General features: G+C 39.5%; 2 protein-coding genes and 1 non-coding gene across 10 annotated transcripts; 2 read left to right on the top strand and 1 right to left on the bottom strand.

Moving 5' to 3' along the window:
• The first annotated feature begins 7,885 nt into the window (after positions 1-7,885).
• Positions 7,886-64,717, top strand: MTRF1 (mitochondrial translation release factor 1). 8 transcript variants are annotated; one of them, XM_089899495.1, is made up of 13 exons: positions 7,888-12,976; positions 14,825-14,914; positions 15,149-15,223; positions 15,738-16,163; positions 19,530-19,577; positions 20,713-20,804; positions 22,587-22,668; positions 23,789-23,896; positions 33,349-33,521; positions 49,148-49,265; positions 54,634-54,770; positions 57,775-57,873; positions 62,372-64,717. In XM_089899495.1, the coding sequence occupies exons 4-13, from the start codon at positions 15,746-15,748 to the stop codon at positions 62,483-62,485; spliced, it is 1,389 nt and encodes a 462-aa protein (XP_089755621.1). In that variant the 5' UTR covers positions 7,888-12,976; positions 14,825-14,914; positions 15,149-15,223; positions 15,738-15,745; the 3' UTR covers positions 62,486-64,717. The 8 variants fall into 8 exon arrangements, with proteins under 8 accessions (XP_089755624.1, XP_089755621.1, XP_089755623.1 ...); XM_089899497.1 differs by lacking the exon at positions 14,825-14,914; XM_089899501.1 differs by lacking the exon at positions 7,888-12,976 and having other exon boundaries at positions 12,983-14,914; positions 62,338-62,473.
• Positions 27,060-27,166, bottom strand: LOC115803192 (U6 spliceosomal RNA). Its single transcript, XR_004023859.1, has one exon. It is a non-coding gene; the product is annotated as a U6 spliceosomal RNA (small nuclear RNA).
• Positions 64,718-69,811: 5,094 nt separating the features above from the next.
• On the top strand, positions 69,812-106,892 carry LOC111175365 (kelch repeat and BTB domain-containing protein 7). The gene has a single exon (XM_089899493.1). It carries the CDS (start codon positions 70,874-70,876, stop codon positions 72,917-72,919), a length of 2,046 nt encoding a protein of 681 aa, XP_089755619.1. The 5' UTR covers positions 69,812-70,873; the 3' UTR covers positions 72,920-106,892.
• Positions 106,893-120,326: the final 13,434 nt, after the last annotated feature.

Raw genomic sequence — 120,326 nt, 5'->3', positions numbered from 1 at the left:
TGTATGAACTTGGACTAAGTAACAACTTCTCTATTATTGTTAATGACACCACTCCTGTAGTTAAAATTTTCTGATCAGTTTTGACTCCCCTTTATTATCCTCCACATTCAAGTTGCCTAGTCCTTTAAATTCTGGGTCTGTCACATTTCTCCCTTTCCTCCTTGCCTTCCATTCCCACTCCAGCTTAACATTAAATATTGCAAAAACCTCATAATTGCAAAACCCAGTAACCTCATAACTCTACTTTCAGGCTCTCTCCTCTCCATTTCATTTTGCACATTGCTCTAGATTTGTCTTTTCTATCTAGACTCAGTGTATAAAAACTTTCAGTGACCACCCATTGTCTAGAACTCAATCTATTCTCAGATTTTTATTTCACTTTGCTCCCACAATTACCTTATATAGCAGTGGAACCAGTCGGTACATCAGGTCCAGTATTTTCTAAACTCCATACTTTCACTCAACCTGATAGTTTTATGAGATTGTTCTCCCAATACCCTAATCTTTATCTTCCTAAGTTCTTCGTCTCAAATGGCATGACTTTCATAAGATCTTCCCAAGTCTCCCCAGTAGATCTAACCTCTCTCTTCTCTGTATTTACGTAGCACTTTGTCCTTCTTTTATGCCTTTAGTCTTAGTGTGTTTTACGCTTTATAAATTGTAAATTGTTCGAAAACAGTGGTTCTCAACCTTGTCTGCACTTTTGTATCATCTAAGGAGCTTAAAAATCTACTGATGCCTGAGTCCTACCTCCATAAATTCTGATTCAATTGGGGTGGGGTGGAGATGGGGCATTTCAGATCTTCCTGGATGGCTGTAATGTGCAACCAGAGTTGAGAACCACTGTTTCAAGGCATTTCATCAAAATCCAGGCTTAAACATGCCACCATTCCTCTTAGGTTGAATTTAGATAAGGCACATAAACAAAAAAACCCTCACCACCAAGATTCAACTTGGAACCCTAGGCAAAAGCCGCAAATTGCAGATAGGACCACAGATAGTGAAAGTGACCTAGAATTAGCACCATTCAAAGACTCTGGATCAGCGCAGAAACAGCTTTACCCAAGAGTTCCCTCAAAACTATCAACAGATTCACGCCCTCCAGTCCTCTCACTTCTGTTATATTCTTGTTTGTCTGTCTCTCTGCTTTCTCTCCAAACTCATCCTGCTACTGCTCCTTTCTATGCCACACCTTTGCTGTTCGGCTTTATCCTCAACCCTTTCACTGAGCATTCTCTTCCTCCCTACCTTCATTGATAATACTTCACCTTCATTTAAGGACAGGATACTTGAGTCTATACTCACCAGCTTTGTTGTTCTCTTCTTCTTTTCCTCTTGGTCACTATCCTTCATTTGTTCATTTGCCAAGTGACAATAGTTGTCATTTCAACTTCACTCCTAGCGTCCATCTACTATGATTCCAGTAACTATATGTATGGTTTAAAACCCTAGCTTGGATAAATAAACTGTGGTACATTTAGACAGTGGAATATTATTTAGTACTAAAAAGAAATGAGCTATCAAGCCATGAAAGGACATCAAAGAATCTTAAATGTATATTACTAAGTGAAAGAAGCCAATCTGAAAAGGCTGCATACTGTATGATTCCAACTATATGACTTTCTAGGAAAGACAAAACTATGGAGACAGTAAAAAGATCAGTGATTGCCAAGGGTTAGGGGGAGGAAGGGATGACTAGGTGAAGCACAGAGGGTTTTTAGGGCAGTGAAAGTATTCTGTATGATACTATAGTGGTGGCTACACATCATTATACACTTGTCAAAACCTATAGGGTATACAGCACCAAGAGTGAACCCTAATGTAAACTATGGACTGTGGGTGATAATGAGGTGTCAATGTAGGTTCATCAGTTGTAGCAAATATATTGCTCTGGTGGGAGATATTGACAATGGAAGAGGCTATGCATATGTGGGGACAGGGGGTTTCCATAGGGGAAATCTCTGTACCTTCAGCTTAATTTTTCTGTGAACCTAAAACTGCTCTAAAAAATACAATCCATTTTTTAAAACATCCCTAGTCTTACAGTTCCTTGGTTTCATCTACAAAGACCTTCACCTTCTACACTATTTTAGCTACCCACTCCCATGGCCAAATTTAGAATCAGCAAGACCTGCCCCTCCTCTTAAATCATAAATTCTAGCAATCTACTACCTTATATTTTATTTTATTTTATTTTATTTTATTTCATTTCATTTCATTTTACCACGCCGCACAGCATGTGGCATCTCAGTTCCCTGACCAGGGATCGAACCTGTGCCCCCTGCAGTGGAAGTGCAGAGTCTTAAGCACTGGACCATTTAATTTAATTTAATTTAAGGGAAGTCCCTTAAATTATTGTTAAATGAGAAGAGATTTGCCAATATCCTTTTAACTCCAAGGAAACTTGTTTCAACAGGCATAACTCCTTGTTATTGAAGATGAGATGCCAGCTTCTGGGATTAGTAGCCTGGCAGGGTGACACTGAGAGAAGCCTTTTTGCCATTGCACTGAGGTTCCAGCATCCTGCCTCCAGCATGAGCCCAAGGGCTGTTGCTCTCATAGGGTTGTTCTGTGTACATCTATCATTTCTAATGCTAGTGACTTCAATCAGATTCTTTGAGGGACAATTCATGTTCTAATGACAATCTCCTATCTTTTCTTCCACAAACATTTGCTGATTCCTTAATAAGAGGCTTTCACTCTTAAAAGATGCAGGGGATCACACTATTTTCTCCTTATCTGTTCACTCATTCAACCCCCATTTGTGGAATGCCCTTCGGCACCCATCACTTTTCTTCTTTCTTCCCCTCTCAGCAAAAACAGTGCCTTCTGGACTTCCCTGGTGGTCCAGTGGTTAAGAATCCACCTTCCAGTGCAGGGGACACAGGTTCAATCCCTGGTCTGGGAACTAAGATCCCACAGGCAGTGGGGCAAGTAAGCCCGCGGGCTGCAACTACTGAGCCCACGCACCACAACTGCAGAGACTGCACACTGCAACTACTGAGGCTGTGTGCTCTGGAGCCTGCACGCCACAACTAGAGAGAAGCCCGTGTGCCACAACTAGAGAGAAGCCCGCTCACCGCAGCGAAAGATCCCGCGTACTGCAACTAAGACCCAATGCAGCCAAAAATAAATAAATAAATATTAAAACAAAAAACAAAAAAAACAGTGCCTTCTGGCCTTTGCAGAATTAATTCCTCCAACAGTGCTTAGGAGGGAATACATTTCTACCTTCTTTGGAGACTTTACTTCTCTCCTTATTCTCCCTTCTCTTCTCAATTACAGTAATCATTTAATAATAACTGTTACTGGGGGGCTTCCCTGGTGGCGCGGTGGTTGAGGGTCTGCCTGCCGATGCAGGGGACACGGGTTCGTGCCCCAGTCCAGGAAGATCCCACGTGCCGCGGAGCGGCTGGGCCCATGAGCCATGGCCGCTGAGCCTGCGCGTCCGGAGCCTGTGCTCTGCAACGGGAGAGGCCACAACAGTGAGAGGCCCGCGTACTGCAAAAATATATATATATAATAATAATAATAACTGTTATTGAGCACATACCCTGTACCAGACACTATGTATAATTTGCTATTTCTTATTTAATCCTCATGAAAACACCATGAGAAAAATACTGTTATCCCCCTTTTACAAATGAGAACTGAAGCTTAAAAAAAGTAAATTTATACCCAATTACGAAACTAAGTAAGGGCCATCTCACCAAAGTTCATGCCTGTAGCTACTACGCTAAACTGCTTTTCATAGCATACTAATGAGTTTCCATAGATCCTTAGCCAGCCTCATTCAGTTTATTTTTTGCATTAATTTCCAAGGGAAAAATCTGTATTAATGGGAATCTGCATTAATTTTCTATCACTGATGTAACAAATTGCCACAAATTATGTCTTAAAGCAATACAAATTTATTATCTCACAGTTTTGGACGTCAGAAGTCAGAAATGTGTCTGTAGGACCATGTTCCTTTTGGAGGCTCTAGGAGAGAATTTATTTCCTTGCTTTTACCAGCTTCTCCAGGCCACCTGCATTTCTGGGCTCATGGCCCTTTCTTCCATCTTCAAAGCCAACAGCAAAGCATCTCCTCTACTCTCTGACCTCTGCTTCCTCTTCACATCTTCTCTCTGACTCTAACTCTACTGCTTCTCTCTTTTAAGGACCCTTGTGATCACACTGGGCCCAGGAAGATAATGCAGGATCATCTCCCCATCTTAATATATTTAATCGCATCTGCAAAATCTCTTTTTGCCATATAAGGTAACATAGTCACAGATCCTGGTGATTAGAGTGTTACACACATTCAGCCTACTACATGATCTTTGTAAAATACAAATCTAATGATGCTTTTTTCAAAGTATTAATTTATTTATTTTGGCTGCTCCGGGTCTTAGTTGCGGCACTTGGGGTCTTTGTTGTGGCCTGTTTAGTTGCAGCATGCTGACTTCTTATTTGTGGCAAGTACAATCTTAGTTGTGGCATGCACGTGGGAGCTAGTTCTCAGACCAGGGATAGAACCCAGGCCCCCTGCATTGGGAGCTCAGAGTCTTACCCACTGGCCCACCAGGGAAGTCCCTAATGATGCTTATTGCTTAAATTTCTTCCATGGCTTCCAGGAGAAAGCTGAGCCTCTTTACCTGAGAATGTGAAGCCCTTTATGATTTAGTTCCTGCCTATCTCTTGAAATTTCCCAGATTCTCAGTGTGTATCTGCGATGCCCTTCCTATCTGTGCCTAGCTCACTTCTACTTGTCCTTCGGAATTCAGATTAAGGGTCAGCTTCTCCCAGAAGCCGTCACTGTCCCTGACCCTGATATGGCTGCCTCTCCTCTACACTCTCGAAACAGTCACTACTCACCTCTAATATAGTGCTCATCGCGCCGTGTTGAAGTCACTAACTTACTCGTCTATTTCCTCCATTAGACTGAAGTGTCTCGGGATCAGACACCATGTCTTATTTAACTGTGCATTCCCTGTGCTTTACAGTTGTTGCTCAAAAATATCTTTGCTGAATTAATCATCTTCCTGTAGCACATAGCATAGTATCTTATGTATAGTACGGAGTCAAAAACATATTTGCTAAATTGAGCTATAGTTGTTTTCACCTCCTCAGGAATAGGAAAGTAATATATCATCTTCTGCCAAAAAGATTCACAATGGGGGACTTGTATCTTGCTCCCCAGAACTGTAAAATGAAGTGTGAATAATAAATTGCTAAGTATAATACAAGGAAAGATTCAGCAATATTACAAGAATTGTAATTGAGATTATATGAGAGCTTAAATGAAGGACTATGATAGGTGGATGAGCTGATCTATCAAAGACACTGACAGCTGGAATGGAGTCTGTTTTCCTCACCATTGAACCCCTAGCACTTAGCAGAGTGCTTGGCACATGGTAGATATTCAGTAAATACTGGTTTGATGAAGATAATTTCAATGAATTGCACTCCAGGCAGAGGAATTAGTATTGTTAAGAAAAATTGGGAGACGCTGAAATAGGCAAAGAGATTATAAGACCTGTTGAATTGTGTTTTTTCATTGTCTTTGAGCTATTTTACAACTCTTTTATGTTGTAGAAAACTGCTAACAATGCACATGATTCTTTTACTGAGATTGCCCTTTTAAAAAAAATTACTTAATTTATTTATTTTTGGCTGCGTTGAGTCTTCATGGCTGCGGGGCAGGCTTTCTTTAGTTGCGGCGAGCGGGGGCTACTCTTGGTTGCAGTGCGCGGACTTCTCATTGCAGTGGCTTCTCTTGTTGCCTAGCACAGGCTATAGGCGCGTGGGCTTTAGTAGATGTGGCTCGCAGGCTTTAGAGCGCAGGCTAAGTAGTTGTGGCACTGCGGTTTAGTTGCTCCTCGGCATGTGGGATCTTCCCGGAACAGGGCTCAAACCTTTGTCCCCTGGATTGGCAGGCGGATTCTTAACCACTGCGCCACCAGAGAAGCCCTGCACATGATTCTTTTCCCTAGAAATGCAAATTTGTATAACTGAGATGCAAGTGGTTATGTCTTGCGTGTACTGACCAGTTTTTCATCTTTTAAACAAATTCATTTCAGCATTCCTTATGGTGTATTTATGTTTTCTCTTTAGATTTTGTTTAACAAATTATAACATCCCTCATTAATTAATAATTAATAATTTTTAAAAAATTGACAGTTGTACAATTCATATTTATACAAAAGTCATAATCTTACCTTTAAAAATATCTTTTAGGGCTTCCCTGGTGGCGCAGTGGTTGAGAGTCCACCTGTTGATGCAGGGGACACTGGTTCGTGCCCCGGCCCGGGAAGATCCCACATGCCGCGGAGCAGCTGGGCCCGTGAGCCATGGCCGCTGAGCCTGTGCGTCCGGAGCCTGTGCTCCGCAGCGGGAGAGGCCACAACAGTGAGAGGCCCGCGTACCGCAAAAAAAAAAAAAAATATATATATATATATATATATTTATATATATCTTTTAGCAATATGAACAAAAAAGCCAAGTTTGAAGATGTGTTTTGGAAGAAATAAGGAGTTATCTGGTTGAGCTGAAACATGAGGACATGAGGTTCTTGGAGGATATCATGAGAGATGAAAAGAGGCTAGCTAGATTGGAGTCAGATCTTGGAGAGCTGGGAGAACGATGTGCAAGTTAATGAGAGAGTACGGGCAGCAGAATCAAGGTCACAGTGCAGCCCAGCCTTTTTGGTTCAAATCCCTTTGGCCACTCTTCATCTGTCTGTTGGGTACAATCTTGAGCAAGTCACCTAGCCATGCTGTGCCTCAGCAATTCGTAGGGTTGTTGGGAAGACTGAGTGAATTAGTTAAATGTTAAAAATTTAGAGCACTACCTGGTAAAGAATAAGTACTCAGTGAATGTTAACTACTATATTATTGTTACAGTTCACAGTTCTTTACCTGAAATACTTGGACCAGATGTTTTCAAACTTCAGGATGCTTTGGATTTAGAAAGGAAATGCGTATACCGTACATTGTAACACTTTCAGCGGGATCTGGAGCAGCAGCCTGTAATCTAACAAACAAATATTTCTTTTTTTAATTAAATCAAATTAAATTTTATTTTTTATTGAAGTATAGTTGATTTACAATGTTGTGTTAGTTTCAGGTGTACAGCAAAGTGATTCAGACATATATATTCTTTTCCAGATTCTTTTCCCTTGTAGGTTATTAGAAAATATTGAATATAGTTTCCTGTGCTATACAATAGGTCCTTGTTGGTTATCTATTTTATATACAGTAGTGTGTACATGTTAATCCTAAATTCCTAGTTTATCCCTCCCCTCCATGAGTAAATATTTCTTCGGTAAAAAATACGAATATTTATTCCAAGTGGGATAAATACAGATATAAATCGCCTCACTTCAGTCTCAGTTGGTATGCCTGCCAAACTGGGTTTGGGTTAGGGCAGATTTGGCCATCAAATAAGTTACCAAAAACCCTTCAGTTTTCAGAGATTTTTTTGATATTTGCATTGAAAACAAGGTTTTTCAGAGCTTTGGGGATATGAGAATTGCAGAGAATTGCCGTACTACTAAAGTAAAAAAAAAAGATAAGATTGAAATAGAATTTGGAAATCCTGGATATTGTTCAGAAAGCAAAATTTTGAATTTGATCACCTCTCCACTTTGGCAAAGTTTTAATTTTTTCTTTTAAAAATTTCAAAGCAAGGGCAACAAATAGTTGATGAGGAAAAGTTTCTCTTTATAGAGATTCCAAATAATAAATGAAGTCAGAGGACTTCCCTCGTGGCGCAGTGGTTGACTCCATGCTCCCAGTGCAGGGAGCCCAGGTTTGATCCTTGGTCAGGGAACCAGATCCCACATGCATGCCACAACTAAGAGTTCACATGCCGCAACTAAGGAGCCTGCGAGCCGCGACTAAGTCCCGGCACAACCAAATAAATAAATAAATAAATGAAGTCAGAATGATAAAATATCACCATTTTGCAATTTCTAATGGAATAATGGATCTAGGCAATCAAGAGCTTCTAGTATTTTAAAAAGACACAACTAAATATTTTGCATCTTCCTTTGTAAGTATCTAACCCGCCTATGAATTAGTTTTGAAAAAAAAAAAAGTAAATATGACTCTGTTCAAGCTTCCAGACAAGTTTATAGGAAACACAGGAAACAAAGGAACATGATAAACACCACAACACAAGTCTAGAAAAATCTAGACTGTGTGAAACTTCTCAAGGCAAAGGATCTGGTCTCTTCAACAAATACATTGCAAATAAAAATAATTAAAAAGAGGGGGGAACCTGTAGATTAAGACAAACCAAGTATTATATATAGAAACAAATTGCAATGTATGGACCTTATTTGAATCTTGATGTGAACAAGCAAACTGCCTCCCCCCGCCAAAAAAGAAAAAGACAAAAAATCTGGCACAATCAGGGAAATTTAAATACTGACTAGATATTTGATAATATTAAGCTATTTTTAATTTTTAGGGGTGATCATATATTATAAAAGTCTTTATCTTCTGGAGATGTATACAAAAATATTTACAGACGAAGAGTTACAATGTCTTGTATTTGCTTCAAATTAATCCACTGAGGATGAGAAGAGAGAGGGAGGTGGGAGGGTGAACACTAAGTTGATAATGTTGAGAATTCATGATGAGTGAACAGGGGTCATTTTACTGTTCTAATTTTGAACATGTTTGAAATTTTTCATAATAAAAATGGAAAAAATTAAAAGATATATATCTACACACACAGAGAGTATAGATTACATTGTATTCCTCAAGGGAAGATTTGTATCTAAGTTGGAAAGTGCTTTAATGCTTATAAAGGGTATTTGAAGACTACTGTTAGTAGAAAAAGATGGGAAAACTAAACTCATTGAAATGAAAATTTGAAAATGTATAATTCAAAACTGAAGGAAATAATTTAAGAAAAATATTTAGCCTGAAATTTAGGATGAAAAATGGAAGAGGTGAAATTACCAAGAAGTTGTGGGAGACAACACTAAATGAGCTTGTTAACAAAGCTGACCTCAGCCTAGGCTAATACCAGTTTATGGGGTAAAAGATGAGTTTCCAGGATCTACCCTTTTATTATTATTATTAGAGTAAAAGAAATACATCGTAAGTTGACATTTCAAGACTCCTTGAACACCTCTTGACTCTGAAAATAACTTGCGATCTAGTTTCAATAATGCCAGCAGGTGGCGTGTTTGTTAGCTTTATTTTTTTCAAGCTCCGAAAAATTTGAGAAGCAGTATGAACATGTGAAAATAAGAAATGCTCTTTTTTCATTCTTTATATTTCGCTTCTCTCGGGGAAAATAATTTATAAGGATACAAATAAAATAAACTTTGTTTTTCTACTTTTCCACCATATTGAGAGCTTGAATTTTGTATTAAATTGCTACCTGCTTTCACTTTTTCTATAGTAAAATATATCTGATTCAAATCCCAAGCCATTGCCAGTCTCAAGATGGCATTGGTCAAGAGCTAAACTACCGGGAATCAGAAAGCCAGGTGTATCTTCACAGTGTGCTAAAAAACAATGTGTTATGGCTTGTGTGCTGAGATTTTATGTTGCTTTCAGTGCCACTGAAAATTTCCCAGATAGGACCAAAGTTTCAACTTAGCCTGGAACAATCTCTACACTCACCCTTGTCTAGCTCCCCAAAGAATGTCCAGGGCTGAGGAAAGTCTGGTGCTCTGCTTCTCTCTGGGTAAGCCCTAAGCAGACAGTTTACTGATGTGAAATCTCTGCTGAAGGACACAAATCAACCTCTTGTTAGTACTCTAGACGCGAGTGTCCTCAGAATCTTTAAAAGAATCCGGAGGTCTCTGAGAGGAAGTTAAGTGAAAATCCCCATTCCCTACCCCTTTGGGTTTGGGACTGATTTGCTCTAAATGGAGATGAAAAATGACCCCACGTATTTTGTTGTGTTAGCATGCTCCAAGTTGGAGGAGGGGGACACAGGTCATTTAGTTTCTGACAAAGAGATACCAAATCGTCAGTGTCCATTACAAATTCATTCAACAAAGAAAGTATTCATAGTTGACTTTATCGTGAGAAATATTTCAGACATGGTAGTGCTTGTTTCTAATTTAATCAAAATGCTAATTCTTTTTCCCCCACTGAATCAACCTCTTTTATTACTATTTCTGGAAACTTTTATTCTGTAATATATCAGACTTCTTGCAAATAGAAGTTGTTTAACTTCATAGAACAATTTGAGAATAATAACTTCCATAAGGCTTTTCAATCAAACATGAAAGAATGTCTTTTTTCTTTTATAGCTTTCTTGTTTACAATACCCATCACAAAATTTCAAGAAATTCATAGTACTATGAAAAGGAAAATAGAGATTACCTATAATTCCACCAGATTTTTCTTTTTTTTTGGCTGCACTGCACGGCTTGTAGGATCTTAGTTCCCCAACCAGGGATTGAACCCAGGCCACAGCAGTGAAAGCACCAAGTCCTAACCACTGGACCACCAGGGAATTCCCTCTTCCAGACTTTTAAATATGCATCATATACTTTTTTAAAAAATCAATTAATTATTTATTTTTGGCTGCACTGGGTCTTCGTCGTTGCACGCGGGCTTTCTCTAGTTGTAGTGTGCAGGGGCTACTCTTCCTTGCTGTGCGTGGGCTTCTCATTGCAGTGGCTTCTCTTGTTGCGGAGCACGGGCTCTAGGCACGCGGGCTTCAGTAGTTGTGGCTCGAGGGCTCAGTAGATGTGGCTTGTGAGCTTAGCTGCTCTGTGCAGTCTTCCCGGACCAGGGCTCTGACCCGTGTCCGCTGCATTGGCAGGTGGATTCTTAACCACTGCACCACCAGGGAAGTCCCACATACGTTTTTTAAGTGAAATAGTTTGATGAATTTTTTAAACATTCTCTTTCACTTAATAATATATTGTGGACATCTTTGCATATTAATAAATATAATTATAACCACATTACTTTCTTTAAAAACACATGGAGGAGGAAGCAATATTTATAGTCTTTAGGGATTTTCTTTAAATTTAGAAATAACATTCATAAAGTGTATAACGTTTCATGTATATCTCAATAAATGTTTACATATGTAAATGTCTTTGCTCGGGCTGCCATAACAAAGTACCATACTGAGTGGCTTAAACAACAGAAATTTATTTCTCACAGTTTTGGAGGTTGGAAAGATCAAGGTGCTGGCAAGGTAGGTTTCATTCTGAGGCCTCTTCTCTTGGCTTGTAGGTGGCTGCTATCTTGCTGTGTGCTCACCCCCTGACCTCTTTTCGCTTGTTGAGGGAAAGAGGGGGGCAGAAAGAGACTACACAAGCTCTCTGGTCTCTTCCTGTAAGGGCACTAGTCCTATCAGATTAGGGTTCCCTCTATATGACCTTATTTAACCTTAATCACCTTAAAGGCCCTATTTCCAGTGGGGTCATACTGGGGGTTAACTTCAACATACTGAATTTGGGAGGGATTAGTCCATGGCACTAAAGCTTATTTTTTAAGAAGGAAGTTTTATATATACATCAAAATAAAGAATTAAAAGATTTTGTTGGATAATTTAGGAGAATGATTTATGTGGGTACTTTGGTATTCGTGAGAGCAAAGATTTTTGTCTTTTCTGTTCATTGCTGAAGTCTCATGTCTAGAATAGTGATTAACACATAACTGGTGCTCAGTGTTTACTGCATGAAAGACTGAATGTTTTCTTTTCTTTTTTCTGGAGGAGGGAGGCAGTATCAGAGCTTAGGAGCCATAGATCATTAAGACAGATTGTCTTCATTGAATCTCAGCTCTATCACTTACTAGTTCTTTTACCTTGGACAAGTTACTTAAACTCTCTGTGCCTTAGTTTTCTCTTCTGCAAAATGGGTATTTTAGGGTTGTTGTAAAGATTAAATTAATTAATAAATAGGCTTAAGCCATTTAGAGTAGTATCTAATATGTAGTTGGTAGAAGTAGATACCTTGAAATAGGCAATACATGTTAGATATTTATATTTATGCCTAATTCTCCTTTTTATATATGTGGTCATAAACTAAGAAAATGTCTTGTGAAGTTGGTAATGTGGAATTCTTGTTGCCTCTGCTTTTCAGGAAGAAATACTAGGGCACAGAGGTCAAATGACTTGTAAATGTGATCACCAATGTAAATGTGTATCCTACTTGGATATTCAAAGTAAGGCAATATATTTGCATTTTCCTGGAATTGTTTATTATTTAGGATTTTTAATGCTTTACTTAATTGATGGTTTACAAGCTACAAACTTAAATTGAGCCCCCAAATTGTGTTTATGTATACAACAGCTATAAATTCACTAAGTTGTGGCTATATATAGTCTCTCATATTTTGGATCCTCCTTATGATTTAAAAAAATACAACTTTATAGTCTCAATTAGTCATTAGGTATCTTCTCAGGCAATGGAAGCTGAAAGTACAAGTATTAAAATGCAGAATCCTGCAAATTTTTGAATGATGAAAAGGGATCCTCATTTAAAAAAATCAGGAATCTCTGCTCTAGTGGCTCTATATACAAGAAAATTCTTGTATATCTTGATCTCTTAATCAGAACTGTAGGGAATCTCCCTTTTGGGCTTGCCTGAAACTGTGAAAACCAAAGCTCCACCTTTGGCCTAGGGGGTTGGAGGCTGGGCGTTCGTCCGAGATAAACTACAACTCCCAAGATTCCCGGGTGGGGAGCTGTGGTTCACTGCGGCACCAATGCCCCTGCACCTCCCCTCCCCCTTCCATCGCAACCTACACCCTGGGCTCAGAATCCGGATGAGTAAGTCGCCTGGTCATCTCTCTCGTGGAAATTTTTCTCGCTTTTCCATTTTTCTCTTTTGTTTCCTCTGTTAGCTTATTGTTAGGCACACGCAAGGACTACTCTTCTGGAGAAGAGTCGAGACGGAAGAGGCGGGATCAAGCTCTAAGCCGGAAGGGGTGAACCCGGCAGTGAAAGTGATCCGGTGCCTGTCGGGCTGAAACGTAGTGGACCACAGAAGGTTCAGACCTCCGTAAGGAAACCTAACGTCCTTTCTGTCTGTCTTTTTTTTTTTTTTTTTTTTTTTTACGTGCTCACAGTTCACTTCTCTTTTTAGGTCTTAAAAGTCTATTTTCCTTCTCCAGCTTTTTTTTTTTTTTTCCCATGGTGTCTCCCTGTGGGATCACTCCGTATACCGAGTTAGTGTGGCTTACACGTGATCCTCTCGTGCCGGCTTAGTGTCACTTCTGACTTGCCAAGGCTGAGAGTTGTCCCTAGAGTATCATTTTATTTTTAATTTTCATTTATTTTATTTATTTATTTTTGTCTGCGTTGGGTCTTCGTTGCTTCGCGCGGGCTTTCTCTAGTTGCAGCGAGCGGGGGCTACTCTTCGTTGCGGTGCGCGGGCTTCTCATTGCGGTGGCTTCTCTCGTTGCCGATCACGGGCTCCAGGCGCGCAGGCTTCAGTAGTTGTGGCATGAGGGCTCAGTAGTTGTGGCTCACGGGCCCTAGAGCGCAGGCTCAGCAGTTGTGGCGCACGGGCTTAGTTGCTCCGCGGCATGTGGGATCTTCCCGGACCAGGGCTTGAACCCATGTTCCCTGCCTTGGCAGGCAGACTCTTAAACGACTGGAAAAGAGTCACCAGGAAAGCCCCTAGAGTATCATTTTAATCCTGTTACTGTCAGGGAGTGATGGAGAAGGCTTGCTATTCTCAGGTATAGATTAACCTAGAAGGTAAACGTCTTGGGATTTACTTAACATTGAGGTTCATGACCTTGAGAGTTGCTTTTTGTACTATTTCTAAAATGGAAATTTAGCTAGAGGTGTTTTAACAAAAATCTTTTTGCCATTTTTTTTGTTACGTCCTTTTTCAAATGGACACACTTTCTGTGACTAGATGTTGTTTTAGACCAGGGTTCCTGGCATCCTTAATCAATAGATATTGATCAGAGGCCAGACAAGAAATTCAGGCAAGGCTATATCGTGGCCCCTGCTGCAGCAGAGGGGAGTGAGCAGGTTCCTTACATGGGGTGAGGGTAGGGGTGTGTCCAGGGATCCAGCAGAGGGGTGGCTTAAGTGGTCTGCCCATCCCCTAGGCTACGTTGTGTGCAGGGGGCATGCGCAGTATCCTGCTTTTGCTCCCCACTCCCTGCTTTTGCTGCCAGCTCTTCAGAGGTGCCAGTTGGGCTTTTTGGTCTCCTTTTATCTAGTTGTCCAGAATTTGCCCCAACTGTGCATGCACACAGTTATTTTTAGCCCCTATTCGTTTCTTTGTATTTTGTTGCTTAAGGAAACATTTGTCCAGGTGCAAGCATTGCAGCACTGCAGCAAACGGTCCCAGGTCCCAGCTTGTCTCAATGTGAAGACAGGCAGAAACTCCTGCTGGAGGACTGTAACATTTGTGGCTACTGTGCCTTTGTGCATGCTTCCCGCAGTCCTTTTCTCAATGTGATTCAGTATGTTAAATTTCCTTAGTACAACCCTGCAAACTGTGAATATTTTAGAGACTATTCTGAATATTTTATTTCCTAGGAGATGACAATATCCAAGTTAGCAGACTTACAATGATCAAATGAGCTAATATATGAATACACCTAATGTAGTAGGAACACTGGAGGCAATAAAGGTTGATTCTGATCAATTTTGACCCTTATTTCAACTTTGAACCTCAGGATTTTAGGGGCAAAGTATTTTTCTTAGAACACTTTATCTTCTCTTTCTTACTCAGTAAAACCATTGTGTACATTTGTTAGCTCTTTTGATTATCTCTGTTAGAAGGAAGAACAGATAATTATTGTACATAACTAATTTCACCTAACATGGAATTTTTTAAAGTAATTTTTCTTCCTGATTGTAAAAGTAGCATGTGCTAAATGTATAGGAAACTTGGAAAACACGAAGAAGTAGAAAAAAAAAGGAAGCAAAAGGAATCCATAATCCCACAACTAGAGATCATCTTACTAACGTTTTGGTATGTTTTTAGTTTTCTTTTTTCAAAATAAAGCTCTTCCTCAACTTATGATGCAGTTATGTCCCCATAAACCCATGTATTCCATATACTGTAGACAAATTTGAAAACCTAATTGAGATTATATTGTTTTGATTCTGCTTTTTTCATTTAATATAATTATCATCATTGTCTTTTTTTTTTTATCAAACTTTCTACTTTCTTAGTCTGTTAATATATAAATTTTCCATCCTTTAGGATCTCAGCTAAAAGGGAAGCACCTTCGAAGAGTGATTGCATAGTTGGGAATGAAAAGCACTGAAGTCTGAACAGGCAAGCTGCATTCACCTCAGCTCTGCCTCTATCTGGCAGAATGAATAATCATGATTAAGTTACTTGACTTCCTTGGGCATCTGGATACCTAAGAATTAGACAAGGAAGTAGTGTTTCCTTAAAACTTTAAAAATCTATTAATATACGAACCACCTAAAGTTTGCATGATTATTTCATACTTGTCAAGAGCTTATTCACACACTCAATTTTAGATTCTGGGTACTTTCTAGAAAATAGCTGATTTAACCCATTCTATTGATATATTTATTAGTTACACTCCTACTCATTTGCCTTAGTTAATTATATATGTTGAATGGGTAGAAAACAGCACTACCTTCATTTATTTTGTTATATTCACAGATTTGAAGATTCGTTTTCTTTTTGTGTGTTATTGAATTTAGGGGCTGTGTTTGGAGCTGGCTGAGGCAGTGAACTGAGCAAGATTTCTTGAGGCTCCTTCAGCTTTTATATCTGTGGAGTTGATATTTCTCAGATTGTGTTTATTTTGTTTCAGATGCTGAAATGAATCGTCACCTGTTTGTTTGGCTTTTTAGACATCTGTGTCTTAATGGTCACCACCAGTGCCATGTCCATCTCCATTCTCATCAGCTTACACAGATACCTCTTGACACAAGGCTGTGGGTTTTTAGACAAAACAGGAATCACATTCTCCATTGTCTGTTAAGTGAGAATTGGTCCAGGAGATATTGTCATCAAGATACCAGGATGCTCTGGAAGCATAAAGGACTACAGAAATACATGGAGGACCTGAGTAAGGAGTACCAAACACTTGATCATTGTTTGCAGCATATCTCTGTGAGTGAAGGGGACCGGAGGTCCTTGAATCAACGGCATGCTGAGCTGGCTCCGCTTGCAGTCATTTACAAAGAAATTCAGGAGGCTGAACAAGCCATTGAAGAATTAGAATCAATGTGTAAAAGTAGGTAAAAGATATGTGTGTACAAGTACAGGACTGATTTTCTAAGTTAAAGGTATATTGAACACAGTCTTTTAAAAAGCCTGCACATAGTAAGCCCTGCACTTGGAAAGGACAGGACTCTGTACTCTGGGTGTTTGAAGTATTTCAGCTACTAAAGAGCAACTACTAAGAGACCGAGGTCCTTGTGGTACTTGCCAAGAAGCACTTAGGGTCTGGGAGACTAAATATTGACGTTTTCAGAAGGTTTAATTTATTAATAGATCTTTATTGGGCACTGTCCTATGTGCTACATACCAGGGACACAAAAATACAATTCCTACCCCGTCAGAGGGCTTATATGGTATGGGTATTATTTCATCACCCCAAAAAGAAACGCTGCACCCTTTAGCCATCTCATGCCAATCCCCCCCATCCCTGCCAGCCCTAGACAACCACTAATCTACTTTCTGTCTCTATACAGTTACTTATTTCAGGCATTTTATATAAATGGAATCATACAATATGTTACCCTATGTGACTGGCTTCTTTCACTTAGCATATGTTTAAGGTTCATTTATGTTGTAGCATGTTTCTGTACTTCATTTCTTTTTATTGCTGAATTATGTCCCATTGTATAGCTATACCACATTTTATTTATCTGTTCATCAGTTGTTGGTTATTGAGTTTTTCCACTTTTTTGGTTATTATGAACAATGCTGTTATGAACTTTTGTGTACAAGTTTTTGTGTAGACATATATTGCTAAGTTGTGTGGTAACTTCATGTTTAACCTTTTGAGGAACTGTCAGACTGGTTTTCCAAAGTGGCTGAACCATTTTACATTCCATCCTCAGTGTATGAGCGTTCTGGTGTTTCTACATCCTCTCCAACCCTTGTGATCCGCCCTTTTGATTCTAGCCTTCCTAGTGTGTGTGAAGTGGTATCTTACTGCGGTTTTGACTTGCATTTCCCTGATTAATGGTGTTGAGTGTCTTTTTATGTGCCTATTGGCTGTTGTATATCACCTTTGGTTAAATGACTGTTTAGATCCTTTGCCCATTTTTTAATGGAGTTGTCTTTTTATTATTGAGCTGTAAGAGTTCTTTATATTACAGATACAAGTTCCTTATCAGATATATTATTTGCAAAAATTTTCTCCCATTCTGTGGGTTGTCCCTTGAAGCACCACAGTTTTTAATTTTGATGATGTTCAGTTTATCTTTTTTTCTCTTGTTTGTGTTTTGGTGACATAGCTAAGAAATTATTGCATAATCCAAGGTCACAAAGGTTCACATCTGAGTTTTCTTCCAAGGATTTTATATTTTTAGTCCTTACATTTAGGTCATTGATCTATTTGAGTTAATTTTATATATAATGTGAGAGGTGTTAATTTTTAATTTTAGTATCTCTTAATATTTTATTGCCTTAACATTTTTTCTTTTATGAAAAATTTCCAAAATATACAGAAGTTGAGAGAAAAGTATAATGGACTAACTTGGGATTCAACATTTATCCAAATTTTTTTTTTTTTTTAAAGGACATGAGCCCTCATTTTTTTTTTAATATTTATTTATTTGGTTGCACTGGGTCTTAGTTGTAGCATGCAAACTCTTAGTTGCGGCATGCATGTGGGATCTAGTTCCCTGACCAGGGATCGAACCCGGGCCCCCTGCCTTGGGAGCATGGAGTCCTATCCACTGCGCTACCAGGGAAGTCCCGATCCAAATTTTGCTATTGGCTTTTATTGTATTTTATTTTTAATATTTATTTATTTGGCTGCACCGGGTCTTAGTTGCAGCACGCCGCATCTTCAGTTGCAGCATGCGGGATCTAGTTTCATGACCAGTGATGGAACCCAGGCCCCCTGCATTGGGAGCACAGAGTCTTAACCACTGGACCACCAGGAAAGTCCCTTGCTATTGGCTTTTAGTTTAATTTATAAACTTTCTTTTGTGCTCCATCCTGTTTCATTAAGCCTTAGAGATGTTAAGCAGCATCGAGGCCAGTCACAGCTATACCTGTAAAGTCCTGGATGTCCAAAGCCTTACCTTTTTCTGCCTCCTATTAGTGGTCTGCGAGTCTCTCACTTTTCTTTTGGCCATGAGGCATGCGGGATCTTAGTTCCCTGACCAGAGATTGAACATGTGCCCCCTGCAGTGGAAGTGCAGAGTCCTAACCACTGGACTGCCAGGGAATTCCCTCTCACCTCTTTTAATGAGGATTATTTTTTACTCTTTCGCATAATGCCACTCAAATTTGTAATTAATTAGTTTGGGAAAGTTGCTTGCACATAATAGGAGCTTACTAAATGCTTTCCAAATTAAATTGACATAACCTCTTTCAGCCACGTTTGTGTCATGTGTAATATTAGTAGATTGGATTAAAGTATTAGTAGTTTGCTTCTAAAGTTTCTTCTACAATTCTGCTATTTTATAATAATAGTGATAATAGCTACGTTTACTAAGTCTTAGTATGTGCCAGGCACTAAGGTAAGTATTTTGCAAATATCTCATTTGAAATGTTATAAGGTAGGAATTATTATTAATATTCTCACTTTATAGATGAAGAAACTGAGAGGTTAAAATGCCAAAGGTCACTTAGCCAGTCAGGAGAGGAGCAGGAATTTGAACCCAATCAAGGAGACTCCACAGCCTCTGCTCTTATCCACTGCACAATGATTCAAAGTCCAATAGGGTCTACCTCTGTAATGTATCTTGCATGAGTTCTCTTCTATTCTTTCCACTAGTTTATATTTTCATTATATCTCAGTCCTAGATGATTACAATAAATTCCTAACTTGTAGTCTCACCTCCAAGCTTTCCCAGCCTAAGTACAACCTTAATCATATTTCTCTCCTGCTCTGAATTTCCAGGAACTCCCATTGCCTATAAATATAGATTGCTTGGCTTGGCATTTAATAGTCTCTGCCGAGTGACCCCCACCTCTCTGTGTAGTATATTAATTCCCTTTGAGTATTCTCCCTTCCAACCAAAACAGACAATCTGCCATTCCCTGAATATACTCAGACCATCCCATGTCTATGTCTTTGCTCATGTTGTTAACCCACCAATTTCACCTTCTTAAAGTTCAGTCTGCTTACAAAGTATGGCTTGAATATCATCCTTTGGCTTCACTCCCCTCTGTAAAACAAGTATGATTGCCTTTCTCTGTTTTATAGTCTGATCCATTATGTAATTGTCTTAACTTCAGTCCCTTTCCCTGTTCCTCAAGTACAGGGCCTGTGTCTTATTCATCTTTATTTCCTGCAGCACCAAACATAAGGTATAATAGACTCTTGAATCTGTTGATACAGTGAAATTGAACTAGATTGGATCTTACAGTTCAGTAAATAATAAAAAGCCACAAAAATAATTTTATATGATTGCAGATCAGCAGGTTTTTCTGGTACCTCTGACCCGAGACTTATGTGCACAAGGTGAGGCCAGTAGCGATATTACAATTCTGCAACAGGTGATCCATAATTAGAATTGAGTTCAGATGGCACCTTATCTAGGAACCTTCCTTAAGGGTTGAAGTCTGGGTTAGACCACCCTTTAGGCCTCGATGGCGCTGCCCACACCACATATCGTAATCAAGTGAATGTGTCCACCTTTCCCACCAGACTGAGCCACTTTAGCCCTGAACCATGTTTTATTCATCCTTGTGTCCCCAGCAACTGGCAGAGTATTTAGCACAGAGTAAGTGTGAAATGTTGAAAGCAGGAATGAGGCATAGAATCCCACCAGACCCCCATGACTTCCAGGACTAGAAAAGAATTTTAAAGAGCCTTCTCTCCTTTATGTCTTCATTTCTATTTTCTTCTTTATTTTTAAGAATTAAAAATTTCTACCTCATCTAGCACACATCACCAGTGACAAATGGAATCTCTGGGCATCTAAAGCAATGGAGCCAAAGGTTATGGGATCCACCCTACTTGGCCACTATCTCATTGATAGCTTGTGTTATTAGAGCTCCATGATTTAACTTTCTGCTTTGAAATGATGTGAAAATGACCGTCCTTTCCATAAAGCAGAGGCTTGCAAGGATGTGTGGTTTTTTGACCCATGTGGTGTTTTTAAAAAATGTTTACTAAGTATGAACATTTCAAGAGGTTTCAGAATTTTAAAGAGGTCTTATTTCTGACTTCTCTTGAAAAAAAAAAAGGAGGTTCTAGCCATGCTACATTACTCACAGTGTGCTGGGTAACGGCTGCCAGCTTTAGACAAGAAATGGTCACCCCAGTTTACCCTGAGACTTAGCTTATTTGGGTTTACGTTTAATTAGCCAGTGCCTTTTTAAACCTGTTTGATTTATCACTGATTTCTATAATTACTTACAGACATTCAAATCACCAGCTCCTTGGGGCAAGATCGTACTTGTTTTCACACTGAGTTTTTTGGACATACTTAGCAAATACTTACTTTACATTCTCTAACTATTCTGTTCTTTTGTATAATCCCTTGCCTTCACTACTGAAATAAAACCTAGTAGGTAGAGATTAGATAGCTATTTAAGAATTTCTTTGTAAGTATTTAAACATTTTTACCATTATTTCTGTCGATGGTTTGTAGGTCTAAATAAACAAGATGAAAAGCAGTTACAAGAACTTGCTTTGGAAGAGAGGCAAACCATTCTTCAGAAAATCAACATGTTATACAGTGAGGTATGTTTTAAGAGGTAAACTAATCTCAGCAATGTTAATGTAAAGGAATACTATTCTTGCTAGACTACGTTTTGCTGCTCAAAGTATTTTCCAAACACCAGTTGATTAAGTCTTCTCTTATGATGATTGGTAATATTGGGTTTAGTGCTGTCATTTACTACAGAATGAGATTGAAGAGATTGTGTTGGCAAGGAACGAAACCACCGCCCCCCCGCCAGACAGAAGTATTCCAAAGCTGAATCTATTAAGTTACCAGACAAGGGAACACATGCTAGTGAAGAAATTTACTTCAACATGGAGTAGAGTCAGGGGGCTTTAAGTCTTAGAAAGAGGGAGTGGTACATGGTAACTGGGTTAATTAAGGATTGAAAATTTGCATTCAGGATAGAATGGAATGAATCCAAGGGCATAGAGACAGTGGGTTAATACAAGTCTTTAGTCCCTTCTAGCTCAATGGATGGTTTGTCTACAAGAAAATGAAAATACGGTGCTATGTACTATGTTCCCCTTTGTCATATTTGCCATCCTCCTACCTTCAGTCTTCCCTACCCTGGAAATCCAGTAGAGAGACGTTTTTTTCCTTGAAGTATAGTTGATTTACAATGCTATGTTAGTTTCAGGTGTACAGCACAGTGATTCAGATATACATATATCTTCTTTGTCAGATTCTTTTCCCTTATAGGTTGTTACAGAATATTCAGTATAATTCCCTGTGCTATACAGTAGGTCCTTGTTGGTTATATATTTTATATATGGTAGTGGATGTATGTTAATCCCAAACCCCTTTTCCCTTTGGTAACCATATGTTTGTTTTCTATGTCTGTGAGTCTATTTCTGTTTTGTAAATAAGTTCATTTGTATCTTTTTTTTTTAGATTTCACATACAAGCAGTATCATATGATATTTGTCTTTCTCTGTCTGGCTTGCTTCACTTAGTATGATAATCTCTAGAGGGACTTTTTGAGGATGAGGATGGAGGTATCAGTTATTGTTTTCACTGATTTAAACAGCTAGTCAAAAGCAGATGTAGGACGTCTGACTCTTAGTCTACTATTCTCTCCTGCAGGCTATATCATTTCTAGCAGAGATGGACTATTTCAAAAATTGTCAGTAGGGGGAATCATGACACATAGATACTTTCAGTTTGATTTGAAAGACCTTTTAGTAATAATAAAGTTGCTTCCCTTTTCTTCCTAAGAGGTAAGTTGGTTGCTTTCTTTATTAGAAAGCCCCTTTTTTTCTTGTCACACTGAGAAACTATTTGAGCCTTACCTTGGGAATCCTCAATCTACTCTTTAAACAGCAACTCTGCTGAGAAGACAGGGCACGGCCTGGTGTCCGTCCACTGTCATTTACTGTGGGAGAGAATATATAATCATACGTTAAAAGTCCTCATTTTCTCCAAATGAAGACTTTCAGAGCTTACTTCTTTCATTAGATGAAAGAAGCTACTGTTTAAGACTAATCAGAAGCAAAATTCGAAGAAAATTGAATGGAACACTGGACTTTGATCTAAACTTTTGCATTTTAGAAAATTAAGATAATTTGACAGCATTGTAGAAAATATGCCAACAAGTAACTTCATTGTTAACATGAATCATCGTTTATTTTAGGCCTAATTAGGTCTACTTATTAAAGCATTTTAGGACCAGACCTCTTTGAGATGCTCTATGATTTTGTTAATTACTGATTTTTTAGTGTTTGGGGATCTTTTCTCTAAATTCAAGGAATAGCAGTATACCATGGAAAATATACACACTAATACTGATTTTTTTTTTTCAGCTTCTCCAGAGTCTAGTGCCAAAGGAGAAATATGACAAAAATGATGTTATTTTAGAGGTGACATCTGGAAGAACTACTGGAGGTCAATAAAATAATTTTATCGTAAATGATCTTAAAAAATACTTAAATGTTACCTTGATATGACACACTGTAACTTTAAAAGTCTGTTAAATGTGTTTCACTTCGGAAGTAGTCATTTCTCAACTCCTAAGGGGTTTTTACTTAAGGAGGACTCTCTAAGAAATTTGTGCTGATTTTTGAAAAATTTTTTATTGAAGTATAGTTGATTTACAATGCTGTGTTAGTTTCTGGTGTACAGCAGAGTGATTCAGTTATAAATGAATATTTTTTTCATATTCTTTTTATTTTGGTTTATTACAGGATATTGAATATTTTCTATCCTACTGTGCTATACAGTAGGACCTTGTTGTTTGTCTATTTCATATGTAGTAGTTTGTATCTGCTAATCCCAAACTCCTAATTTATCCCTCCCCACCCCCTATTCCCTTTGGTAACCATAAGTTTGATTTCTATGTGTGTGAGTCTGTTTCTGTTTTGTAAATAAGTTCATTTGTGTCATATTTTAGATTCCACATGCAAGTGATATCATATGATGTTTGTCTTTCTCTGTCTGACTTACTTCACTTAGTATGATAATCTCTAGGTCCATCCATGTTGCTGCAAATGCCATTATTTCATTCTTTTTTATGACTGAGTGGTATTCCATTGTATATACGTACCACACCTTTATCCATTCCTCTGTTGATGGACATTTAGGTTGCTTCCATGTTTTGGCTATTGTAAATAGTGCTGCTATGAACATTGGGGTGCATGTATCTTTTCTTATTAGAGTTTGCTTCAGATATATGCCCAAGAATGGGATTGCTGGGTCATATGGCAACTCTATTTTTAGTTTTTGAAGGAACCTCCATACTGTTTTCCAGAGTGGCTGCACCAATTTACATTCCCACCAACAGTGCAGGAGGGTTCCCTTTTCTCCACACCCTCTCCAGCATTTATTGTTTGTAGACTTTTTGATGATGGCCATTCTGAGCAGTGTGAGGTGATACCTCATGGTAGTTTTGATTTGCATTTCTCTAATAATTAGCAATGTTGGGCATCTTTTCGTGTGCCTACTGGCCATCTATGTGTCTTCTTTGGAGAAATGTGTGCTGACTGAATATTTTTATATTTTCTCTTAGGTGATATCTGCCAACAATTTACCCGGGAAATATTTGATATGTATCAGAATTATTCAAGCTACAAACACTGGAAATTTGAACTTCTGAATTATACACCAGCTGATTATGGTAGGTGTGTTTGAGGATTTGTCCATAGATGATGCTGGAAGTTGTTTTTCTTCTGATATTGATTAGAACCATGTTGTCCCATTTTTTAAAACATTTGACCTATATCTACTAAATACTGTGACATGGGCTCATCAATCACAGTGGCTTACTATAGTAGAATTCTTACTATGGGAGAAGAGAGTGGGAGGGAAGGAAGTATCCTCCTAGGAAGGAATATCTGAATTAGAGAAACTTTCCCTGTGGAGGGTTGATATATGCCTTGCCTGAAAAATCATTGCTCTGTTGTTCAAAGCCAAGATGTATTAAGGTTTTTACTCTGAAGTACTAATGATGTGTTGGAGGTTTATGGGAATGCAGAAGAAGTTAGTCATTTGTCTTTATTTTCAAGAAGCTCCCACCCTAGTTGGGCTGATAAAAACTTAGACAACATAAACAATAAGAACCAATGTGAGTCTTTAAACTTTTAAATACTCAAGTATGTTAAATCAGAACATCTGATAGTAATTCTTTTTTGTTCAATTCTCTTAATCCACCTGGAAGTTTTTGTCTGCTTGGTTACACAAAGATACACTGTAGTAGACAGAGGGCCGATGAATAATAACCCACAAATTATCAAAGTGGGGAAAGATGATTCATGTAAGTTAAACAATCGAGGGAAATGAAAACAAGTATAGAGCATAAGTAAGGTTGTGCGTCATATGGATTTGAAATACAGCCAGTGGTTAGGAAAGATGAAACAGGAGGGAAGGGGGCAGGGCACAACCTTCGAAAGAATGACATAGCCCGAGGACATGACATAAACAGATGAGAACCAAATGGGTCCAAGATGGTGGACAAGTCAACTTCCACTAGACCTTGAGCCTCAGTATATGCTCATTGTAATACATCAGCAAGCTAAATGACACACTGACTGGCGCCATGACAGTGCCAAGGCCAACCATAAGGATGAAAAATTGGGCGGTGGCCCAATTCCCGGAAATCCCCACCCCCTTCCCAAAATAGCTGGAATACTCCTCCCACTCATTAGCCTATGAAGTTACCCACCCCTTAAAAACTGACAGCCCCATACCCTGGTGCTGCTCTCACCTCCTGAGATGGCCCACACTATATCTGTGGAGTGTGTATCTCTCTAAATAAATCTACTTCTTACTATCACTTTGCCTCTCACTGAATTCTTTCTGTGATGAGACATCAAGAACCTGAGCTTCATTAAGTCCTAAAACCAGGTGTGTGATCTCAGTTGGAAGACTGTGGGTTTTGGCCAGGTTTGAGTCCTAGCCATGTGGGTTCAAGTCCCAATCAGGGTTTAGGCTGGGTTCGAGTCCCAGCACATCTGAGGTGCATGGTTTCAAAGGGAAGACCAACGAGAGCAGATGGAAGGACCAATTTGAGCAACAGCATGGTGGTGGGAAAGATCTTGATGTGTGTGTAGAAGTGAGGAAGCCAATTAAACCAGAGGATATTTGTGATGAGACGTGAGAGGAAATAGGTTCAAAAGAGTAGACTTTGAGCAGACGTTAAAGCGGAACAGGCCTTGATTGTTAGGGAGCTGTTGAAGATTTTGCTAATAAGAATATGATTTGATCAATATATATTTTAAGAAGATTCTTTTTTTCTTTTTTTATTGAAGTATAGATGATTTACAATATGGTGTTAGTTTCAGGTGTACAGCACAGTGATTCAGTTATGTGTGTATATGTATATATATATATTCCTTTTCAGATTCTTTTCCCTTATAGGTTATTACAGAATATTGAGCATAGTTCCCTATGCTATACAGTAGGTCCTTATTGGTTATCTATTTTCTATATAGTAGTGTGTATATGTTAATCCCAACCTCCTAATTTATCCCTCCCCCCACTCTCCTTTCCCCTTTGGCAACCATAAGTTTGTTTTTAGAAAATTATTTTGACAGCAGTGTGAAAGATGGACTGAAGAGGCTAGATTTAACGCAGATGGCAGAGAGGTTATTAGAGTAATCCAGGTATGACTAAGAGTTAGAACTGGGAGTAGGGACACATATGAGAGAACTTCAGATGAAGAATGAGCAAAATTTGTAACTGACAAGAGGATCTATTGCTTGCCCACTATGTCCTGCGTGCAGTATGTGTCGTTTGATCTTCACAACCCTGGGTATTGTTAATCCCATTTTACAGATGAAGATCTAGGCTCAGAGAGTAAGTAACTAATCCAAGATCACACAATAAGTGATGGCAGTCCTGGGTTTAGATTTAAGTCTGTCTGATCCAGAACCACACTACATCCCATTAGTTTATTCTGATACAAAGGAGATGAGCCACAGGGATCTAATCTTTCTAGCTGGGAAGATTGTGATATTCATTCATGCCATTGAATGGAATAGAAATTGAAAGGCCGTCTCCATTTGGGCAGAACAGTGAAAGTTGTTTTTGAATTATTGTGTGTGTTGTTATAGTGAGCGTTCCTTTAGAAATATCCAGTAAATGCTGAAGTCGTGTAGCCAGAGCTTTGGTGAGAGAATAGAATTGAGGAGAGCGATTTGATAGCTGTTAGCACGGAGATAATGTCTGATACTGAGAGAGAATAAGTGAGGGAGAGTTTATAGAGAGGGAATATTCAGGGTACCAAACGTTGGAGAATGGCCATATTTAGAAAGATAAACTAGTTGGCAAAAGAAAAAGAGGGGTCAGAGAAGCAGGAAAAGGGATGAGAACAGTATAATATTTTGGAAGCAGGAGAGGAGAGAGTTTCAAGAATGTAATGAGAATGTAATGAGAAACACCAGCATATGAAAGAGAGAATGTAATCGCTGAGACGTATATTTTGAATTCAACTTTCAATAATGAAAGGGAGATGAACTTAATAACAGGAAGAGAGATTCCGTTTCAGGTGCCCAGAGCAGCCCAAACAATGGTTGGGAAATCTTTCTTTTAGATACATTAACTCAGTAGCAAAATAAAATAAAGACATTTTAGAAAGTAAAAGGACCTTTTATTTTATTTTATTTTATTTTTTTATTGGAGTATAGTGGATTTACAATGTTGTGTTAGTTTCAGGTGTACAGCAAAGTGAATCAGTTATACATACACATATATCCACTCCTTTTCATATTCTTTTCCCATATAGGCCATTACAGAATATTCAGTAGAGCCCCCTGTGCTATACAGTAGGTCCTTATTAGTTAAAAAATGTGGAATGCTTCGCAAATTTGTGGGTCATCCTTGCACAGGGGCCATGCTAATCTTCTCTGTAGCGTTCCAATTTTAGTATATGTGCTGCTGAAATGAGCACAAAAAAAGGTCTTTTATTAAAAAAGAAAAAATTTTCAGGAATTCCCTGGTGGTCCAGTGGTTAGGACTTGGTGCTTTCACTGCCAGAGCCTGGGTTTGATCCCTGGTCAGCGAAGTAAGATCCTGCATGCTGCATGGCGCAGCCAAAAAATAAATAAGATAGAGAAAGAGGAAAAGATACCTGCCCTATAAAGTATGTATATTACATTATATGTATGGGCTTCCCTGATGGCACAGTGGGTAAGAATCCGCCTGCCAATGCAGGGGACACGGGTTCAAGCCCTGGTCCGGGAAGATCCCACATGCCACGGAGCAACTAAGCCTGTGTGCCACAACTACTGAGCCTGCGCTCTAGAGCCCGCAAGCTACAACTACTGAGCCCGCGTGCCACAACTACTGAAGCCCACACGCCTAGAACCCATGTTCCACAACAAGAGAAGCCACCGCAATGAGAAGCCTGCACACTGAGAAGAGTAACCCTCACTTGCCACAACTAGAGAAAGCCTGCACGCAGCAACAAAGACCCAACGCAGCCAAAAATAAATTAAAAAATAAATTTATAAAAAATTATATGTATATATATTTAATGTTTAATTGAAGTAGAATCACAGAGATACAGCACTAACAGCTAACATTGGAAAAAAATACATTTTCATGCAAAAATTCATATATCAAATGACTTAAAGTCTTGTAGTTTTGTGACCTTGGGACAGATAGGGGAAATACTCAACCACTACATAAATAATCGAGACTAAATAATTACAAGATAGTCATTGTGGAAGCAATGGAGGGTGATGGCTCTTGATATGTAGTGTAGGTCTGACACTATTATTCTGTATTCCTGGTACCTAAGGAATTGAAATATTTTTCAAGTTAAAGGGAGTCTATGAAATATATTACATCATCTCTTCCAACAGATTAATGTTTATAAATCTGTTTTGTTATTCTGTGCTCAACCGTTGAATTCAGGGAAGGGTCACTTAAAGTAATGTGGTGGTTAATTTTGTGTGTACAGAAGACATACATTTCACCACAACTCTGAGAAATAAACTTGTGAAGGGAGCCCTGGCATCCTTGAAGAGCTCTGTGATTGCTTTTCTCTGTAGCCCAGACCTTACAGTGGGAACTCTCTTGTTGTCTGGCCAAGGACCTCAAGCTGATGATCCAGTTTCTGGATCCAGCTGCCCAATTGCAGCCAGTAAAGAGGGAAGAAAAACAGGTTGAATCACTCTAAGAGTATGCAGTCAGCAAAACCAGACCATGGGGGACTTCCCTGGTGGTTCAGTGGATAAGATTCCATGCTCCTAATGCAGGGGGCCTGGGTTCAATCCCTGGTCAGGGAACTAGATCCCACATGCATGCCACAGTGAAGATCCCACGTGCTGCAACTAAGACCCAGCACAGACAAAATAGGTAAATAATAAATAAATATATTTTTAAAAAAGAATTGTTTAAAAAAATTAAAACTCTCCAGAAAGTGGGCATAGAGGGAACCCACCTCAACATAATAAAGGCCATATACGACAAACCCACAGCAAACATCATTCTCAATGGTGAAAAACTGAAAGCATTTCCTCTAAGATCAGGAACGAGACAGGGATGTCCACTCTCACCACTATTATTCAACATAGTTTTGGAAGTCCTAGCCACGGCAATCAGAGAAGAAAAAGAAATAAAAGGAATACAAATTGGTAAAGAAGATGTAAAACTGTCACTGTTTGCAGATGACATGATACTATACATAGAGAATCCTAAAGATGCCACTAGAAAACTACTAGAGCTAATCAATGAATTTGGGAAAGTTGCAGGATACAAAATTAATGCACAGAAATCTCTTGCATTCCTGTACACTAATGATGAAAAATCTGAAAGAGAAATTATGGAAACACTCCCATTTACCATTGCAACAAAAAGAATAAAATACCTAGGAATAAACCTACCTAGGGAGCCAAAAGACCTGTATGCAGAAAACTATAAGACACCGATGAAAGAAATTAAAGATGATACCAACAGATGGAGAGATACACCATGTTCTTGGATTGGAAGAATCAATATTGTGAAAATGACTATACTACCCAAAGTAATCTACAGATTCAGTGCAATCCGTATCAAATTACCAATGGCATTTTTTTACGGAACTACAAAAAATCATCTTAAAATTCGTATGGAGACAAAAAAACCCCGAATAGCTGAAGCAGTCTTGAGGGAACAAAGCAGAGCTGGAGGAATCAGACTCCCTGACTTCAGACTATACTACAAAGCTACAGTAATCACGACAATATGGTACTGGCACAAAAACAGAAACATAGACCAATGGAACAGGATAGAAAGCCCAGAGATAAACCCACGCACCTATGGTCAACTAATCTATGACAAAGGAGGCAAGGATATACAATGGAGAAACGACAGTCCCTTCAATAAGTGGTGCTGGGAAAACTGGACACCTACATGTAAAAGAATGAAATTAGAACACTCCCTAACACCATACACAAAAATAAACTCAAAATGGATTCAAGACCTAAATGTAAGACCGGACACTATAAAACTCTTAGAGGAAAACATAGGAAGAACACTCTTTGACATAAATCACAGCAATATCTTTTTTGATCCACCTCCTAGAGTAATGGAAATAAAAACAAAAATAAACAAATGGGACCTAATGAAACTTCAAAGCTTTTGCACAGAAAAGGAAACCATAAACAAGACAAAAAGCCCTCAGAATGGGAGAAAATATTTGCAAACGAATCAATGGACAAAGGATTAATATCCAAAATATATAAACAGCTCATGCAACTCAATATTAAGGAAACAAACAACCCAATCCAAAAATGGGCAGAAGACCTAAATAGACATTTCTCCAAAGAAGACATACAGATGGCCAAGAAGCACATGAAAAGCTGCTCAACATCACTAAATATTAGAGAAATGCAAATCAAAACTACAGTGAGATATCACCTCACACCAGTTAGAATGGGCTTATCAGAAAATCTACAAACAACAAATGCTGGAGAGGGTGTGGAGAAAAGGGAACCCTCTTGCACTGTTGGTTGGAATGTAAATTGATACAGCCACTATGGAGAACAGTATGGAGGTTCCTTAAAAAAATAAAAATAGAATTACCATATGATCCAGCAATCCCACTACTGGGCATATACCCAGAGAAAACCATAATTCAAAAAGGCACATGGACCCCAGTGTTCATTGCTGCACTATTTACAATAGCCAGGTCATGGAAGCAACCTAAATGCCCATCGACAGATGAATGGATAAAGAAGATGTGGTACATACAATGGAATATTACTCAGCCATAAAAAGGAACGAAATTGAGTCATTTGTTGAGACGTGGATGGATCTCGAGACTCGTACAGAGTGAAGTAAGTCAGAAAGAGAAGAACAAATATCGTATATTAACGCATGTATGTGGAACCTAGAAAAATGGTACAGATGAACCGGTTTGCAGGGCAGAAGTTGAGACACAGATGTAGAGAACAAACATATGGACACCAAGGGGGGAAAACCACGGTGAGGTGGGGATGGTGGTGAGATGAACTGGGTGATTGGGATTGACATGTATACACTGATGTGTATAAAATTGATGACTAATAAGAACCTGCAGTATAAAAAAACAAAAAAACTAAAAAAAAAACTAATACTAAACTTTCTTTGGGTTATTTGTATGGAAATATGTTAACATAAATGTTTCAGACATTACATGAAATTTCTAAAAATCTTATACGTTCTGGTGTAATGTTATAAGTCATAATTCTAGTTATTACTTTAAAATGTATATCTCAGAAATAACTAAATTTCCTTGTCAACTGCATTATTAAGAACTTTCATCAAATCTTTAACCGTGGTCATTTTTAAGTCTTTCGTCATTTACAGACAGTCCTGGGTGTACTCTGATGCTTTTGCCAAAATGTTCCTATAAAAGGGTTTCATCTTCAAGGAATTCACGGAAAAGACTCTGACAAGTACAGGTTTCTGGTAACTGACTCTACTGCTGAACTGAATGAATAAGCGTTTTCAGAACTCTAATGGAAAACTGATGAATTCATAAAAGTGCTAACAAAAGATCAAGATGAAAAAAAAATTAATTACATGGGACTGAGTGAACTGATGAGGATCATTATAATTTTTGTGACTTTCTGTTTGAATAAAAAAAAATATCCCACAAGGACTCAGAGGCAAAAAGTATACAAATCAATTATCACTGCAAAGTAAAGGAGCTGTTACAGTGGAGGATTACTGGACTGAATGTCAATATTATGACATAGTGTGAGTGTGTTTGGTAATTGCAGTCATTGTTGATTTTGTTGTGGTCATCCATTTACAATGCTTGGTGTCAGTTTATCTCTTGTAAGAAGAAAATACAGTGTGTGTGTGTGAAAAAAAAAAAAAGGTAAGCACTTATTAAAAAAAAACACCACATAGTCACTTTGCTATTATCAGACCCCCCCCAAAAAAATTCCTTAGTATAATCAAATATCCAGTGAGTGTTCACATTTCCCTGCTCATAAATTTTTTTGTATAGTTTTTGTTCAAATTGAAACCTAAGTAACTTCCTTATGTTGCAGTTGGTTGATATGTCTCTTAAATCTCTTGTAATCCACAGCTACCTCCTCAATTTTAATATTTTTTCTTGCAATTCATTTGTTAAGGGAACTAGATTATTTGTCCTATAGATCATCTGGATTTTTTTTTTTTTTTTTGCGGTACACGGGCCTCTTACTGTTGTGGCCTCTCCCGTTGCGGAGCACAGGCTCTGGATGCGCAGGCTCAGCGGCCATGGCTCACGGGCCTAGTCGCTCTGTGGCATGTGGGATCTTCCCGGACCGGGGCACGAACCCGTGGCCCCTGAATCGGCAGGTGGACTCCCAACCACTGTGCCACCAGGGAAGCCCAGATCATCTGGATTTTGCTGATTGCATCCCTGTGGTAATATTTCACATGTTTTTATTGCCCTTCTATTTTCTGTAATTGTCCTTCTATTTTGCTAATTATAGTCAGAGACCAGAAAAAAAAATTAAAAATTAAAAAAAATAATTTAAAAAAAGAACAGAACGTGGGAAATTTCTGTCGATCAATAGCCCTAGTTCCTCAACAGATAATTTGAAGTAAACAAAAGAGATGGATGATGAACTTACAGACTGAGAGGTTTGAAAGACATATCAAATTTTTTAAATGGACAAGACTAAACTGTAAGAAACTAACACACCATTGTAAAGCAATTATACCCCAATAAAGATGTTAAAAAAAATCTTAAAAAAAAAAAAAGACTAAACTGTAGTAGCTAGGGCAGCACATTAGGTAATAAAATTATAATAAAGAAGGGAATAGAAGGATAATGGTTATTCATGAGAAGGAGGGGATTGTAACTAGGAAGGGGCATGTGAGAGGGCTTTGGGGGTGCCTGACAAAATTCTTTTCTTTTTTTTTTTTTGTGGCTGCGCTGTGCGGCATGTGGGATCTTAATTCCCTGATCAGGGATAGAACCTGTGCCCCCTGCAGTGGAAGTGCCAAGTCTTAACCTCTGGACCGCCAAAGAACTCCAACAAAGTTCTTTTTCTTGATCTTGAACTATACATTTCATTCATGTGGTTTCCCATGTATATTATTTTGTAATAAAAACATTTTTTAAAAACATAGTCAATAAGAAACTAGCTTAGGCATTAAGATTTTTTTGTGCTTATCTTCCCACTCCACAGATAAGCAAGAGCTAAATTTCAATCGATTCTTGAGAACTTGAGAGAACCTATAGAATTATTCATCATTATCAAATTACTATGTTACTGAACAGTCTTTTATATATGGCACCAAATTAGCCTAAGATTGCATGGTATAGTTCAATGTAGAAAACACCCCAGTATTCTTTTTTTCTAATACTATTTTTGTAAAAGTGAAATTTGTTCATTTATATAAAACTTAGCAACAAAAAAAGTATAGAAAGTAAAATGAAAAACATGCTGTTATTCTATTCTCCAGAGGTAACCATAAATAATATTTTGGTATGTTTCCTTTTATATATTAATTCACTTACATTGGGAAAATATAGTTTTGTACCTACCTTATGTTCTCATGTCAGGCTCTGTGCTCACATCCAGGCCTTACATTAAGGGCATCTAAGATCCTGATCCCTTTCAAAGTAGAATTCATTAATATTGCTGGAACACTTTTTCATAGGTGGGCTACATCATGCAGCCGCCCGAATTTCCGGTGACAATGTCTATAAGCATTTGAAGTATGAAGGTGGGATTCACCGAGTTCAGCGAATTCCTGAGGTGGGCCTGTCGTCAAGGATGCAGCGTATTCACACGGGAACGATGTCGGTTATTGTCCTCCCTCAACCAGATGAGGTAACCTCCTACCTAAACTCTATACCATTATCTATGAAGATCAACCAGAATTTTATTGTCTAGGAAAAGCTCCTGTGTGTTCTGTATACTCACAGAGTACTTCTGCACTCCAAATGTATGGAGTTCATTACCCCCCGACGAAGTACTTCTTCAGTTCTCTGTGGCAGCATGTGGTTGTCCTACAATTCAACTCAGTTCTGACCCCATCTACCTGGAGATGGCGTCAGATCCTACAGGCTAGACTCAGTGCCACAAGAGAGCCTCCCCTTCTGCTTCAGAGGCCAATCACAAGGCCTGGTTGTCTTCTGTGTTTCTGATCAACTGCTTATCCATCTGGATGTTCCCATGACCCCCTCCTTAGGTTAAATAATACTAAAGTGGCTTACAGAACTCAGGAAAACAGCTTACTTACTAGACTACTGGCTAATTACAAAAGATACAACTCAGGAATAGACAGATGGAAGAAGTGCATAGGACAAAGTATGTGGGAAGAGGTGCAGAGCTTCTGTACCCTCTCCAGGCTCACTACCCTTCCAGCAGCTTCATGTTTTCATCAGCCCTGGCAGCTCTCTGAACCCTGTGCTTTGGGGATTTTTATGGAGGCTTCCATACATAGACATGTTTGGTTAAATCATCAGGCTTTGGGGATTCTGCTCCCTGGAGGTTGGGAGTGCAGTGGAGATGAAAGTTCCAACCCTCTAATCATGTGGTTGTTTCCCCTAGGATCAGCCCCTGTCCTGTGGTTATCTAGAGGCTTTCCAAATATCACCTCATTAACATAAACTCAAGTGTGGTTGAAAGGAGCTTAGGGTGAGAACTGGACAAAGACAAATATATATTATTATAAATCACAATATCACAATTTATTTTTGCAGCAATTTTTTTAACCAGGATCCCGTCAAATTTCACTTATTGCAGTTGGTTTTTATATCTCTTTAAGTCTGGAACCAGTCTCCCAACCTTTCTTTTTTTTTTCTTTTAATGACATTGACTTTTTGAAGAGTCTAAACCATTTGCCTTATAGAATGTTCCACATCTGCATTCATCTGATTGTTTCCTCATAGTATTCTTTAAATTGTTCCTTTATGTCCTATGTTGTATTGAAAGTTATATTTAAATGTTCCATTCTATTCAGGTTATACATTTTGAGCAAGAATACTTTTCAGGTGTAGTTATATTCATGTTGCAACTTATCAGAAGGCATAGAATATCATATTGTCCCACTCTTAGTGAGGACTGGTTTGAGCATTTAGTTAAGATGGTGACCACAAACATATCTCCATTATGAAAGTGTATTTTTCCCTTTGTAATTACTAAGTAATCTCTAGGGTAATATGTCCTATTCCCAACAACTTTTCTTCCATGGTTTTAACATCCATTAGTGATCTTTGCCTGAATTAGTTATTTAGTTTGGGATTGCAAAATGGTGATTTTCTAATTCTACCATTCCTTCTACATGTATTACCTGGCATTCTTTTCTGTAAGGAACATTCCTCCCCACTACCTTCTCTCCTCCTTTATTCTTGCTCTCTTTCTTTTTTTGTTGTTTTTAACATCTTTATTAGAGTATAATTGCTTTACGATGGTGTGTCAGTTTCTGCTTTATAACAAAGTGAATCAGTTATACATATACATATGTCCCCATATCTCTTCCCTCTTGCATCTCCCTCCCTCCCACCCTCCCTATCCCACCCCTCCAGGTGGTCAGAAAGCAGCGAGCTGATCTCCCTGTGCTATGTGGCTGCTTCCCACTAGCGATCTATTTTACGTTTGGTAGTGTATATATGTCCATGCCACTCTCTCACTTTGTCCCAGCTTACTCTTCCCCTCCCCGTATCCTCAAGTCCATTCTCTAGTAGGTCTGCATCTTTATTCCTGTCTTGCCCGAGGTTCTTCTATTTTCCTTTTTTTCTTTTTTTTAGATTACATATATATGTGTTAGCATACACTATTTGTTTCTCTCTTTCTGACTTACTTCACTCTGTATGACAGACTCTAGGTCCATCCACCTCACTACAAATAACTCAGTTTCTTTCCTTTTTATGGCTGAGTAATATTCCATCCTATATATGTGCCATATCTTCTTTATCTGTTCATCTGTTGATGGACACTTAGGTTGCTTCCATATCCTGGCTATTGTAAATAGTGCTGCAATGAACATTTTGGTACATGACTCTTTTTGAATTATGGTTTCCTCCGGGTATATGCCCAGTAGTGGGATTGCTGGGTTGTATAGTAGTTCTATTTTTAGTTTTTTAAGGAACCTCCATACTGTTCTCCATAGTGGCTGTATCAATTTACATTCCCACCAACAGTGCAAGAGGGTTCCCTTTTCTCCGCACCCTCTCCAGCATTTATTGTTTGTATATTTTTTGATGATGACCATTCTGACCGGTGTGAGATGGTATCTCATTGTAGTTTTGATTTGCATTTCTCTAATGATTAAGGATGTTGAGCATTCTTTTCATGTGTTTGTTGGCAATCTGTATATCTTCTTTGGAGAAATGTCTATTTAGGTCTTCTGCCCATTTTTGGATTGGGTTGTTTGTTTAATATTGAGCTGCATGAGCTGTTTATATATTTTGGAGATTAATCCTTTGTCCGTTGATTTGTTTGCAAATATTTTCTCCCATTCTGAGGGCTGTCTTTTTGTCTTGTTTATGGTTTCCTTTTCTGTGCAAAAGCTTTGAAGTTTCATTAGGTCCCATTTGTTTATTTTTGTTTTTATTTCCATTACTCTAGGAGGTGGATCAAAAAAGATCTTGCTGTGATTTATGTCAAAGAGTGTTCTTCCTATGTTTTCCTCTAAGAGTTTTATAGTGTCCGGTCTTACATTTAGGTCTTGAATCCATTTTGAGTTTATTTTTGTGTATGGTGTTAGGAAGTGTTCTAATTTCATTCTTTTACATGTAGGTGTCCAGTTTTCCCAGCACCACTTATTGAAGAGACTGTCGTTTCTCCATTGTATATCCTTGCCTCCTTTGTCATAGATTAGTTGACCATAGGTGCGTGGGTTTATCTCTGGGCTTTCTATCTTCTTCCATTGATCTATGTTTCTGTTTTTGTGCCAGTACCATATTGTCGTGATTACTGTAGCTTTGTAGTATAGTCTGAAGTCAGGGAGTCTGATTCCTCCAGCTCTGCTTTGTTCCCTCAAGACTGCTTCAGCTATTCGGGGTTTTTTTGTCTCCATACGAATTTTAAGATGATTTTTTGTAGTTCCGTAAAAAAATGCCATTGGTAATTTGATACGGATTGCATTGAATCTGTAGATTACTTTGGGTAGTATAGTCATTTTCACAATATTGATTCTTCCAATCCAAGAACATGGTGTATCTCTCCATCTGTTGGTATCATCTTTAATTTCTTTCATCGGTGTCTTATAGTTTTCTGCATACAGGTCTTTTGGCTCCCTAGGTAGGTTTATTCCTAGGTGTTTTATTCTTTTTGTTGCATTAGTAAATGGGAATGTTTCCATAATTTCTCTTTCAGATTTTTAATCATTAGTGTATAGGAATGCAAGAGATTTCTGTGCATTAATTTTGTATCCTGCAACTTTCCCAAATTCATTGATTAGCTCTAGTAGTTTTCTGGTGGCATCTTTAGGATTCTCTATGTATAGTATCATGTCATCTGCAAACAGTGACAGTTTTACATCTTCTTTACCAATTTGTATTCCTTTTATTTCTTTTTCTTCTCTGATTGCCGTGGCTAGGACTTCCAAAACTATGTTGAATAATAGTGGTGAGAGTGGACATCCCTGTCTCATTCCTGATCTTAGAGGAAATGCTTTCAGTTTTTCACCATTGAGAATGATGTTTGCTGTGGGTTTGTCATATATGGCCTTTATTATGTTGAGGTAGGTTCCCTCTATGCCCGCTTTCTGGAGAGTTTTTATCATAAATGGGTGTTGAATTTTGTCGAAAGGTTTTTCTGCATCTACTGAGTTGATCATATGGGGTTTTTTTGGGTTTTTTTGATCATATGGTTTTTATTCTTCAATTTGTTAGTATGGTGTATCACACTGACTGATTTGCATATATTGAAGAATCCTTGCATACCTGGCAAAAATACCACTTGATCATGGTGTATGATCCTATGAGGGTGATGGTGGCCTCATAAAATGAGTTTGGGAGTGTTCCTTCCTCTGCAATTTTTGGGAAGAGTTTGAGAAGGATGGATGTTAGCTCTTCTCTAAATGTTTGATAGGATTCACCTGTGAAGCCATCTGGTCCTGGACATTTGTTTGTTGGAAGATTTTTAATCACAGTTTCAATTTCATTACGTGTGATGGTCTGTTCATATTTTCTGTTTCTTCCTGGTTCAGTCTTGGAAGGTTATACCTTTCTAAGAATTTGTCCATTTCTTCCAGGTTGTCCCTTTTATTGGCATAGAGTTGCTTGTAGTAGTCTCTTAGGATGCTTTGTATTTCTGCGGTGTCTGTTTTAACTTCTCCTCTTTCATTTCTAATTTTATTGATTTGAGTCCTCTCCCTCTTTTTCTTGATGAGTCTGCCTAATGGTTTATCAATTTTGTTTATCTTCTCAAAGAACCAACTTTTAGTTTTACTGATCTTTCTTATTGTTTTCTTTGTTTCTATTTCATTTATTTCTGCTCTGATCTTTCTGATTTCTTTACTTCTGCTAATTTTGGGTTTTGTTCTTCTTTCTCTAGTTCCTTTAGGTATAAGTTTAGATTGTTTACTTGAGATTTTTCTTGTTTCTTGAGGTAGGCATGTATAGCTATAAACTTCCCTCTTAGAACTGCTTTTGCTGCATCCCATAGGTTTTGGATTGTCGTTTTTTCATTGTCATTTGTCTCTAGGTATTTTCTGATTTCTTCTTTGATTTCTTCAGTGATCTCTTGGTTATTTAGTAACGTATTGTTTAGCCTCCATGTGTTTGTGTTTTTTACATATTTTTGCCTGTAATTCATTTCTAATCTCATAGCGTTGTGGTCAGAAAAAATGCTTGATATGATTTCAATTTTCTTAAATTTACTGAGGCTTGATTTGTGACCCAAGAAGTGATGTATCCTGGAGAATGTTCCGTGCGCACTTGAGAAGAAAGTGTAATCTGCTGTTTTTGGATGGAATGTCCTATAAATATCAATTAAATCTATCTGGTCTATTGTGTCATTTAAAGCTTCTGTTTCCTTATTTATTTTAATTTTGGATGATCTGTCCATTGGTGTAATTGAGGTGTTAAAGTCCCCTGCTATTATTGTGTTACTGTCGATTTCCTCTTTTATAGCTGTTAGCAGTTGTCTTATGTATTGAGGTGCTCCTATGTTGGGTGCATATATATTTATAATCGTTATATCTTCTTCTTGGATTGATCCCTTGATTATTAGGTAGTGCCCTTCCTTGTCTCTTGTAACATTCTTTATTTTAAAGTCTACTTTATCTGATATGAGTATAGCTACTCCAGCTTACTTTTGATTTCCATTTGCATGGAATATCATTTTCCATCCCCTCACTTTCAGTCTGTATGTGTCCCCAGGTCTGATGTGGGTCTCTTGTAGACAGCATATATATGGATCTTGTTTTTGTATCCATTCAGCACGCCTGTGTCTTTTGTTTGGAGCAGTTAATCCATTCACGTTTAAGGTAATTATCGATTTGTATGTTCCTATAATCATTTTCATAATTGTTTTGGGGTTTTTTTTTGGTAGGTCCTTTTCTTCTCTTGTGTTTCCCACTTAGAAAAGTTCCTTTAACATTTGTTGTAGAGTTGGTTTGGTGGTGCTGAATTCTCTTAGCCTTTGCTTGTCTGTAAAGCTTTTGATTTCTCCATCGAATCTGAATGATATCCTTGCCGGGTAGAGTAATCTTGGTTGTAGGTTCTTCCCTTTCATCACTTTAAGTATATCATGCCACTTCCTTCTGGCTTGTAGAGTTTCTGCTGAGATTTCAGCTGTTAACCTTATGGGAGTTCCCTTGTATGTTATTTTTCATTTTTCCCTTACTGCTTTCGATAACTTTTCTTTGTCTTTAATTTTTGCCAATTTGATTACTATGTGTCTCGGTGTGTTTCTCCTTGGGTTTGTCCTGTATGGGACCTGCTGCACTTCCTGGACTTGGGTGGCTATTTCCTTTCCCATGTTCGGGAAGTTTTCAACTATAATCTCTTCAGATATTTTCTCTGGTCCTATCTCTCTCTCTTCTCCTTCTGGGACCCCTATAATGCGAACGTTGTTGCGTTTAATGTTGTCCCAGAGGTCTCTTAGGCTGTCTTCGTTTCTTTTCATTCTTTTTTCTTTATTCTGTACCGCAGCAGTGAATTCCACCATTGTGTCTTCCAGGTCACTTATCCGTTCTTCTGCCTCAGTTATTCTGCTATTGATTCCTTCTAGTGTAGTGTTCATTCCAGTTATTGTATTGTTCATCTCTGTTTGTTTGTTCTTTAATTCTTCTAGGTCTTTGTTAGACATTTCTTGCATCTTCTCGATCTGTGCCTCCATTCTTTTTCCGAGGTTCTGGATCATCTTCACTATCATTATTCTGAACTCTTTTTCTGGAAGGTTGTCTATCTCCACTTCATTTAGTTGTTTTTCTGGGGTTTTATCTTGTTCCTTCATCTGGTACATAGCCCTCTGCCTTTTCATCTTGTGTATCTTTCTGTGAATGTGGTTTTTGTTCCACAGGCTGTAGGATTGTAGTTCTACTTGCTTCTGCTCTCCGCCCTCTGGTAAATGAGGCTATATAAGAGGCTTGATGGGAGGGACTGTTTCTTGTTTCTTAAGGTAGGCTTGTATAGCTATAAACTTCCCTCTTAGAACTGCTTTTGCTGCATCCCATAGGTTTTGGGTCGTTGTGTTTTCATTGTCATTTGTTTCAAGGTATTTTCTGATTTCCTCTTTGATTTCTTCAGTGATCTCTTAGTTATTAAGTAGTGTGTTGTTTACCCTCCATGTGTTTGTATTTCTTCCAGAATTTTTCCTGTAATTGATATCTAGTCTCATAGCGTTGTGGTCAGAAAAGATACTTGATATCATTTCAATTTTCTTAAATTTACCGAGGCTTGATTTGTGACCCAAGATATGATCTCTCCTGGATAATGTTCCATGAGCACTTGAGAAGAATGTGTATTCTGTTGTTTTTGGATGGAATGTTCTATAAATATCAATTACGTCCATCTTGTTTAATGTATCATTTAAAGCTTGTGTTTCCTTATTTATTTTCATTTTGGATGATCTGTCCATTGGTGAAAGTGGGGTGTTAAAGTCCCCTCCTATTATTGTGTTAGTGTCGATTTCCCCTTTTATGGCTGTTAGTATTTGCCTTATGTATTGAGGTGCTCCTATGTTGGGTGCATAAATACTTACAGTTGTTATATCTTCTTGGATTGATCCCTTGATCATTATGTAGTGTCCTTCTTTGTCTCTTGTAATAGTCTTTGTTTTAAAGTGTGTTTTGTCTGATATGAGAATTGGTGCTCCAGCTTTCTTTTGATTTCCGTTTGCATGGAATATCATTTTCCATCCCCTCACTTTCAGTCTGTATGTGTCCCTAGGTCTGAAGTGGGTCTCTTGTAGACAGCATATATATGGGTCTCGTTTTTGTATCCATTCAGCCAGTCTGTGTTTTTTGGTTGGAGCATTTAATCCATTTACATTTAAGGTAATTATCGATATGTATGTTCCTATTACCATTTTCTTAATTGTTTTAGATTTATTATTGTAGGTCTTTTCCTTCTCTTGTGTTTCCTGCCTAGAGAAGTTCCTTTAGCATTTGTTGTAAAGCTGGCTTGGTGGTGCTGAATTCTCTTAGCCTTTGCTTGTCTGTAAAGCTTTGATTTCTCCGTCAAGTCTAAATGACATCCTTGCTGGGTAGAGTAATCTTGGTTGTAGGTTTTTCTCTTTCATCACTTTAAATATGTCCTGCCACTCCCTTCTGGCTTGCAGGGATTATGGGGATTCCCTTATGTGTTACTTGTTTTTCCCTTGCTGCTTTTAATATTTGTTCTTTGTATTTAATTTTTGATAGTTTGATTAATATGTGTCTTGGCATGTTTCTCCTTGGATTTATCCTGTACAGGACTCTCTGTGTTTCCTGGACGTACCTATTTCCTTTCCCATATTAGGGAAGTTTTCAACTATAATCTCTTCAAATATTTTCTCAGTCCCTTTCTTTTTCTCTTCTTCTGGAACCTCTATAATTTGAATATTGGTGCGTTTAATGTTGTCCCAGAGGTCTCTGAGACTGTCAATACTTTTCATTCTTTCTTCTTTCTTCTGCTCTGCTGTAGTTATTTCCACTCTTTTATCTTCCAGGTCACTTATCCGTTCTTCTGCCTCTGTTATTCTGCTATTGATCCCTTCTAGAGAATTTTTAATTTCATTTATTGTGTTGTTCGTCTCTGTTTGCTCTTTAGTTCTTCTAGGTCGTTGTTAAACGTTTCTTGTATTTTCTCCATTCTATTTCCAAGATTTTGGATCATCTTTACTATCATTATTCTGAATTCTTTTTCAGGTAGACTGCCTATTTCCTCTTCACTTGTTAGGTCTGGTGGGTTTTTGCCTTGCTCCTTCATCTGCTGTGTGTTTCTCTGTCTTCTCATTTTGCTTAACTTACTGTGTTTTGGGGTCTCTGTTTCACAGGCTGCAGGTTCGTAGTTCCCGTTGTTTTTGGTGTCTGCCCCCAGTGGGTAAGGTTGGTTCAGTGGGTTGTGTAGGCTTCCTGGTGGAGGGGACTAGTGCCTGTGTTCTGGTGGATGAGGCTGGATCTTGTCTTTCTGGTGGGCAGGTCCATGTCTGGTGGTGTGTTTTGGGGTGTCTGTGGCTTTAATATGATTTTAGGCAGCATGTGTGCTAATGGATGGGGTTGTGTTCCTGTCTTGCTAGTTGTTTGTCATAGGGTGTCTTGCAGTGTAACTTGCTGGTCGTTGAATGGAGCTGGGTCTTGGCGTTGAGATGGAGATCTCTGGGAGAATTTTGCCGTTTGATATTATGTGGAGCTGGGAGGTCTCTTGTGCACCAGTGTCCTGAACTTGGCTCTCCCACCTCGGTGGCACAGCCCTGATGCCTGGCTGGAGCACCAAGAGCCTGTCCTCCACACGGCTCAGAGTAAAAGGGAGAAAAAAAAGAAAGAAGATAAAATAAGATAAAATAAAGTTATTAAAATAAAAAACAATTTTTAAGAAAAAATATTTTTTAAGTATTAAAAAAACGGACAGACAGAACCCTAGGACAAACGGTAAAAGCAAAGCTATACAGACAAAATCACACACAGAAGCGTACACATACACACTTACAAAAAGAGAAAAAGGGGAAAAAATATATATATATCGTTGCTCCCAAAGTCCACCTCCTCAATTTGGTATGATTCGTTGTCTATTCAGGTATTCCACAGATGCAGGGTACATGAAGTTGATTGTGGAGATTTAATCCGCTGCTCCTGATGCTGCTGGGAGAGATTTCCCTTTCTCTTCTTTGTTCGCACAGCTCCCGGGATTCAGCTTTGGATTTGGACCCGCCTCTCCCTGTAGGTCGCCTGAGGGCGTCTGTTCCCCGCCCAGACAGGATGGGGTTAAAGGAGCAGCTGATTCGGGGTCTCTGGCTCACTCAGGCGAGGGGCAGGGTGGGGGAGGGAGGGGTTCGGATGTGGGGCGAGCCTGAGGCGGCAGAGGCCAGCATGATGTTGCACCAGCTTGAGGCGCGCCGTGTATTCTCCTGGGGAAGGTGTCCCTGGATCATGGGACCCTGGCAGTGGCGGGCTGCACAGGTTCCCGGGAGGGGAGATGTGGACAGTGACCTGTGCTTGCACACAGGCTTCTTCGTGGCGGCAGCAGCAGCCTTAGCGTCTCATGCCCGTCTCTGGGGTCCGCGCTGATAGCCGCGGCTCGCACCCGTCTCTGGAGCTCCTTTAAGCGGCGCTCTTAATCCCCTCTTCTCGCACACCAGGAAACAAAGGAGCAAGAAAACGTCTCTTGCCTCTTTGGCAGCTCCAGACTTTTTCCCGGACTCCCTCCCGGCTAGCTGTTGCGCACTAGCCCCCTTCAGGCTCTGTTCACGCAGCCAACCCCGGTCCTCTCTGGGGGATCTGACCTCTGAAGCCCGAGCCTCAGCTCCCAGCCCCCACCTGTCCTGGCGGGTGAGCCGACAAGCCTCTCGGGCTGGTGAGTGCCTGTCGGCACCGATCCTCTGTGCGGGAATCTCACCGCTTTGCCCTCCACACCCCTGTTGCTGCGCTCTCCTCCTTGGCTCTGAAGCTTCCCCCCTCCGCCACCCACAGCCTCTGCCCGCGAAGGGGCTTCCTAGTATGTGGAAACCTTTCCTCCTTCACAGCTCCCTCCCACTGGTGCAGGTCCCGTTCCTATTCTTTGTCTGTTTTTTCTTTTTTCTTTTATGCTACCCAGGTACATGGGAAGTTTCTTGCCTTTTGGGAGGTCTGAGGTCATCTGCCAGCGTCAGTAGGTGTTCTGTAGGAGCTGTTCCACATGTAGATGTATTTCTGATGTATTTCTCGAGAGGAAGGTGATCTCCGTGTCTTACTCTTCTGCCATCTTGAAGCTCCTCCTCTCTTTCTCTTTTATTTTACCTCATCATAAACTCATATATTGAATTTCATATATTGACCTCATTATAGACCTATGGATTTTTTAAATTCAATGAGTTATAATCACTATTGTTTTTCTTTCTTATTAAATTGAGGTATAGTTGATTTACAATACTATATTAGTTTCGGGTGTACAACATAGTGATTCACAATTTTTTTAAGTTTTAGAGTTTTTATAAGATATTGGCTATATTCCTTTGTGCTGTACGATATATCCTTGTGGCTCATTTATTTTATAAATGTACATTTACTGTACATCTTACTCCCTTACCTGTATTCTTCCCCTCTCCCCTTCCCTCTCCCCACTGGTAACCACTGGTTTGTTCTGTGTATCTATGAGCCTATTTCTTTTTTGCTATATTCACTAGTTTGTTTTATTTTTTAGATTCCACATATAAGTGATATCATACAGTATTTGTCTTTGTCTGACTAATTTCACTAAGCACAGTACCCTCCAAATACATCCATGTTATTGCAAATGGCAAAATTTCATTATTTTTTATGGCTGAGTAATATGCCATTGCATATATATGCCACATCTTCTTTATCCATTCATCTGTTGACGGACACTTAGGTTGCTTCCATACCTTGGCAATTGTAAATAATGCTGCTGTGAACACCATGGTGCATATATCTTTTCGAATTAATGTTTTCGTGTTTTTTTGGATATACACCCCAGGAGTGGAATTGCTGGATTGTATGGTAGTTCTGTTTTTAGTTTTTTGAGGAGCCTCCATACTGTTTTCCACAGTGGCTGCACCAATTTACATTCCTAAAGTGTATAAGGGTTCCCATTTCTTCACATCCCCACCGATACTTGTTGTTTGTGTTCTTTCTGATGATACCCATTCTGACAGGTGTGAGGTGATATCTCACTGTGGTTTTGATATGAATTTCTCTGATGATTAGTGATGTTGAGCTTCTTGTCCTGTGCTTGTTGGCCATCTGAATGTCTTCTTTGGAAAAATGTCTGTTCACGTCTTCTGCCTATTTTTTGACTGGGTTGTTTGGTTTTTTTTAATGTTGAGTTACATGAGCTGTTTATATATTTTATATATTAACCCCTTATCATCATATCATTAGCAAGTATTTTCTCCCATTCAGTAGGTTGTCTTTTTGTTTACCTATTTTTTCTATGCTGTGCAAAAGCATTTAAGTTTGATTAGGTCCCATTTGTTTATTTTTGTTTTTGTTTCTTTTAGGAGACATATCCAAAAAATATTGCTACAATTTATGTCAAAGAGTGTTCTACCTATATTTTCTTCTAGGAGTTTTATGGTCTTACATTTAGGTCCTAAATTCATTTTGAGTTTATTTTTGTATATGGAATGAGAAAATGTTCTAATTTCACTCCTTTACATGTAGCTGTCCAGTTTTCCCAGGACCACTTATTGAATAGGGTGTCTTTTCCCCATTGTATATTCTTGCCTCCTTTGTTGCACATTAATTGACCATAAGTGTTTGGGTTTACTTCTGGGCTCATTATTCTGTTTCATTGATCTATGTATCTGTCTTTGTGCCAGTACCATACTGTTTTGATTACTGTAGCTTTGTTGTGCAATCTGAGGTTAGGGAGCGTGATAGCTCCAGCTCTGTTCTTCTTTCTCAAGATTGTTTTGGCTATTTGGGGTTTCTTGAGTTTCCACACAAATTTTAAAATTATTTGTTCTAGCTCTGTGAAAAATGCCATTGGTATTTTGATAGGGATTTCATTGAGTCTGTAGGTTGCCTTGGGTAGTATGGTCATTTTAACATAAAATTCTTCCAATCTATGAACACAGTATGTTTTTCCATCTGTATCATCTTCAGGTTCTTTCATCAGTGTCTTGTTGTTTTCTGAGTTACAGGTTTTTTACCTCCTTAGGTAGGTTTATTCCTAGGTATTCTATTCTTTTTGATGCTATTGTAAATGGGGTTGTTGTCTTAATTTCTCTTTCTGATAGTTGTTAGTGTATAGAAATGCAACATATTTATGTATATTAGTTTTGTATCCTACAACTTTACCAGATTCATTGATGAGCCCTAGAAGTTTTTTGGTGCTGTCTTTAGGATTTTCTATGTATATTATCATGTCATCTGCAAACAGTGACAGTTTTACTTCTTCCTTTTCAATTGGATTCCTTTTATTTTTCTTGTGTGATTGCTGAGGCTGGGCAGTCGCTATTGTTTTTAATGTTCAAATTGTCCCATTTTGGCCCATAGTAGCCTTTTTAGGGTAGCCCCTTTTGAAATGACCCAATGAGTCTTTGAGTGCATACTTGCTTTCTGCTATAATAGACATCCCAGGCTACCTTGTACTCTCCTGCCTCAGACTTGGAGTCAGACCTGGTTCTTTTTAGTGGGGAATGTATCCATAAATCAACGTATGGGTACTAGGTCTGCTCATTATTACTAAAGTGTGCTTATTACATCAAGACTCTTCAGTGGATATAATTAGGAAATACATATGATTTTAAATCAAAGGTTCCTATTATTATTACTTCCAATTCAAATTTACAGGGAGTATCTTTCTTGCACCTTTTTGCATTTTGTTTTATATCTTTCCACTTGGAGTTAAAATCTTCTTTCTTAATCACTTTTAATATGTTTACTTTTTGCTTTATTATACTATATATAAAATAGTTTCAGGATTTTTCAGTAAACTACTTAGTAATGTTTAACATTTCTGTCCTTAGAAGGTAACCCACCAAGAAAGCAGTCAGAGTAATATGTTCAAAGACCATCTGAAATAATGTTTTTCTGTGTGGTTATGTTATTATTATGGTAAATATTTTGATTCATTTGTTTCTGGTTGTATTTAATTTTTAAGATTTAATTTTTCTTTCCTCTTTTCTCTTTTATTTTTGGTGTTATCAGCATTTATGTGGTTCAGAAATCAAAACCATAGAGTTGTCTTGCTTCCATCCTTATTCCTTCCACCCCATTCTCACCTATCCCCTTGTTGTCTTCATATTCTTGAAAATTAAACTCATTTAGTGAAGCTTCATTCTCCTAAACAGGGCCTTATTCTCTTAATTGATATTTTAAATTCTTTGTATATTAATAAGTCACTGTTTCTATGTTCAGAATTCCCCAGAAGTTATTAGGTAGTTTCTATAACATTTGGGAGAACATGACATATAACGTCGACATATTTGCTGTATAACTACTTAATATACTGTAACCACAAGAAATGGGAAATTACTCTTCATCTCTTTAGTGTTTATTGAAATTTTAAGCTAGCCAACACTGGCATATTTTAACAAAGCCTGTATAATCTTTGCACTGTGTAATCTTTTTCTTCACCATATAGTACTCATTTTAGAGGAAACAAAAGAACAACCAACTAAGTTATATATTAGATTCTAACCTCAACCCTGTTATTAGTGTACTTTTCAAAGAGAATGGTCATACTTGCTGTCTGTCATTTATTGAAATAAATGATAAATGTAGAAGAAAATGTTAGGTCTCCCCTCAAAAACAGCATATTTTGTATACATTTGTATATATATCTGTATATTCATATATAGATATGTATTTCTGTGCATTTGTGTGTGTGTATAAATATCAGAAAATTTCCTAAGGCTGTCATAACAAATTACCACAAGCTTAGTAACTTAAAACCACAGAAATGTATTCTCAGTTCTACAGGTCAGAAGTCCAAAATCAAGGTATTGGCAGGGCCATGCTCCCTCCAGAGGTTCTGGGGGAGAATCCTCCCTTGTCTTTTCCAGCTTCTGGTATCTCCATGTGTTCCTTGGCTCGTAGCTGTACAACTCCAATCTCTGGCTCCAAATTCACATGGTCTCCTCCTCTCTCTTCTCTAGGTGTCTTTCATAAGGACACTTGTCATTGGATTTAGGGCCTATCTGAATAATCCAGTATGATCTCATCTTAACTCAATTGTGTCTGCAAAGACCCTTTTCCCAAATAAGGTTCCGGTGGTTAGAATAGAACATATCTTTTGGGGTGCCTCCGTTCAGTCCATTAACAAGCACACACATACACACACAGTGGATTCTCATTCGCAGTAGTTATGTTCTACAAAGTCACAGTGAATACTGATTTAGTGAATACTGAACTATTTTTTCTAGGGAAAGTATATATACACATCTCACATAGATTATAATCCTAAATCCTAGAAACAACCTATCCTGGTAGATTGTATTTTCTTTATTTTACAAGAGAGAAAATGATGTTCAGAAGTGGTAAGTGACTTGTCTTGAGGCACGTCATTCACAGGTGCCAGAGTTGAAATTCAAACCCTGTCCACCTGGCCCCAGAGCCAGAGCTTCTTGCACTGCCCTGCCCTGCCCCTCCTGTCCTCATCCTCTGTCATCTCTGTAGGAGCTGAAACAAGAAAGCAGAGAGTCACCTTGTTGGACCTCAGCTGAGAACATGCGTGTGTAGAGCAATTTGAATTTTTTGCTGCCCTGCATATGTCTGCAAATAACTGTGAAAGTGCTGCAATAATTGACTTGCAGGAACAAATAAATTCTAGCGAGTAGGTATATTTGCAAATACAGAATCAGGGAATAATGAGGATCAACTTTATATGTATGTATATATATTTTTTAAATATATTTTGTATCTAATGTAGCTTTGTGGGATGATAGATGATGAAACTTCTGAAAGATTACATAACTCAGTGATCTCATAGCATCATAAGTCAGTGTTAAAAATAGCATCCGTTGGGGACTTCCCTGGTGGTCCAGTGGTTCAAAATCTGCCTTCCAGTGCAGGGGACACAGGTTCAATCCCTGGTCGGGGAGCTGAGATCCCACATGCTGTGGGACAACTAAGCCCACGTGCCGCAACTACTGAGCCTGCACGCTCTGGAGCCCACGTGCCACAACTAGAGAGCCTGCAAGCCTCAACCAAGACCCGATGCAGCCAAATAAATAAATATTTTTTTTAAAAAATAGCATCTGTTGGAATAGGGAGTTTAGGTTTAAGTTATTTCACCTCTTAGTCAAATGGCTATGACTTAACACAAAATAGTACAGTTTATTTGAAAGATTTGGGATCAATTTAGTATCAAAGTATTTGTTGAGTGTGGAATTTACTCATGCTGTACTTTTTGTTCTAGGTAGATGTGAAAGTGGACCCCAAGGATTTACGAATAGATACATTTCGAGCCAAAGGAGCAGGAGGGCAGCACGTTAATACAACAGATAGTGCTGTCAGACTTGTCCATGTCCCCACAGGTAAGCTAGTCCTTCTGCTTTTGTACTTTTAACTTTTCTTCACATCTTATAAAACTATTTGGCATTTAGAAAGAGTCTTATGTTGTGTCTGGTTCCTTGCACAAACCCTTTAAAGGTGACACTGGGGTCATGGGTCCGAGGTCCCCAAGGTGTTCATATTCCCTTCTGTTTGGAAAAGGAACCTCCTTGGCTGTGTCTGTTTAAGAGTGAGGTTCTAAAAGCTGAGTGCATGGGTGCCACTTATCCACTAATAAGTTTCAACTGAAGGGCAGTCAGGTGATTAATCGGCTTTTTTATTAGAGCTCTTCAAATGTCAGCATTTGTAGATCTTTTCTCTTGGGTAGTTTTTCTCCTAAGAAGGATCCTCCTCCAGGACACCTGAGAGTAAGGTCAAGGTCTCACCATTCAGTAAGCACACTTTTACTTAATCCTTTTTTATTCAGTTATATGCCTCACACTTGCCTTCCTTTGCACCTATTTAGACTCAAGTCTGGAACTTTCCTTATTTAATTCTCTGAAGACTGTACCTCCTGCTTCCTGCAGATTGAGGGAGGGGACTTGAAGATCTAGTTGTTACATAGACTTTCTGTATCTAGTCCCCAAACTGTCAACCCTGATTTCTGGGGTGCCTCGTTAGTGCCTCAATACCAGAGCCTGTCTGGCCCTCAGCAGGCAGATGGGCTTGGTTCTGGTCAGCACCTCCCTCGACAGGGCGTTCGACCTCACCTTCCTCCTCTCTGCTGAGCCATTTGCCATTCTTCCAGCCTCTTTTTCTTTAATTAATTAATTAAATAAATAATTTTAAATTGAAGTATAGCGATTAACAATGTTTTAGGTGTACAGCAATCCATCCACTTTGTCTTTATATATTGTGTCTGGAGACTACAGTCATCATCTCATTTTATTTCAGATGGAGTTTGTGTTCCTGTTCTTGTTGTTTCAGTGCAATTTATAAAAAAATGTTACTGAAGTATAGTTGATTCACAATGTGTTAATTTCTGCTGTACAGCAAAGTGACTTATTTATAGATATATGCGTTCTTTTTTGGTATTCTTTTCCATTATGGCTTATCACAGGATATTGAATATAGTTCCCTGTACTATATAGTAGGACCTTGTTGTTTACCCATCCTGTATATACTAGTTTGCATCTGCTAATCCCACACTCGCCATCCTTCCCTCCTCCCTCGCCACCACCCACTTGGCAACCACAGGCCTGTTCTCTGTCAGTCTGTTTCTGTTTTGTAGATATGTTCATTTGTGTCTTTTTTTTTTTTTTTTGTAAATCACCTGGGCTTTCTTTTTTTATATATAAATCTATTTATCTTATTTATTTATTTTTGGCTGCGTTGGGTCTTGGTTGCTGTGTGCGGGCTTTCTCTAGTTGCGGCAAGCGGGGGCTCCTCTTCGTTGCAGTGCGTGGGCTTCTCATTGCGGTGGCTTCTGTTGTTGCGGGCACGGGCTCTAGGCATGCGGGCTTCAGTAGTTGTGGCGTGCAGGCTCTAGAGCGCAGGCTCAGTAGTTGTGGTTCACGGGCTTAGTTGCTCCGTGGCATGTGGGATCTTCCCGGACCAGGACTCGAACCCGTGTCCCCTGCATTGGCAGGTGGATTCTTAACCACTGCACCACCAGGGAAGCCCTGTGTCATATTTTAGATTCCCCATATAAGTGATATCATATGGTATTTGTCTTTCTCTTTCTGACTTCACTTAGTATGATAATTTCTAGGTCCATCCACGTTGCTGCAAATGGCATTATTCACTCTTTATGGCTGAGTAATATTCCATTGTATACATGCACCACATCTTCTTTATCCATTTATCTGTTGATGGACATTTAGGTTGTTTCCATGTCTTGGCTATTGTAAATAGTGCAAATAAACATAGGGTTGCATGGATCTTTTCAAATTATAGTTTTGTCTGGGTATATGCCCAGGAATGGGATTGCTGGGTCATATGACAACTCTATTTTTACTTTTCTGAGGAACCTCCATACTGTTTTCCATAATGGCTATACCAACTTACATTCCCACCAACAATGTAGGAGGATTCCCTTTTTTCCACACATTCTCTGACATTTATTATTTGTAGACACTTTTTAATGATGGCCATTCTGACCAGTGTGAGGTCGTTTTTGTAGTTTTGATTTTCATTTCTCTAATAGTTAGCAATGATGGGCATCTTTTCATTTGCCTATTGGCCATCTGTATGTCTTCTTTAGAGAAATGTCTGTTTAGATCTTCTGCCCATTTTTGGACTGGGTTGTTTGTTTTTTTGTTACTGAGTTGCATGAATTGTTTGTATATTTTGGAAATTAAGCCCTTGTCCGTCTCATCATTTACAAATATTTTCTCCCATTCTGAGGGTTGTCTTTTTGTCTTGTTTATGGTTTTCTTTGCTGTATAGACGCTTGTAAGTTTGATTAGGTCCCATTTGTTTATTCTTGCTTTTATTTCTATTGCCTTGGGAGACTGACCTAAGAAAACATTGGTAGGATTTATGTCAGAATGTTTTGCCTATGATCTCTTCTAGGAGTTTTATGCTGTCATGTCTTACATTTAAGTCTTTAAGCCATTTTGAGTTTATTTTTGTGGACGGTGAGAGGGTGTGTTCTAAAGTTGTTGGGTTTTTTTATAGATTTATTTATTTATTTATTTTTGACTGTGTTGGGTCTTCGTTGCTGCGCACAGGCTTTCTTTAGTTGTGTCGAGCTGGGGCTACTCTTTTTTGTGGTGCGTGGGCTTCTCATTACGGTGGCTTCTTTTGTTGCAGAGCATGGGCTCTAGGCATGCGGGCTTCAGTAGTTGTGTCTCACAGGCTCTAGAGAGCAGGCTCGGTAGTTGTGGCGCACGGGCTTAGTTGCTCCATGGCATGTGGGATCTTCCCGGACCAGGACTTGAACCCATGTCCCCTGCATTGGCAGGCGGATTCTCAACCACTGCACCACCAAGGAAGCCCCTAAAGTTCTTTACTGACTTTCATTCCACAAGAAACTGTAAAAACCTAGAATTATATACATGAGCAAAGTAACAGAAAACATCTAAAACAATCCCCAACAACCACTGTTGGTATATATCTTTGGTGTATATCCTTTCAGATTCTTTTCTATGCATATATAAATATATCCTTTCTCACCAAAAGTTATAATGTTTTTAGCTTACCATAATTTACTTAAGAAATCCACAAGTTGTTGAATACTTAGTGTGTTTTACCTAAACCCTGTATTCTGTATTATAAACAGTAATAATTAGCTTAAGATGAATTAAAAATTACAAAGTAAAAGGTGACCAAATTTCTGAAAAAAATGAACTAAAATACTTTAAAACATTAGAGGATTATAAAACCACCCTGGGGACATCCCTGGTGGTCCAGTGGTTAAGAATCTGCCTTCCAATGCAAGGGACTCGGGTTCGATCCCTGGTTGGGGAACTAAGATCCCACAGGCTGTGGGGGCAACTAAGCCCACGCACCACAAATAGAGCGCCCACGTGCCTCAACTAGAGAGCCCGCGTGCCGCAACTAAGACCCGATGCAGACAAAAATAAAAATAAATAAGTGAATTTAAAAAGTAAAATAAAATAAAGGCTCCTTGAGAGCATAGATGGTGTCTTATTCAAAAAGAAAAAAAAAAACATTACACCCTGGTCAGCCATAAATTAGTAACTTTGCAAAAGTGACTGATGCTTATATTGCCAGACTACCTTGGGCCAATTTTTTACCCACTTAGATGTGGTTCTTGGGCCTAAAGAGGACTTAAGTCTTACCCACAAACCTTTTTTTCAAAGCCCTTTTATAATTTTTTTTTAACAACTCCAGCACCTTGTTTCAACATACTCTACCCCTCCCCCCAGTCCTCTATTCCTGAGGGAGTATTTAACGATTAAATACTCCTCTACAGAAAATGTATTAAAATAGATAATGAAGTGGTTCCCTCAGGAATCACTGAGCTGGTGAGTAAGAAAAGGTCTGGCTTGAGCCACTGGATGAGAACAGTGCAGGTATATAGACAAAGTCAGTATGGGTCAGCTAATAAGAGGAATTTGGAACAGATCTCATGACTGTCTGGTTATCTTGAAATGGAAATTTTCATATTCCTTTGGGTGCTGAAAAAAAGGATTCCTGATTTAAGAGAGCTCCAGGCAAGTGCTTGGAAGACGTGAGCAAGCTGGTGCCCCAGCCCAAATGCATGGCTGCAATAGAGCAGTCAAGAAATAACATTGAACCAATAAGGGCGAAGCCTGCTTAAAGTTATTAGCAGGTGTGATTGTAGCTTATTTAGACAGGGTGAAAACATAGTTTGAAGAGTAGAATTTTATAGAACTTTTAAAAATCTCCAGCAAAATAGTTACTGCCTTATCAGTGCAACTGGCCTAAGCTAAGAGGGTTTTTGGTTTTTGTGATGCAGAAAGGAGAGTACCTTTCACCTCTAGTGTACCTGGGAGCAGGATTGGATATAGACCTTCAGAGTGGTAGCTGCAAAGTTAAGAACACAGCCTGAAGTCTCAAGAGTCACCATTTCGGGGCTAGATTTGGGCTGGTAACTGGGCTACACAGTGAGTCAAACCCACCCAAATCCAGAAGTCGACTAACCAAAACATGTGCAGTTAGATATGTTGATTAGCTGGATTTAGAACCAAGACAACTGAGAAACGTTCACTATAAACTCTTCCTTTTAAAGAGTTTGCGTAGTTTCTTTTTATTGGTTTCTATATATAAAGTCTTTTTTTCTTTTTCCTGTTTTCTGTTATTATTATTATTATTTTTTTGCAGTACGTGGGCCTCTCACTGTTGTGGCCTCTCCCGTTGCGGAGCACAGGCTCCGGACGCGCAGGCCCAGCGGCCATGGCTCACGGGCCTAGCCGCTCCATGAATGTGGGATCTTCCCGGACCGGGGCACGAACCCGCGTCCCCTGCATCGGCAGGCGGACTCAACCACTACGCCACCAGGGAAGCCCTCTGTTATTTTTTTACTTGAAGTATAGTCGGTTTTTACAATATTATATTAGTTTCAGGTGTACAACGTAGTGATTCAATACCTTTACAGATTATATTCCCTTTAAAGTTATTACAAAATAATGGCTGTATTTCCCTGTACTGTACAATATACCCTTCTCATCTGAAATACCTCATTTAGACATCAGAATCTAAAGAGCTATCTAAGCAATTACCATCATGACCCAGGAATAGTTTCTGGAGTGTGCTAAATCTAAAATGTTTTTCATCCTTTTCCTGATTAACCTTTCCCCCTTTAAAATGTTCCTCAGTTCTATCTTTTTTATCAGTTTTATTGTGATATAATTGACACGTCATCTCTATTCTAATTTGATTTGTGGAGGCTCCAGTTTATCTCTGATCCCTGTTATTTTTCAGGACTTGTAGTAGAATGCCAACAAGAACGATCACAGATGAAAAATAAAGAAATAGCTTTGCGTGTGTTGAGAGCTAGACTCTACCAGCAGATTATTGAGAAAGACAAGTGTCAACAACAGAGTGTGAGAAAACTGCAGGTAAGATTTTTTGAGTGAAATAACTTAATGCCTCTGTACAGAAAGCCATCATTTTATGCAGAAAATGGAGTAAATATTCTTAATAGAATGGAAATATCTTAGAGCACAGGAAAACATGCTCATTTGTAAATAGCAATAATTTAAGACTGACTGGTTATGGCTAAAGTTGGACATGCCAGTTTGGAAATAAGTAGAGGAGATATGTGTAAACTAAAAATTGTTTCCCAGTTGTTTCCCTCCAGTTGTAGATCATAATTGTCTTTAAAGGAAATTAGTGTAAAAGACAATTCTCTGGAAATTAAGAGATTTTTCAGATTTTTAATTTAAAAACCTATGCTTTTATTATTGTATAACTATTTTTTTTCCTACATTTAAAAAAAATTTTATTTATTTGGTTGGACCAAGTCTTAGTTGTGGCACATGGGCTTCTTAGTTGCAGCAGGCGGGCTCCTTAGTTGCGGCATGCATGTGGGATCTAGTTCCCTGACCAGGGATCAAACCCAGGCCTCCTGCATTGGGAGTGTGGAGTCTTATCCACTGCGCCACCAGGGAAGTCCCTATTTTTGTATAACTTTAAGTGGGATCAAAAATATATGGCACTGCAAAAAACTGGTAATACTGACTGCTTCTGATACAGTCTGGGAACCAGGAGTAGAAGAGAGATTAATTTTTTGCTGTATACCCTTTTGTACTTTTTGAATTTTGTACTATATACATTTGTATTATTATTTATACAAATATATAAATAGATAAGTTTTAAGCAAAATGAATAAATGTCATTGTCTTAAGTAAACAAAGGGTTGTATGATTTTAAACTCTAAAAAGGTAAACTTTTTCTTTGAGAGAAATTGGAAGAGATGGTGGAACGCAGAAATAACTGTGCTTTTGTGTTATTTGCAGGTAGTTATACTACGGTAAATTTGGAAGATTTTTGCGGCCTGTTAGGAAAATTAATTGTATAAAACTAAACATCAATTATTCTTTTCACCTAGATGTCCTAGTCCTTCACACTTTTGCCCTTCTTGTTTCCCTTACCCACATTCTAACTTGCAAGTAGTAAAAGTGACAGGATAAATAATTTATTAAGCCTCTATCTGTGGTAATCCCAGCCTGTGGCACAGCATCAGTATACACATTTGCAGATAGGAATGCTCATTTACAAAGCATTACTTCTTGGCAGCTAAGTGATAACATAAACACTGTCAGCTCTGCCACATTTGATTTAATAAAAGACATTGGGTTTTACTTGCCGTTTGACATTTTGGCATCAGATGTTTCACACAGTAATTTTCAAAGTAAGTATTCAATATCGGCCTTACGCCGATTGTGGGCACGTGTGTCGTCTTCAGTGGTCTGGTTTGAAAGGGCAGAAATGACCTCCGTGTCTCTCAATTAACTTGTCCATCTGTGTGAAATTTTTTAGTAGATATTTCTGACACCTAGGAGTTTTTCTTCAGCTAATATATACAGTAGCTTTTATATGGAAGGCATTATGCCAGGCTCTCAACCCTGGTTCCACTTACCACCTAGAGAGCTTTGTAGATGTCTAGGCCCCATCCCCAGAGATTCTGATATAATTGATCTGGGTGGGATCCTAGGCATAACTGTGGTGCCTTGGGATAGTAGTTTCCAAACCTGGCTGGTTGCAGAATGGATGGCCTGGGGACTGTTTTAAAAATACATAATCCATGATTCAGTATATCTTAGGTTAGGTTTTGGAATCTTTCATTTAAAAACATTCCCCTGGTGATCAGCCATACTTAGGACTTCAGTTTCATATTGTTTGCTTTAGAAAGTAAGTTATAGCAATCTTTTTCTTTTATCTGAAAAAGTGAAAGTGAGATACCTGTAACTTATATAATATTGTAGCAACTATGCTTCGATGAAAATAAATAATAAAATAAATTTTAAAATAAAAAGTGAAATAGATAACTAATAAGAACCTGCTGTATAAAAATAAATAAATAAAATTCAAAAAAAGGTAAAAAAATAAAAAGTGAAAGTGAGTGAGAGAGGGTGTTGTGTGCATTGTATGTGGGGGGAGGGAGGGCAGATGAGCAGACTAAGAATACAAATAACCATAGCAAAAGGCAAACTGGTGTGCGGTGAAGAAGATTCCAAGTACATGGGGTTTTGAAGGAGGAAGATAACATATTTCACATTGGGACCAGGAAAGACAGAGATGGTAGGAGAGTGTTAAGGAAGGGCACCCCTTGAGATGAGGTTTAAGCAGAGTTAACAGACTTGCACATAATTATGATATGGTATAATAAGTGGCATTATAGAGGTTCATATAATTTTCAGAAATAATGTTGAGAAAGTTGGCCACATTGTGAAGTACCTTGAATACTGAGTTGAGTTGTGTCTGCCTAGTAGACAAGAAGGAGCCAAAGAAGGAAATGTATCAGAAAACTGGGCTTTAGGAAAGCTAAGCAGGGCAACACAATGTAAGCAGAGAAATGGAAGATTAATCAGGAGATTTTTACAGGAGTGTAATGAAAGTAATGAGCCCTTGAATGATAGACAGTAGAAATGGAAAGGGCAGGATAGAATAAAAGACCCTTGAAACCACTGGAATTGGGCAGTTAGAGAACGGGATGAGCTGAAGTTCCTTTCACGGTCTGTATCACAGCCTGGCAGATAGTAAGCTACCATGAAATGTTTGTTAAAGTGTAGGATGTCAGGTTTCCTGCTTAGATCAAAGGGAACATCATTGTAGGGTCATTTATAGAAACCAGCAGGAAGAACTGACCGAGGTAGAAAGATAATTTGGTTTTAAATATTTGGAGTTTGAGGTACCAAAGAGATGTTAATTCTTATAACTAAGCTTTACAGACCTGTAGTCTTAATAAGTTCTGCCCATTCTTATTCCTTGTCACTTTGTGTATATGAATTTAGAAAAGATTTAAACTGTTAAAATAGAAAAGTCATTTACAAGCACTGTTTCTGTTGTAATAAAGTAATTATAAAGTTAAAATATGAATTGCTTTTTGTTATGACACAGGTGGGAACAAGAGCCCAGTCAGAGAGAATTCGGACATATAATTTCACCCAGGATAGAGTCACTGACCACAGGATAGCATATGAAGTTCGTAATATTAAGGTAATATGAATGAGTATGCTTTATGTGCCTTTGATTTTCAAAGAAAGTATAGTCGAATTCTAGAGAGTAATCTCTGAAATATTACCACGTAATTTAAAAACATTGAGATAGATTATATTAGTACCCCAAATTTGTGAACATTTTTATTAGTTTGCTAGTAAGAAATATGGTCTTTATGCCAGTATGAAACAGCTATCTTTTAAATTCCAAATTCTTTGTTATGTAATCACAATGTATTAGTGTATTTTCAGTACATGTCTATCAGTTTTCTATTACCGATTACCAAATTACTGCAAATTTAGTGGCTTAAAGTAATGCCTATTTATTATCTCACAGTTACTGTAGGACAGAAAGCCAGGCACGACAGAGCTGAGTTCTCTGCTCTGGGTCTCCCAAAGCTGAAAGGTGCTGGCCAGGCTGCATGCTTTCCTAGAGCTTGGAGTCCTCTTCCAAGCTCAGGTGGTTGTCGGCAGTATTCCATTTCCTTGAGTTGTAGGAGTGAAGCCTCCATTTTTTTGCTGGTCATCAGCTAGGTGCTGCTCTCAGCTCCCAAAGACTGACCACAGTTGCTTGCTGTCTAGTCCCCTTCGTGTGCCCTGTCCCATTGCATCTCTTGCGGGAATGGCCTTTTTAAGGGCTCACCTGTTTAGGTCAGGCCTACCTGGATACTATTCCTTTTGATTAACTCAGAGTCAACTAATTAGCCATCTAATCACTGGAGTGATAGTCCAGCATATTCACAGCTCTGCCTGCACTTAAGGGAGGGAATTTTGCCAGGTGTGTACACCAGGGGGCATCTTAGAATTCTGCCTACCACAATGTGTGTCATTATATTCAGGTGTTACAATGATTCTGTTGGGGGGGAAAAGACCCTGTCAGTTTGGTTTGAACATTCACCTAACTAAATCCCATGTCGTTGGGATCACTGACAGTAATACATTAATGATGAAGCACAGAAAAATTATTTTTCCTTCCATTGAAGGGGAAAGTGAACTGGTTCCCATAAAGGACTGTGTGGACAAGGCAGAAGGTAGAAGGTTTTGATCCTTGTCCTTGGTGCTGTGTGATACCTCGGGCTTCTTTCACTTGATTCTGTCTCACTCTGTACACAAAAGTAAAGTCCTAGTTTTACAGAGGAAATGTCTGTGTTTTTAACATACTTAGAAATTTCTGTGTTATCTTATGCCACTTCCTCTGTCTTTGCAGCAATTTAAAGCTGTCTTGCATAAGAACATCATAGCCTTGTTGAAAAAGAAAATATTCAGTAGCTTCCCTTTCCTCAGGAAACACACAGTAATAACCAAACATGTTTGGCCATACTGTTCTAATTACACCATAGTCTTTCAGTTGTTTTTCTCGTAGTGGTGATGGTTTTCCATGAGACAGCCACATTCTCATGACCAGTAATACTTTTCAGAAGAGCACATAGGTGCTTAGCATAGTATTCAGTCATGAAACAGAGGCAGATCAACTGGCTTTTATAGTTATAAAATATATGACGCTGGCCTAAATACTAACACGTTATTACTAACTAAACTAGCATGCCAGACTCAGAAAGAGTAAGGATGGTCATATCGGTATGCTCTACAAATCACTAATCAACTTATTGGAAAGAAAGAAAATGCTCCATATTAGTGAAGGGAAAAGTTTTAAAATGGTATAAAAAAACGTTGCAGTGAAACATTAAAATCTGTATGCAGGACAGGAAAGAGACTAGTCAGACTGAATAATTTAGGAACTGAAGAGTTGCAGATGAGGCAGGAAAAGTGATGAAGGCCTTAACTCCAGGACAGCCACCACAGGACAGAATGGAAGGAGTGGAGAGGAAAGAAAGTGGGTGCCTGTGGGACTCTGCTCAGCTCTCCTCCCTTATTCTAGAACCTGGCCTTCTCCCTACTCTGTCAGTTTGGTTTGAACATTCACCTAACTAAATCCCATGTCGTCGGGATCACTGACAGTAATAGGTTAATGACGTATTACATATTAATAACGTAATACCTGGCCTTCTCCCTACTGCGTCCACATAGTTCCTGACAGAGCTGCTATGTTCCTACATGATCATGATTTTGACCCAAGACAATAATTGATTTGTTGTGGGGGGGAAATCCAAACAAGCCCCAGTCAATGAGTTTCTTCCCAGGATTTTTAAACTAGAGACAAAGATGCTCATTCTCTTGGTGGATGAAGCTGAAATATGTAAAGCTTACAAGAGGTTAGAAGCCACATTTCCAGCCATGGGGAGAAAGCAGTCTTCAGTGAGAGAAGAATGAAGCTGATATATTGAAAGGAGCAAAAATGGGAGAACTGGATGCAAAGAATCCTGATGATGTGAATCCCCACGTTCATTTATTCCTGAGGCCCAGCTTCACTCCCAGGGTGGTGGCAGCAGCCCTGTACATTCCTGCCCTTGGGTTCTCTGAGGTCACTCAGTATGCTTATTATGAATTCCCTTGTAGCTAATTTTACTTGTATTTGTATTTATCTAGATAATAAGCACAGACTACCATGTAATATATTATTTTGTATTTTTATTCTGTTTCCCAAAGTTCTTGTGCAGATTCCTTAGCATCAGCCTATCTCCTGCCCTGTATACCAATTACACTGGAAATTTACCCTTGTCCTGGGCTTTCAATGTATTTTGTTTCCATACCTTTCTTCATATTCATTCTTTTGACTGAAATGCTCTGTTTGTCTCTATTTGGAGAAATACTATTCTCTTTTTAAGACCTAATCCAAATTTTTCTTCCTTTATTTTTTAATTTCTTGCACTGTGTTATGCTTATGTATTACCTAGGTCTCCCAGTAGATTGTGAGCTTCTGAAAGCTGGGAGCTACAGCTCCTTCATATATTTTTTTAAATTTTTGGCTGCATTGGGTCTTCATTGCTGTGCACGGGCTTTCTCTAGTTGTGGCAAGCGGGGGCTACTCTTCATTGCTGTGTGCGGGCTTCTCTTTGCAGTGGCTTCTCTTGTTGCAGAGCACGGGCCCTAGGCACGTGGGCTTCAGTAGTTGTAGCACGCAGGCTCAGTAGTTGTGGCTTGTGGGCTCTAGAGCGCTGGCTCAGTAGTTGTGGTGCACGGGCTTAGTTGCTCTGGGGCATGTGGGATCTTCCTGGACCAGGGATAGAACCCGTGTCCCCTGCATTGGCAGGTGGATTCTTAACCACTGCGCCACCAGGGAAGCCCCAGCTCCTTCATCTTTGATCTTTGTATCGCTAGCACTCTGGTTAATCCAACTGAACTCTAAATGTGATGTGATTATCAATAAGAGTAATAATCCTTTTAACATAACTTCCAGGTGGTGAAGTCACATTGGCAATATCATAATAATTTGAGCTTACAGGCACACTAATTTTAAAAGCAATTTTCATATTATGTTCAAAATGGTATAAATCTTAATTTTAAAATTTCATCATAGTGCTCTTGCTTTCTGTTTAATTTTAAAGTTTAATCGACATCTTACTATATGCTGGTGTTTTGTGGAATACAAAGATAGTAAGGCATATCTTTTCCCCTACAGTTTAATTTGAAAGAGAAATGTGTACACTTAACCTGAAATTTAACTTAAAGACCATTCAAGAAAGACTAAATATAAGATTAGTTCATGCCTACATCTAAACTTCAAATGTTCTATGTTCCAGATGCCAACATTAAAGTATTTCTATTAAGCCAATGTCTGGATTTTTAGCATTTCCAAAATAGGAGGCTGTGCTAATTCACTAATCCCAACAACTCTATTACACAGAACCTTTATAACACAAGAAAGGTACCTGACGTCATTATTTTACTCGTTTCTCGGAGAGAAGCCTCAGGGAAGACTGCAGGGAAGTCTTAACTGAAACAGTTTCCACCCAATGGAGTTATTTGGAGGTTAACATGAGAGAGGTTTTTTCCTCAGTTTTTTATTTTGAAATGTTAAGCACACATGTTTAAAGACTAGTCCATATATATATATACCCTATACCTAGATGCAACAGTTGTGAACATTTTGTTATGTTTGCCTTCTCTTTCTCCTCCACTTCCCCTTTCTCTCTATAGATACACCTGTGTTGCTACTGAACCATTGGAAAGCAAGTTGCAAACCTCAAGACACTTGTCCCCGAAATATTTCAGTATAAATATTTTTCAATTACACAGGACTTGTAGATATTAAAACCACTGTATTTCTAATTTAAGAAAAAACAGAACTATTATAAACCACTTACGGATTAAATAATTTGAATTTGGATGGTTGGCTAATTTAAAAATGCTAATTTAAACAATTTAAGTAAGAGTTTAATTCCATTTACTCTTTTGGATTCACGTTTTACATAAAAAGGCAAAATTAGCTAGGGATCCTCCCAAGTTAGCAATTGTGTTCATTATACTGTAGATTAGTAATCTTTTGTTGCTATTAAATAATGACTTTAAAGAAATGAAATAAATATATGCTTAATTCTTTGTTTTGTTTCTCCTTTATTTCTAGTAATCAGGTTTTCATAGTAACTCTCTTTCACCAGGAATTTTTATGTGGGGAGAAGTGCCTGGATCAGCTAATTCAGAGATTGCTTCAATCAGCGGATGAAGAAACCATTAATGAATTTTTGGATGAAAATCTTAAATCAGCAAAATAAATACTGATTTATAATTTATTATTATATAAATGAAATGGACCTATGTCAAGAAGCAGACCGAGGTAGGGAAATCTTTATGAAAGTTGATAAAGAGCAGCTAAAAATACATGGTACTCACAAAAATATTTTTTAATGAATCCAGTCACATTTCTTGACCTAAGTTTATTTTAGGTTTCCTGTAAAGTACAATCCAGGTCTTCAAGTAGAAACAAAGCATGCATTGTTGAAAAGAGAAATAAAGTATTGAGAATTGACTATGTGATGTAGGACAGATCACTTGTTCTCTTTATATGCCTTTTCTTTTAACCATCTATAAATTAATTTAGACACATTTCACATCTGTTACTTCAGGACTTTGCCCGTGGTAAAATTTAGTGATATAAATTTATAAACTTGTTTGTAAACTCCTATTTAAAGACAAAGTACTATTAATCATGTTAAAGTTAGGACTTAAACTGCTACTTTTATTTTTGATTTTTTTTTTTTTTTTTTTTTGCGGTATGCAGGCCTCTCACTGTTGCGGCCTCTCCTGTTGCGGAGCACAGGCTCCGGACACGCAGGCTCAGCGGCCATGGCTCACGGGCCCAGCCGCTCCGCGGCATGTGGGATCTTCCCAGACCGGGGCATGAACCCGTGTCCCCTGCATTGGCAGGTGGACTCTCAACCACTGTGCCACCAGGGAAGCCCTAAACTGCTACTTTTAAATAAAAAAGTAAATAAAAGTTGTGAAGAATATGAGTTGCTAACTGTGAGCATCTCTAGGATATAGATGGTAGAGCTCTTGGAGAGCTGAGTGAACTCTGTAGTGTACAGACTACAAGTCAATATTTAAAGCAGACTCTCTGCTTGGCTTCTATTTCTAATTGTTCTTTGACTTAACAAGCATCAACAGATGTGGTGTAATATGAGTAATTCACTGAGGTCGGTTTTGTGCCGTGATATATAAAACCTCGTCCTTACCTTACAGAACTTCCAGCTGAGCAGGGAGCCGAAATATAAGTCCCCAACTCTAATTCAAAGTGGCATGTTGTATTTAGTAATTTTTCTCGGGAAGTTTCTTGAGTGAAAAAGAGAGCGGTTGTTATTTTAGATAGTTCCTCAGAGAGGAACTGTATGCCAGGAAAGGCTAATTAAAATAGAGTTTTAAGACCAATTGAATGATTTGGAGGTAAAGATGAGAGAAATTTTTTCCCAAATTTTTATTTTGAAAATTTTCAAGCACACAGAAAAGTTTTAAAAATAATTTTTAAGAAACAGTTCAATGAATATTTTATCATCTAGATTCAACCATTGTTAATATTTTGCCACATTAGCTTTTCTTCTTTCTCTGTACACACACACACACACACACACACACACACAGTGGTTGCTGGACTATTTAAAAGTTAGTTGCAGATCTTATAACACTACTGAATGTTTTATCACATCCTAGGAAAAAGGACATTCTCATACAAAATTATAACTCCATTATCACACCTATTGTATATCAATAATAATAATATAATGATTATATAATATGATCTAATAGCTATTACATATCAGAATTTCTTCAGTTATCCCCAAAATATCATTTTTTTAGCTGTTTTTGTTTGTTTTGTCCAATCCAGGATCCAACCAAGACTTACACATTACATTTGCCAGTATCTCTTTAGTTTTTGGATTAATCCCCCAAGTTTTTTTCCATATGACATTGACCTTTTGAAGAGTCCCACAAGGTTGTTTTGTAGAATAGTCTACATTCTAAATTTGCCTGGCTTGCCCTTAATGTACTATAAAGTAAAATTATGTCTAAAGATTAATTAAATTCAGATTAAACACATTTGGTAAGACTACTTCACAGGTGATGTTGTGATACTGTATCATATCAGGAAGTTCCACTATTAGTGATACTAAGTTTGAAACCTGTCAAATCTCTCCATTGTAATGGTACATGCTCTCCTTAATAATCAGTATGTAATCTGTGAGGTAGTACTTTAGCATCATATAAACATTTGATTTCTCATTGTGCAAGACAGCTTCTGAAATGACCCCAGTGACCCTGTTCCTGGCATTTCATGCACTTGTATAATCTCCCCTTGAATGTGGACCAGATTTATTGACTCTTTACTAACAAATAGAATACAATAGAAGTGGTGGGATTGTCACTTTTGATATTAGGTTGTAAAAAGACTTGCTTCTGGCTCTGTCACTGTCTTTTTTTTTTTAATATAAATTTATTTATTTATTTATTTATTTATTTATTTATTTATGGCTGCGTTGGGTCTTTGTTGCTGCGTGCGGGCTTTCTCTAGTTGCGGCGAGCAGGGGCTACTCTTCTTTGCAGTGTGTGGGCTTCTCATTGTGGTGGCTTCTCTTGTTGCCGAGGCTTCAGTAGTTGTGGCACATGGGCTCAGTAGTTGTGGCTCGTGGGCTCTAGAGCGCAGGCTCAGTAGTTGTGGCGCACGGGCTTAGCTGCTCTGCGGCATGTGGGATCTTCCTGGGCCAGGGCTCGAACCCATGTCCCCTGCGTTGGCAGGTGGATTCTCAACCACTGCGCCACCAGGGAAGTCCCTTAGCTGGAATTTTTTTTTTTCAATTTTTATTGCAGTACAGTTGATTCACACTGTTGTGTTAGTTTCAGGTGTACAGCAAAGTGAATCAGTTATACATATCCATATATCCACTCTTTTTTTTTAGATTCCTTTCCCATATAGGCCATTACAGAGTATTGAGTAGAGTTCAGCTGGCATTCTTTAAAGAAAGCTTTCCTTTGTCTTTCCTCTCACTTTCTCTGAGTTGAGAGATAATTTAATCCTATTTGAATCAATATCATGATTCATGATTTCCCTAGGGGTAGGCATTCCCCCCCCCTCGGGCCCCCCCCCAATAATGATGTGTCTGGAGAATCTGCTTTAATTTGAAAGAATGTTGAATAGGGAGTTTGAGGGTTAAAGTTAGAAACACAGAAACTGATTTTTGTTTTCAGGCATTTTATGTAACAGAGAAACGTTTATCCAAGGAAATGTAAATATTAAAACATTGTGTGAAACAAGGCAAAATGAAGATAGTCTAACTTAATGTATTTCCCAAACCTCTGTATTTATCCAGATCATTTGGGAAACTTGCCATAATACAGATTCTGATTTAGTAGGTCTGGAGCCTGTGATTCTGCATTTCCAGCAAGCTCCCAGGTGATGATGGATGATGTTGATAAGCCACAAACACCACTTGGAGTAGCAAGGATCTAGGACATCTGTTATTTAATTAATGAGTACTTTCAGTTGTTATACACTTTATTTTTGTACAGTGAGATTCAGTTAAACTCATAATCTTGCTTTATTCAGATAGACCTTTAGTCTCCTAAACTACAAAGATAAACTTGACATTTTTAACTTTAGTAGAAAAATATTAGGAATGAATATATAAGCCAAAGATAAATCAGGGTTCTTGTAAAGAATCTGGAAAGCCAAAGTTTATTGCCTCATATGCACAACACCTTTAGAATATTAAGGAGTAACAAACTTTATTTAAAAAATAAACCTTAGAGAGATTTTAAAATTGAATTTGAAATTGAGTCAAGGGACCTCGGATCACAAACTACTACAGTCAACTAAAAATTAAAAGAAAATATTTTTAAAATCATAGACTCTAGTGTTGGGGGCAACAGTGATTAGGAAGACATGTGTTGGCAGGGGTGGAGCTTTTGGGATGCTGGTAATGTTCTATATCTGGACCTGAGTGGAAGTTACAAGGGTGTATTCATTTTGTGATAATTGCATTTACAATTGAGTTAACTGAGTTTTGTATGCAACTGACAATTGCATACACCCTTGTAACTGCCAGCCCATTCAAGAAGAGAACATTTCCACTGCCTCTGAAAGTTTCCTTGTGCTCCTTTCCAGTCAATCCAGTAATCTGCCAACTCCCCCTCCCCCAACAGTGGCAACCTCTATTACGATCTTTATTCACCATAGCTTATTTTACTGTTCTGGAACTTCACATCAATGGTCATTCAGTATGTACTCCTGTATATCTGGCTTCTTTGTTCAAAAGTTTTGATACTCATTTACAATATTGCAGGTATCAAGGGTTGTTTCGCTTTTATTTCTAAGTAGTATCACACGGTATGAATATACCACAATTCATTTTATTCATTCTTCTATTGATGCACATTTGGATTATTCCCAGTTTCGGCTATTATGGATAAAGCTACTATGAACATCCTTGCACAGGTCTTTTTGTAGACATGTTTTAATTTCCCTTGGGCAAATGCCTAGGAGTGAAATTGTTGGGCATTTAACATTCAAAGAAACTACCAAACAGTTTTTCAAAGTGGATATATCCATTTATAGTCATAGTATTAACATATGAGGTTTCCAATGGCTCCCTGTCATCACCAGCATTTAGTATTGTTGATCTGTTTAAGTTTTGCCATTTTCGTGGGTATGCAGTGTTTTCTCATTGTGACTTAAATTTGCATTCATCTGATGATGAACGACATGGAGCAGCTTTTCATATGTTTATGGGGTGTATGTATTACGAATATTTTTTCCTAGTCCCTGGCTTGCCTTTTTTTTTTTTTTTTGCGGTACACGGGCCTCTCACTGCTGTGGCCTCTCCCGTTGCGGAGCACAGGCTCCAGACGCGCAGGCTCAGCGGCCATGGCTCACGGGCCCAGCCGCTCCGCGGCATGTGGGATCTTCCCGGACCGGGGCTCGAACTCGTTTCCCCTGCATCGGCAGGCGGACCCTCAACCACTGCACCACCAGGGAAGCCCTGGCTTGCCTTTTTATTTTGTTTTCACTGCTTTTTTGATGGGCAAAAGCTTGTAATCTTGTTGAAGTTCATTTTATCAATTTTTTAAAAAAGATTACTTTTTTTTTTGTGGCCTAAGAAATCTGCCTACCTCAAAGTTACAGAGATAGGTTTATGTTTTCTTTTAGCAGGTTTATCATTTTCCCTTTTCTATTTAAGTTTTCAATTTAATATTAAGACCCATCTCAATTTAATTTTAGTTTATGGTATGAGGCAGGGGTCAAGATTGTTTTTTGTTTCACATTGTGATCCAGTTGTTCCAACACCATTTGTTGAGAAGACTTTCCTTTCGCCACTGAATTTCACTGATAACAATGCGGTGTTTCTAAATTTAAAAATTCAGTTCCTTGGGCCACTGGCCACATTTCAAGTACTCAAGAACTACAGGCGGCTCTGGATACTGGATGAGTCAGGGCAGACATAAAATAGTTACAACATTGCACAAAGATTTGTGATAGCACTATTCTAGAGCTTAGAGCACAGTACCACTAAATATTTTGGGTTCTGTGAACGGTAAACTAAACCAAATAACAAAGTATGGGCAGATATAAGGAAGGTAAAAATTAATCACTGAACTTATATTAAGTACCTAGAGTAGTCAAATTCAAAGAGACAGGAAGTAGAATGGTAGTTACCAGGGATTTGGGGGAGGAAGAAAGGAGAGTTATTATGAATGGGTACAAAGTTTCAGTTTTGCAAGATAATAAAGAGTTCTAGAGATGGGTGGTAGAGTGATGGTGGCAAACCAGTGTGAATATACTTAATGCCAAAGCAATGAACAATTTAAAAATTGTTAAAATGGTAACCTTTATGTTAAGTATATTTTATCAACTTAAAAATTGTTTTTATTGCTTTTCCCCCAGCTGGTGTTAGTGCAGGAGAGAAAGCAATCGGTGTTACTAATGACTTAATTGTCTCTGGTGTACCTGAAGGATACCCAATGAAGGTACAGAAGAGATTTTGGAGCCCAGAGCCCCACTTAGCTTAATGTCTCTATCTTGGAGTATTTCCATTAGACCCTCATCAGCTAATAAGAAAAGAGAGAAAAACAATTTGAGAGTTATTCTGCTATATGTTATATACCTACTCATGTAATAATACTAAATATTTTATTCATTAGGTTATGGTAACACATGGCAAACTAGCAGCAGGAGCAGTCTGGGTTTTTCTGTTTTTTTTTTGTTTTTTGGCTGCGTTGGGTCTTTGTTGCTGTGTGCAGGCTTTCTCTAGTTGCAGCGAGTGGGGACTACTCTTCATTGCAGTGTGCAGGCTTCTCATTGTGGTGGCTTCTCTTGTTGCGGAGCACAGGCTCTAGGTGCACGGGCTTCAGTAGTTGTGGCTCACGGGCTCTAGAGCACAGGCTCAGTAGTTGTGGCGCACGGGCTTAGTTGCTCCGTGGCACCTGCTTTGCCACCAGGGAAGTCCCAGGAGCAGTCTGGTTTTTAAATAAAAGATCTCTAACTTAAAAAAATCTCTAAGCCCTTGATTTTGAATATTTAAATGTTGATCAGTACATATGTATATATATACAACTTTTGTAAAGCATAAACTACTATATTATTTCAAGGAATGTTAGAGCATGTATGAATACCAAGTCTTGAGGATCTTGGGCTTTTGTACAATACAAGGTACGTTTGTTTAAATATTTAAATTTTGGAACTTCCCTGGTGGTCCAGTGGTTAAGAATCTGCCTTCCAATGCAGGGGACATGGGCTCGACCCCTGGTTGGGGAAATAAGATCCCACATGCTGCAGGGCAACTAAGCCTGCACACTGCAACTACTGAGCCCATGCATTCTGGAGCCCGAGTGCCACAACTAGAGAGAAAAGCCTGTGTGCTGCAACAAAAGATCCCGCGTGCCACATCTCAGACCTGATGCAGCCAAAAATAAAAATAAATATTTGAAACAAAAAACCAAATATTTTAATTTAAAACTCTCATTAAAATGCCTTAATAAAGACAATTCCAGAATCTTCAACTGATTTGTGGAAATAAATGAAAGGAGTAGTGTAATATTCCTCTTAAGAAGTTATGAAAATAAGCTTGCTTCCCAGAAGATGGTGTTGATTTGGTGAGATGCCACCCTGTCTATGAATATGCCTGATTTGCATATTTAAGGCCATCTATAAATGCTGTTCTCTAAGACCTCATCTTTGTCTAAGACATCCTAATGAACCTACATATTGTTTAGTAATGAAAATACTGTAATACACTTCAGGACTTCCCTGATGGTGCAGTGGTTAAGAAAACGCCTGCGAATGCAGGGGACACAGGTTTGAGCCCTGATCCGGGAAGATCCCACATGCCGCGGAGCAACTGAGCCCATGCGCCAGAACTACTGAGCCTGTGCTCTAGAGCCCGTGTGCTACAACTACTGAAGCCCACGTGCAGCAACAAAGACCCAACACAGCCGATAAATAAATAAATTTATTTATTTATTTAAAAAAAGAATCAACCTGCCAATTCAGGGGACACCGGTTTGAGACCTGGTCCAGGAAGATCCTACATGCCAGAGGAGCAACTAAGCCTGTGCGCCACAACTACTGAGCCTGTGCTCTACAGCCTGTGAGCCACAACTATTGAGCCTGCGTGCCTAGAGCCCGTGCTCTGCAACAGAAGCCACCACAACGAGAGGCCCACGCACTATAACGAAGAGTAGCCCCTGCTCACGGCAACTAGAGAAAGCCCAGGTGCAGCAGTGAAGACCCAATGCAGCCAAAAATAAATAATATTGTAATACACTTCAGAACCTTTGAAAAGAAGCAACATTAAACACTGGAAGTTTTCTTTGCAGAAATTGTTCATGGTTTCAACTAAGTGGGTGCCTCATTTTTCATAAATTCTGAAAGAAAAACCAACACTTATTGAATCTTTACATTTTAGCCACAGTGTAAGCACTTAATTATTGTTCTAATCAACAAATATTTATTGAAGCGCTCTAGGTCCTTCGCAGTTTATCTCATTTCACCCTCACACAGTCCTATGAAATACTATTATCCCCATTTTGCAAAGGGGGAAAAGTTCTCAGAGAAAAGTTACACAACTAATGAATACTAAAATGGGGCTTCTACTGTGGAGTTCAAACCCACAGCTCTAAACCGTCAAATCCAGGAGAATAAACGCTTCCCAATTCTGTTAGTCAAAACAGTCATCCCCCAGAAGCCTCGCGATATTACTCGAACTACTACTCCCAACGTGCAAAGCGGTTTCTGTGAAGCCGCCTAAGCGGCAGAGGCTGGAGGGCCTCGGCGTTCCTCGAGGCGCGGAAGGCAACCTGGGAGCCGTAGTTCTCCTGGACGCCTACCGGTATTGCCAGCGCGGCGGTGGCGGATCGCTCGGTTCCAGCCAGTAGGTACTGTGAGGGCGAGCTGAAGCGGAGAAAGGGCGCGGAACTGGAAACGGGTGAGTCAGGCACTGTCTGCGCGTTAAACAGAGGCGGCACCGCGGCGTAGGGTTGAGTTAAGTTAGCGCGGCCCCCGCGCAGTCTCTTTAGGGACACCGCGGTCTTAGCGTCAGCGAGCAGAGGGTGAGGAGGCGCCAGAGCCCGGTCCTTGCACCCGTACTCGTCCTCAGCTCTCCGCCGGCATCTCCACCATGCAGTCCCGGGAAGAAGCTCCGCGCTCTCGCCGCCTCGCTAGTCCCCGCGGCGGAAGGCGGCCCAAGAGGCTTTCCAAGCCCTCGGTTTCGGCTTTTTTCACGGGCCCAGAGGAGCTGAAGGACACGGCCCATTCCGCAGCCCTGCTGGCCCAGCTCAAGTCTTTCTACGACGCGCGGCTGCTCTGTGATGTGACCATCGAGGTGGTCACGCCTGGCAGCGGGCCTGGCACGGGCCGCCTTTTTTCCTGCAACCGTAACGTGCTGGCTGCCGCGTGTCCCTACTTCAAGAGCATGTTCACCGGCGGCATGTACGAGAGTCACCAGACGAACGTGACCATGCACGATGTGGATGCCGAGTCCTTCGAGGTGCTGGTCGATTACTGCTACACGGGTCGTGTGTCATTAAGTGAGGCCAACGTGCAGCGCCTGTACGCCGCCTCCGACATGCTGCAGCTCGAGTATGTGCGTGAAGCCTGTGCCTCCTTCCTAGCCCGCCGGCTTGATCTGGCCAACTGCACGGCCATCCTCAAGTTCGCCGATGCCTTCGACCATCACAAACTGCGATCACAGGCCCAGTCGTTTATAGCCCACAACTTCAAGCAGCTCAGCCGCATGGGTTCGATTCGGGAGGAGTCTCTGGCAGATCTGACCCTGGCCCAACTGCTGGCCGTCCTGCGCCTGGACAGTCTAGACGTCGAGAGTGAGCGGACAGTGTGCCACGTGGCGGTGCAGTGGTTGGAGGCGGCTCCCAAGGAGCGGGGTCCCAGCGCTGCAGAAGTCTTCAAGTGTGTCCGCTGGACACACTTCACCGATGAAGATCAGGATTACCTGGAAGGGCTGCTGACCAAGCCCATTGTGAGGAAATACTGTCTGGACCTTATCGAAGGAGCCCTGCAGATGCGGTATGGTGACATGTTGTACAAGTCTCTGGTGCCAAAGCCAGAGAGCAGCAGTGGCTGCAGCTCTCTTGTGTCCATGGCAGAAAATCCACCCCAGAGGCTGGGTATGTGTGCCAAGGAGATGGTGATCTTCTTTGGACATCCCAGAGATCCCTTTCTGTGCTATGACCCATACTCAGGGGACATTTATACAATGCCATCACCTTTGACCAGCTTGGCTCACACTAAGACTGTCACCTCCTCAGCTGTCTGTGTCTCTCCGGACCATGACATCTATCTGGCCGCCCAGCCCAGGAAAGACCTCTGGGTGTATAAACCAGCCCAGAATAGTTGGCAGCAACTTGCTGACCGCCTGCTCTGCCGTGAGGGCATGGATGTGGCATACCTCAATGGCTACATTTACATTTTGGGTGGGCGAGACCCTATTACTGGAGTTAAATTAAAGGAAGTGGAATGCTACAGTGTTCAGAGGAACCAGTGGGCCTTAGTGGCTCCTGTACCACATTCCTTCTATTCCTTTGAACTAATAGTGGTTCAGAACTATCTTTATGCTGTGAACAGTAAGCGCATGCTCTGCTATGATCCCAGCCATAATATGTGGTTGAACTGTGCTTCTCTTAAACGCAGTGACTTTCAGGAAGCCTGTGTCTTCAATGATGAGATCTATTGCATCTGTGACATCCCAGTCATGAAGGTGTACAACCCAGCCAGGGGAGAGTGGAGGCGCATTAGTAATATTCCCCTGGACTCTGAGACCCACAACTATCAGATTGTTAATCATGGCCGAAAGTTGCTCCTCATCACTTCTACAACCCCACAATGGAAAAAAAACCGGGTCACTGTGTATGGATATGACACTAGGGAAGACCAGTGGACTAATATAGGTACCATGTTAGGTCTTTTGCAGTTTGACTCTGGGTTTATTTGCCTCTGTGCTCGTGTTTATCCTTCCTGCCTCGAACCTGGTCAGAGTTTCATCACTGAGGAGGATGACGCACGGAGTGAGTCCAGTACTGAATGGGACTTAGACGGATTCAGTGAACTGGACTCTGAGTCAGGAAGCTCAAGCTCTTTTTCTGATGATGAAGTCTGGGTACAGGTAGCACCGCAGCGAAATGCACAGGATCAGCAGGGTTCTTTGTAAATATTTTGAAATACTAAGATGTTTCTACTGCTATGGAATATATCTTAAAAAGATGTCCTTTTCTTTTCCGGAAAAAAAAAAAAAAATTGATGAGGGCTGCACATTTGGCTTAGAAAGGGTAATGTGTGAATTGCTAATGTCATGTTACAAAGTTTAAACAGTCCGTGAAATCAACTATATAATGATATACTGTGCAGAAAGTCGAGATTAAAGTATGCAAAACAATGAACCATATAATTGATTAGAATGCTTGGTGGTTTTCTTCTTTGTTCAAGTATTTGTTGCACCAGTGAATCGTTTTGATTAGTTACACTGTTTATAGTTTGATTATCTAATTTAGTCTTGTTAGTTTTTAAATTCTATTTAGTGTTGTGAGGAAATTAGCTTTTTAATTTTTATATAGAAAATTGGACTAGAAATTGTTGGTAGGGTTTTGAAGGTTTATATCTTCCTTCAGAATAATGAAAGTAGTAGATTTCCCAAATTTTCAAATAGTCAGTTTTTAGGATTCTAAGTTAATACGGTTTGTTAAAATTTGGTTTGGTGTTCTTCTCTTCTGCAAAGAAAAAAAATTGGACATATATATTAAGGTTATTAAAGAGTGATTTCATTTTGATAATTTGCAGAATGGTCTTAAGCACTCACAGAAAGTAAAAAAAAAAAATCAGGATTCCACTGTTTTAAAAGAAATTTCATTTTTATTTTTGGAATATAAAATGTGTATTTGCTAAATATGACCATTTTTCTATCTTAAAAAAGACCCATTCTGGTAGCATCACCAACTATTTAGACCCTTCTAAACCAAAAGCAATAGGTAAGTTGCCATATTTTTTCATCTATATCTGATACATGCTTCGTTGAATCAGGGGAACAATCGTTTTTTTCACTGGACATGTGATTGGGTAATGTACATTTTTATCCGTTGGTCATGCCTTGTCTTAAAACGTTTATATGGTCTCCTACAATATTTTGGCTGTATAGTTTTGCTGTTTGTCTTAGAGGATTCTTTAGCAGAAAGTGACTTTTGTGAGTCGATACTGGTTTTGAAAATATGTATAAGCTAAAAACAGTGTTTTATTGAGATCAGTAGTAGTTATTGTGTCTATCAACTCTAAAATCCAGTGCCAGAAGAGAACTTTAACACTTTAAGCTGTATATAGAATTGTTTTCTGTAGCGTTGAAATTTTCTGTCAGTTCTGTAAGTCACTGTAAATGATTATCAGCTTGAAGGTATTTTTGTATTAAAAGTTGACAGTTAAAGAACATAAGTGGATGATAGCGTTTGGGGCCAATAGTGAAAGTATGTTTCCTCTAAAATACTTCCCTAAGCAGTGGTGTACATGGTTATTTTATTAGGTTATTTGTATCTGTCCTATATTTCTCTGTGAACCATGCTCCAGTCTGTTTCTTGTTTGTTTTGTATCACCATAATAAGAGAAGGTCTAGAAATAGAGACTAAATTGCACAAAATTGACATTGTTAAATACGAGAACATATAGGTGCTTACTTTTGAGGGTCTGTTAATACATATGGTTGTCACAATACATACACACGATAAATGGTGTATATATACAGATGCTTATGTTCTATAAATTTTTCTATACCCACTTAGTTTATCTTCTTGAATCTTTGTTCAGTAACATGCTAATTCCTCTTCTATGTTTATTCTCTAGTGACCAAATGCTAACATTTTTTTCACACTGGCAGAGTACTTAGGTGTGTGTTCTGGGATAGAGAACAGAATTTTGAATAAGAAAAGGGAGGGAGAGAGAAAAGGGTTTAAAAAAGCCAAACACACAAATAATGTTTTCTTAGCCATTTTGATTGGCCACCTGAAGAGTCCACAGGACATTTCTGTTCAGCATTATTTAATGAAATAAGATTCTCACCCTAGCAGCATGTGTTCCTTCAAAACAGCAAACATGCTTTAGTTTTGTTTGTCCCATATCAGGGGTGTCAACAAGCGCTGCTCTTAACATGGAAAGCTGTATCTTAATAGTATTTTTCGACCGACTTTTCTTCACCAATAACTTCTTGTTGATAGCTTTTTGTTTTGTAAGGTCAAAATAGGACAATGCTGGTCTCAACCACATTATCCATCTACAGAATTAGGGTATGCAACCAGCTGATAAGAGACAGATTCTCTAATGTGTCGTTCTCAACCTCTGAGTTAGGTATAAGCTAATTAGTAGGAAAATATTGGTTTACAAAGAGCTTTTCTTAGAAAGGATTTTGGTTTCATGATATGTTTGTGAATTAGGGAATAGATGTTAATTAACCTTTATTTTATAGATAAGTGATTTGTACATGGTTAGTTACAAATAAAACTGGCACTGGAACCCCAGGCCTTCTGACCTCTTAATTTAGTTTCTGCTAAATGTACAAAACCCTTGCTTACATAGTGAGTGACACAAGTAGCAGTGTTGAAATCCCTTCATCACAGGAAAGCGCCTTTGTCTCAGTTTTACAATTAATTGACACAAATTTTAGCAAATGCTCAATATAATGTCATTTGCAGGATTACTATTTATAAGACTTCGAATGATCTTATTTTTTGTCTCTGTCTGCCTGAAGTCTGAAAAGCTCAGAGAACCCAAAGTATTTCAAATAATTTAAATATTCAAACGATTAGCATTGGTATTTTCAAAAGTATAAAATATAAGACTAATTTAGCAAATAATTTGGGTTTAGGATTAAATTTAATGTCCTTCTATCTCCTCTAGTTGAGCAGTGTTGTTTTGTTTTGTTTGTTTTTTCTGTTTTGTACCTGGATCTTATTGAGAATCTGATGAAAGCTTTTGACCCATTCCCCAGAAAAATGTACATGTTTATGTTTTCATAATTTCAAAGATGTTATGACACTTCTGCAGCTCATCCACACACCCAGGGTAAGAACACTGTGACAGTCCCAAGAACATTTCAACAAAAAGGAATTAGCATTTTGCACAAGATATATTGCTCAAATGTTTGTAAGGGGGGAAGGGCATTATTAAAATAGAGCTAAAGCAATCATATACATTTACCATCTGAAAGGGATGTGAATATTAATGGGTACCTCAGAACAAAGGCAGAGTTGACACTTGTGAATTTCAAATTTCCTCATGATGATTAACATAAGGACAGTAAAGTAAATGTAAGCGATTTAAAGTAATGGGTCAGGGCTTTCCTGGTGGCGCAGTGGTTAAGAATCCGCCTGCCAATGAGACATGGATTCGATCCCTGGTCCTGGAAGGTCCCACATGCCGCAGAGCAACTAAGCCCGTGCGCCACAACTACTGAGCCTGCGCTCTAGAGCCCGCGAGCCACAGCTACTGAGCCCACGTGCCACAACTACCGAAGCCCGCGCACCTAGAGCCCGTGCTCCGCAACAAGAGAAGCCACTGCAATGAGAAGCCCGCACACCGCAAGGAAGAGTAGCCCCTGCTTGCCACAACTAGAGAAAGCCTGCGACCAGGAACAAAGACCCAACGCAGCCAAAAATAAATTTTTTTAAAGTGTATAAAATGTTACTTTAAAAAAAAAATGGGTCAGATGAGCTAGTGTATATGAAAGCTTTGAAACTTGAGGTGTTATACATACATGTGATATGAATATTGTCTAGGAAGGCTGTGTATATATTAGGATTTAAAGTATATTATAGGTTCCAGGTGTTTCAAACTGTGGCCATCACAGATGTTCATTAGATATCTAAATTGCAAGATATCTAAACTGCAAGAGTTCTTTATCTCATAATGAGCAGGTGAACAGGTGCTTGGAAAAGGGCATCTACCCATAAGGAATCTATTTAAAATATAATTTAAAAATATAAATTTGCTACTCACTGCTCATTAAACTAGAAACCAGTGTTTTGCCTGATGTCATTTTCACCAATTTGTGCTAAAATGAGGAAAAAATATAAAACATAATGAATGAGTTGTAAACTAAAATTATTTAATTGAATTTGTTTTAATATTCATGAATTGGAAATATAAAAACTTTGCAGTTCTGTGTCAGTCCCTTAAACTTGAAAGTTAACTTGTCTATTTTTTTTTTAATTTATTTTTGGCTGCGTTGGGTCTTCATTGCTGTGTGCGGGCTTTCTCTAGTTGCTGTGAGCAGGGGCTACTCTTCATTGCGGTGCACGGGCTTCTCACTGCGGTGGCTTCTCTTGTTGTGGAGCACGGGTTCTAGGCATGTGGGCTTCAGTAGTTGTGGCACGAGGGCTCAGTAGTTGTGGATCACGGGCTCTAGAGCTCAGGCTCAGTCAGTAGTTGTGGCGCACGGACTTAGTTGTCCTGCGGCTATGTGGGATCTTCCCGGACCAGGGCTCGAACTCGTGTCCCCTGCATTGGCAGGCGAATTCTTAACCACTGCGCCACCAGAGAAGCCCTTGAAAGTTTACTTGTCTTTGAAATCCTAAAATCTGTTGCTTGCTTCTTAGCTGTTTTACTTTTCTCTGTCCTCTCCTCTGATCTCTCCCTTACCTGCTTAAAAATTTCAACATCTTTTCATCATAACTTTAAAAGAATATTTATTATAGCAAATATGATAGAGCAAGAAAGTATAGGAAGCAAAATTGTTTATAGAAAATATGGCTAACTAGCAATCCTAAGAGAATTAATTGATAGGGTATTTTTAGAACCATAGAGATTGTTAAATACATACAAACCAAATTTTTTTAACAAAACAAAGCAAAACAAGATAGTGCTCATAGAAGCTGCCAAGTCTTCAAGTACGAGATAGGCAATACGTTTTATGCCCTCTTGTTGACTCTGGGCCATTTTGTCACCCAGATCCGTTCCATCAGCTGCTGTTCTTCACTTATTTGAGCCTGTGGACTCAACACCACCCAAGACACAGGGTGTAGGGAACGTATTGTTGCATACCATTCCCCTCCATATCTGAGGCATATTTTCTCAGAAACCATGCTACTCTGTGGGCAGTCACCTCTCCGTGACAGAGCCAACCTTTTACATTCTCCTCCAAAGCAATTTTAGCTGCTTGTAACTACCATGTCTTAATCAGGAATATAGCAGCGGCGCGGGGGCAAACTATCCCTTAATTCTGGGGAAACTAGCAAATAGCAATGGCTGTCACTTCAAGGCACAGCCCGATCCAGTCTTAATATCCTTATGGCTTTCTTTGTACAGAGAAGATACCACGGGGCAATGTTTTCCTCTCACTTCATACTTTAGTTAGGATCTAGGTGTGGTGGTATGTACAGAGAGACCCTATAGTTGTTTTAATAAGATAGAAGTTTCTCATATAAAAGTCTCATCTGTTATGTAGCTGATCTAGGAAGTCACCTGAGACCCACGCTTTTCTGTTTTCCCATTCTGCTACCCTTAGGGTATTGTCCTGGTTCACGTGGGCCAAGCTGGTTCACCCTCATGTGTATATTCCAGCCATGAGGAATGGAGAAAGGGAAAGGGGGTGGGGGCATGACCCCTGTGAGCGAAGTTGTTCACATCACTTCTGGTCACATGACATTGGCCAGATCTTGACCTTATGTCCACACCTATATGTGTGCTTGAGAAAGGTAGTCTTTATTCTGGGTCAACATGTATCTTATTAGAATCCAAGGGTTCCTTCTTGTAGAATGCTGAGGAAGGGTATTGTGATATGAACAGCAATCTCTGCCATCTGTCAGGCTAGATTTTATCACATGGCAGCCAAAATGATTGCCAGGACTCCCCAGACCCACATCCTACCAGCTGAGAAACCCCAAAAGGCAATATTTTCTGATATCTCTTGTAGATAATTCCTGGGGGACCCAGGACTCTGAATAACCAAATTGAGTCACTTGTAATAGATGAAGTTGGGAACGCGGAAATGTTGAGGAAGATAGACAAGTAAGGAAATTACCTCGATGAGGATTATAATTCCTACTGTGGCAGACTCTTCAAAGACAGTACAGTTCCAAAGGTGGGAATGTTCAGGTTACAGAGTGTATTTTGTTTTGACCTGATCCTAGGATGTGAGGGGAAACTTGGGATGAGAACAAGCTGGCAAAGCTCTTAAGCATCACATCTTGAAGTCACTGTATGTCACGCCCAAGGAGTTGACTTTTTTTTGCATACAGTGTAAATTCGTTGAGAATTTTTAAGTAGGGGCTTGACGTGATTGAATGTTTTGTTGAGACTCCTCTCCGTGCAAAACGGAGGGGGCAAGACCAGTTAAAGGAAGGCAGATGTAGTCCAGACTACTGCAGCCCTCAATGGGGGCAGTTGTTGTGGGCTTGATGAAGAAGGGACAGTTATAAGAGGGGTTAAAGAGATTGAGCTGGACCTATTACTGTATGTTTAGAGATGAGGGAGCTGGGAAAGGAAGTATGAAAGGAGTATGAGAAAGGAAGGATGACAGGCTATTTCCTAAGTTTTCTGCTTCCATATCGTGTGAGAGTACAAGCCGAACTTCTATACCAAAGAGACCCTAAAATATAAGACAGAAACTGGTTTCTCTCCATTCAGTCCAGAAGTGAGCTGTTAAGTGTTGGCAGGGTGATTCTGGCCCAATGAGGTTCTTCATGAGCCCAGCTTCCCTCACTGTTTTCTGCCAGCTCCTAATGAGTTGTCTTCATCCTCATGAACAAAGCACACTCACCAGGATTATATCTGTGTTGCAGCCTGCAGGGTTGGGGAAAGAGAGGAAATGGAGAGCAAACAATTCCTTTTTTAAGGACTTTTACACTACTTTTGCCATTTTTCCGCTGGGGAGAATTTAATCGTATCACCTCATCCAGCTGCATGTTTCGGAAATATTGTCATTAGATGCGTAGTATGTGTCCAGCTAAAACTCAGGGTTTCTCTTACTAAATAGATTAATAAATGAATAGATTTTAATATAGATGTGCCCAGGCTTCCTGTATTCAAATGTAGACAATTCACAACAACATGCGAACTTTATCACTCTGATGGTCATTTCAGATCTCCCTAATCCTCCTTCTATAATAAATTCACAGCCAAAAGTTAAATTCCATATAATGCTGAATAATGATTTTTCACAAACAGATGCATCCCTGAGTGCCTTTAACACACACACACACACACACACACACACAAACACAAACACTTGTCATATCCTTGCCATTAAATTCTGTCTCAGTCCAAGTATTCCTAGAAATGACAGAAATTACGCCTCCAGAGTCAGGGTCCTCTCCCTAAGTGCCCAAGCTCTTTTCCAATCCTCTCTCCTCTGGGAACTCACCAGTGTAGCCCTCTTACTCATCTCCCACTCCAACGACTCTCCCACTATTATTAAAAAAGAGGAAAAAGAATGAGTTTGAGAATACAGGAGTCAGATCAGATTTGGAGACACCAGTGGATGCATGTGGTATCCCATGGCCAACCTCTGACCCCAGCTGCAACTAGGATGGACACACTCAGGCCATGGTAATAGGCTACTTTACTTCATTTTTCTGCCTCAGGGCTTCCTCTGAAGGATCCTGCAACCACAGGACAGGAGTTTGAGGGGACGTTAATGCCCCCAGGGTAGTCCTCATGTGGTGGAGGCTGGGAATTGGTAGATACATGCCTCAGAATCCCGACTTTAAGAAAGGGCCAATTCTGAAATGCGTTCTGTGTAGATCATCAGAAGGTCCCCTGCTGAACTGAACCCCAGTCTCCCACAGCAGTGATCAACTCAGTAACACATATTCCCTGTGTCACTTTCAGGGTGTGGTCAACCATGTCACACCACAGAAATTTGATTTGGCAGTTAGAAGGTCATTGGTGGTATTTTGCAAAGAAGTTTCGATCTGAATCTTTGCCATTGGTGGTGTTTTGCAAAGAAGTTTCAATCTGAATCTTTGCCATTGGTGGTGTTTTGCAAAGAAGTTTCAATCTGAACCTTTGCTTGGAAGCAGAAGCCTGCCAAGAATGGATTAGAATGAGTGAGATGAAATTTAGCCATGTGCCAAATATGGGTTTACCCTGCCTGTAGAGTGCACAGGCCGATTCAAGCCTCACAGCCTTTCTTGTAACATGACAACAAAAAAAATTCATGTTTTTATAAAAACTATGTTGCCAAAATGTTGCATCTGAATCTAATTAAGTCTTTAGAACAAAATTCCAGTTTACAGGAAAGACAACGGCCAGAAGGATGAGTTAATATCACCACGAAGATGCAATCAGCCAAATCCAGTCTGTGGGACATCCAACAGGACAGCTGACAATGGCAACAGCAATTTGTCTTCCCTCACATGGTGAGATTTAAGAAAGTGGAAACAGCAAGCATGGGCTATTCTTTGGAAGGGAATGAGTAGTACCTAGTCAGGAAGAGAATACCTAGGTTGTGTTTTAGTTGCTCTAAGTCTTAAACACTTTACTAGGCTCAGGCAAAAAGCCATTATAAAGAATAACGAAGGGCCTGGGCTTAGAAGCTCAGAGGAAGGGAGGAGTTGGACCAAAGCACAGGTGGAACAGGTGCCAGGAACCTTCTTCCAAACTGGAGGAAGAAAGGGAGGCTTGTTATAAATGGAGATGAGTTTCTAAGAATGGCTTTAGACGTCAGGTAGCTTATACGTCTAAGCTTAATTCTATCTTTAAATTAGGATGCAAGGTTTTCTGCTGAAAGAAAGGGAGCAGCACGGGAAGAGGCTTGAGGAAAGCGTGAACTAACTGAGTGATAAGTTTCAAGACAGCGGGAGGGATGGGGCTATTTTTTCTCTCATAACACCAATCAAAGTGCCCTGAACAGAGCTGAAAAAAAATTTATAGTACTAAATATATAGATACATTACTAAAATTTAAAAAATAATCCTTACATGGCTTGAATTTCTGTATATTGTTCTTGATCAGTAGCTGATTCTTGATTTTTTTGTCAACTGGAATCATAGAATATGAGCCCATTTTTCTTATTTAAACCCAAAGAACTTTAACTATACCAAGGGTCATACTGCTAGTTGTTAGTAAAGCCAGAATTAGAACTGGGTTTCCTGTCTCTTAAATCAGGGTACTTTCTAGTATACCCTCTTGCCTCCCAAGTAGTGATGAAGTTTATACCATTTTTCCAATGTGTACACCATCCAAACAGAGGACTTTGAAAGGAAAATCACTGTTGTTCTGCTTGAGATGTCTTTGGTCCTTTAGTCTTGTTCTGATGCACCTTAGGGCACTGAGTCTGGAATTTCTGCACACTTTACCAAGAACTCTGAATAAAGAGAGGCCCAGACCTAAAGCAAAGTCATCTTAGCACAATTGAGAAAGGAAATGAAAATTGGTTTTAATTCAAAATGAAACCCCAGAAAACCTCCAGTGATCAGATTAAAAGTTTTTAGATATTAAAAAAATATGGTATTATTTTTAGTATTATGCTTGTATTTTAAATAGGATATTTAGTATTTATACTATTTATATTTTTACTTAGTGTTATATTTTGAACATTTCAGTTCAGATAGAGTAATCTCAATCAGAGCATTGAGTTAATTTAGTAAATATCATATTCTTCTTATATTTAAATTCACAGTTATGATATTAAATATATCAAGGTAATAATAAGGTATACTTTCTCAAATACTACCTCTGTTCTGTGTACTCATGGAATACCAGTAGAATGAATGCTTGAGGAACGATAGAATAGTCTCCAAGTTTGAATCATTTTGAATGGTACTGTACTACTAATTTAAAGACAGGCTCTGTCATATTTCACTTCAAAATGCAATCTAAATTTATCAAAGGTACACATTTATTATCGTGAAGTTTTGTATTATAACTGAAGTCAACCTCAAAGTTATATGCTATAATGCTTGAGATCTCTGAAATGTCAAGGATTCTTAATGTAGTCAGTTCCTGACTTACTAGGAACTCAGGTTCTTAATTTTTCCCATGTATATTTTATATACAATAGTATGTATATGTCGATCCCAATCTCCCATTTATCCCTCCCCCCCTTCCCAAACAACCATAAGATTGTTTTCTACATCTTTAACTCTACTTCTGTTTTGTAAATAAGTTCATTTGTACCATTTTTTTAGATTCTAAATATAAGCAATATCATGTGATATTTGTCCTTCTCTGCCTGACTTAATTCACTCAGTATGACAATCTCTAGGTACATCCATGTTGCTACAAATGGTATTATTTAGTTCTTTTTTATGGATGAGTAATATTCCATTGTATATATGTACCACATCTTCTTTATCCCTTCCTCTGTCGATTGACATTTTTTTAAATTAATTACAAAATTTTTTTAAAATTTATTTCTGGCTGCGTTGGGTCTTTGCTGCTGCACTCAGGCTTTCTCTAATTGCAGCAAGTGGGGGCCACTCCTTGTTGTGGTGCGCGGGCTTCTCACTGCAGTAGCTTCTCTTGTTGCGGAGCATGGGCTCTTGGTGCGTGGGCTTCAGTAGTTGTGGCACACGAGCTCAGTAGTTGTGGCGCGCAGGCTCTAGAGCGCAGGATCAGCAGTTGTGGCGCACAGGCTTAGTTGCTCCGCAGCATGTGGGATCTTCCCGGACCAGGGCTCGAACCCATGTCCCCTGCATTGGCAGGCAGATTCTTAACCACTGCGCCACCAGAGAAGCCCTCGATTGACATTTAGGTTGCTTCCATGTCCTAGTTATTGCAAATAGTGCTGCAATGAACAATGGGGTGCATGTATCCTTTCAAATTATGGTTTTCTCTGGGTGTATGCCCAGGAGTGGGATTGCTGGATCGTATGGTAGCTGTATTTTTAGTTTTTTAAGGAACCTCCATACTGTTCTCCATAGTGGCTGTATCAATTTGCATTCTCACCAACAGTGCAAGAGGGTTCCCTTTTCTCCACACCCTCTCCAGCATTTACTGTTCATAGATTTTTTGATGATGACCATTCCGATTGGTGTGAGGTGATACCTCATTGTAGTTTTGATTTTCATTTCTTGAATAATTAGTGATGTTGAGCATCTTTTCATATGCTTCTTGGCCATCTGTATGTCTTCTTTGTAGAAATGTTTATTTAGATCTTCCGCCCATTTTTTGAGTGGGTTGTTTGTTTTTTTGATATTGAGCTGCATGAGCTGTTTTGTATATTTTGGAGATTAATCCCTTGTTGGCTGCTTCATTTGCAAATATTTTCTCCCATTCTGAGGGTTGTCTTTTTATCTTGTCTATGGTTCCCTTTGCTGCACCAAAGCTTTTACGTTTCATTAGGTCCCATTTCTTTATTTTTGTTTTTATTTTCATTACTCTATAAGGTGGGTCGAAAAAGACCTTGCTATTATTTATTTCAAAGAGTGTTCTGCCTATGTATTCCTCTAAGAGTTTTATAGTGTCTGTTCCTAAATTTAGGACTTTAATCCATTTTGAGTTTATCTTTGTGTATGGTGTTAGGGAGTGTTCTAATTTCACTCTTTTACATGTAGTTGTCCAGTTTTCCCAGCACCACTTACTGAAGAGACTGTCTTTTCTCCATTGTATATCTTTGCCTCCTTTGTCATAGATTAGTTGACCATAGGTGCGTGGGTTTATCTCTGGGCTTTCTATCTTGTTCCATTGATCTATGTTTCTGTTTTTGTGCCAGTACCATATTGTCTTGATTACTGTAGCTTTGTAGTATAGTCTGAAGTCAGGGAGTCTGATTCCTCCAGCTGCGTTTCTTTCCCTCAAGACTACTTTGGCTATTTGGGGTCCTTTGTGTTTCCATATAAATTGTAAAATTTCCTGTTCTAGTTTTGTGAAAAATGCCATTGGTAATTTGATAGCGATTGCATTGAACCTGTAGATTGCTTTGGGTAGTGTAGTCATTTTCACAATATTGATTCTTCCAATCCAGCAGCATGGTATATCTCTCCATCTGTTTATGTTATCTTTGATTTCTTTTATCAGTGTTTTCTTTTTTTTTAATCCTTTTTTTTTTTTTTTTTTTTTTTTACGGTACGTGGGCCTCTCACTGTTGTGGCCTCTCCCGTTGCAGAGCACAGGCTCCAGACGTGCAGGCTCAGCGGCCATGGCTCACGGGCCCAGCCGCTCTGCGCCATGTGGAACCTTCCCGGACCGGGGCATGAACCCATATCCCCTGCATCGGCAGGCGGACTCTCAGCCACTGCGCCACCAGGGAAGCCCTTTTTATCAGTGTTTTATAGTTTTCTGAGTACAGGTGTTTGCCTCCTTAGGTATGTTTATTCCTAGGTATTTTATTCTTTTTGTTGTGTTGGTAAATGGGAGTGTTTCCTTAATTTCTCTTTCTGATCTTTCATTGTTAGTGTATAGGAATACAAGAGATTTCTGTGCATTAATTTTGTATCCTGCAACCTTACCAAATTCATTGATTCGTTCTAGTAGTTTTCTGGTGTCATCTTTAGGATTTTCTACATATAGTATCATGTCATCAGCAAACAGTGACAGTTTTACTTCTTTTCCAATTTGGATTCCTTTTATTTCTTTTGCTTCTCTGATTGCCGTGGCTAGGACTTCCAAAACTATGTTGAATAATAGTGGCGAGAGTGGACATCCTTGTCTTTTTCCTGATCTTAGAGGAAATGCTTTCATTTTTTCACCATTGAGAATGATGTTTGCTGTGGGTTTGTCGTGTATGGCTTTTATTATGTTGAGATAGGTTCCCTCTGTGCCCACTTTCTGGAGAGTTTTTATCATAGATGGGTGTTGAATTTTGTCAAAAGTTTTTTCTGCATATATTGAGATGATCATATGGTTTTTATTCTTTAATTTGTTAATATAGTGTATCACATTGATTGATTTGTGAATTGAAGAATCTTTGCATCCCTGGGATAAATCCCACTTGATCATGGTGTATGATCCTTTTAATGTGTTGTTGGATTCTCTTTGCTAGTATTTTGTTGAGGATTTTCGTGTCTACGTTCATCAGCGATACTGATCTATAAAATTTTCTTCTTTTCTGATATCTTTGTCTGGTTTTGGTATCAGGGTGACAGTGGCATTGCAGAAAGAGTTTGGGAGTCTTCCTCCCTCTGCAATTTTTTGGAAGAGTTTGAGAAGGATAGGTGTTAACTCTTCTCTTAATATTTGATAGAATTCACCTGTGAAGCCATCTGGTCCTGGACTTCTGTTTGTTGGAAGATTTTTAATTACAGTTTCAATTTCATTACCTGTGATTGGTCTGTTTATGTTTTCTAATTCTTCCTGTTTCAACCTGGGAAAGTTGTACCTTTCCAAAAATTTGTCCATTTCTTCCAGGGTGTCCATTTTATTGGCAAAGAGTTGTTTTTCGTAGTGTCTTATGATCTTTTGTATTTCTTCAGTGTCAGTTGTAATCTCCTCTTTTTCATTTCTAATTTTATTGATTTGAGTCCTCTCCCTTTTTTTCTTGATGAGTCTGGCTAAAGGTTTATCAATTTTGTTTATCTTCTCAAAGAACCAACTTTTAGTTTTATTGATCTTTGCTATTGTTTTCTTTGTTTCTATTTCATTTATTTTTGCACTGATCTTTATGATTTCTTTTCTTCTACTAACTTCGGGTTTTTTTGTTGTTGTTGTTCTTCTTCTTCTTCTTTCTCTAGTTGCTTCAGGTGTAAGGTTAGATTGTTTATTTGAGATTTTTCTTGTTTTTTGAGGTGAGCTTGAATTGCTTTGAACTTCCCTCTTAGAACTGCTTTTGCTAGGTCCCATAGGTTATGGATCATCATGTTTTCATTGTCATTTGTTTCTAGGTATTTTTAAATTTCTTCTTTGATTTCTTTCAGTGATCTCTTCGTTATTTAACAGCACAGTGTTTAGCCTCCATGTATTTGTGTTTTTACAGTTTTTTCCTGTAATTGATTTCTAATCTCATAGCGTTGTGGTAGGAAAAGATGCTTGATACGATTTTAGTTTTCTTAAATTTTCCAAGGCTTGATTTGACCCAAGATGTGATCTATTCTGGAGAACATTCCGTGTGCACTTGAGAAGAAAGTGTATTCTTCCACTTTTGTGTGGAATGTCCTAAAAAGAGCAATTAAGTCTATCTGGTCTATTGTGTCATTTAAAGCTTGTGTTTCCTTATTTATTTTTTGTCCGGATGATCTATTGGTATAAGTGGGGTGTGAAAGTCCCCCACTATTACTGTGTTACTGTCAATTTCCCCTTTTATGGCTGTTAGCATTTGCCTTGGGTATTGAGGTGCTCCTATGTTGGGTGCATAAATATTCATAATTGTTATGTTTTATTCTTGGATTGATCCCTTGATCATTATGTAGCGTCCTTCCTTATCTCTTGTAACAGTCTTTATTTTAAAGTCTATTTTATCTGATATGAGTATTGCTACTCCAGCTTTCTTGTGATTTCCACTTGCATGGAATCTCCTTTTCCATCCCCTCACTTTCAGTCTGTATGTTTCCCTAGGTCTAAAGAGGGTTTACTGTAGACAGCATATATAAAGGACTTGTTGTTTGGTTTTTTTTCCCAAGTAACTACTTTATTTATTAATTTATCTTTTATAAATTTATTTATTTCATTTATTTATTTTTGGCTGTGCTGGGTCTTTGTTACTGCACACGGCCTTTCTCTAGTTGCAGTGAGTGGGGGCTACTCTTCCTTGCGGTGTGCGGGCTTCTCATTATGGTGGCTTCTCTTGTTGTAGAGCACAGGTTCTAGGCACACGGGCTTCCATAGTTGTGGCATGCAGGCTCAGTAGTTGTGGTTTGTGGGCTCAGTAGTTGTGGCTCACGGGCTCTAGAGCGCAGGCTCAGTAGTTGTGGCGCACGGGCTGAGTTGCTCCGCGGCATGTGGGATCTTCCTGGACCAGGGCTCGAACCCATGTCCCCTGCATTGGCAGGTGGATTCTTAACCACTGTGCCACCAGGGAAGTCCCAAGGGCCTTGTTTTTTGTAGCCATTCAGCCAGTCTCTGTCTTTTGGTTGGAGCATTTAATCCATTTACATTCAAGGTGATTATTGAAATGTGTGTTCCTTTTACCATTTTCTTGTTTTGGGTTTGTTTTTGTGGGTCTTTTTCTTCTCTTGTGTTTCCCGTCTAGAGAAGTTCCTTTAGCATTTTTCGTAAAGCTGGTTTCATGGTGCTGAATTCTCTCATAGCTTTTGCTTGTCTGTAAAGCTTTTGATTTCTTCATTGAATATGAATGAGATCCTTGCTGGGTAGAGTAATCTTGGCTGTAGGTTATTCCCTTTCATCACTTTAAATATGTCCTGCCACTCCCTTCTGGCCTGCAGAGTTTCTGCGGAAAAATCTGCTGTTAACCCATGGGGATTCCCTTGTATGTTATTTGTTGCTTTTTCCTTGCTGCTTTCAGTATTTTTTCTTTGTATTTAATTTTTGATAGTTTGATTACTATGTGTCTCGATGTGTTTTCTCTTTGTGTTTATCCTGTATGGGACTCTCTGCACTTCCTGGACTTGATTGACTATTTCCTTTCCCATGTTAGGGAAGTTTTTGACTATAATCTCTTCAAATGTTTTCTCAGACCCTTTTTTTCTCTTCTTCTGGGACCCCTATAATTCGAATGTTGGTATGTTTAATGTTGTCCCAGAGGTCTCTGAGACTGTCCTCAGTTCTTTTCATTCTTTTTTCTTTGTTCTGCTCCCTGGCAGTTATTTCCACCATTTTATCTTCCAGCTCATTTATCCGTTCTTCTTCCTCAGTTATTCTGCTATTGATTCCTTCTAGAGTGTTTTTAATTTCAGTTATTGTGTTGTTCATCACTGTTTGGTTGCTCTTTAGTTCTTCTAGGTCCTTGTTAAACATTTCTTGTATTTTCTCAATCCATGCCTCCATTCTGTTCCGAGATTTTGGATCATCTTTACTATCATTACTCAGAATTCTTTTTCAGAGAGGTTGCCTATTTCCTCTTCATTTATTTGGTCTTCTAGGTTTTTACCTTGCTCCTTCATCTACAACATATTTTTTTGTCATTTCATTTTTTTCTTTTTTTTGATGGGTGGGTGTGTGTTCCTGTCTTACTGGTTGTTTGGCCTGAGGCGTCCAGCACTGGAGTCTGCAGGCAGTTGGGTAGAGCTGGCTCTTGGTGCTGAGATAAGGACCTCCGGGGGACCTCACTCCAATTAATATTCCCTGGGGTCTGAGGTTCTCTGTTAGTCCAGCGGTTTGGACTCAGCACATCCACCACAGGAGCTCAGGCCTGACCTCTGGCCTGGGAACCAAGATCGTGCAAGCCACTTGGTGCAGCAAAAAAAAAAGAAAGAAAGAAAGGAGCAGTACAATAACAAAGAATAAGAAGCAAAACAAAATTAGAAAGATAAAAAATATATTAGGAAAAATAAAAATATAATTGAAACAGATGCAACAACATAAAATAAAACCACAACAGAAAAAATAAAAAAGATAAATAAATAAATAAATAAAAATAAAAACAAAAAATGGGGGAACAAGTCAAAAGGAGCAGAACAATAACATAGTCTAAAGAATAAAATAAAATTAGAGGGGGCTTCCCTGTTTGTGCAGTGGTTAAGAATCCACCTGCCAATGCAGGGGACATGGCTTCCAGCCCTGGTCTGGGAAGATCACATATGCCACAGAGTGACTAAGCCTGTGCACCACAGCTACTGAGCTTGAGGTCTAGAGCCTGTGAGTCACAACTACTGAGCCTGCGTGCTGCAACTACTGAAGCCCATGTGCCCTGGAGCCCATGCTCTGCAACAAGAGAGACCACCGCAATGAGAGGCCTGCACACCGCAACAAGGAGTGGCCCCTGCTCACCACAACTGGAGAGAGCCCATGTGCAGCAATGAAGACCCAACGCAGCCAAAAATAAATAAATTAATTAAATAAAATTAGGAAAATAAAATATATATTAGAAAAAATAAAAAAACAAATGAATCAACAGCAACAAGGTAAAATAGAACTCTGACCTAAAAGCAGAAGAAGAAAAAAAAAGGCCCTGGCTGTGGGGGTGGTGAGCTTACGTGGGGGGTTTTAACGTAGGCAGGGGCGGGCTTTACGGTTGGGTGGACTTATGACCCCCACAGCTGGAAAAGGCCTTTGGGGAGGGACCTAGGCGGGGCAACATTCAATGTGGGGCGAGGCCTCTGCTTAGGACCTGCGTGGAAGTGGAGAGGCTTGGCACCTGCAAGGAAGGGGAGAGGCATGCCATTTCTCAATAAGGAGACAACCTGTCAAAATTATGCATAAATAAAACCAGAACTAGAGGATCTCAGTCATTTACAGCCATTTAATTTCTTCTGTCTTTTTTGTAAAAGCCAGAGGGAAGAGGCAGGTGACAAGCAGTTCACACACAAAGACATGGGTGTTCTTGGGACTCCTGCCAACTCTACAGGATCTAAAGTAGTCGTTTGACAACTCAGCAAGGAATGGGTTTCAGGCCCTAAGGAAACCGAGCACATCAGAGGAATGGGTTCCCTGCCTCCAGCTGGGGTCCCAGCTAATCCTGCAGTCTTCCCAAGCAGGCAGCTCTGCTTTGAGGGCAGCCAACTAATGCTTGACAAAAGCCAGCTGGAGGGACTTCCCTGGTGGTGCAGTGGTTAAGAATTTGCCTGCCAGGACTTCCCTGGCGGTGCAGTGGTTAAGAATCTGCCTGCCAATGCAAGGAACATGGGTTTGAGCCCTGGCCCGGGAAGATCCCATGTGTCGTGGAGCAACTAAGCCCGTGTGCCACAACTACTGAACCATCTCTCTAGAGCCCATGAGCTACAACTACTGAGCCCACATGCCACAACTACTGAAGCCTGCATGCCTAGAACCCATGCTTTGCAACAAGAGAAGCCACCAAAATGAGAAGCCCACGCACCACAATGAAGAGCAGCCCCCATTTGGTGCAACTAGAGAAAGCCTGCACGTAGCAATAAAGACCCAATGCAGCCAAAAATAAAAATAAATTAATTAATTTTTTAAAAAGCAAGAAAAAAAAGAATGAAGTTGGGCCCTTTCCTTACACCATATACAAAATGATTCTTGGAAGAAATACTGTTTATAGGCATACCTCCGAGTTATTGTAGGTTCAGTTCCAGACCACTGCAATAAAGTGAATATCAAAATAAAACGAGTCACACGAATTAAAAAAGAAAAAAAAGAATCCACCTGCCAGCACTGGGGACATGGGTTTGATCCCTAGTCCGGGAAGATGCCACATGCTGCAGAGTGGCTGGTTCTGTGTGCCACAACTGAGCCTGCGCTCTAGAGCCCGTGAGCCACAACTCCTGAGCCCGCATGCTGCAACTACTGAAGCCCGTGCCCCTAGAGCCCATGCTCGCAACAAGAAGAGCCACCGCAATGAGAAGCCCGCACACCACACTGAAGAATAGCCAGCCTCCCACTTGCCTCAACCAGAGAGAAGCCCACGCAGCCCACGCACAGCAACAAAGACCTAACACAGACATAAATAAATAAATAAATAAATAAATAAATTTATTTTTAGAAAAACAAACATTAGGAAAAAAAAAAACAATGGGGGGGCCTCCAGAGTGTGGAGTTACAGAGTTTGGAGGTAAGGCCTTGGGTGAGTGTGTGTGGGTGGGGCTTAGGCCCAGTACCTTGGAGGGGGTCTCGGGGTTTCCAAGTGTAGATGTGGGGCCCTGGGGCGGGGGGGTGTAGGGGCGGGGCTTGGTCTCTGTGCGGCAGGAGGGAGGCTCCGAGGACAGAGAATTAGGCCTATGAGCCCAACAGGCTCTCAGGTGCCTAAGTGGACAGGGAAAGCGCTGGCCCTGTTCCCTTCCATTCCTTTGCTCCCCTCTCCCACCATCTCCCCCAGGGTCTCCCCCGTCGTCGCTGGACCCCTAACCGTGGGTGGGTCCTGCTGGCTGTAAGAACTCCTTCCCACCCCCAGCCGCCCCTCACGCGTGCCGGTCCTGGAGGTCTGGCCTTTATTTTTGCTCCCCCTTCCCTCCCTCCCATTCCCTCATGACCTGCACGTCTGGAGGGGGCCTTGGTGGGCAGAGCATCAGGCCCAGGATCTCAGCAGGCTCCTGGGGGGCCCAAGTGGGCAGGGGAAACGCTGACCACGCTCCCTTTTGATCCTCTGCCCTCCCCGTGGTTCCCCAATTTCCCGCTCTGGGCATGGGATCTCTTCCTTTCCCCCAGCCTCCCCTCAGGGGCGCCGGTCCCGTCTTGCCTCCACTTCTCCTCCCGCTTCACTCCCCGAGACGCCGCACATCCTACCCAGTCACTGGCGGTTCCTTCTGTCCCCTTAGGTGTCCGTGGTCCCCCACGGGTGCCTGGTAGGTGCCCCAGTGCAGACACGTGAATTCTGCGTCCTCCTAGTCTGCCATCTTGACTCCACCCCCTCGAAAAAAAGCAAGTCACACGACTTAAAAAAAAAAAAAAAAAATCTGCCTGCCAGTGCAGGGGACATGTTCTGGCCTGCAGAGTTTCTGCTGAAAAATCAGCTGATAACCTTATGGGGATTCCCTTCTTTGTTATTTGTGGCTTTTCCCTTGCTGCTTTTAATATTTTTTCTTTGTATTTAATTTTTGTTAGTTTGATTATTATGTGTTTTGGTCTGTTTCTCCTTGGGTTTATCCTGTATGGGACTCTCTGTGCTTCCTGGACTTGATTGACTATTTCCTTTCCCATGTTAGGGAAGTTTTTGACTATAATCTCTTCAAATGTTTTCTCAGACTCTTTTTTTTTCTCTTCTTCCTCTGGGACCCCTATAATTTGAATGTTGGTGCATTTAATGTTGTCCCAGTGGAGACTGTCCTCAATTCTTTTCATTCTTTTTTCTTTATTCTGCTCCCTGTTAGTTATTTCCACCATTCTATCTTCCAGCTCACTTATTCATTCTTCTGCTTCAGTTATTCTGCTATTGATTCCTTCTAGTGTATTTTTCATTTCAGTTATTGTGTTGTTCATCACTGTTTGTTCTTCAGTTATTCTAGGTCCTTGTTAAACATTTCTTGTATTTTCTCAATCCATGTCTCCATTCTATTTCAGAGATTTTGGATCATCTTTACTATCATTACTCTGAATTCTTTTTCAGGTAGTTTGCCTATTTCCTCTTCATTTATTTGGTCTTGTAGGTTTTTACCTTGCTCCTTTGTCTGTAACTTATTTTTTGTTGCCTCATTTTTTTTTTTTTTTTTTGAGGGGTGGGGCTGTGTTCCTGTCTTACTGGTTATTTGGCCTGAGGCGTCCAGCACTGGAGTTTGCATGCAGGTGGGTAGAGCTGGGTCTTGGAGCCGAGATAAGGACCTCTGGGGGACCTTACTCCAATTAATATTCTTGGGTCTGAGGTTCTCTGTTAGTCCAGTGGTTTGGACTCAGTGCTCCCACCACAGGAGCTCAGGACTGACCCCCAGCCTGGAAACAAAGGTTCTGCAAGCTGCATGGCACAGCAAAAAAAAAAGAGCAGAACAATAACAAAGAATAAAAAATACAATAAAATTAGAAAAGCAAAAAATACACTTAAAGAATTAAAATGTAAATGAAACAACAACAACAAGACAAAACAGAACCACTACAGCAAAAAAAAAAGGGCGGGCAGGGGGTGGGCCGGAAAAGATCTTGGCTTAGGCAGGAGCAGGGCTTAGGTAGAGCGGGGCCTGAAGGGGCCTCGGAGGGTGGAGGTTCAGGCCTGTGGGACCCCAGCAGGCTCCCTGGGGCCTGAATGTGTGGGGGAAATACTGGCTGCATTCCCTTCTAATGCTCCGATCCCCCAGAGGTCTCTCCCTATCCCCGCTGATTCCCTCGCCATGAATGGGCCCCTCCGAGTGTGGGAACCCCTCCTCTCCTCCAGCCACCCCTCAGGGTCACCAGTCCCCTCCCACCTCCACTTGTCCTCCCCTCTCCCTCCCCCACCATGTCCCACCTGGTTGCACGGGGGTTCCTCCCATCCCCATAGGTGTCCAAGGTCCCCCACCAGTGCCTGGTAGGTGCCTTATCTGTGAGGAGACGTGTACTCTGCACCCTTCTATTCCGCTATCTTGACTCTGCCCCCCTGTATTTTCTTTTCTTTTTTTTTTCTTTGCCTCGCGGCAGGCAGGATCTTAATTCCCCAACCAGGGATCAAACCCATGCCCCCTGTAGTGGAAGCCTGGAATATTAACCACTGGACCACCAGGGAAGTCCCAACAATACTGTATTTTAAACTTCAGAGTTGCTAAGAGACTCAATCTTAATTCTTATTACCACAAAAAAGAAATGATAATTATGGGATATGATAGGAGTGTTAGCTAACACTACAGTGGTAATCATATAGCACTATGTAAATATATCAAATCAACTATTTGTATACCTTAAACTTACACAATGTTATATTTCAATTATATCTTAAAACATAATAATAAAATGCTTCGTTGGAGGAAATAGTGACATTATGTTGCATATGCAAGAGTAACAGTGAGGGCCAGAATAGGACAAAGTTCATCCTGTTTTTAATGTTCCACATTCTACTTTTTTTGTCCAAAATGGACACTCATTTGATAAAGTCATTTTGAAGAGCTATCACAGAGCATTCCATACACTCTTTGTAGAGACGTGTTTTGGGCTAAAGTTACTAAATTTGGTCAGCACTGGGAGCAGGCATTCTTGAAGGCCAATATTTGTTTTTATTTTCATTGTGACCTTTCTATACCTGAAAGGTATAGAATAAATTTTAGAAAGAATAGTAAATTAAATAAAATAAGATCTGTGGAGTCCAAGCTTCCATGGATGTCACTTACCCACAGATTTTTTTTTTTGAAGGATGCATCTTAGTTCCCTGACCAGGGATCGAACCCACAGCCTCAGCAGTGAAAGCACAGAGTCCTAACCACTGGACCACCAGGGAATTCCCTACCCATAGCCTTTTATAACTGAGGTAACTGTTAGTGTCTTTTTGATGAACACATAATATCTCTAAAACAAGAATTCCTCTAAATATGTCATTCCTCTAAATTCTTCTAAGTATGTATATTCCTCAAATCTTATAGTAGATACAACATTTTAAAAAATCAACATAGGTTGTATCCATTTTGCCTTGAATGTAAGTCTGACAAAATTATGTTAAATTCTTTGGAATAGCATACTGGAGACATGTTTTATGAGCAGTACCTTGAAATTTTTTTCAGAATAGATAAGATTTTGAACACCAGAATCCTAGATTTTTATTTATAGTAATATGAAGGATAAGGAATATGCTGTATTCAGTTTTAACTAAGTTCCAGCACATCCAGAGAACCTCGATGAATCTTTGTCTTGTTCAGCTTATCCTAGGATTATTCATATCTATAATTTTTGAAACACCAAATGAGACTACAATTTGATTTTTTAAAAATACCAGAAATACCGTGTGCCATATTCTTTTTTTGCTTTAATTTTTTAAAATTTTGAGATAATTGTACATTCATATGCAGTTGTAAGTCATAATAGAGATCTCATAAACTTTTCACCTAGTGTCCCTCAGTGGTAACATCTTGTTTAGTTCTGGTCACAACCAAGAAATTAACATTGATACAAACCAGTTACATTCATATATTACCACTGTAAGCAGAAGGGCAGGGGATCCCTGGAGAAAGAGAACCAGGCATGGCTTTTTTCACAGAAGAGAGGTTATGTTTGGCTTAAACCATCTTGTGATCTAAGCCTGGCCACGATGTTTGCCCTTGAACAGGTCTCAGTAATTAATGATCTTAAGGGGACAAAGGATGCAGAAACAAATGACTGTTATTAGGCAAGAGAAGTAACAATAGCAAAGATAATATATCTGTTGTGAAGACTCCCAGTTCTGTTTCAATGGTAAAGATTAGCCTGGGGGGCTACCCTGGTGGTACAGTGGTTAAGGATCCGCCTGCCAATGCAGGGGACACAGGTTCAAGCCCTGGTCCAGGAAGATCCCATATGCCCCAGAGCAACTAAGCCTGTGTGCCACAACTACTGAGCTGCACCCTAGAGCCCACGAGCCACGACTACTGAAGCCTGCGCACCTAGAGCCCGTGCTCCGCAATGAGAGAAGCCACCACAATGAGAAGCCTGCGCACCGCAATGAAGAGAGTAGCCCCTGCTTGCTGCAACTAGAGAAAGCCCCCACTCAGCAACAAAGATCCAACTCAGCCAAAAATAAATGAATAAAGTTAATTAAAAAAAAAAAAAAGATTAGCCTGAAGCGCTCAACCACCAGATCAAGTGGAACCTAAGGGATGATGATGTTGACCTTTTCTGAACCTCAACTAAATTTCAATCAAGTAAACTTGTTGACTGCCCAAGTCCCTTCATGAATATGCATGTACCCCTAGCTTAAAAACTCCCTAATTTTGGGACTTCTCTGGTGGCACCATGGTTAAGAATCCACCTGCCAATGCAGGGGACATGGGTTCAAGCCCTGGTGCAGGAAGATCCCATGTGCCATGGAGCAGCTAATCCCATGGGCCACAACTACTGAGCCTGTGCTGTAGAGCCCACAAGCCACAACTATTGAGCCCACGCACCGCAACTACTGAAGCCCGCGCACCTAGAGCCTGTGCTCCACAACAAGAGAAGCCACCACAGTGAGAAGCCTGCACACCGCAACACAGAGTAGTCCCTGCTTGCTGCAACTAAAGAAGGCCTGCATGCAGCAACAAAGACCCAACGCAGCCAAAAATAAATAAATAAATTTATTTTAAAAAAATTCCCCAATTTTGCTGTTCAGGGAGACACTGCTTTGGGAAGGATCCCCGGAATTCTCCTTCCTTGCTGCAAGTAATAATAAATCCTTCCTTCTGATGCCAAAAACTCAGCCTCTGTGCCTGGGTGCCAAATTGAACCTCAGAGTTTTGGGTGAAGTAGAAAAGAAGAGCTTTATTGATTTGCCAAGCAAAGGGGGACACAGCAGACTTGTGCCCTCAAAACTGTGTGTCCCAACCCGGGGGCATTTAGTGAGGAGTTTTATAGCAATGGTTCAAGGTTGGGGGTGTGGGTGGCTGATAAGGATCAGAGTGTGTACAGGGCCTGCATTCCTTTAATCTGGCCTCAGGTGGTCTCCTGATGAGTTTCTGTGATTCTCAAGGTTAACAAGCTGTGATCTTCCCTCTGGAATGAAGACTGCTTCATCAAGTATAATAGTTGACATCTTCCATTTGCTCCGGGTTTTAGTTCTGCAGAAGAGCTCAAAGATATTGTTATATGTATCCCTTGGGGCAGAACCAGGATCCTGTCCCAAGACTGCACTATTCTTGCTTGAATGCTCCTCCCTTTTCTCTGTATCCCCTCCCTTCCCTGATTAGCAACTATTTGAATCTGCCCTTTGGAGATCAGGGAAGGTCATGGAAGCTGAAGCCTATTCCCTACAAACAAGAAATGGGGACACAGAAAGGCTTCTGGACCCAGGAGCCCCACAAGGTCCTGCTTGGTTTCATTTCTCCTCATCTTTGGCTTGGTTGTGTCTTTTGGCTTGACAAACAGCAAGAGTTGAACCCAGTTTTCAGGTAGCACCACTTTTATATGCATACATTTGTGTCTGTATATTTAATTCCATGAAATTAGAGCATTAGTACAATTGAGGTATAAAACAGTTTTATCACAAATATCCCTTGTGCTGTGCTTTTATAACCACAGCCTTTTCCCTCCTCACTTCCCTAACCTTTTCCACCCAGAGTCTGTAATCCATCTCTGTAATTTTTTTTAACTTAAAGAATGTTAGATAAATGGTATCATATAGTATGTAAACTTTTGAGGTCATTTTTTTTTTCAATCAGCATAATTCTCTTGAGATTTATGCAGGTTATCTTGTGTATCCGTGATTCACTTCAGGGTGTAGACATTCCAGATGGTTCAGTAACAACCCCCTCCCCACCCAAAAATCTGCTTCTCCATAAAAGCAATGAGAACACTAGCAAAAACTCTCAAAATAAACTTATTAGAACTCTGGAAATCAAAGGCTTGAAACATTCCAAGAAGTGTTTATTCAAGAAAAACAACTGAATATTGGTAAGAACAGTAAGCCTTGTGATGTTTTACCATGCCCTCAACCCATCCCCCTGTTGGCTGAAGAAAAATGCACAACCTCAAAGTTATGAGTTAAGTTTTATTTGGGAATCTTACTGAGGACTCTAGCCTGGGAGGCAGCGTCTCAGAGAGCTCTGAGGAACTGCTCCAAAGAGGTAAGGGAGGAGCCAGGATATATAGGAGGTTTTCTTGCTGGAAAAAAACATGTAGTTGAACATCAAAAGATTACTGCTAGTCAGAAAAAACATATCTCAAGTTAATGATTTTAGTGTTTTTCTCTGTATGGGAAGATGCAAGAGTCTGGGTTCATTGAAATTATTCCTTAGATATACATCTTAACTATCTAGGGCCAGCATCCAAAGCACAGATTGTTTCCTGATTTTCTCTATCCTGAATTCCTGTCAGGGCACACTGTCAGTGGGCGACTGCAGTAGCTAATGGCCTGATCCTTGTAGAATTGGAACAGCAGGCAGCATTCTTTCTTTCATAAATTCAACCAAGGTTTGGGAGGAATTTGACTGCCAATTTATCCCACAGCGCTGGGAAGCCTCATTCCTAGATCAGATGAGGATTTCATTGATAGGCCACTCAATGTGCTATCTTTGGATTAGGCCCTATTGATAACCTAAAATTGTCTGGATCATCTATCTTACTGTTCTATTATGATCCCGGAAATGGTTTCCCTTGTTGTTTCTTCCGTATCTAAAGTTGCACTATTACAATTATTCTGTATACTTAAATATGTGATCAGTTGCCTCAAAACGTTTAGCCATCATTAATTTTGTCAGGGGCCTGCTTATACATTGGGTAATGCAAGAGGCGACAATCTTATAAAACAGGATATAAGTAAGTAATATAGCTAGTAACAGTAATAAAGTCATAAGTAGGGATTTACGCCATGAGCTTCATGAACTAAACCAGCTCCCTAAAAGGTCACCAAGACTAGGAATAGGATCGCTTAAGGCAGAAATATGATTTTTCATGTGGGTCATTAAATGTGTTGTATTAGAGGATTCATCTGTATGGAAATGCAGCATTCGATTTGAATCATAGTACAGGTGCCTCCTTGAGATGTTATAAGGAAATTGAGAGTCATGCAGTTTTGTAATACCACTTTTCTCATCATAGCAAACTCAGAATTCAGTAGGCTAAGAGCCTGATTACTGTCATTTAAGGGATTTTGGGTGAATTCTGTTAAGGCTTCAACGTGGACCATTGCATCTCCCAATCCTACTGAAGGGACAAAAATAGCTGCTAAATGGTCATGTCAGTGGAATACAGGTCTCTTGGTCCATCAGGCTCATATTAATGGTAAATTTGCTGGAGTCATATCTAAATTGGCACACAAGTGACCTTGAGCCCAAGGGAATCCTGGGGGTACCCCTTCCTTTCTATCCTGGTGGAAGTCAGAGCCAAAGATTGGTCCTGCAAAACCATTGAGTTCCATTAGGTGCTACCCAGTATATTCCTAGTCACCTGACCCAATTTGTTCCATACCAATTACTATCTTTAAGGAAAATGATATATTGGCATTTTCTTTTTTATTTTTTTCTGATAAGAGATTTATATCTAGAATTTTTTTAATTAAAATTTTTTTTTGAATTTTATTAATTTTTTATGCAGCAGTTTCTTATTAGTTATCCATTTTATACATATTAGTGTATATATGTCAATCCCAATCTCCCAATTCATCCCACCACCACCACCTGCTCCCCACGACGTTCCCCTCTTGGTGTCTGTACGTTTGTTCTCTACATCTGTGTCTCAACTTCTGCCCTGCAAACTGGTTCATCTGTACCATTTTTCTAGTTTCCACATATATGCGTTAATATATGATATTTGTTTTTCTCTTTCTGACTTACTTCACTCTGTATGACAGTCTCTAGATCCATCCACGTCTCTACAAATGACCCAGTTTCGTTCCTTTTTATGGCTGAGTAATATTCCATTCTATATATGTACCACATCTTCTTTATCCATTCGTCTGTTGATGGGCATTTAGGTTGCTTCTATGACCTGGCTATTGTAAATAGTGCTGCAATGAACATTGGGGTGCATGTGTCTTTTTGAATTATGGTTTTCTCTGGGTATATGCCCAGTAGTGGGATTGCTGAGGCATATGGTAATTCTATTTTTAGTTTTTTAAGGAACCTCCATACTGTTCTCCATAGTGGCTGTATCAATTTACATTCCAACCAACAGTGCAAGAGGGTTCCCTTTTCTCCACACGCTCTCCAGCATTTGTTGTTTGTAGATTTTCTGATGATGCCCATTCTAACTGGTGTGAGGTGATCCCTCATTGTAGTTTTGATTTGCATTTCTCTAATAATTAGTGATGTTGATCAGCTTTTCATGTGCTTCTTGGCCATCTGTATGTCTTCTTTGGAGAAACGTCTATTTAGGTCTTCTGCCCATTTTTAGATTGGGTTGTTTGTTTTTTAAAATTGAGCTGCATGAGCTGTTTATATATTTTGGATATTAATCCTTTGTCTGTTGATTTGTTTGCAAATATTTTCTCCCATTCTGAGGGTTGGCTTTTTGTCTTGTTTGTAGTTTCCTTTGCTTTGCAAAAGCTTTTAAGTTTCATTAGGTCCCATTTGTTTACTTTTGTTTTTATTTCCATTACTCTAGGAGGTGGATCAAAATAAGATCTTGATGTGATTTATGTTAAAGAGTGTTCTGCCTATGTTTTCCTCTAAGTTTTATAGTGTCTTACATTTACGTCTCTAATCCATTTTGAGTTTATTTTTGTGTATGGTGTTAGGGAGTCTTCTAATTTCATTCTTTTACATGTAGCTGTCCAGTTTTCCCAGCACCACTTATTGAAGAGACTGTCTTTTCTCCATTGCATATCCTTGCCTCCTTTGTCATACATTAGTTGATCATAGGTGCATGGGTTTATCTCTGGGCTTTCTATCCTGTTCCACTGATCTATATTTCTGTTTTTGTGCCAGTACCATATTGTCTTGATTACTGTAGCTTTGTAGTATAGTCTGAAGTCAGGGAGTCTCATTGCTCCAGTTCCGTTTTTTCCCATCAAGACTGCTTTGGCTATTCAGGGTCTTTTGTGTCTCCACACAAATTTTAAGATTTTTTGTTCTAGTTCTATAAAAAATTCCATTGGTAATTTGATAGGGATTGCATTGAATCCATAGATTGCTTTGGGTAGTATAGTCATTTTCACAATATTGATTCCTCCAATCCAAGAACATGGTATATCTCTCCATCTGTTGGTATCATCTTTAATTTCTTTCATCAGTGTCATAGTTTTCTGCATACGGGTCTTTTACCTCCTTAGGTAGGTTTATTCCTAGGTATTTTATTCTTTTTGTTGCAATGGTAAATGGGAGTATTTCCTTAATTTCTCTTTCAGATTTTTCATCATTAGTGTATAGGAATGCAAGAGTTTTCTGTGCATTAATTTTGTGTCCTGAAACTTTACCAAATTCATTGATTAGCTCTAGCAGTTTTCTATTGGTATCTTTAGGATTCTCTATGTATAGTATCATGTCATCTGCAAACAGTGACAGTTTTACTTCTTTTCCAATTTGGATTCCTTTTATTTCTTTTTCTTCTCTGATTGCCGTGGATAGGGCTTCCAAAACTATGTTGAGTAATAATGGCGAGAGTGGACATGCTTGTCTTTTTCCTGATCTTAGAGGAAATGATTTCAGTTTTTCAACATTGAGAATGATATTTACTGTGGGTTTGTCGTATATGGCCTTTATTATGTTGAGGTAGGTTCCCTCTATGCCCACTTTCTGGAGAGTTTTTTTTTTTATCTTAAATGGGTGTTGAATTTTGTCAAAAGCTTTTTCTGCATCTATTGAGATGATCGTATGGTTTTTATGTAATTTGTTAATATGGTGTATCACATTGATTAATTTGAGTATACTGAACAATCCTTGCATCCCTGGGATAAATCCCACTTGATCATGGTGTACAATCCTTTTAATGTTGGATTCTGTTTCCTAGTATTTTTGTTGAGGATTTTTGCATCTATATTCATCAGTGATATTGGTCTGTAATTTTCTTTTTTTGCAGCATCTTTGACTGGTTTTGGTATCAGAGTGATGGTGGCCTCATAGAATGAGTTTGGGAGTGTTCCTTCCTCTGCAATTTTTTGGAAGAGTTTGAGAAGGATGAGTGTTAGCTCTTCTCTAAATGTTTGATAGAATTCACCTGTGAAGCCATCTGGTCCTGGACTTTTGTTTGTTGGAAGATTTTTAATCACAGTTTCAATTTCATTACTTGTGATTGGTCTGCTCATATTTTCTATTTCTTCCTGGTTCAGTCTTGGAAGGTTATACCTTTCTAAGAATTTGTCCATTTCTTCCAGGTTGTCCCTTTTATTGGCATAGGGTTGCTTGTAGTAGTCTCTTAGAATGCTTTGTACTTCTGCAGTGTCTGTTGTAACTTCTCCTTTTTCATTTCTAATTTTATTGATTTGAGTCCTCTCCCTCTTTTTCTTGTTGAGTCTGGCTAATGGTTTATCAATTTTGTTTATCTTCTCAAAGAACGAGATTTTAGTTTTATTTATCTTTGCTATTGCTTTCTTTGTTTCTATTTCAGTTATTTTTGCTCTGATCTTCATGATTTCTTTCCTTCTACTAACTTTGGGTTTTGTTTGTTCTTCTTTCTCTAGTTCCCTTACGTGTAAGGTTAAATTGTTTATTTGAGATTTTTCTTGTTTCTTGAGGTAGGATTGTATTGCTATAAACTTCCCTCTTAGAACTGCTTTTACTGCATCCCATAGGTTTTGGATTGTCGTGTTTTCGTTGTAATTTGTCTCTAGGTTTTTTTTGATTTCCTCTTTGATTTCTTCAGTGATCTCTTGGTTATTTAGTAATGTATTGTTTAGCCTCCATGTGTTTGTGTTTTTTATGTTTTTTTCCTTGTAATTGATTTCTAATCTCATAGCATTGTGGTCAGAAAAAATGCTTGATATGATTTCAATTTTCTTCAATTTACTGAGGCTTGATTTGTGACCCAAGATGTGATCTATCCTGGAGAATGTTCTGTGTGCACTTGAGAAGAAAGTGTAATCTGCTGTTTTGGGATGTAATGTCTTATAAATATCAATTAAATCTATCTGGTCTAGTGTTTCATTTAGAGCTTGTGTTTCCTTATTTATTTTCTGTCTGAATGATTTGTCCATTGTTGTAAGTGAGGTGTTAAAGTCCTCCACTATTATTGTGTTACTGTCAATTTCCTCTTTTATAGCTGTTAGCAGTTGCCTTATGTATTGAGGTGCTCCTATGTTGGGTGCATATATATTTGTAATCGTTATATCTTCTTCTTGGGTTGATCCCTTCATCATTATGTAGTGTCCTTCCTTGTCTCTTGTAACATTCTTTATTTTAAAGTCTACTTTATCTGATATGAGGATTTCTAATCCAGCTTTCTTTTGGTTTCCATTTGCATGGAATATCTTTTTCCATCCCCTCACTTTCAGTCTGTATTTGTCCCTAGGTTTGAAGTGGGTCTCTTGTAGACAGCATATATGTGGGTCTTACTTTTGTATCCATTCAGAGAACCTGTGTCTTTTGGTTGGAGCATTTAATCCATTCATGTGTAAGGTAATTATTGATATGTATATTCCTATTACCATTTTCTTAGTTTTTATGGATTTGTATTTGTAGGTCCTCTTCTTCTCTTGTGTTTCCCACTTAGAGAAATTCCTTTAGCATTTGTGGTAGAGCTGGTTTGGTGGTCCTGAATTCTCTTAGCTTTTGCTTGTCTGTAAAGCTTTTGATTTCTCCGTCGAATCTGAGTGAGATCCTTGCCGGTTAGCATAATCTTGGTTGTACGTTCTTCCCTTTCATCACTTTAAATATATCATGCCACTGCCTTCTGGCTTGTAGAGTTTCTGCTGAGAAATCAGCTGTTAACCTTATGGGAGTTTCCTTGTATGTTATTTGTCATTTTTCCCTTGTTGCTTTCAATAATTTTTATTTTTAATTTTTGTCAATTTGATTACTATGTGTCTCGGTGTGTTTCTCCTTGGGTTTATCCTGCCTGGGCTCTCTGAACTTCCTGGACTTGGGTGGCTATTTCCTTTCCCATGTTAGGGAAGTTTTTGACTATAATCTCTTCAAATATTTTCTCAGGTCCTTTCTCTCTCCTTCCTCCTTCTGGGACCCCTGTAATGCGAACGTTGTTGCGTTTAATGTTGTCCCAGAGGTCTCTTAGTCCGTCTTCATTTCTTTTCATTCTTTTTTCTTTATTCTGTTCCATGGCAGTGAATTCCACCATTCTGTCTTCCAGGTCACTTATCCGTTCTTCTGCCTCAGTTATTCTGCTATTGATTCCTTCTAGTGTATTTTTCATTTCAGTAATTGTATTGTTCATCTCTGTTTGTTTGTTCTTTAATTCTTCTAGGTGTTTGTTCTTTAATTCTTCTAGGCCTTTGCCTCCATTCTTTTTCTGAGGTCCTGGATCATCTTCGCTATCTTTATTCTGAATTCTTTTTCTGGAAGGTTTCCTATCTCCACTTCATTTAGTTGTTTTTCTGGGGTTTTATTTTGTTCCTTCATCTGGTACATAGCCCTCTGCCTTTTCATCTTGTCTATCTTTCTGTGAATGTGGTTTTTGTTCCACAGGCTACAGGATTGTAGTTCTTCTTGCTTCTGCTGTTTGCTCTCTGGTGGATGAGGCAAGTTTCCTGATGGGAGGGGCTGGTGGTGGGTAGAGCTGGGAAGAGCTCAGTAAAACTTTAATCTGCTTGTCTGCTGATGGGTGGAGCTGGGTTCCCTCTCTGTTGGTTGTTTGGCCTGAGGTGACCCAACACTGGAGCCTACGTGGCTCTTTCGTGGGGCTAATGGTGGACTCTGGGCAGGCTCACACCAAGGAGTACTTCCCAGAACTTCTGCTGCCAGTTTCCTTGTCCCTTGGTGAGCCATAGCCACCTCCTGCCTCTTCAGGAGACCCTCCAGCTCTAGCAGGCAGGTCTGGTTCAGTCTCTCATGGGGTCTCTGCTCCTTCCTCTGGGTCCTGATGCGCACACTACTTTGTGTGCGCCCTCCAAGAGTGGAGTCTCTGTTTCCCCCAGTCCTGTCAAAATCCTGCAATCAAAGTCTGATTCTCTGGGAATTCCTCCTCCCGTTTTGGACGCCCAGTTTGGGAAGCCTGACGTGGAGCTCAGAACCTTCACTCCAGTGGGTGGACTTCTGTGGTATAAGTGTTCTCCAGTTTGTGAGTCACCCACCCAGCAGTTATGAGAATTGATTTTATTGTGATTGCGCCCCTCCTACCATCTCACTGTGGCTTCTCCTTTGTCTTTGGATGTGGAGTATCTTTTTTGGTGAGTTCCAGTGTCTTCCTGTCGATGATTGTTCAGCAGTTAGTTGTGATTCTGGTGCTCTCGCAAGAGGGGGTGAACGTATGTCATTCTACTCTGCCATCTTCAACCGATCTGACATATTGGCATTTTCATAAGGCACCCAGCCGAATTTTCTAGGCTTTATTAGGCTGATTATCTTTAGTATGATTAAGTTGTTCCCAACACAGGAGGCCCTTAAACTTAAATGACCACAATCTGGTGTTAGCCATATAAATCCATTCCATAACTGTGGGATGGTCCCTACTAATAATTGATAAGTTATATTTTTTAACTGAAATTTAGCTCACTGTTCTGATTGAGCTTGAGCAACTTTAAAGGAAAATTATTTATGGCCAGGGTCATAGCAAGTATGATTGACTGGCCAAGTGAGGGGTCCCATCTAGTAATGGCAACAGTGGCCCAGACATAGCTATAACTTCTTTCTTCTAAAATAAATTTTCTAAGGGCCATCCAATCAGAACCTTGGAGAGGAGAAACCCACCAAAGTAAACCAGAAGTATTGGACATAGTTAATTGACAAGAAACCCATCAATTGGATTGATTTCTAAAATTTGCATAGGACTGTGCCCATGACAGAACAACATTTGATTTATGCTCAGAAGTCCAAGAAATTAAGAAAACATTATAAATAATCAAACAAATCACGTCTGGCATCTTGGGATAGCTGTCAGCTTCTTACGCCTTCATCTTGTCCTGGCATGGGTGTCTTTCTTTTCTTTTAGAACGTCATTGTAATAGGAGTTTTAGGTCAGCAGTTCTCACTATAGACCAGTTTGGTGCAGGGGCCCTTTTTAAGTGAGAAATATGAATCCAAATGTCACTTCCCTTCAGTTTTGCTGTGCAGGAGCTAGTTAAAAGAACCTGATAAGGCCTTCCATCTAGATTAGAGAGAATCTTTCAATGGTGCCTTTTCCAGCATACACAGTCTCCTGGTTGTAGGTCATGGGGCATCTGATCTTCATTTAAAGATAGATTATTGTGATAAGCTTCAGAAGCCAGCTTAGAATGTCCTGTTAATAATTCAATATTATTGCAATAATATAGCATATCTCCTCTCGTAATATAGGTTCATATAATCCTTCATCCAGTCTCATTGCTCTCTACGTGATAATCTCAAAAGGAGACAAATGGTGTGTGCCAAAAGAAGTGGATCTGAAGTTGAGGAGGACCAATGGAAGGGCCTTAGGCCAGGGTAAGGAATAAGCATCCATAATCTTAGCCAACTGGGTTTCAACTGTGCCATTTGTTCTTTCTACTAACACAGAAGATTGGCTGTGATAAGCATAACGGAAATGCTGCATAATCAACCAAATCTTACAAATGCCTCTAACCATTTGTCCAGTAAAGTGAGTTCTCCTATAGCTGTGTAGTTCTGAGGGGATTCCCCAAGTAGGAATCACTCTTTCTAAATCAATTTCCCTGCAGATTATGCTGTTGCCCTTCTGCATGGGAATGCCTCAACCTGGTGTGAAAATATACGAATCATAACAAGAACGTGCTGATAACCTCGAGAGGGAGGCATTTGTATAAAACCAATAGGCCAAATTTCAAAGGGACTTGCAGGTCATGGAAAATTTCCTTGAGAACTGTGTAATGACTTCCTAGCGTTACATTTTGGACAAATGGTACATCTTTTTTTTTTTGAATTTTATTTTATTTATTTTTTATACAGCAGGTTCTTCGTAGTTATCTATTTTATACTTATTAGTGTATACATGTCAATCCCAATCCCCCAATTCATCCCACCACCACCACCACCACCCCACCCCAGCCTGCTTTCCCCGCTTGGTGTCCATATGTTTGTTCTCTACATCTGTGTCTCTATTTCTGCCATGCAAACCGGTTCATCTGTACCATTTTTCTAGGTTCCACATATATGCGTTAATATATGATAACAAATGGTATATCTTTTTTTAAAATAAATTTATTTATTTTATTTTTGGCTGCATTGGGTCTTCGTTGCTGCATGCAGTCTTTCTCTAGTTGCAGTGAGCAGGGGCTACTCTTTGTTGCGGTGTGCAGGCTTCTCATTGCAGTGGCTTCTCTTGTTGTGGAGCACAGGCTCTAGGTGCACAAGCTTCAGTAGTTGTGGCTCACGGGCTCTAGAGCACAGGCTCAGTAGTTATAGCGCATGGGCTTAGTTGCTCCACGGCATGTGGGATCTTCCCGTACCAGGGCTCAAACCCGTGTCCCCTGCATTGGCTGGCGGATTCTTAACCACTGCACCACCAGGGAAGCCCACAAATGGTACATCTTGAATAGACCTTTTGAACTGTTGTAAAAGAAGGCTTCCAAAAATATTGTTTACCCCATAATATCTTATCTGGGTTCCAATGAGCTACCTTCACCGAGTTGAGCTCCAAACAGAAGGATAGGCCACCCATTTGGGCCTATCCAACACTCTTTGCTGGGGTTGAATCTTCCTCCTTTTTGTGTCCAGGTGTCTTTCTGGCACCATTCCCTGAAATTTTAACAATATGTCAGTAAGTTCCGGGAGGCTGAAAATGAAGAACAGTCATTAGTTGGTTGTTTTTGTTTTGTAAAGCCACTGTCTTGGTAGCATGATCAGCTAGAGTTTCCTTTTGCATCTGCAGTGTCAGCCTCTGAATGATCCGATACCCTAGTAACAGCAAGTGTGCTCAGAAGCAGATTTGCATCTAATAATTCTGCTACTTTTTTCCCAATTTTAATAGGCTGCCCTGAGGATGTTAAAAATCCCCTTTGTTTCAAAAACATGGCCAAATCATGTGCCACCCCAAAAGCATAGCAGCTGTCTGTGTAAAGATTACCCGGTTTTCCTTTTGCCAACTGGCAGGCTCTTGTTAGTGCTATTAATTCAGACCGTTGAGCAGCAAAGACATTATGCAAGTGTTTTCAAGGGTATACACTGGAGAAACAGTGGCAAGGTCAGCCTGGTACTTTCCATGAGGTCCTCACAGATATGACCCATCGGTAAATAATATAAAATCAGGATTATCCATAGGGCTTTCTTGAAGCTCAGTCCTAGGAGATAAAAGATTGTCAGTTAAAACAAAACAATCATGCTTTTCATTATTGACGTCTGATTCTTCTGGGAGCAAAGTGGCTGGATTAAGTTTGTTATACCTGTGAAAAAGTTACGTTCACTGAGAGCAAAACAATTTCATGAGAAGTTAATCAGCTTGCTGAATAATGTTGTGTGTGCTGAGCGTTTAATAAAGTTTCCACGGAGTGGGGAACAAAGATGGTGAGAAGGGTGACTCATGACTATCTCTTCTGCGGTCTGACACAGCACAGATGTTGCTGTGATAGCCTGGAGACAAGAGGAAAGGCCCTTAGCTACCTAATCTAGCTGTTGGCTGTAATATCCTATTGGCTGCTGGGTTAATACTCCTGGTGCGACACTTTTGTTTTCATGTATAAAAAGAAAAAAAGGTAGGGAATTCCCAGGTGGTTCAGTGGTTAGGACTCGACACTTCAGTGCCAGGGCCCAGGTTCAATCCCTGGTCAGGGAACTAAGATCCCACAGGCCATGTGGCCAAAAAAAAAAAAAAAGAAAAAAGAAAAGAGGTGAATCATAATTTGGATGCCCCAGGGCTGGGGCCTTTGCCAGGAGGTTTTAAAGGGTTGCCATGGCTTCAGAATGTTCTGTTTCCCAGCAGAGAGGTTCAGGTTGGTCTTTTTTTTACATATAAATTTATTTATTTATTTTTGGCTATGTTGGGTCTTCATTGCTGTGTGTGGGCTTTCTCTAGTTGCGGTGAGCGGGGACTACTCTTCATTGCGGTGTGCAGGCTTCTCACTGCGGTGGCTTTTTTTTTTTTTTTTTTAATTTTTAATTTTTGGCTGTGTTGGGTCTTCATTGCTGTGCACGGGCTTTCTCCAGCTGCGGCGAGCGGGGACTACTCCTTGCCACGGTGCGTGGGCCTCTCACTGCGGTGGCCTCCCCTGCTGCAGAGCACGGGCTCTAGGTGCACAGGCTTCAGTAGCTGTGGCACGCGGGCTCCAGAGTGCAGGCTCAGTAGTTGTGGTGCACAGCCTTAGTTGCTCCGCGGCATGTGGGATCCTCCCGGACCAAGTCTTGAACCTGTGTCCCCTGTGTTGGCAGGCGGACTCCCAACCACTGTGCCACCAGGGAAGCCCCGGTGGCTTTTTTTATTGTGGAGCACGGGCTCTAGGTGCAGGGGCTTCAGTAGCTGTGGCTCATGGGCTCTTAAGAGCGCAGGCTCAGCAGTTGTGGCGCATGGGCTTAGTTGCTCCATGGCATGTGGGATCTTCCTGGACCAGGGCTCAAACCTGTGTCCCCTGCATTGGCAGGCATATTCTTAACCACTGCGCCACCAGGGAAGCCCCCAGGTTGGTCTTGTTTAAGCAAACTATATGATGGTTGAACCACTAAGGAAAAATTTGGAATCCAGTTTCTGTAGTAGCCTGCAAGGCCTAGAAAGCCCCTTAACTGCCTTTTTGTCTTAGGGGTGGGAAACACCAAAGTGCTTTTCATTCTATCTAGATCACTTAAAAGCCCTTCTTTAGATATCATGTGTCCTGAATATTTCACATTAGCTTTACAAAATTGTAACTTTTTTCTTGGACACTTTATGTCCCTTTGTAGCTAGCTTCTGAAGCAAGCACAGGGTGTCTTGCTGACTATTTATCAAAGAATTTTTGAACACAACAACAAATCATCTACATATTGTATCAACAATCACTTGTGTGGAAAAACTAGATATTCTAAGTCTGCTTTTAATATCTGGGAAAAGTAAGTGTGGCTTTCAGTATAGCACTATGGCATCACAATCCATGTATATCGCTGTTCATTCCAAGTGGAGGCGAAGAGATATGGGTCATCAGGGTGTGCAGGGATACTAGAATGCACTGCAGAGGTCTATCCCAGAAAAGAAGTCATTATTTTCAGGAATATAGAACAGTAAGGTATGGAGATTTGGCACTACAGAATGGTGAGGGTTAATAATAGCATTGATAGAGCTCAAATCCTGTACAAATCTTCAACCTTTGCTATTCAGTGTTTTAACAGTCAAAATGGGAGTGTTACAAAGGCTGGTGCAAGGCACAATAAGACTTTTATTAATGTAAGCTGATATCAAAGATTTTATTCCTTCTCTGACTTCCTGCCTCAATGGATATTGACAAACATTGGGCAGGGGGTTGTTCTGGTCTATGGTCATTTTAATGGGTTATGTGGAATGTATTTTTCTAATGTCAGTAGGATTAATTGCCCGTAATCCTTGAGGTACTAAGCCCAGCAATTTTTCTTGTTCTGCATCACCCTCATCATGGGTCACAAATATTATACGATGAAGGAAATCTGATTAATCCTTCAGTTCTAAAGACATTCTCCCTTTAGGAGTAAAATAAATATGGGCTTCATGAGTTTCTGATAAACTCTCTACTGATCAGATGAATAGGGGCACTTTCTACTAGGAAAAAGGAGTGTCTTCCTTTAATTTCTCCTAAGTGTCAATAAAATTCTAAAGGTAATGATTTAAGAGCCTTAATAGGTACATTAGAGACCCCTACCGTGCGCATTGAAGTATTACTCCGAGGGAGGGAGGCTTTGATTTTGGTAGGGTTTAAAACTGAAAAGGTGGCCCCTGTATCCATGAGGGCTGTGTTCCTCCTTGTATTTTCAAGGTAATATTTTTACTATCCCAGGGTGTTAGAGAAAAGAAAAGGAAAGAATCCCAGTGTTCCCCTGGAGCAGCCCTATTCTTGCTTAGCTTGGAATTCTGGTTTGAAATCCTGTTTTCCCCTGAAATCTTTCTGCATTTTTCTGCAGCTCCTTCTCTCATGACCAGATTTTCTACAGCAAAAGCAAATTCTATATTCCTTTGTCAGTCATGGATTGAACAGGGGTTTGTTAAACAGTGACTGACCTTGATTACTTAATTGGGACAATGGAAAGTTTATAGTCTTCATAGATGTATTTCTCTTCTTTTTAAGGGTTTTGGAACATTGGCCACTGTGATAAGGGTGTTTGTATGTAATGCAGACCAACTTAAACCGTGCCTTTTAATTAGGCACGATTAGCCAATTTCTCATCTATGCCTTCTGAAACAGCAGAGTTAAGCAAAGGATCATTTTCGTGGTGAGAGAATGATTCAGGTGTCATGCCAGAATATTGTTTAAAAGTTTTCTTGAGCCCCTCATAATAATCCAGAATTTATTCCTCTGGTCTTTGTTTATACTGCTGAATCTTTGTCCAGTCTACAGTTTTTGGGAAGAGCTCTGGGATAAATCCGAGCCATTTATGACCTAATTTCTTGCATTCAACTCAAGCCTATGGGCTATGCAAATCAGAATCTGTTAAGGGGTGTTTCCTTTCCGCTTTCTCCATCCATTCCTTTGCCTTACTTTCAGAAACTAAGAGCTGTATTCATTGATGCAGTCTGAAAACCTGGATTAATAGGTTCAGGTGGTTAACTCAGATTCCTTAGCAAATCCCAATGGGTCTTGACTAGGACCAGGAAATTCCTTAACTAAAGCTCTAAGTTCTGCTCATGTCAAGGCTGTGTACCTAGGCACCAGGGCTGGTTCACCTCTTCCTGTAATAGGTATCTCCTTAAAGGGGGCTATAATTACTTCTTTTTTTTAATTTTTATTTTATTGAAATATAGTTGATTTACTATAATTACTTCGGATTTTATGTCCTCCTTTACTGGGGGAGAGGAAGCAGCAGGTTGCAGAGGTGACAGAAGAGAGAAAGAAATAGCATCTGGGTCAGGCAGTCCAGATAAAAGAGGATATGAGGGAGTAGCAAAGGGAGAGGCAGGGTTAACGCTAGTGATTTTATAAAATTCCAATATCATTTCAAGCCATTTTGTTGTTGTTGGTTTTCTGCAAAGAAGTTACTTTATCATTTCCTCTTTTAGAAGCCTCTAAATACCAATCAAAATAAGCATTCCATTCAGCCTATTTAATCTTATGGCCATCTTTCTCTAGCTTCTCACACACACAAAAATTAATTTTAGAATGTCAGAGGAACCTCAATTTGGCCGTTTTAGGTTGAGATCTCCTTTAGTATAGTTTCCCCAATTGACTAAGTATTTGAAAGTATAAATTCTATACGTATTGTTCATGAGCCTGGATAGGGTGTTAGTTAGAGGTTGGCAATCTGTTTCTCCTTTTTCTTTGGTTCTGAAAGCTTTTTTTCCCATTCCAGGGCTGGTGTGCCAAGATAAAAGTGCTAGTGATTGTGTGATGGGCCAACATGCTGTTTGTGAGCTTAATTCCTCTAGGTGTCGCCCTAGAGTCATTTCAGCTCTTTACGTGTCTCGGTTTCTCCCTCCAGCAGTCTAAAACTGACCTGGGTGCTCAGAACACTGAGTGGCCAGCTCTCATATGTAGTCCTGGGACAAGAAGTTTTTAAATTACATGAGTGAGTTTGCCTATGGGACTGCTACATGGTATGAGGACTTGCTTCCACCACTACTGAAAGTTTCTCAGTTGCCTAAGAAAGCCACTGCTGCCCAGAAGGAGATGTTTTCTTCTTCAGAGCTGAAAGCTCTTATGTGATATCTTGACTTTTATTCCAACAAACTCAAAGTAGCCAATTCAAGGAAAAGAAATAGGCCAGTCTCCTAGCTAATCACCCAGTCCAAACCCACCCAGTGTCTTTCAACTGAGTAAAATCATCCCAGTGTATTTTTTTTTTTTTTTTTGGCCGTGCTGTGTGGCCTTCAGGATCTTAGTTCCCCCCAACAGGGATCGAACCTGTGACCCCTGCAGTGGAAGCTCGGAGTCCTAACCACTGGATCGCTAGGGAATTCGCTTTTTCTTTCTTTCTTTTTTTTTTGCTTGGTTTTGTTTTGTTTTTCTTTTTTGCCAGTGTCTTTCAATTGGGGTAACCCCCGTGTCTTTCAACTGAGCAAACTCTTCTGTTTTTCAAATGGGGTAACCCAGGTACCTCTTCCTGAAGCTAAGTTCAAGGAAAACCTATTCCTCACAGCAAGGAGTCTGTCCACCACAGAATAAAACTTAGGATCAGCAGCTAATAATGGGAGATCCAGCACCCAGGAGAGACTCACCTAAATTCTCCTGGACTCACCTAGGAGACAGGTGGGCACAAGGGACCTCTGCTGGTACCAAAGTTCCAGATCCTCATAGAGTTCGGGCAAAGGAGAGAAGTCTACTCTGGGTCCCTTCGCCACTGCCAAAACTATCTACTGAATAAAAACACACAACTTAAAAGTTGTAAGTTAAGTTTTATTCGGGGACCTTATTGAGGACTATAGCCCAGGAGGCAGTCTCTCAGATTGTTCTGAGGAACTGTTCCAAAGAGGGTCCAGGATATATATAGGGGTATTTTGCTGGACAAAAAAAAAAGCAAAACAAAACATGTAGTTGAAATTCAAAAGATGACTGTGAATTAGGAAGAACAAATGTCTCAAGTTAATGCTTTTAGTGATTTTCCATGTATGGGAAGATGCAAGAATCTGGGTTCACTGAAATTATTCCATATATATATGCATGTTAAGCATCTAGGGCCGTTTCCAAAGCACAGAATGCTTCCTATTTTTCTCCATCCTGAATTCCTCTCATGGCACAATGAGGTGTAGGTGACTTGGTGCGTGACTGCAGTGGCTAATTGGCTTGATCCTTGTAGAACAGGAATGGCAGGCAACATTCTTTGTTTACACCTCTCTCCCCAGCACCATGGGAGCCTGAAATTCAACAGCTTCACAACTACAGTAGTTGAGAAAAACAGTAGTTTAGCAGCCACTGTAGGGGACAAAATGGATTTGGAGCTCTCTAAAAGCCCTATCCCTAGAGGGTTGTCACCAGTTGACTTGTCTGATAGTTCAGGGAAAAGCTCTATTATCAGGACTTGTCTTCATTTGACCTATTTCAGAGTACACTCTGTGAAAACAGCTTGACATACACAGCATTTGTCAAAAAGAAAAAAAAAAATCAGTGGCACAACAAAAGAAAAAAATAGATAAATTGGATTTAAACAAAATTAAACTTTTATGCTTCTTATGATAGCACCAATAAAATGAAAAGACAACACGTGCAAAGGGAGAAAATATGGGCAAATTTTATTTCTGATAAGGGGTTTGTGTCTAGGATATGTACAGAACTCATACAATTCAATAATGAAAATAAAAATAACCCAGTCGAAAATGGAAAAAGGATTTGTACTGACATGTCTCCAAAGAAGATATACGAATGGCCAACAAACACATGAAAAGATGCTCAACATCAATAGCCATTAGGGAAAAACTAATCAAAATCACAATGAGATACTACTTCACACCTGCTGGATTGCTATAATCAAAACCAAAGCAAAACAAAACAAAGTGGGCCGCTCATGCCCCACAGGTCTGGTGCCTCAGCGCCTTCTTGCTGGGACTTCCTCGCTGCAGGGGACAGGCAGTGGTGCTCTAGCCAGCCTGGGAGGAACAGGCCCCACTAAAATGTCAGTGGCTGGAAAGAAGAAAAGACTCCTCCCTCCCTCCCTGTTTATAAATCTGTGATTTTCCCCATGAGGACCTTAAATAGCATCTCCAGGAGAGGAGATCTAACCATGTACCTCCTCAGCAAAGTCGCACCCCGGTCAGGAAATGCCTGGAGGTAGCACAGCGATTTGCAGTTTCTAGTTTCCGCAGTGAAAGACCAGGGGTCCCCAATCCCGGGCGTGGACCTACACCGCTCTGCGGCCTGTTAGGAACCAGGCCACACAGCGGAAGGCGGGCGGCAGGCGAAGGAGGGAAGGTTCCTCTGCTGCTCTTCCTCGCTCCCCATTGCTCGCATTACTGACTAAACCATCCCCGCCCCGCCCACGTCCGTGGAAAAACTGTCTTCCACAAAACCGGTCCCTAGTGCCAAAAAGGTTGGGGACCGCTGGTGTAGGTGTCCAGAGTGCGCCGCTGAAGGGCAGAAAGAGAAGAGAGTGAAGGCCTAGAAAGATGAGAATGTTGGAGCACACACGAGTTCAGTAACTTAACCAGTTCATGAAAGGAGAAGGTGGCAGTGGAGAGAAGAGTTGAACTCAGGCAGAGTCCAGAACTATAATTATCATCACAGTGACAAATACTGGTGGCAGAGCCAACAACCAGAAGACACAATAGCAATCTTTGATGGATGCCTTGCCTTCAGCTGGAGTACTGGCTGTGTTTAGATGAAGATGACTGGCAGGTGAATTTGCAGTCCTAGCTCAAAAAAGCGTGGAGGCCTGAGGTAAGTCCTAGGCAACCTGGAAGTTTCTTATATGCCTGAGGATTAGTCTTTGAATACGCAACAGATTCTTACATAAAAGTGAAGGAGAACTTGAAGGAAAGATGTTCTGGAAATCAAACAAATATGAGTAAAAAAGACTGGAAATTTGTTAAATACATACATACACAAACTACAGCAACAACAAATGGAAAATAACAAGTGTTGGCAAGGATCTGGAACAACTAAAACCCTCATTTCCTGCTGATGGGAATGTAAAATGGTGCAGTTTCTTTGGAAAACAGTAAAAAAATTTAAACATAGAGTTACCATATATGACTCAACAATTCCACTTCTAGGTATACCCAAGAGAATTGAAAACATACTTCCAGAAAAAAACGAAACTGGTACACAAAAGTTCATAGCAGCATTATTCATAACTGACAAAAAGTAGAAAAAAATGCCCATTCACTGATAAATGAATGAAAAATGTTAATATCAATGCAGTGGAGTATTATTTGGCCATAAATAGGAACAGAGTTCTGATACATGCTACAACCTTGATGTACCTTGAAAACATTAAGCGAAAGAAGGGTAGATATAGAAGGGCACATATTGTATGATTCCATTTGCATGAAATATCCAGAATAGGCAAATCCATAGAGACAGAAAGTAGATTAGTGCTTACCTGGGACTGGGGGACTGGGCATATGGAGGGTTAGGAGGAAATGGATAGTCACTGGTAATAGGTATGGAATTTCTTTGGGGGGTGATGAAAATATTTTGGAATTGGTCTTGATTGTTGTACAACTATCTAAATCATTTAGAAATCTAGTTTTTATATCATGACTGTAATAAAAAAGAAGTGAATTGTAAACGTTAAAAAGATGAACTTCATTATATGTGAATTTATATCTCAATAAAGTTATTTTAAAAAATACTTTATTTCCTTTTTCTTGCTGAATAGTGTTTTAGAGGATATATGTACCACAGTTTGTTTAAACATTCACACATTGAAGGACATTCAGATTTATTTCCAGTTTTTGGCTATCATGAATGAAGCAATAATTGCTTGATATGAAACAATACTCATTTTTAAAATACGCAACTCATTTTCATGTTAAATCCACCCAATTTCAGGGAAATTCAAGCCAAAACAATAGCAATAATAATAATAATCAGTTAGCACATGTATTATTTTTATTAATAAAGACTGAAATACTCCATTTTTTATTCCTTCACTTTACTAAAGCTCACATACCTTAAAAGTCAAGATTTATGATATATGCATGCTCTATATTAGAACAGCCATTCGCTGCTTTGTCCGGTATCAAGGCCCATTGTTTTATTTCTTATATGGCCTTTTCACATGCTGGAACTTTTAGTGGATTGACTTATTTACTCTTTATTTTCTGTCTCCCCCACTAGAATGTGCACTCCATTATAAGGGAGACCATGTCTCTCTTTTTCACCAGTTCCTAGCATATTGCCAGACATGGAGTCAGGATTCATGAAAGAAGAAATAAACGAATGCGTTTGGTGCTTATTTGCATTTATATGACAAACACCTGCATTTATAGATCACATCATTTAGTGAGTTATCTATCTGTGAGGGAGAGCTATTATTGCACCGTTTTTTTCTGGTTGCCATAGCAACCCACTGGCCTCCAGAGCGACAAGTTAATTCTGACGCACTTATTTTCCCAGAAGTCCCACAGCATTTTCAATTATGAGATAACGATGCTATTATAAATCACATTTCTCATACTATAAAGGGGCATTATGGGGTTTTCACTTTATCTTTTATGAAAATGGCAGAGAATTACAAAGGAAATAAATCTGTTCAAACCGATAAATGCTAGGAAAAACAGAACAAAACAGTATGACACACATCTCCACCCCTAATCCTTTCCTCCAAGTTCTCCACCTTTCCATAAGCATCTGTGAATTTGGTTTAGTTTTCTGTCCAAGTTGTTACAGAAGTTTTGAAAGGTAAATACTACAAAATAAGCGCTAAAGAGTTCTGTTACAGCTTAAATATTTTCTCATTTTCTCCTTGTTGCTTTTTGCTTAAAATGTCATGTGAAGGTAGTAAATGATAATAGTCTTACAAAAATTGAGTTCTGCTCTGAAAAGATCCACTGTAAGGTAATTCTCTATCCCTCTCTCCTCACATTTTAGGGACCGGAACTGAGAAAATTTTTATTAAACTGAGTTAGTCATCATAAAATGCTCATTATTTTCAGTTCAATAAGATGGGATTTACCTGGCCCATTCAACCAGCCACAATTGTAGTTTTTAAAAGGCAGAGTCCGTTTTCTAATGGTGGATACCCTAAGGGGATTTTACATGTATTTTATGCTATATTTTCTCTTCTGTAGGTTTTGGTCACATATATTGTACTAGGGAGAGTCAGGCACCACCCAGTTCCAAGTAGATTCTATAATAAATACTTCACTACACCCTTCCTCTGTGCAGTTCTAATACATAGGGTTGTAATACAAACAGTAAACAGTCTCATAACTTTATCTAAAAGAAGTGATGCTGCAATTAGCTTACCTGGGTTTTGACATTACAAAAGCAGTAGCTACTTCAATATATTCAGCCATCTTCAGTACTGTGTGATGAGGATATTGTCAGGAGAATAAAGAGAAAGATAAGGAGGGATAAAATAGAGTGTAGTGTCAAGACTGCAGATTTTGGTAACTAAACCCCTGAGGTATTTTGATTTACTATTTGTAAGAACATCATTTTAGTCTTCTAGAAATCTCCATGCCTTTTAATTTTTTTTAAATAAGCACTGAATCCTACACAACATTTTAGTTCAGAGGTCAAACCTTTGAAACAACTAAACCTAGATATCTGCCTATTGAGAAAAATTGAAAATTGTCCACCCAAATGGCAGGTTTTGTCAAGAAAGGACCAGATGTCCAGCCAGAAACATCTTTCAACGATTGTTTGGTAGAGTCACCGTATCCCAGGTCTAATTTTCTGCTTTAGAAGTTTGGGTAGTCAGTTATTATTATACCTTGATGTGGTTGGGTTTGGGTACTGAATCAGATTAACCAAACCATCAAGAATCAAATGTACAGGGGACTTCCCTGGTGGCGCAGTGGTTAAGAATCTGCCTGCCAATGCAGGGGACATGGGTTTGAGCCCCGGTCTGGGAAGATCCCACATGCTGCGGAGCAACTAAGCCTGTGCGCCACAACTACTGAGCCTGCACTCTAGAGCCCGTGAGCCACAACTACTGAGCCCGTGCACCACAGCTACTGAAGCCCGCATGCCTAGAGGCCGTGCTCTGCAACAAAGAGAAGCCACCGCAATGAGAAGCCTGTGTACCACAATGAAGAGTAGCCCCTGCTCGCCGCAACTAGAGAAAGCCCGCATGCAGCAACAAAGACCCAACACAGCCAAAAGTAAATGATAAATAAATTGATTTAAAAGAAGAATCAAATGTACAAAAACCATAATACTGGTATATTAACTTACAATTAGAAAACACGGCTTTCACATAACTAGATAGATACTGATGATTTCTGACCAGCACATATTCTTTTTTTTTTAATAGTGAATGAAGGATGTTTATTCTTTTTTTCTTTTAAATTTTTATTGGCGTATAGTTGATTTACAATGTTGTGTTACTTTCTGCTTACAGCAAAGTGAATCAGTTATACATATACATATATCCACTCTTTTTTAGATTCTTTTCCCATAAAGGACGTTACAGAGCTTTGAGTAGAGTTCCCTGTGCTATACAGTAGGTCCTTATTAGTTACCTATTTTATATACAGTAGTGTGTATATGTCAATCCCAATCTCCCAATTTATCCTTCCCCAACCCCTTACCCTCTGGTAACCATAAGTTTGTTTTCTACATCTGTAACTCTATTTCTGTTTTGTAGATAAGTTCATTTGTACCCTTTTTTAAGATTCTACGTGTAAGCAATATCACGATATTTGTCTTTCTCTGTCTGACTTACTTCGCTCAGTATGACAATCTCTAGGTACATCCATGCTGCTGCAAATGGCATTATTTTGTTCTTTTTATTGGCTGAGTGATATTCCATTCTATATATGTACCACATCTTTTTTTTTTTTTTTTTTTGTACCACATCTTCTTTATCCATTCCTCTGTCGATGGACATTTAGGTTGCTCCTATGTCCTGGTTATTGTAAATAATGCTGCAATGAACATTGGGGTGCATGTATCTTTTCAAATTATGGTTTTCTCCAGATATATGCCCAGGAGTGGGATAGGTGGATCACATGGTACCTATATTTTTAGTTTTTTAAGGAACCTCCATACTGTTCTCCATAGTGGCCGCATCAATTTAAATTCCCACCAACAGTGTAGGAGGGTTCGCTTTTCTCTACACCCTCTCCAGCATTTATTATTTGTAGACTTTTTGATGATGGTCATTCTGACTGGTGTGAGGCGATAGCTCATTGTAGTTTTGATTTGCATTTCCCTAATAATTAGTGATGCTGAGCATCTTTTCAGGTGCTTTTTGGCCAGCTGTATGTCTTCTTTGGAGAAATGTCTACTTAGTCTTCCACTCACTTTTTGACTGGGTTGTTTGTTTTTTTGATATTGAGCTGCATGAGCTGTTTGTATATTCTGGAGATTAATCCCTTGTCAGTTGCTTTGTTTGCAAATATTTTCTCCCATTCTGTGGATTGTCTCTTTGTTTTGTTTATAGTTCCCTTTGCTGTGCAAAACTTTTAAGTTTAATTAGGTCCCATTTGTTTATCTTTGTTTTTATTTTCATTACTCTAAGAGGTGGATCGAAAAAGGTCTTGCTGCAATTTATGTCAAAGAGTGTTCTGCCTATGTTTTCCTCTAAGGGTTTTCTGGTATCCGGACTTACATTTAGGTCTTTAGCCCACCAAATGGACAGTTTCTTTGGATAGAGCTGGATCTATAATACCCATGATGGCATGGCTAAGTCTTTCCTAGGCTTCTGTACTGGTACTACTCCCCCATCCCTCTGGTTCCCATATACTTTCCTTTACCATTTTTCCTTCACTTCATTTGTATAGCTACATCATTTACTAAATCAGACTAATAGTAAAGTTGTGGAGTGGGACCTACTTTGCCTCTTTAAGATTACATATTTTCTCTGATTATTTTCTTTGCAATTTAAGTTTTTGTGGGGCATGTATACATA

The sequence above is a fragment of the Delphinapterus leucas genome, chromosome 18, assembly GCF_059928025.1.
Source record: "Delphinapterus leucas isolate spDelLeu-1000000601 "Yukka" chromosome 18, BTC_Dleu_Yukka2, whole genome shotgun sequence".
Taxonomy (NCBI): Eukaryota; Metazoa; Chordata; class Mammalia; order Artiodactyla; family Monodontidae; genus Delphinapterus; species Delphinapterus leucas.
Note: the sequence above shows the minus strand (reverse complement) of the source record. Positions and strands in the feature narration are given on the sequence as shown.

Excerpts from the sequence above, each read along its gene's own strand:
- MTRF1 (XM_089899498.1), top strand. The coding sequence starts at position 15,746 with ATGAATCGTCACCTGTTTGTTTGGCTTTTTAGACATCTGTGTCTTAAT. Across the intron at positions 19,578-20,712 it reads CCGAGACTTATGTGCACAAG|GTCTAAATAAACAAGATGAA; the intron begins GTGAGGCCAGTA and ends GATGGTTTGTAG. Across the intron at positions 49,266-54,633 it reads ACTTGTCCATGTCCCCACAG|GACTTGTAGTAGAATGCCAA; the intron begins GTAAGCTAGTCC and ends GTTATTTTTCAG.
- LOC111175365 (XM_089899493.1), top strand. The coding sequence starts at position 70,874 with ATGCAGTCCCGGGAAGAAGCTCCGCGCTCTCGCCGCCTCGCTAGTCCC.